Here is a 144,179-nt window from a genome sequence, read left to right on the forward strand (position 1 = left end):
TCTGGAAGGATGGCCTGAGGCTAAAACAAACAGCTTTTCTGAGGTCCTTTCCCCAAACACAAAATTGTGTTCTTTCCAGAACCCTGCAAGAAACCAATGTGTAAATGTTTCAAAGCTGTCTATGTTGCAATGAGTTTTTACTAAATTAGTAGCAACAGGCTTCTGGCCTTGAGGAAGTTACTGGTAACAGACTTGCGCTCCTGCTATAAACAACTAGAAAACTGGACAAGATCTATTAAACACCAGCTTTTGGATATTGGATGACAGAGTAGTGCATTATGGAGATTGCCCAAGAGGAGAAGCCCTGGTAGTGGTTAAGAGCTTGGCTGCTAACCAAAAGGTTGGCAGTTCGACTCCACCAGCCACTCCTTGGAAACCCTATGGGGCAGTTCTATTCTGTTCTACAGGGTCGCTATGAGTCAGAATCAACTCGACAGCAATCGGTTTGGTTTTTGGTAGAGCGCTATCCTGGACCATTTGTCTTGTGCTGCAACGTCCCCATCTCACATCCATTCTCTACAAGGTTTCCAGGAGGCAAATGACTCAAGACTTGGAGGGATGTGACATTTCCCGGGAAGCCTTTAGTCCAAGAGATAGGAACCAAGATTAGGACATCCATGAGTGAGGACTGGGAAGATGAACACCCCAGAATATAGGGCTCGCCCAGAGACCAACTAGCACCTGCTCTCAAACCTAGAAAGCCCAAGGCAGGGCTATCAGGCTGAGCATCCCCTCACTTATCCTTTGGAGTTCTCAGGGACTTGAGAGCCTGGGCCTAAGAAGGGCACCTCAAGTCAGTAGATGCAGGAGTCTCAGTCTCTGATAGATATCAAGCTGATGATCCTGAATAAGGATGATGGAAGGACCCAGGCAAAAAAGTGGTGTCCTATAGAGACTCATCTCTGCTGTCACTCCTTCGAGGTTCTGAAGAGCTGTGGACAGATATGCATCAACATGATTCGAAATAATGGTGCCAGGAAGGTGTGGACCTTGATCAGAGAGGATCTTCAGGTAAGTAGTGGGTAGATTCTTGGAACTGATCGGGTATCAAAGAGAGGACCCTAACTGAGGAATGAGGGAACCATCCACCCCAGGATAGAGAAGGCCCCACAAAGTCCCTTCCCCTGCTGTTGAGTTGTGTTACAAAGCTCAGAGCTGCCAGACTAAGCAGTACCCTCATTTCCATCCCAGAAATGGCTATGCAGAGACTGTCTCAGGTCCTTGGGATACTGCAGTTGGCCCTAGTTCTGCAGAGGGAGGACACCTAGGCCCTAGTAGGAGGCAGGAAAAAGATCCTTCCTGTTATGAAGGCATCCACAAAACAAAGGGCTCCTCACAGAGTCTCACTCCTGTTCACTGCTCCAAGGGCCCGGCAAAGCTGTCGGTCTGAGGCGCCCCTTAATTTTCTCCTGTATGTATTCTGTGTGGCAAGGGCTTTGGTCTTATGTGAGGTGGAAGGGAGAGCACTCCTGGTTCTTGAGCAGGTATAGACCTAGGACCTAACAGGAGTTAAAGTGAAGACCTGTGTGTTTTGAGGGGACCCTCCACAACAGAAAGACCCCTACCGAGCTTAGCCCCTGTTTTAATCCTGGAAAGCACCAGGCAGAGTTACTGGCCTGAAGTGCCCCCTCATTTCAACACTCATGGTGTCAGGAAGAAGGGTCTGGGTCCAAAGGGGCAGTCCCCATTGGCCAGAGGACAGAGTCTTGTGCCTAACTGGTTCAAGGTGTGGACCCTGAGCGCCAAAGGCATGAACTACCCCGAAAACAGGGTCTTCTCAGAGCACTGACCCAGCCAGCACTCCTGTGAGGTCCCAGGCAGCGGTAGCATGAGGCACGCCCTAACTGCCCCCTCTAGGGTCTCTGCGAGGTGAGGGACTTGTTCTGAGCTGGTGACTCAGGTCTGTATAGGCAGAATCCCCAGGCTTTGATAGGTATCAAGGTGAGGACCCTGAGTGAGCACAAAGGGACCACTGAAGTCTGCACAGTGAGGTCTCAGGGATCCTGTTCTTGCCCTGGGCCCTCGGAAGCCCCCACCCACAGCTTAGGCCCTCAGAGGGCCCCCTCTACCCTTGGCCAGATGTGAGGTTTCCTGACGTCCTGTCTTCTGTGACGTCCTGTCTTCTGCACAGGAAGTGCCAGAAAGTTGCCACCCCTGATCTGAGGGGCGCAGCTGATCAGCAGAGGGGGATGGAGTCTGAGGACTGGTCTGGAGTCCAGGTGAGGGCCCTGAATGTGAGCTAAGGGGACCAACTAACCTAGAACAGAGGAGGTACCATCAAGTCTCGCCTCCAGCCATCAGCCTCAAGGCCACCAGGATGACTTCAGCCTGGAGGGTCTTGGGCATGAGCGGGACCTGGTTCAAGGAAGCACCCCAGTTCTCAAGAGGGAGAAGACCTAGATCCTAACTGGAGGTGAGGAGAGGACCCTTAGGGCTAATGAGCATGCCTTCCCTCAAATGAGGGGCTGTCCACAACCCACCTGTGCTCTCAGCTCTCGGAGCCCCAGGCAGGGGGTAGACAGATATGCAGCACCCTGACTTCCGTCTAGGGAGGTGAGGGCCTTAGTCCGAGCCATCAATCCTACCCCTGCTTTCGGGGAGACTCAAGTTAGTGGAGGGAGGAATCCCAAGTCCTACCCGGGCAAAAGATCAGAAGCCTGAGTGAGGAATGATGGGGTCACCAATTGAGAACTCTGGGGTCAGGAACCCTTGCCGACCGGGCCAGACCTAGGATTCCCAAAACAGCCTGCAAAGGATTTGGCTCACTCTGATTTTCAACTCTGAGGTCTCAGGAAGGTGTGGTCTTTGGTGTGAGGGATGTGGCCTCATGACAGCAGAGGGTGGGGTTCCAGGAATGGTTCAGACTGAAGGGAAGACATGATTGAGGTACTAAGACCACTCAACCCAAACTGGGGAGGATTGCAGTGGGCTCTGCTAATGCCAGTAGCCCTGGAAGCCCAGGAAAAATCTGGCAAGTTGCGGGGACTGTGGACTTCTGCCTGGAGTGTCTGAGGGAGATTAGCGCCTTCGTTTAAGCCCCAATTCAGGAGATAGAGGGATCCCAGAAACTGGTGGGAGTTAAGGTAAAGATCCTTTAGAAGGCAATAGGGAATTAACTCTTTTTCTCCCCTCCCCAAAGAAGAGAGGAGGATGCAGAAATAGCTCCCACTGCTATTGGCCTTGGGGAGCCACGCTCAGAGGTGTTAGGCTGAGGTGCCCCTGGATTGTTCTTAAGGACAGATGGTGTCAGGGACATAAAGTCCTTGGACTAATGGAGAGGCTTATTCAGCAGAGGCAGGAGACTTGGTCCCTAATAGGAGTCAAGGTGAGGATACATAGTTATGATGAGGTGACTACTCCCAGAAATAAGGGGGAACCATAGAGCCCCAGCACTGCTTTCAGACCTGGAGGACCTGAGTATGGTGATGTAGTGAGTTGCACTCACTAACTCCCAGGGCATCTCAGGGAGGTGAGGGACCTGGTGAAAAGGCGCCGCCATGGTGAGGACCCTGGTGGAGGACTGAGGCCTCTAAGGAACCCCAGACAGAACGGGCCCCACTGTGCTGTCATCACTGAGACACCCTGCCAGGAGTGCTGGCTGAGCTGCTCCTTAAGTTTCTGCATGTTAGTCCCAGAGGGATTTCAGGTGTCAGTTTAGAGTAGCGTAGGGGAAGTGCCCTGGCCCTGCCAGCAGGTGAAATGATAGCCCTAAGAGTGAACTTAGAAGAACCCCAAATATCCCAGTACAGAGTCCCTAGCGTCAGCCCCTGCTGTCACTCCTATAAGCCCCAAGCAGGGCTTGCAATCTACAACCTAATCATTCCTCTAGTTTCCTCTATAGGGTCCTGACAGGACAATAGGAGCCTTGAGGGATCTTAGAGCAATGTCCTCAAGAATCCGGCAGAGGCAGTGGTTGTGAAAGCCAAGGTGGCATCTGTCTACTGCAGGGGTGCACACCCTCTCAGCCTCCCTCCTCCACCGTGCCCTCATCACCTGCTCTCCTTCCACACTCCTGCCTGCTGTCCTTGAGCAGAATCATCATGCCTTGCGGTCAGAAGAGTAAACTCCGTGCCCGTGAGAAACGTCGCCAGGCTCGAAGTGATACCCACAGTGTCAAGGGTGCTCAGGCCACTACAGCAGAGGAGGAAGGGTCCCCTTCCTCTTCCTCTCCTCCTTCTAGGGATTCTCCAGAGAGCTCCCCTGCTGCTGCTGGCATTCCCCAGGAGCCTCCGAGAGTCCAGCCCATCACCACTGCTACTGTTGGTGATGCTTCGGGCACAGGAGCTTCTGGAGGGGCCGAGGGCCAAGATGAGGGAGGGCCAAGTTCCTCTGCGGCCCCAGCCTCCACTGAGAGGTCTCAAAGAGACCCTGTAACCAGGAGGGTGAGCACGTTGTTGCAGTTCCTGCTGCACAAGTATAAAATGAAAGAGCCCATTACGAAGGCAGAAATGTTGAAGATCGTCAACAAAAGGTACAAGGAGCATTTCTCTGACATCCTGAGGAGAGCCACTGAGCACATGGAGCTGGTCTTTGGTCTTGACCTGAAGGAAGTCGATTCCACAGGTCAATCCTATACCATTGTCAGCAAATTGGAGATCACCAAGGAAGAGAATCTGAGTGGTGGCAGGGGCTTTCCCAAGACCGGGCTCCTGATGCCTCTCCTGGGCATCATCATCTTGAATGGCAACCGGGCCACTGAGGACGAGATCTGGGAATTCCTGAGTTTCCTGGGGATCTACGATGGGAAGAGGCACTTCATGCTTGGGGATCCTAGGAGGCTCATCACCAGAGATATCGTGAAGGAAACGTACCTGGAGTACCAGGAGGTACCCAACAGTTATCCTCCACGTTACGAATTCCTGTGGGGTCCCAGAGCCCATGCTGAAGCAAACGAGGAAAAAGTCCTGGAGTTTTTGGTCAAGATCAATGATACCGACCCTCGTGCTTTCCAAGCCCTGTATGAAGAAACCTGGGTAGATGAGGCAAAGAGAGCAGCAGCCGGAGAATGGGCCGGGGCTGGTCCTAATGCCAGGGCCTGGGCCCGTGTCCGGGCAAAGTCCACCAGGTCCTTCCACCCCTAGTGAAGTCTGAGGTAGGTTCTTCAATTTGTGTTCCAAGAGAGCTGTCAGCTTTCTAAGTTGTGGAGGAAATTTCGGGCGGTGGGAACACATGTATCTCTTCTTTTTGTTCTTCATCTACATGGATAACATTCAGTTTTTTTTGGGGGGGGGGTTGGGTGTTACTTCGAAAATTCTTTTCCTTATAGTAGAAAGTTTGTTTAGATTCGTAATCTAAGCTTATGAATAACATGGATCACTTGTTGATTCCTGTTTTCGTGTATTAGTGTAACAGTTTTGGTGTTTTTAAAAACAAATAGAACACCCTGGAATCTCTTTTGTGGTCTAGAATAAGGTAACATGCATCGGAACAGAGATTTTCTTATAAATGTGAATGATTCCCATAGTAGAACAGTTGGGCTCAAGAAATAAAGAAAAAAGTTTTACTGTTTCCTCTCAAACCTTGTAATACTTCTTTTTTTTATTAACTTTTATTGAGCTTCAAGTGAACGTTTACAAATCAAGTCAGTCTGTCACATATAAGTTTATATACACCTTACTCCATACTCCCACTTGCTCTCCCCCTAATGAGTCAGCCCTTCCAGTCTCTCCTTTTGTGACAATTTTGCCAGCTTCCAACCCTCTCTACGCTCCCATCCCCCCTCCAGACAGGAGATGCCAACACAGTCTCAAGTGTCCACCTGATACAAATAGCTTACTCTTCATCAGCATCACTCTCGTACCCACTGTCCAGTCCCTTCCGTGTCTGATGAGTTGTCTTCGGGAATGGTTCCTGTCCTGGGCCAACAGAAGGTTTGGGGACCATGACCGCCGGGATTCCTCTAGTCTCAGTCAGACCATTAAGCATGGTCTTTTTGTGAGAATTTGGGGTCTGCATCCCACTGATCTCCTGCTCCCTCAGGGGTTCTCTGTTGTGCTCCCTGTCAGGGCAGTCATCGGTTGTGGCCAGGCATCAACTAGTTCTTCTGGTCTCAGGATAATGTAGGTCTCTGGTTCATGTGGCCCTTTCTGTCTCTTGGGCTCATAGTTATCGTGTGACCTTGGTGTTCTTCATTCTCCTTTGATCCAGGTGGGTTGAGACCAATTGATGCATCTTAGACGGCCACTTGTTAGCATTTAAGACCCCAGACGCCACATTTCAAAGTGGGATGCAGAATGTTTTCATAATAGAATTATTTTGCCAATTGACTTAGAAGTCCCCTTAAACCATGGTCCCCAAACCCCCGCCCTTGCTCTGCTGACCTTTGAAGCCTTCAGTTTATCCCGGAAACTTCTTTGCTTTTGGTCCAGCCCCTTCACCTAAAGTAGTTCTTATCTACTAACTAATCAGTAAAAAACCCTCTCCCACCCTCCCTCCCTCCCCCCCTCATAACCACAAAAGTATGTGTTCTTCTCAGTTTATACTATTTCTCAAGATCTTATAATAGTGGTCTTATACAGTATTTGTCCTTTTGCCTCTGACTAATTTCGCTCAGCATAATGCCTTCCAGGTTCCTCCATGTTATGAAATGTTTCACAGATTCGTCACTGTTCTTTATCGATGCGTAGTATTCCATTGTGTGAATATACCACAATTTATTTAACCATTCATCCGTTGATGGACACCTTGGTTGCTTCCAGCTTTTTGCTATTGTAAACAGAGCTGCAATAAACATGGGTGTGCATATATCTGTTTGTGTGAAGGCTCTTATTTCTCTAGGGTATATTCTGAGGAGTGGGATTTCTGGGTTGTATGGTAGTTCTATTTCTAACTGTTGAAGATAACGCCAGATAGATTTCCAAAGTGGTTGTACCATTTTACATTCCCACCAGCAGTGTGTAAGAGTTCGAATTTCTCCGCAGCCTCTCCAACATTTATTATTTTGTGTTTTTTGGATTAATGCCAGCCTTGTTGGTGTGAGATGGAATCTCGTCGTGGTTTTAATTTGCATTTCTCTAATGGCTAATGATCGAGAGCATTTTCCCATGTGTCTGTTAGCTACCTGAATAGCTTCTTTAGTGAAGTGTGTGTTCATATCCTTTGCCCACTTTTTGATTGGGTTGTTTGTCTTTTTGTGGTTGAGTTTTGACAGAATCATATAGATTTTAGAGATCAGGCGCTGGTCGGAGCTGTGGTAGCTGAAAATTCTTTCCCAGTCTGTAGGTGGTCTTTTTACTCTTTTGGTGAAGTCTTTAGATGAGCATAGGTGTTTGATTTTTAGGAGCTCGCAGTTATCTGGTTTCTCTTTGTCATTTTTGGTAATGTTTTGTATTCTGTTTATGCCTTGTATTAGGGCTCCTAAGGTTGTCCCTATTTTTTCTTCCATGATCTTTATCGTTTTAGTCTTTATGTTTAGGTCTTTGATCCACTTGGAGTGAGTTTTTGTGCATGGTGTGAGGTATGGGTCCTGTTTCATTTTTTTGCAAATGGATATCCAGTTATGCCAGCACCATTTGTTAAAAAGACTATCTTTTCCCCAATTAACTGACACTGGGCCTTTGTCAAATATCAGCTGCTCATATGTGGATGGATTTATATCTGGCTTCTCAATTCTGTTCCACTGGTCTATGTGTCTGTTGTTGTACCAGTACCAGGCTGTTTTGACTACTGTGGCTGTATAATAGGTTCTGAAATCAGGTAGAGTGAGGCCTCCCACTTTCTTCTTCTTTTTCAGTAATGCTTTGCTTATCCGAGGCTTCTTTCCCTTCCATATGAAGTTGGTGATTTGTTTCTCTATCACCTTAAAATATGACATTGGAATTTGGATCGGAAGTGCATTGTATGTATAGATGGCTTTTGGTAGAATAGACATTTTTACTATGTTAAGTCTTCCTATCCATGAGCAAGGTATGTTTTTCCACTTAAGTAGGTCCTTTTTAGTTTCTTGTAGTAGTACTTTGTAGTTTTCTTTGTATAGGTCTTTTACATCCTTGGTAAGATTTATTCCTAAGTATTTTATCTTCTTGGGGGCTACTGTGAATGGTATTGATTTGGTGATTTCCTCTTCGATGTTCTTTTTGTTGATGTAGAGGAATCCAAGTGATTTTTGTATGTTTATCTTATAACCTGAGACTCTGCCAAACTCTTCTATTAGTTTCAGTAGTTTTCTGGAGGATTCCTTGGGGTTTTCTGTGTATAAGATCATGTGATCTGCAAACAGAGATAATTTTACTTCCTCCTTGCCAATCTGGATGCCCTTTATTTCTTTGTCTATCCTAATTGCTCTGGCTAGGACCTCTAGCACAATGTTGAATAAGAGCGGTGATAAAGGGCATCCTTGTCTGGTTCCCGTTCTTAAGGGAAATGCTTTCAGGCTCTCTCCATTTAGAGTGATGAATACTTCTTTTTTGTAAAATTAAAAGATATATGCCTAAACTTGCTTACCTTATTCCAGAATGTAGTAACTAAACTGTGTGCATTAGGAGTTTTATTCACTGTCTGATTTACACCCCAAATGTTAACCGAGCATCTGGTGTGTGGTGGGTTTTAAGCTAGGACTGGAAGTGCTTAAAAAAAAAAGGAGAAAAACTCCGTTCTTCTGGCTATAGAATTTTAGAGTTTAGGAGCAGCCATCAGATAAGGAAGACAGTGGGATACTCTCTAAGACCTAGATAACTAGTAAAAAGGAGTGACAATGGGGGAGGCTGGAGATGAGAGTAGTGTCCCCTGAGGCAGGACAGAGGGTTTGGGGAACTCCACGTGCCTGAGTGGGGGGTCATTTTAAGTTAGGCTGCATGGGGGGTTCTATGAGGCTGTGGGAAGGGTGTTCAGGGCCAGATACTGCTACGATGTATTTCAGCCTCAAGAGGCTGAGCCTAAAATGGAAACCTGCTCTTCACAGTTACCCTGGGATTGTGGACAAACCAGAGAGAAATCCCCACCTGGGTCAGGACTGGAAGGTGCCCTGTGCTCTTGTCCAGGTGCACTTGAACACATGGTCTGACTGGGTGTGTTATTCACGTGATTTCCAGGAAGATTCTGAGAGATGGGGAAACACTCCCTTGAGGTGAGGTGTCAGGAAGCCACTGTTAGTAGCCTTTTGCGTTGGGCTGGGGGAGCCAGAGCCACTCCATTGAAGGGACTTTAGAATTAGGTTATCCTTTGGCAAACTCCAAGTGAGTACTAGCCTTTTGGCTGTGGTGATGTGAATGAAAATTGGGGGACTTAGATGAAAGTGCAGCTGGGAGGGTGAATTGTTGGTCCTTGCCATTAATTCTAGGAGTTTTGTGTTTCATTAAACTGGGGCCGTTTACCTCACAATCATATTAAATAGCATAATCCCCATTGTGCCCACTCTCCCAAAACTGTTGTTGTAAAACCTAACCACATTCCTATGGTTATAATCCCATTTGGGAATTACGTCAAAGGTACAGTATTAGTGTACGGTGTGTTATAAATCAACCCTCCAGTGGCTCCACTGGAGAAAGATGTGGCAGTCTTCCTCCACAAAGGCTACAGCCTTGGAATCCTGTGGGGCAGTTCTACTGTGTCCTATAGCATTGCTGTGAGTCAGAATTGAACCAATGGCACCGGTTTAGTGTTTTTTGTTTTTGGTTTTCTTGGACTTTTTTTGGTGGGGTGTCTTAAATTAATCTCGATTGAGATATAAAAGAGTAGATTGAGCAAGCAAGTAAGCACAGATGAGGGAAGATTGGGACCACACCACATAAGATCTCCAAGGAACCAAGAAACAGAAAAAAAATTCAAAGACCTTCCCCAGGACCCAAAAGACAGAAAGCCTTCCCCTAGAGCTGAACCCTGAATTCAGACTTCTTACCTGCTAAACTGTGAGAAAATGAATTTCTGTGTGTTCAAGCTATCCACTTGTATTTCTGTTATAACAGCAGTACATAACTATGACATTCCCTAATGGGTAACAAAAACCTTTGCCCTTGACTATTACCTTTAAGGTTGCTGGTGCGAATCCACCCAGTGGCACTGCTGAAGAAAGGCCTGGCAGTCTCTATCTGTAAAGATTATACCAAGAAGACCCTATGGGGCATTTCTCTTCTGTAACACGTGGGGTCACACTGAGTTGGAATCAACTTGACAGCAACTGGTTAATGCTGTCAGCCTTCGGAGGCCCCCCAAGTAGCCTTGGCACTTAGAGCGCCCCCCACAGCCTTGGCCAGATGTGCCCTGTCCTGATTTCCATCTTGGAAGTGGAGTGTAAGCAAGGTGCAGCTTCTGACATGGAGGGCAGTGATCTGTCATCATCGGAGGAGGGTGGAGCCCCAGGACTGGTCAGGAATCCAGACGAGGACCCTGAATGTGGACTGAGGAGACACTTAACACCAGAACAACTGTTTCCCATGATCCCTGCCCTTAACATTCACCGTCCCAGGCCCTACCAATACTCTTGGCCCTGGGAGGCCCATCTATAACCTTGGGCTGGATATGACATGCCCTGGCTTCAATCTAGGAAGTGCCGGGAAGGCGTGGCTTCTGGTCTGAGGGGCTGCAGTCCTTCTTCATCAGAGGAGTGTGGAGTCTCAGGACTAGTCAGGAGTCTAGATGAGGACCCTGAATGTAGACTAAGGGGACCACCTAACCCAGACCAGAGGAGGTCCCGCAAAGTCCCGCCCCCACTGCCGGCCTCAAAGGCACCAGACCGACTTTGCCCAGAAGGTCTCCTTACCGGAAGACCTTGGTTCAAGGAAGCACCCCAGTTCTGAAGAGGGAGGACGCCTGGACTCTAACTACAAGCCAGGCGAGGGCCTTAGTACTAATGAGGGGGCTCCCCGGAAAAGAGACACCACTCACAGACCAACCTTGCTCTTAGCTCTGGGAGCCTGCAGACAGGGGTAGCCAGATGTGTAGCACCCTGACTCCCCTCTAGGGAGGTGAGGCCCTTGGTCTGAGCCCTCTCCCACTCCTGCTTTCAGATGGACTCAAGTTAGTAGAGGGAGAACTACCAAGTCCTACCTGGAAGCAAGGTCAGGGTAGGGGAAGTGCCCTGGCCCTGCCAGCAGGTGAAATGATGGCCCTAAGAGTGAACTTAGCAAAACCCCAAATAACCCAGTACAGAGTCCTTAGTGCCAGGCCCTGCTGTCACCCCAGTAAGCCCCAAGCAGGGCTGGCAATCTACAACCTAATCCTTCCTCTACTTTATTCTATAGGGTCCAGACCAGGACAACAGGAGCCTTGTGGGGTTCTAGAGCAGGGCCCTCCAAGAATCCTGTAAAGGCGGCATTTGTTAAAGCCAAGGAGGCATCTCTCTGCTGCAGGGGTGCACGCCCTCTCAGCCTCCCTCCTCCACCGTGCCCTCATAACTTGCCCTCCTTCCACACTCCTGCCTTTTGTCCTTGAGCAGAGTCATCATGCCTTGGGGACAGAAGAGTAAGCTCCGCGCCCACGAGAAACGTCGCCAGGCCCAAGGTGAAACCCACAGTGTCAAGGGTACTCAGGCCACTGCAGCAGAGAAGGGTCCCCCTCCTCTTCCTCTCCTCCTTTTGCGGGGCCTCACCAAAGCTCCCCTGCGGCTCACACTCCCCAGGGGTCTTAGAGAGCCCCATCCACCACCACTGCTGCTGTAGGTGCTTCGGGCAGAAGAGCTCCTAGAGGGGCCAAGGGCCAAGATGAGGGACATCCAAGTTCCTCTTCTGCCCGAGCCCCCAGTGAGAGGTCACGTACAGACTCTCTAACCAGGAGGGTCATCACGTTGTCACAGTTCCTGCTGTCCAAGTATGAAATGCAAGAGCGCATTAAAAAAAATTTTTTTTTACCAAGGGAAAAATGTTGAAAATCATCAACAAAAGGTACAAGGAGCACTTCCCTGAGATCCTGAGGGGAGCCTCTGAGCACATAGAGATGGTCTTTGGCCTTGACATGAAGGAAGTCGATTCCAAAGGTTAAGCCTATACCCTTGTCAGCAAATTGGAGATCACCGAGGAAGAGAATCTGAGTGGTGGCAGGGGATTTCCCAAGAAGGGGCTAGTGATGCCTCCCCTGGCCATGACCTCCGTGAATGGAAACTGTACCACCAAGGAGGAGATGTGGGAATTCCTGAATTTGTTTGGGATGTACAATGGGAAGACGCACTTCATCTTTGGGGAGCCCAGGAAGCTCATCACCAAAGCTTTGGCCCAGGAAAAGTTCCTGGAATACTGGCAGGTGCCCAACAGTGATCCTCCACGCTACGAATTCCTGTGGGATCCCAGAGCCCAAGCTGAAGCCAGCAAGACAAAAGTCTTGTAGTTTTTGGCCAAGGTCAAGGATACCAACTCCACCCTGCCTTCCAAGCCGTGTATGAAGAAACTTGTAGAGATGAGGAAGAGAGAGCCGCAGGCAGAGAATGGGCCGGGGCAAGTCCTAAGGCCAGGGCCAGGGCTAGTGTCAGGGCAAGTCCAGCCAGTCTTCCCATCCCTAGTGAGTTCTGATGCAGATTCTTCGCTTTGTTGTTGAAAATGGCTATTAACCTTCTAAGTTGTAGAGGCAACATGGGGCTGGAGGGAGCACGTGTATGTCTTCTTGTGTTTCTGTTCTACTTGAGTGACTTGTAGATTTAGCTCGTTTTTTGTATTTTTGAAATGTTAGTTTTCATTGAAGGTTTATTAAGATTCAGAATCTCAATTCACCCTCATGCGTTTATTGCTGTTTTTCAGATTTAGGAGTAAGAGTTTTGTATTGTGTAAAACAAATTGAAAATCCTTCCATCTTTTTTTTCTGAATCCAGAACTAGTTAACATGGTTTCAGAATACGGATGTTCTTGGAAATATTAAAGACATCCACAACAGTTAGTTGGGATCACCAAATAGAGGCAGGAAAACATAAAAGTTGGTCAACTCTTGGTTTCCCTTATTCCGTTTCATAAAACTAAAACATGCATTTCCTGAATTTGTTTAGCTTTTTTCAGAATGTGGGAGAAAACAAATTGTGATGATTTGACCTCTTGTTCATGGGCTCTTACTTTCCCCAAAGAGTAATTGAGCATCTGCTCTTTGGAAGGCTTCATGCTAGTACTCAGGCCCTTTAGGCAAAGGCGTCACAACCCATGTACAGATTTTAGAGTCTAACAGCAGCTATGAAATAAGGAGGAGGCTGAGATATTGTCTGAGACCTCAGGCCTAGTAGAAAAGGAGTGAGAACTTCAGGGTTCCCTCTAGTGTAAATGCCCCGAGGGAGGGCAGTTTGGGGCCTTGGGAAGCTTTGATCTCTCAGTGGGGGTGGGGAGAATTTTAAGTTAGGAAGCATAGGGTAGGGAAGGGTAGGGGGTGAGAAGAGCAGGTAGGGGTAAGGCTGTGGGGAGGAGTCCAGATGAGGCTGTGGGATGGGTGTGCAGGGCCAGATACTCCCATCATGTGTTACATCATGGAAGGTCTGAGCCTGGAATGGAAACCAGCTCTTCACACTGACTGGGATTGGGGGTAAACCACAGAGATACCCCCACATGGGCAAGACTGAATGGTGTCCTGTGCTCTTGTCCCAGTGCTCCTGAACACAAGTGCTGACTGCGTGTGTTATGCACATCATTTCCAGGGTTTCTGAGAAATAGGGAGATACTCCTTCATGTCAGGAGCCAGAGCCCATGCCATTGAAAGGACGTTAGAATGAAGCCGTCTTGAGTGTCAGTTGGCAAACTCCATGTGAAGACTAGACTTTTGGCCGTGGTGATGTGAATGAAAATCAGGGTGACATACATGGAAGAGCAGCTGGGAGGGGAAATCATTGGTCCTAGACAGCACTTCTAGGAGCTTCCTGCTGCATTAAACTGGGACAGTCTACCCACACCCACAGCAAAGAATATACTTCCTAATATGGATTGAATTTAACCACCATGCCCCCTAAAAACAGGTGTTATAAATCCTAACCCTACACCTATGGTTATAATGCCATTTGGGAATGTGTGTCATTGTGTTAAAGAGACTGGATTGTAAGGTGTGTCTTGAGTCAACCCACCAGGTGCTCCAAAGGAGAAAGATTGTGGTGGTCAGCTTCTGTAAAGATTTACAGCCTTGGAATCCCTATGGGGCAGTTCTACTCTATGCTGTTGCATCCCTGTGAGTCAGAATCTTCTATATGGGAGTGTTCCCCCCGCCCCACGGATGTCTTAAGTCCAATCTCTTTCGAGATATAAAGGAGGTGTTTCAGCAAACAAGTAATACAAGTGGGGAATGATAGTTGCCACGCCACATGAGTCCTCCAAGGGAAGAAGAAACGGAAGCTTAAGAAAGACAAGGACCTTCCCCCAGAACAAAGAGTTAAAGTTTTCCCCTAGAACCAGCACCTGAATTCAGATTTCTAGCCTCCTAAACTCTGAGAAAATAAATTTCTATTTGTTAAAGCCATCCACTTGTGGTATTTCTCTTATAATAGCACTGTATAACTAGGACACTCTCTAATGAGTGACAAAATGCTTTGGCCTTGACTACTAACATATATGTGGCAGTGCAAAGTCATCCAGTGGTACTGCAGAAGAAAGACCTGGCAATCTGTTTCTTTAAAGTTACATCCAGGGAAACCCTATAGGGCAGTTCTACATGGGGCTGCATTTAGTTGGAATTGACTCGACGGCAACAAGTTAATGTAAAATATTACTTCATTTTTCTTCCGAATCAGCATTTTTTCTGATTTTGTCTTCTCTGTCTTAGAGTGCTCCATATTCTCTCATATCGTGGAGTAAACAAAACCAAAAATCCTCAAGAGGAGGGTGGTATTCTGTAGTGTGAAAATAATCATAGTAACAAGTGCCATTCTTTAAAGACCAGATATGTGTAGTCACTTTGCCAGGTGCTTCTCATGCCTTGCACTAAAAGCACCTGCCCTATAAGACAGGGCTTATCGATCCCACTTCACAGAAGAAGAACCGAAAGCTCAGGGAGTTTGGTAATGTGTTTAGAACTCTAGTACATGACCCAGCTAGATTAAACCCCTGATCTGAATCTGTGTGGAGCCTAGCTTGTTCCACTCCTCCCATTCAGAGGCTTACTGTGTGTCTCTTAATTCACTGTTCTTCTCTCCACTACAAAATGTTTCTCAGGTAAGAATGTGAATAACACTGTGCCCAGAGCATTGAGTTGGACTGTATAGTCAGAGCTATGTGAATACTAGAATAAGTGAGAGGTATGAATAAGGAAAAGAAAAGAAAATATTCAGTGACAATATAATCATCGACAAATGCAAGGCCAGATAACCTGAAAAGATCTGGGGCTCATAAAATCATCCCAGAGAGCCCCTGCCTGTAGAAATTAGATCTGTTAGAACCAAGGATACATGCACCTCCAACTGTGGTTGAAGGAGAGAAGGATTAGATCAGCCTCTTTTCCTGACAGCCCACCACCTGTGCTGGGCTTCCTGTCTTTGGCTGCAGCTTCCCCACCTCATGCCACTTCTCACTCCGGGATAGGGACCCAATCTCTACAAGATTTGCAATAACAAAACTGCTCAAGTTTGCAAGGATGTTGCATTTCTCAGGAAGCCTTTCATCAAAAAGCAGGCAAGAAGAAGAGCCCAGTGAATGAAAACAGAGAAGAAAAACACACTATAATTTAGAGATCACACAAAGAACGGCAGGGCTTGCCTGGACACAGACAGCCCTAGATAGTGCCCTCACTTATTCTTCAGGTTTCTCAGGGACCTGAGACGTCGGCCTACGGATACACTCCAAGCCAGTAAAGCATGGACACTCAACCTCTGATAGATATCTAAGAGATAACCCTGAATGAAGACATTTGGAGGGCCCCTCAAGAAGAGTGTGGTCCCCAAGTGTCCTGGCCTTGCAATTGCCCCTGAGAGATCTTGTACAGTCCTGGCTGGATATATAGCTCATCCTGACTTCCAAAAAGAGGTCCCATGTCAGCGAAGACCTTGATCTGAGGGGACCAGCCTTGGATTCAGCAGGGAGTGGATTTCCAGGACTGGTCATTTTCAAGATAAAGACTCTGAATTAGGGAGGAGGGAACCACCCACCCCAGACAGAGGAGGCCACACAAAATGCTCCCTGCTGTGGGCCCTGGGAGGCCCAGGGCAGAGTTGTTAGGATGAGGAGTCCCCTCAGTTCTGCCTGGAGGGTATTAGGTCTTGTGGGCATCCCCCAGGTCCATAGAGGGAGGAGACTCAGACCCTCAAAGGTGGCAAAGTGAAGACCCCGAGTGTTATGAGTGGGAACCCCATCAACAGAAGGAGCAGAAGAGAGTATTGCCTCTGTTCTTAGTCTTGGGAAGCCACTGGGAGAGCTCTCTGACAGAGGTACCCATAGTTTCTTCCTGAGTGGTCTCAGGCAGGAAGGGTCTGGTCTAAAGGGGCAGCCCCCATTTCTACGGAGGGAGGAGTCTTGTCCCTAAATGGAGTTAGGTGTGGACCTTGAGTGTTTATGGGGTGACCTATCGCCTAAAAAGGATCTGCCAGGCGCAGTGAAATAGCTTGCAATCCTGTGAGGCCCCAGGCAAGTGTATGGTGCGGCACGCCCTGACCTGTCCATCTAGGGTATTGGCGTGGTGAGAATCTTGTTCTGAGCCTGTGAGTCAGGTTTTCATACGCGGGACTCCCAGGCTCTGATAGGTATCAATATGAGGACCCTGCGTGGGCACTAAGGGACCACTCACTTCAGAGCACTGGAGTCCCAACAAGGATCCTGTCCTTGTTGTTGGCCCTCAGAGGCCCCCCTGCCCCTGTGTTAGGGCCTTGATCCTTGGAAGCCCTCGGTACAACCCTGTACGGATGTGACGTGTCCTGGCTTCCATCTAGGAAGTGCTGGGAATGTGCAGCTTCTGGTTTGGGTGGCTGGGAGCTCTCCTCAGCAGAGGAGGGGGGAGTCTGAGGACTGATCAGAAGTCAAGGTGAGGACCCTGAATGTGGACTCTGTTGACCAATTATCCCCAGAAAAGCAGGGTCCTAAGAGCGTCGTTCCTACCGTTGGCCCTCGGAGGCCCCCCTATAGCCTTGGCCGGAAGTGACGGCCGGGCATGCGCTGACTTCCATCTAGGAAGTGCCAGCAAGGCAAGGCCTCTGGTCTGACGGGGTTGCGACTTTCATCATCGGAGGAGGGTGCAGTCTCGGGACCGGTCAGGAGCCCAGGTGAGGACCCTGAATGTGGACTAAGGGGACACCTAACCCAGAACAGAGGAGATCACACAAAGTACTGCCCCTACTGTCACCCGCAAGGCCACCAGGCTGACTTCGGCCTGTAAATTCTCAGGATGGGTGGGCCTTGGTCCAAGAATTGCACCCGAGTTCCGAAGAGGGAGGAGACCCAGACCCTAACTGCAGGCGAGGCGAGGACCGTTAGTGCCAATGAGGAGGCCTTCCCTTAAAAGAGGTGCCATCCACAGCCCAAGTTTGTTCTCAGCTCTGGGAGCCCACGGGCAGGGGTATCCAGATGTGTACAACCCCGACTTCCCCCTAGGGAGGTGAGGGCCTTAGTCTGAGCCATCAATACCACCCCTGTTTCGGGCGGATTCAAGTTAGTAGAAGGAGGAATCCCAAGTCCTACCTTAGAACAAGTTTAGAAGCCTAAGTGAGGAATGAAAAAAAAAAAGTGAGGAATGAAGGGGTCACCAATTGAGAACTCTGGGGTCAGGAATCCCCGCAGCCCTGGCCAGCCCTAGCATTCCCAAAACAGCCTCCAAAGGATATGGCTCACTCTGACTTTCACCTCTGAGTCTCAGGAAGGTGTGGTCTTTGTTGTGAGGGATGTGGCCTCATGGCAGCAAAGGGTGGGGTTCCAGGAATGGTTCAGACTGAAGGGAAGACATGATTGAGGTACTGGGACCACTCAACCCAAAATGGGGAGCATTGCAGTGGGCTCTGCCAGTGCCATTAGCCCTGGAAACCCAGGACAGATCCGGCAAGTTCAGGTGACTCTAGACTTCTGCCTGGAGTGTCTGAGGGAGATGAGTGCCTTCGTTTAAGCCCCAGTTCAGGAGATAGAAGAATCCCAGAAACTGGTGGGAGTCAAGGTAAAAATCCTTTAGAAGGCAATAGGGAATTATCTCCTCTTCTTCTCTCCCCCAGGAGGAGAGGAACAGGCAGAAAAGCCTCCTGTTGGTACTGGCCCAAGGGAGCCACGGTCAGAGGTGTCAGGCTCAGGTACCCCTTGTTTTGTTCCTAGGGATAGATGGTCTCAGGGAAATGAAGTCCTTGGAATAATGGAGAGCCTTATTCAGGAGAGGAAACCCTGGTTGTGTAATGGTTAAGTAGTATGGCTGCTAACCGAAAGGTCGGCAGTTCAAATCCACCAGGTGCTTCTTGGAAACTCCACAGGGCAGTTCTACTCTGTCTTAGAATCGACTTGACAGTAACAGGTACCAAAGGGGTATTTGGCAGAGGCAGGAGACACGGTCTCTAATAGGAGTCAAGGTGAGGACACTGAGTTCTGATGAGGTGACTCCTCCCAGAAGAAAGGGGGAAACATAGAGCCCCAACATTCTGTTCGCACCTGGAGGACCTAGGTATGGTGACTTACTGAGTTGTACTCACTCACTCCCAGGGGATTTCGGGGAGGTGAGGGACCTGGCAAAAAGGAGCCGCCATGGTGAGGACCCTGGTGGAGAACTGAGGCCTCCAAGGAACCCCAGACAGAATGGGCCCCACTGTGCTGTCATCACTGAGACACCCTGCCAGGAGTGGCGGCTGAGCTGCTCCTTCATTTTCTGCTTGTGGGTCCCAGAGGGAGTTGAGGCTTCAGGGTCAGAGTAGTAGAGGCAAGGTGCCTTGGCCCTGCCAGCAGTTGATATGATGGCCCTAAGAGTGAAATTAGAAGAATCCCCGATAACCCAGTACAGAGAGTCCCTAGTGTCAGCCCTTGCTGTCACCCGAGTAAGCCCCAAACAGGGCTGGCAATCTACAATGTAATCCTTTCTCTAATTTCCTCTACAGGGTCCTGACCGGGACAATAGGAGCCTTCTAGAGCAGTGTCCTCAAGAATCCTGCAGAGGTGTTGGTTCTGAAGGCAAAGGAGGCATCTCTCCGCTACAGGGGTGCACATTCTCTCAGCCTCCCTCCTCCTGTGGACCAACATCACCTGCCCTCCTTTAGCACTCCTGCCTGCTGTCCTTGAGCAGAGTCATCATGCCTCGTGGTCATAAGAGTAAGCTCCGTGCCCGTGAGAAATGTCGCCAGACCCAAGGTGACATCCACAGTGTCAAGGGTGCTCAGGCCACTGCAGCAGAGGAGGAAGGGTCCCCCTCCTCTTCCCCTCCTCTTTTTGGGGGGCCTCCCCAGAGCTCCCCTGCTACTCGCACTCCCCAGGGGTGTCAGAGAGCCCCATCCACCACTGCTGCAGGTGCTTCGGGCAGAAGAGCTCCTAGAGGGGCCAATGGCCAAAGTGAGGGAGGTCCAAGTTCCTGTTCAGCCCGAGCCCCCAATGAGAAGTCATGTAGAGACCCTATAACGGGGAGGGTGATCATGTTGTCACAGTTCCTGCTGTCCAAGTATGAAACGCAGGAGCACATTACGAAGGGAAAAATGATGAAGATCATCAACAAAAGGTACAAGGAGCACTTCCCCGAGATTCTGAGGAGAGCCTCTGAGTACATAGAGATGGTCTTTGGCCTTGACGTGAAGGAAGTCAATTCCAAAGGTCAATCCTATACCCTTGTCAGCAAATTGGAGATCACCGAGGAAGAGAATATGAGTGGTGGTAGGGAGTTTCCCAAGAAGGGGCTCCTGATGCCTCTCCTGGCCATGATCTACACAAATGGAAACCGTGCCACCGAGGAGGAGATGTGGGAATTCCTGAATATGGTGGGGATGTACGATGGCAAGACGCACTTCATCTTTGGGGAGCCCCGGAAGCTTGTCACCAAAGATTTGGTGCAGGCAAAGTTCCTGGAGTACCGGCAGGTGCCAAACAGTGATCCGCCACGCTACCAATTCCTGTGGGGTCCCAGAGCCCAAGCCAAAGCCAGCAAGATAAAAGTCCTAGAGTTTTTGGCCAAGGGCAACAATACATGTTCCAGTGCCTTCCAAGCCCTGTATGAAGAAACTTGTAGAGATGAGGAAGAGAGAGCCACAGGCAGAGAATGGGCTGGGGCTAGTCCTAATGCCGGGGCTAGTCCTAATGCCAGGGCCAGGGCTAGTGTCAGGGTGAGTCCAGCCGGTCATCCCATTCCTAGTGAAGTCTGAAGCAGATTCTTCACTTTGTTGTTGAAAATGGCTGTTAACCTTTTAAGTAGTGGAGGCAACATGGGGCTGGAGGGAGCACATGTATGTCTTCTTGTATTCCTGTTATACTTGAGTAACTTATAGATTTAGCCCGTTTTTTTTTTCTTTTTTTGTATTTTTCAAATGTTCCTTTTATTTCAAGGTTTATTAGGATTCAGAATCTCAATTCACTCTCATGCATTACTGCTGTTCTTTTGCTTGATTTAGGTGTAAGAGTTTTGTATTGTGTAAAACAAATTGAAAATCCTTGAATCTATTTTTCTGAATCCAGAACTAGTTAACGTGGTATCGGAATAGAGATGTTCTTTGAAATATTAAAGACATCCACAATAGTTGGGATCACAAGATTGAGGTGGATAAATATAAATGTTGGTTAATTCTTGGTTTTCTGTGTTCCATTCGGTTAAAGTAAAACATGCGTGTGCCTGGATATGTTTAGCTTATTCAAAGCTGTTGTAGAAAATAAATCGTGATGATTTGATCTCTTGTTCCCTGGCTCTTATTTTCCCCAAAGAGCAATTGAGCGTCTGCTCTTTGGAAGGCTTCATGCTAGTACAGGGCCCTTTAGGCAAACGTGTCGAAGTCCGTGTGTATAGATTTTAGAGTTCAACAGCAGCTATGAAATAAGGAGGAGGTTGAGATACACTCCAAGACCTCAGGCCTAGTAGAAAAGGAGTGAGCACTTCAGGGTTCCCTCTAGTGTAAATGCCTTGAGGGAGGGCAGTTTGGGGCCTTGGGAAACTTTGATCTCTCAGTGGGGGTGGGGAGAATTTTAAGTTAGGAAGCATAGGGTAGGGAAGGGTAGGGGGTGAGAAGAGCAGGTAGGGGTGAGGTGGTGGGGAGGGAGTCCAGATAAGCCTGTGTGAGGGGTGAGCAGGGTAAGACCCTCCCATGATGTGTCTGAGCCTGGCTAGGCTGTGCCTGGAATGGAAACCAGTTCTTCACAGTGACTCTGGGTTTGTGGACAAACCAGAGAGGAATCATCTCCTGGGGCAGGATTGGAAGGTGCCCTGTCCCCTTGTCCCAGTGTACTTGAACAGGTTTTCTGACTGGTTGTGTTCTGCATAGCGTGTCCAAGGAGTTCCTGAGAAATAGGGAGCTACTCCTTTGTGTCAGGAATCCACTGTTAGAAGCCTCTTGTGTTGAGCTGGGGGAGCCAGAGCCCATGCCGTTGAAAGGACTTAAGAATTACTTTACACTGAGTGTCACTTGGCAAACTCTAAGTGAAGACTAGTCTTTTGGCAGTGGTGATGTGAATCAAAATTGGGGTGACTTGGAAGTGCAACTAGGAGGGTGAGTTGTTTCTTCACAACAATTCTAGGAGTTTTGTGTTGCATTAAACTGAGGCCGTCTGCTCCACATCCACATTAAATACCATACTGTGTATTGACTCGGCGGCACTGGGTTGGGGGCCTAATATGGATTGAATTGCTCTCCCCCCCACCAAATAGTTGTTGTAATTCCTGACCCTATTCTTGTGTCTGTAATCTCATTTGGGAATTGGTTTTCTTTGTTATGTTAAAGGCACACTATTAGTGTAGGGAGTGTCTTAAGTCAACCCACCAGTGGCTTCACTGGAAAAAGATGTGGCCCTCTTCCTCCATAAAGATTACAGCCTTGGAAATCCTATGTGGCAGTTCTGCTTCATCCTATAGGGTCACTATGACTTGGAATCAAATCAGTGGCAGTGGGTTTAGCGTTTTTGTGGGGCTTTTTTCTTTGGGGAGGAGGGGGTTCTTAAGTCAATCTCTATGGAGATATAAAAGAGCAGATTGAGCAAGCAGTGAAGCAAGTAAGCACAGATAGGGGAAGATTGGTACCGTGCCACATGACATCTCCAGGAACCAAGAAACAGAAGCTGAAAAAAGACAGGAACCTTCCCCCAGAGCCAACAGAGAGAGAAAGCCTTCCCCTACAGCAGGTGCCCTGGAATCGGACTTGAAGCCTCCTAAAGAGTGAGAAAGTAAATTTGTTTGTTAAAACCACCCACTAGTGGTATTTCTCTCATAGCAGCACTAGATAAAGTAGACACTACCTAATGGGTGACAAACATGTTTGTCCTGATTCCTAACCTGAAGGTTGGAGGTGCGAACCCACCCAGTGGCACCTCGGAAGAAAGGCCAGGCAATATGTTTCTGCAAAAATTTCCACCAAGAGAACCCTATGTGTGCAGTTCTACTCTGTAACACGTGGAGTCGCATTAAGCCGAAATCAACTCAACAGCAATGACTTAATATAAAATATAACTTAGTTTTTCTTTCTAAGCAAGTATCTTGTCTGATTTGTTTTTGATTTTCTTTTTCTCCTAGAGCACTGCATATATTTCCTGGAGAAAACAAAACAAAAAATTCTCAGAGAGGAGGGTGGTATTGTGTGGTGTCAAAATAATCATTGTAATAGTTGCAAGTATTTTAAGACCCAATATTTTTCAGGTACTTTGCCAGGTGCTTCACATGCATTTCACAGAATGCACCAGCCCTAGAAGACAGGGCTTATCAAACCCACTTCACAGACGAAGAACCTGGGGCTCTGAGAGTTTGGTAACGTGTACGAGTCCACAACTCTAGTATATGACCAAGCTGGAGTAGACCGCTGGTTTGAATTTGTCTGGAGCCTTCAAGACAAAGACTGACTTGGTATGTCTAAATTCATTTTTCTTCTCACTACTCCTGGTGGAGCAATGGTTAAGCACTCAGCTGCTAACCAAAAGTTTGGCAGTTTAAACCCATCCAGTGGCTCCAAAGGAGAAGGAAGTGGTGATCTGCTCTCATAAAGATTAGAGCCCATGGGGCAGTTCTACTCTGTTGCATGGGGACACTATGAGTAGAAATTGACTGGACAGCACCTAACAAAAACAACACTCATAAGAAAAAGATAGTATTTGGTAACAGCTATATATACAATGCCAGATAACCTGAAAAGATGAGGGGCTCACAAAATCATCCTGGAGAGCCCGTGCCTTGAGAAAATATATCTATTAGAACACAAATCACATGAGACTCTAAGTGTGGCTGATGAAAAGAAGGAATAGGTGAGTCCCCCCCTCCTCCCCAGCAGAATATACCACCTGTCCTGGGCCTCCTGCCTTGGGCTGCAGCTTCCTCATCTCACATCGCTCCTGGGACAGGCACACATTCTTTGTTTAAAAACTGCTCAAGTTTTTAATCAAAGATACAGGAGCCAAAATAGAGACCCCCATGTAGGAAAGCTGGGGAAACCAACACTCTATAGGAATCACCCAGAGACTGGCTGGCACCTGCTCTTTCTTAGTCGTCTAGTGCTGCTATAACAGAAATACTACAAGTATATGGCTTTAACAAAGAGAAATTTCTTTCTTCTTTGTAAACTAGGCGAAAAGTCCAAATTCAGGGCGTCAGCTCCAAGGGTACGCTTTCTCTCTCTGTCGGCCTTCTCATCAGTCTTCCCCAGACTAGGAGCTTCTCCGCGCAGGGACCCCGGAGCAAAGGACACACTCTGCTCCTGGCGTTGCTTTCCTGGTTGTAAGAGGTCTCCCCTCCTCTCTGTTCTCTTCCCTTTCCTTTTGATCTCTTGTGAGATAAAAGGTTGTGCAGGCCACACCCCAGGGAAACTCCCTTTACATTGGATCAGGGATGTAACCTCCTTAAGAGTGTTATAATCCCACCCAAATCCTCTTTAACATAAAATTACAATCCCAAAATGGAGGACAACCACACAATACTGGGAATCATGGCCCAGCCAAATCGATACATACATTTGTGGGGTACATAAGTCAATACATGACATGCCCTCAGACCTAGAAAGCCCCAGGCAGGGCTGTCAGGCTGAGCATCCCCTCACTTATCCTTGAGAGTTCTCAGGGACTTGAGAGCCTTGGCCTAAAAAGGGCACCTCAAGTCAGTAGATACAGGAGTCTCAGTCTTTGATAGACATCAGGGTGATGGTCCTGACTGAGCATGATTGAAGGACCCAGCCAGAACAGTGGGGTCCCATAGATTTCTGCCCTGGCTGTCAGTCCTTGCAGCTCCAGAACACTCCTGACTAGATGTAGCTCAGGGGACCCAAGTCAGCGAGCGCCTTGATCTGAGGGGAGCATCCTCAGATCAACAGAGAATGGAGTCCCATGACAAGTCAGGTTATCAAGCTGAGGACCCTGAATAATGAATGAGGGAACCACCCAGGGCAGAAGAGAGGAGGTCCCACAAATCCCCACCCCACCCTTACACCTTCAGCCCTGAGGGGCAATGACATAATTGTCAGGTTAAGGAGCCCCCTTATTTCCACCTGGAGAGAGGGAAGAGAGGACTTTGGTGTAGGGGAGACTGGCCCCAGGTCCACAGAGGCAGAAGAGCAAGAAAAACACTAAGAGGAGTCAAGGTGAGACCCTGAGTGTTAGGAAGGGATCACCAATAGTAAGTAGAACAGGACCTCACAGAACTCAGCCCCTGTTTTGATGACATGGAGGCACCAGGCAGAGCTTTCAGCCTGAAGTGCCCCCTCATTTCGGCACTAAGAGCGTCAGGGAGGGAGGGCCTTGGTCCAGAGGGGCGGCCCCGTTTGTGCAGAGGGAGGAATCTTCTCCCTAACTGGAATAAGGTTTGGAAGGTTAGTGCTAATGGAGCGACCTATCCCCAAAAGAGGGTCTGCCCAGAGGGCTGACCCAGCCAGCACTCCTGTGAGGCCCCAGGCAGGGGTAGTGTGAGGCACGCTCTGAGTTCCCCCTCTAGGGTATCCAAGAGGTGAGAGTCTTGTTCTCAGCCTGTGACTCAGGTTTCTATAGGCAAGAATCCCAGGCTCTCATACGTATCAAGATGAGGACCCTGAGTAAGCACTAAGGGACCATCCACTCCAGAACAGTGCGATCCCATAGAGCCCTGCATTTGTTGTCGACAGTCGAAGGCCCCCCACAATAGCCTTGTCCCTTGGAGGTTCCCCAACAGCCTTGGCCGGATATGACATATTTTGACAGCCTGCCTCTGTGCCGGAAGTCCAGGAAGGTTAGTTCCTTTCTCTAAGGGGCTAGGCTTCTGACCCCAGAGAGAGTACGTCCAGGATCGGTCAGGAGTCAAGGTGAGGAAGGACTCTGAGTAGGGTCTGAGATGATCACCCACCCCAGAACAAAGCGTCCGCCCCACCCCGTCTCAAGGTCCCGCTTCTGCTGTTGGCCCTGGGAGACGCCGCCAGAGCTAGCTGGCTAAGTTCTGCTTGGAAAGTCACAGGGATTTGAGGGTCAGGTCTTGGGAAGTGGGTTCTAGGTCTGCAGAGGGAGGAGTCTTGGGCTTAGCTAGAATCAAGGTGAAGACCGTGAGGACAAATGAGATGCAAACAATGAGCGCCACAAAGTCCCGGCCCTAGTGTTGGCCCTGGGAGGTTCCATGCAGTTTCAGCCAGACTTCTACCTGAAAGGTCTCAGAGAGATGAGGACCTTAGTCTAATGGGGGCTGCCTGATTCTGCAAAGGGAGTTCACTTGGTCCTTAAGAGGAGTCAGTGAAAAATTCCAGTATGAGGTGGGAGGGAACCAGGTGCCCCATAACTGAGTATGCCCTCTTCTCTCGACCTGGGGTAACTCTAGAATAAGTGTCGCCCTGAGGTGCCCCCCTCATTTCCTCCTGGAGGGGGCTAAGGAGGTGTGGACTGTTGTCTAATGGAGCAGCCCCAATTCTGGAGAGGGAGGAGACCTAACAGGAGTTACAGTGAGGACCCAGTATGAGGACTGATGCTATCACTCACCACAGAAAAGTGGAAGCGGCAGACAGTTCCTGCTTGCGGTCTTTGGAGGTGTGTTTGAACCCTCCTTTCTTTTTGCTGCTGTCAGGTTGGTGAGAGCCTTGATTTGAGGGGAAGGGCCTCAGATCAGCAGAGGAACGTGCCCCAGGCCTTAACTATAGACAGTTAGGGCTCTCAGGCCCTACTTAGAGCCAAGATAAAGACTCTGAATGACTACTGAGGTCTCCAAGGAACCCAAAACAGAAAGGGCCCAATTGAGCAATCAGCATTCAGTGCCCCCTGAGAGGGTGCTACTTCACTTTCTCTTAGGTGGTCCCAGGAAGACAGGGACACTGGTTCAATGCGTCAAATTTAGAGCATCGCTGGGGGGCGGGGGCGAAGGTGAAGGCCCTGCCAACAGTTGACATAACGGTCTTGAGCGTTAAGTGAGCGGGCCACCTATCCCAGTACAGAAGAGACCCCAAAGAGTCTAGACCCGCCAATTCCTGTTTTCAGGTCTAGTAAGACCCAGGCAAGGCTGGCAGGATGCAGCCTCAGGCATACTCTAATTACTTCCACAGGGTTCTCAGGGGACAGGATGACCAGGAGCACAGGAACCCTCTAAATTTTCTAGATTAGTGCCTTCAAGCAAACCTGTAGCAGTGCCTTCTTAAAGCCTAAGTGGTATCTCCCTACTTATGGTGCTAACTCTGTCTCTCCTCTCTCTTCCAGGGAGCATACGTCACCTGTTGTCCTTCTCTCTCTCCTCTTGTCTGTGTCCCTGACCAGTCATGCCTCACACTCAGAAGAGTAATCTCTGTGTACGTGAGAAACGCCAGCAGAAACAAGGTGAGACCAAGGTTCTCAGGGGTGCTCAGGCCATGGCAACAGCAAAAGAAAAGTTTCCCTCCTCTTCAGCTCCTCCTTTTGGGCGTACTACCCAGAGAAAGCCTGGTGCTAAGTCACGTAGCACTTTGCAGGGCCCTGAGAGAGCCCTATCCACCCTCACTACTTCTCCAGGGGCTTCACGAACAAGATCTTATGCAGGTGCCAAGAGCAAAGGTAAGAAAAGGCGATGTTCCTCCCAGGACCAACCATCCACTAAGCGGTCCCGCAGAGACCCTCTAACCGAGAAGGTGGGTACACTGGTGCAGTTCCTGGTGCAAAAGTATAAAATGAAAAAGCTCGTCATGAAGGAAGACATGCTGAAGATTGTCAACAAAAAGTACAAGAAACGCTTCCTCGAGATCCTCAGGAGAGCTTCTTTCAGCATGGAGGTGGTCTTTGGCATCGCCTTAAAGGAAATCGACTCCATCAAGCACTCCTATGCCCTTGTGAGCAAAATGGACCTCCCGAACAATGGGAGGCTGAATCGTGGCAGGGGGTTGCCAAAAACTGGTCTCCTGATGATTCTTCTGGGCGTGATCTTCATGAATGGCAACTGCGCCAGTGAGGAGAAGATCTGGGAATTCCTGAATAAGATGAAAATTTTTGCAGGGAAGAGGCACTTCATGTTTGGGGAGCCTAGGAAACTTATCACCCAAGATTTTGTGAAGCTAAAATACCTGGAGTACCGGCAGGTGCCCAACAGTGATCCTCCAAGCTATGAATTTCTCTGGGGTCCCAGAGCCCATGCTGAAACCAGCAAGATGAAAATCCTGGAGTTTTTGGCCAAGATCAATGATACTGTGCCAAGTGCTCTCCCATCCTTGTATGAAGAGGCCTTGAGAGATGAGGAAGAGAGAGCCAGAGCCACAGTTCCAGACCAGGCTGATCCTACTGCTATGGCCAGTGTAGTGCATGCTCCCGTGCCAGGTCCAGCAGCTCCTCCCAGGCCTAGTGAAGCATGAGGCAGATTCTTCACATTGTGAGGGCAGTCATCGTTCCAAGTAGTGGAGGGCTGGGTGGGACAGGAGGGAACACAGTGTATCATACCTTTCTGTTTCTGCTCTATGTAGGTCACTTAGGGATTTAACTGTATGTTCTTTCTTTATTTTTCAAATGTTAACCCTTTCAAGTGAAGGCTGTTTTTAGCATTATAATCTAAGTTCATTAATGACATGGATAACACATTTATCGATGTTTCTCAAGTTTAAGATAAAGAGCTTTGCTATTTTGGGAAAGAAAAAAAAGGGGGGGAACCTTCCATTTTAGTGATCTGAAGGAAAATAACATGACATTCGAACAGGCATTTCTTAGAAATGTAAAGAACACAGCAGTAAAAAAAGATACAAGAAATAGAGAAAAAAGTAAGATAGTCAATATTTAGCTTTTAACTCAAAGGCAATGGGTTTGGTTTTTTTAGTTAATCTCTACAAGGTCCTATAAGATTGCTATGAGTAGGAATCGATTCAAAAGCAATAAATTTTGTTTGGTTTTTGAATCTCTTTCAGTCTGTTATTAAATAAAATAAAAAGATGCATAACTATATTTGCTTAACTTATTTAATGTAGAAGAAATTAATAAATTAGGAGTCCTCGTTGCACAGGACCGGTAACCAAATCAGCTGGTAACCAATAGGCTGGCAGTTTGAATCCACCAACCACTCCTTGCAAACCCTATGGAGCAGCTCTACTCTGTCCTTAGGGTCACTGTGAGTCGGAATCGACTCGTCGGTAATGGGGTTATTTTTCTGTTCATTTGTTAGTTTATTCACCTACTCACTTATACCTCCAAGATTCATTGAGCATGTGCTCTTTGGAAGATGCAGTGCTAATGCTGGGAATGTTTAAAGAAAAAAGAAAAAACAAGACTAACCATTGCCATAGAAGTTTAGGGTCTAGAAGCCGCCATCATGTAAGGAAGATGGTGACCCAAAGGACAAGTAAAAAGAGTAAGAAGGGGGGAGGTTTGGAATGAGAGCTCTCTAGTGTAAATGCCCTGAGGCATGGCAGTTTGGGACACTTTGATCCCTCAGTGGAGGTAATTAGATTGCATGCAGTGGGGAGGGGGGGGATGAGGAGTGGATTAAATGTGGCTTTCCACAGGGGTGCGCAGGGCCAGACAAAAACCCATGATATTTCTCAGCACCGAAAGGCTGAGCCTGGAATGGAAACCAGCTATTCACAGATACCCTGGGATTGTGGGTAAACCAGGGAGAAATCCCCACCAGGGGCAGGACTGAAAAGTGTCCTGTGTTCTCCTCCTGGTGCAGTTGAACACGTGCACTGACTGGGTGTGTTACGCACATTATTTCTAGGAAGATTCTGAGAAGTAGGGTGATACTCCCTTGAGGTGAGATGTCAAGAAGCCACTGTTCTGGCACTGTGTCTTAGGCTGGGGGAGCCAGAGCCCACTCCATGCAACAGACATTTGAATGAGGTTATCCTGAGTGTCTTTGGCAAACTCCAAGTGAAAACTAGATTTCTGTTGGTGGAGATATCAGTGAAAACAGGTGACTTGGAAGGGCAGCTGGGAGGGTGAATGGTTGTCCTTGACAATAATTCTAGGGCGTTGTGTTCTATCCAGCTGGGGAAGTCTACCCCACACCCACATTAAAAAACATACTCCCTGATGAAAAATATTACCCAGTTTTCCTTCCTAAGGTGCATTTTGGCTGATTTGGTTTTCCTGCATATTCACTGACACATCCTGGATTAAAATAAGAAAAAACCCCAGAGAGGTGGGTGGTTTCATCTGGGGTCCAAATAATCCTAGTAATAACTGCCATTCTTTGAAGACCCAGAACATGCCAGGCACTGTACTAGGTGCTTTACATGCATTACATGTATTACGCACAGGGACTGAGCCCTCCAAGGATCCCAGGAAAGAAAGGGCCGCACTGAACTGTCAGGACCGGGGGTCTTCTCTGCCAGGGATGGTGGCCGGGCTGCCCCTTCCCTTCCTTCTACACTGTCCCAGGGGCTCTGATGTGTCAAGTTCAGAGTAAAAAAGACAAGGGGCCCAAGCCCTGCCAACTGTTGATACGATGTCCATGAAAGTGGACTGAGAGGACCCCTTAACCCCAGTACAGAGGAGCCCACTGCCAGCCCTTGCTGTCACCACAGCAAAGCCTAGGCAGGGCTGCCAGGCTGCAGTTTAAGCCTCACCCCAACTTCCCCCACAAGGTTTCGGGACAGGCTGACCAGGAGATCAGGAGCCTTGTGGGTTCCTAGAGCAGTGCCATCCAGGAAAAACTGCAGAGGCAGTCATTGTTAAAGCCAAGGAGGCATCTCTCTGCTCAAGGGGTGCACACCCTCTCAGCCTCCCTCCTCCAGTGGACACACATCACCTACCCTCCTCCCACACTCCTGCCCACTGTCCTTGACCAGAAACATCAGGCCACGTGGTCAGAAGAGTAAGCTCCGCGCCCCTGACAAGGGTGCTCAGGCCACTGCAGCGGAGGAGGAATGGTCCCTGTCCTCATCCTCTCCTCCTTTTGGGCCCCCCCCAGAGCTCCCCTGCTGCTCACATTCCCAAGGGGCCTCAGAGAGCCCCATCCACGAACACTGCTGCTGCAGGTGCTGCGTGTACAAGAGCTAATGGGAAACGGGCTTTGCTAAGAATGGACTCCTGAGGCCTCTCCTGGGTGTGATCTACAGGAATGGCAACTGGGCCACTGTGGTAGAGATCTGGAAATTGCTGAATGTGCTGGGGATCTACGATAGGTGGGGACATTTCATTGATGGGGAGCCCAGGAAGCTCCTCACCAAAGATTTGGTGCAGGAAAAGTACCTGGAGTACCAGCAGGTACCCAACAGTGATCCTCCATCCTATGAATTCCTGTGGGTCCCAGAGCCCACACTGAAGCCAACAAGAAAAAAGTCCTGCAGTTTGGGGCCAAGGTATATGATACATTCCCCAGTGCTTTCCCATTGCACTATGAAGAGGCTTTGAGAGATAAGGAGACCTCGAGCCAGAGCTGCAGCCAGGGCTGATCCTACTCCAAGGGCCAGTGCACATTCCAGAGCCCCATCCAACAGCTCTTCCCACCCCTAGTCAAGTCTGAGGCAGATCATTCACTTTTCTTTTAGTGAGGCTGTGTGATATATACATGGATTTGCTTAGGAAATTCAATCTATTAAATTTATTATTTGTCCTCTTACCTACTTGTTCTTTTATTCTCCAAACATTAATTGAGCATGTGCTCCTGGAAGTATCTTGATATTGCTGGAATTCTAAGACGATGAAATCTCAGCCTCTGTCCATAGGTTTTACAGCAAGAGCAGTTATATAAGGAAGAGGGCAAGATACTCTCTCTATGAACTAAAGGATAAGTAAAAAGAAGGGTAAGATGGGACTTTCAGATGTGAGCAGTGAGGTGTAAATGCCCTGAGGCCTCAGTGTAAGGTTATTTTAAGTTAGGCTTTAAGGTGGGAGTGGTGCACAGGGCCAGACACTCCCATGATGCGTCATAGCATAGAGAGGCTGAGCCTGGAGTGGAAACCAGCTCTTCACAGTGACTCTGGGATGGTGGGTAAACCAGAGAGAAATCCCCACCTGGGGCAGAACTGGAAGGTGTGCTGTGCTCTTGTACCAGTTCATTTGAACACACACACTGAGTAGGTGTCTTATGTACAACGTGTCCAGGGACTTCCTGAGAAATAAGGGCGACACTCCCTTGAGGTGGGATGCTCAGCAGCTTCTGGACTATCACTTGGCCCTGGTCTGCAGGAGCCAAAGTACTCTCAAATAGAAGGGCATTCAAATTAGGTTATTTTGTGGGCAAGTTGGCAAACTCTAAATGAGGTCTAGATTTTGGGGAAGGAGCTCTGGTGGCTCCACAATTAAGTGGGAGAAAGACTGATGATCTGTTTCTATAAAGGTTACTGCCGAGAAAATTCTTGTGGGTCTGTTCTACTCTGTCCTAGTGGGTCGCTGTGACTTGGAAGCGGCTCAATGACAACTGTCTCTTTGATTGTTTGAGGACAGAAATATAGCTTGGAAGGAAGGAAACGGCTAACCTTAGAAACAACTTCTCAGGGCTTTCAGTTGTATCCAGCTGGGAAAGACATCTTCATACCCCAAATATAAAAGATACTCCAATGGGAAAACCTTAGTTTTCCTTGCTAAGTAGCGTTTTGGCTGATCTGATTTCCTTTGTCCGAGAGCACTACGTATTTTCTGACATCTCCCATTTCTTAAAAAAAAAAATCCTACTGGGCTGGGTGGCCCTCTGGGCTTGTTACTCAACCTAGGGAGGTTGGTCCTTGTGCAGCGTACTCAGACTTGCCAATTATCTGGACACCAGTCTTTGAGAAAAAAAGTAACTTTATTGCAATGCCCAGAGCAAGGAGCCAGAAAGATGTTCCTCAGATTCAACTCCCCGAGCTACAGAGAAGCGGGGCCTACATGTGACTTGTCCAGCAAGATGGCAGCCACGGTGTTTGGGAGGGAAAATTCTAGAAGGTGGCCAGGAAACAGGAGGTGATGCAGTTCTTGTCAGACCTCTTGCTTTGCAATAGGGTCCAGGCGATGATTTCTCCTCTGATTCATTCCACCTGTTGCTGTGTCCCCTCTTATGATCAATTAGGTCATGGCTGGCTCTTCTGCACATGCTGGGTGGGCCAAATCTGACTTAGGCAGGTTTAAGGACTAATGGAAATTTACTGGGACTCATAGAGTCAGGTTACAATCTTCCCTTGATATGTAGCAATTCCTTAACCTTAAGGAACAAGAGTCGGCTACTCATCTGGCTACTTCCTGCTGACATGTGGTGGAGTTTTAGGGACCTAGGAACAGGCAAGGAATGATTATCTCCTGGAGGTAGCAGGCAAAGAAGACATAGAAGGTAGAAAAGGAGAGCTTAAGTCTTCCCCTTACCTTCCCCACCAAACTCACAAAAAGAAATATAAATGTCTAAGTGGTTTTCAGTTTATCTTAGCCACTTGGAAGTGAAATCCCTTGACCCCAAACCAAAAGCTAGCAGAGCCAAGATTTTAACCCAGGGAGATGGTGTCCACGACCCTTCTGCTATACTGCCACCAGAAATGTTATTGGTTTTCTCCTGCTGCCAGGCCCTTTCATACACTCGGAGAGATTTTCTGTTCAATCTAATTAAAACAACCTCCCCATAAACACTGTACACCCGCTGATGGGTTCCAACTTCTGGGCACCACTGCTACTCACCCAACTTCTGCTGCCTTGCTCCACCCCTAAGATTTAGGAGGGCAAAGAGAAAGGCCAATAAATGTTGCTTACGTGCTAGGAGAAGTGAAGGAAATTGCCCTGTATAAGCAGAACACACCCCAGTAACCACTGAAATGCAAGTCGTCCTCACCCCTGGCCCAGAAGACTGAAGTAGAAGCTTTACCTAAGATACCCGGAAACACTAAGTTCCTGGACTACTTAAGGGTCATCTGGAGCACTACATCCCCAGGCTGCCTTAAGGAGAGGTCTCCCATACAACATTTCATAAGGGCTCAGTTGGAGCCAGCTTCTAGGGGCCACCCGGACTCTCAACAGGGCAATGTAGCAGCTTGATCCAGGGCAGACTGGTCTCTTAGGATACAAGTATTCACCCACATTGCCCACACTAGCTTAGGTTTCTAACTAGACCTTTTAAACACCCAGTCATGGCAGTAGTAGTAACAGTAGTGGTCTCCAGGGAGCATGTAGCTCCCACCAAATTCATAAATGTCCTGACTTTGGATACAAAGGCTCCTCTATTATCGCTTTGAATTGAATAAGGTAGGCCAAATCCAGGAATCATTTCACTGAGGACAGCCTTGCTTTCCTCGGATGCCTTTTCCGTTCAGTGGGGAAGGCTTCTACCATTAAGGTAAGGGGGTATCTATAAACACTAAAAGATACTTGAAACCTCCTGGAGCCATTGGCATAACTGTTAAGTCCACTTGCCAGTCTTCTCCGGGTCCAGTCCCGCCAGCATGTACCCAAGGCTTAGGACGTGGTGGGCCTGTTTTGGCTTGTTCTTCATGCAGGTGATGCATTGTTGAGTCTTTTGTAGATTAGGCCCTTTAACCAGTTTGGCTAGCCAGTGAAACATAGCATGTGGACTGTAATGTGTGCTCTCATGAGCTGCCTTTATGATCAGGTGCATCACGTGTTCTGGTATAACACCTGTCCTTGGAAAATCTACAACCACCTGTTTTCTGCTCTGTTCGAGGTCAAAGCCCCATTCACAAGCTCTGTGTGTATCACATTCAGTGCACTGGGGGTTTCCTGGTAGCTGAAGATGAGGAATTAAAGCAAAGCAAGTTTCGGGGGTTTTGTTTAACACCTTGGTTGGCTGCCTGATCATTTAATTATGTGAGACTGTCCCTACTGGTGCTGGAGGCAGTGTATACCTGCCACCTCTGTTGACCAAACATTACTCCAAAAAGGCATCTCTAGTTTTTTAGTAGGCTTTCTTTCCTCCAGTCCCACCACCCGAGACACTTTTTACTGTCACAGCCCTCACAGGGTGTGAGGCGAGTTAAGGAAGATGACCGTCTTGTCAGGCCCTGAAGCTGTGTGGCACCTCTGCCTGTGTTTGGCAGCTCTCCGCCCTGCCAGTGACGCTGGCTGATGGCTGGGACTGCACACTTGTCCCTGCCTGGGGTGGCTGGAGAGTCTTCTGTGTGCTTGGGACAGCAACAGAGGCCATGTTTTCCAGTTCTCTGGTCTGTTGTGTCAGTAAGTTGTCCTCCCACTGTTATTGCAACCTGGGGTTCCCTGTGGGTTGCAGGGGAGCCCCAGGGCCCCATCAGTCCAAGTCACTGGCTGACAGCTGCAGAATCTCTTATGGGATTCCTTCTCGGGCTAGGCTGGCTGCCAGAGGCAATCTCTTTTCCAGTGGACTTACTATTTGCAGTAGACACACTGTCTGGGGCTTAGGTGGCCTTGGGTTGTCCACTGGTCCTTTTGGGGCTGAGGACTTATTCAACATGAGATCTGCCTGGGTGGCAGGTAACCTCCGAGAGCTGCTACCAGGAGCACGGCCTTTTTACTTGTACCTGGTCCCGATTATTGAAGACCTTAAAGGCAATCTCAAGAAGCTGTGAAGTAGTCATTCCTAGACCTCCTTCTAACTTCTGAAGTTTCCACCTGATGTTGGGGGCACTCCTGGGTGATGAAACTCATTATTTAGGAACCGGGCATTCTCTGGGTCTTCAGGGTTTATGTCAGTAAAATGCCGGTATGCTTCCTACACCCGTTCTAGGAAACTGGAGGGATTTTCCTTGGGGCCTTGTAGTACATCCTGAACGTTCCTAAGGCTCTTCTGTGTTGGGGTCCCTTGCTGTCAAACAATTTTTATCATGTTCTAGCTGTCCTGCCCCCAGCCGATATCTGGGGCACGTACAACCAGGGCTGCTGGGAGTCTAACGCCATTTTGTGGGTTGAGGTTATGCAACCTGTCAGTCTCTTGGCGTGCCTTTTCTGAGACCATGTTCCGTTCCTCTGGAGTTAGGTGGAGAACGGTGTATGGACCCAGATAAACCCTCTAGGCTGGCCATTGTGATCCAGTGCGGCAGACACTTATCTCAGTGGAAATTGCCGTGAGGAAATTTGGGCAGGTCCTGGCCAAAATGCATCCCACTATGGGTGTGTGCAGGACTGGAACTCTCTGACTCAGGAGGCCTGGGAGCAATTTTCCGGAGGAGTGGCAGAGGGTTCCGCCAAAGGAGTAACGCTGCCGGGCCTACACCTCCAGGTGGAAGGGGTATGGATAAATGCAAATCTCAGGGCGGCTCAGTGGTCGATCTAAGCCCCCACTCTATAAACAAGAAGCCTGTGTTTCCGCTGGGCAAATCCTAGTTCCCCTCTTAGTATATCCAATTTAGCATTGGCTGAAGGCGGAGTTACATGCTCTGTAATTTCTAATTTCTAATTCTATGTTCATTTCTAGCATACATTTAGGTCTGCTTTACATTAGGTAGGAGAAACATTCACTATCCATAATACATTCAGATAAATGTATAAACCTAACCACAATCCTTTTAACATACTCCAGTTTAGTCTTCTCTACACCTTAACTGGAGCCTGGTGCACAATGGTTAAACCCTATGGCTGGTAACCAAAAGGTCTGCAGTTCAAGTCCACCAGTCGCTCCTTGGAAACCCTATGGGACAGAGTAGAACTGCTCTTTAGGGTCACTATGAGTCCAAAACTTCCTGTTCATGTATTTCCCCTTGGGCCTCTGGCTTGAGGGAACCAGAAGACCTTGGCCCCCTAACACTCATCCCTTTTAACTGCCTGGCTTTGGCCCCACACCTCTCCAGGTGGGCTTTTCTCCCCTTCATTTTCCCCTGTACCATTAGCTTACACTGTTCCTGTAGGTTTTTATTTTGCAAGAAAGACATAAAGATTTGTACTTACAGGATTTCATCCCATTTTCCTCCTGTTTTTCAAAACAGATCTAACTGTAAGATGATAGCATAGTTAAGTGACCCCAAACAGTATTGGAATCCACATGAAAAAACAAAGAGCGCCAGGGGTTTTCCATTTTTCACTCACATTCACAGAACCAGAACTGGAACCTAACAACCACAAACTAGGCCGCCCATTCTCTGCCCTCTGCTAGGTGGAGTGGGGGAGTAACGAGGATGACCTTAGTGGGGCTTCAGTTCCCCCTAATGGGGTTGTCTTGGTTCTACTTCAATCCTGCAGATACCTCCTGATACCTCCAATTCCAAGCACTTACACACTTAACAAGAGAAATTCTGAGGGCACTTACCTAGTGGACTTCCATTCCTGAGTTAGTTTCTAATTCTCAAAGCAAAAGTGCCTGGGCTGGTCGTCGCCTCGGTGGCAGTTAGGAGGCCCACAGGATCCTCCCGAACAAGGGGCTGGATGGTTGCTGAGGGTCGGTGGACATTCTGCTCATGGTCGAGTTGCTGCCGGGCTCCAGACAGGGGGTCTGTGGGACACTTTGGCCCCACATCCGGCTCCAAAATTGTTACTGAACCCAGGAAGGTGGATCCCTGTCCAGCACGTTCAGACTTGCCAATAACCTCGGCACTGGTCTTTGACAAAGAGAAAATATTTTATTGCAATGCGCAGAGCAAGGACCTGGGAGGATGTTTCTCAGATCTGACCCTTAGAGCTACGGTGACTGTGCAGGCACACCGGGGATGGAAAAATTCCAGAAGGTGGCCAGGAAATAAGAGGTAACATGGTTCCTGTCGGACTTCTGGCTTTGGAATAGGGTCTGGGTGATGATTTTTTTTCAATTCATTCCACCTGTTGCTGGGTCCTCTGTTGGGGTCAATTAGCGGTCCCAGCTGGCCCTTCTGCGCATGCGGGGTGGGCCAAATCTGGCTTGGGCCACTTTAAGGACTAATGGAAATTTACTGGCATTCTTAGGGTCAGGTTATAGGGTCAAAATAATCATAGTAATACCTGCCATTCTATAAAGTCTCAAAATGTGCCAGGCACTCTGCCAGGTACTTTACATACATTACATGAATTTCAACAATCCCGGAAAACAGGACTTATCAAATCCACTTCACAAATGAAGAACCTGAGGCTCAGAAAGTTTGCTAATGTGTGCGAGTTGACAAGTCTAGTACATAACAGAGCTGGACTAGAACCCTGGTCTGAATCCCTCTGGAGCGCATACTGTTCCACTCCTCCCAGCCAGAGGCTTACCTTGTGTCTCTTAATTCACTGTTCTTCTCACCACTACAAAATGTCTCTCGGGTGATAAAAAAAATATCTTTGTGCTCAAAGCACTGAGTTGGAATACACAGCCAGAACCATAAGAATACCAAAATAAATGAGTGGTATGAATAAATGAGATAAAGAGATACTTCTCACTGAAATCATGATCATCTACTTATGCTATCTCAGATAACCTCAAAACATAGAGGCTCACAAAATCAACTTGGACAGCCCCTTTCCTGTAGAAGGTAAACCTTTTAGGAAAGAAGTCAAAATAGATGCCAGAACTAAAACCATTCCCGAAGCCTACTGTCCAGACAAAGATTAGACTGAACTATAAAACATAAAACAATACTTGTGAAGAGTGTGCTTTTTAGTTCAAGCAGATACAGGAGACCAAATGGGCGGCTCCTGTCCAGAGGCAGGATGAGAAGGCAGGAATGGACAGGAGCTGGATGAAGGGACATGGGAAACCTGGGGTGGAAAGGGGACGTGTGCTGTCACATTATACGGATTGCAAATAAATGTCACATAACAATATGTGTATATATTTTTGTATCAGAAATTAACTTCAGCTGTAAACTTCCACCTAAAGCACCATAAAAAAAATAAATGGATATATTTGGTTATACACACACATACAAAAAAATAAAAAACACAGATGCCAAGTCTGGCTGATGAAGTGATGTACTAGATCCCCGTGTATTTTCTCTGGCAGCCCACCACCTGTCCTGGGCCCTTTGTCTTGTGCTGCAGCGTCCCTGTCTCACATTGCTTTCGGACAGGGACCCATTCTCTGCAATGTTTCCAGGAGGCAAATGACTCAAGACTTGGAGGGATGGGACATTTCCCAGGAAGCCGTTAGTCCAAGAGACAGGAACCAAGATCAGGACATCCATGAGTGAGGACTGGGAAGATGAACACCCCATAAATATAGGAATTACCCAGAGACCGACTGGCACCTGCTCTCAAACCTCGAAAGCCCCAGGCAGGGCTGTCAGGCTGAGCATCCCCTCTCTTATCCTTTAGAGTTCTCAGGGACTTGAGAGCCTGGGCCTAAGAAGGGCACCTCAAGTCAGTAGATGCAGGAGTCTCAGTCTCTGGTAGATATCAAGCTGATGATCCTGAATGAGGATGATGGAAGGACCCAGGCAGAAAAGTGGTGTCCTATAGAGACTCATCTCTGCTGTCACTCCTTCGAGGTGCTGAAGAGCTGTGGACAGATATGCATCACCTGGATTCCAAATCATGGTTCCATGAAGGTATGGACATTGATCAGAGAGGATCTTCAGGTAAGTAGAGGGTAGATTCTTAGAACTGATTGGGTGTTGTCTTGGTCATCTAGTGCTGCCACAACAGAAATACCACAAGTGGATGGCTTCAACAAAGAGAAATTTATTCACTCATAGTCCAGTAGGCTACAAGTCCAAATTCAGGGTGTCAGTTCCAGCGGAAGGCCTTCTCTCTCCATTACCTCTGGAGGAAGGTCCTTGTCCTCAATCTTACACGGTCGAGGAGCTTCTCAGGTGTAGGGACCCTAGGCCCAAAGGATGTACTCTGCTCTTGGTGCTGTTTTCTTGGTGGTATGAGGTCCTCAAGTCTCTGCTTGCTTCCCTTTCCTTTTATCTTTTGAGAGATAAAAGGTTGTGCAGGCCACAGTCCAGGGAAACTCCCTTTACATTGGATCAGACAGGTGACCTGAGTGAGAATGGTGTTACAATCCCACCCAAATCCTCTCAACATAAAATAGATAACACAAACTAGATAACTGAGAGCTCCTAAAAGTCAAACACCTATGCTCATCCAGAGACTTCACCAAATAAGTAAAAAGATTACCTACAGACTGGGAAGAACTTTTTAAGTATGGCATTTCCGATATCTAAAATCTACATGATATTGCAAAAACTCAACAACAAAAAGACAAATAGCCCAAATAAAAAATGGGCAAAGGAATAGGCACTTCACTAAAGATGACATTCAGGTAGCTAACAGGTACATAAGGAAATGTTCACAATCATTAGCCATTAGAGAAATGCAAATCAAAATTACAATAAGATTCCATCTCACTCTAACAAGTCTGGCATTAATCCAAAAAACACAAAATAATCAATGTTGAAGAGGTTGTGGAGAGACTGGAACACTTATACACTGCTGGTGGGAATGTAAAACGGTGCAACCAATTAGGAAATTGATGTGGCGCTTCCTTAGAAATCTAGAAATAGAACTACCATGGGATCCAGCAATCCCACTTCTTGGGATATATCCTAGCGAAATAAGAGCCTTTACATGAACAGATATACCCACACCCATGTTCACTGCAGCACTGTTTACGATAGCAAAAAGATGGAAGCAACCAAGGTGCCCATTAATGGATGAATGGATAAATTAATTATGGTATGCTCACACAATGGAATACTACGCATGGATGAACAACAACGATGAACCTGTGAAACATTTCATAACACGGAGGAATCTGGAAGGCATTAGGCTGAGTGAAATTAGTCAGTTGCAAAAGGACAAATATTGCATGAGACCACTATTATAAGAACTCAAGAAATACTTTAAACAGAAAAGAAAATATTCTTTGATGGTTACGAGAGGAAGGAGGGACGGAGAGGGGGATTCACTAATTAGATAGTGGACAAGAACTAATTTAGGTGAAGGGAAGGACAACACACAATACGGAAGAGGTCAGCACAACTGGACTAAACCAAAAGCAAAGAAGTTTCCTGAATAAACTGAAGTCTTCGAAGGCCAGTGTAGCCTGGCATCCCATTTTGGAGAATGGCTCCTGGGGTCTTAAACGCTAGCAAGCAGGTATCTAAGATGCATCAATTGGTCTCAACCCACATGGAGCAAAAGAGAAAGAAGTACACCAAAGACACAAGGTAAAATTATAAGCGCAAGAAACAGAAAGGGCCACATAAATCAGAGACTCCATCAGTCTGAGACCAGAAGAACTAGATGCTGCCCAGCTACAATGAATGACTGCCATGACAGGGAACACAACAGAGAATCCCTGATGGAGCAGGAGAACAGTGGGATGCAGACCTCAATTCCTCACAGAAAGACCAGACTTAATGGTCTGAGTGAGACTAGAAGGACCCTAGAGACCATGGTCTCCAGACCTTCTGATAGCCCAAGACAGGAACCATTCCCAAAGCCACTCTTCAGACAGGGATTGGACTGGACTATGGGATAGAAAATGATAATGATGAGGAGTGAGCTTCTTTGATCAAGTAGAGACACGAGACTACATGGGCAGCTCCTGTCTGGAGGGGAGATGAGAGGGCAGAGGGGGCCAGAAGCTGGCCGAATGGGCGCAAAAATAGAGAGTGGAGGGAAGGAGTGTGCTGCCTCATTAGGGGGAGAGCAGCTAGGAGTATATAGCAAGGTGTATGTAAGGTTTTGTATGAGAGACTGACTTGCTTTGTAAACTTTCACTGAAAGCACAATAAAATTTTTTAAAAAATGAACACTGGGAAATAATAATTGGATCTATGTCTGTCTCTATGTAATGTAAACCCAACAAGCAGTTTATTCATTGGGAGAAAAGTTTTGGTGGTTCAAGTCAATCCAGAGGTGCCTCAGAAGAGAGGCCTGGCAATCCATTACCATAATATTCCCTCATTGAAAGCCCTATGGAGCACAGTTCTACCCTGACACACATGGGGTTTCTGTGAAGTGTAATCAACTTGACAGGAACAGGTTTGCTTTGGTTTTGGGTAGACCACACAGTCAAACTGAGATGATCTCGAATTTATGGAGAATCAGCAAGAAGGCTTATTAAAAAAAAAATACCATTCTAGTGCCTGTTATGTTTAATGTATTTTAAAAATGCTTTCCAGGCTTGAAGTCTCTTAAAATCATACAATCCTGAAGATGTTTCCATCTCTGGTGGAATGTGGCCTAGGATAGATGTCTTCAGGAGCTCCAAAAATAATAGACAGAAGCTAAAAGGAAACTAGCCAGGTGAAGAAGACATCAGTCTTCAGTTAATAAGGGACATTGTTGTGAACTGAGAGTCCCTGGGTGGTGCAAATGGTTAACCCTTTACATTGGACTACTAATCAAAAGGTTGGAGGTTCTAGTCCCACCAGAGAACCTCACAAGAAAGCCTTGGAATTCCAAATCTGAAAAATCAGCCCTTGGAAACTCTACAGAGTACAGTTGTTCCCTGGCACACATGGGATCACCAGGAGTTGGAATCAACTCAGCAGTAACTGGAAAGGTTGTAAACTGCACTGGTTTCTCTTAGCAGCCACATCTCCCCTTTAAGCCATCAATTCATCTCTCCTTTTAATTTCAGAGGAAGAGACATCCAGGAACCCTTCTGGCTCCTGAAAATTCTTGGTCCGATAAACTCATCTTTCCTTTAAGAAGTTTATGCTGCTTTCTTCATCAGCAAATTTCCCTTTGCCATAAATATGCTCAAATATCATGAGATCTCTTTGGTACATTTTTTTCACCTGTGCATAAATGGCCACACTGATTACCCTCCCTGTTGTCCAAGCATTGGGAAGTCCCTTCCCATACTGACGCTGGCCATGGCCATAATGCTTATTTTGCTCAATGGGATAATAGGAAGCATGACACAAGTAGAGGCTTGAAAAGAGATACCTAGTGACCACTACCCCATGTGAACAAATGCAGTTTAGCCTGTTGGATGGTGAGAGCACAATAGCCTAGATATCTCCTTTGCCCCCGCCAACAGAAAGATAGGTAGCGAAGCAAGAGACATGGGAGTGAGGCCATGGACCATCAGCTGACCAGAAACTGAGGAGTAAACCCAGGCAACACTACATGGTGCAGAGGTGTGCCATCCCAACTGAAACCACAGACTTATGATCAAATAAATGGCTATTATTTTGAGCCACAAAATTTTGGCATGGTTTGTTATATAACATAAATCTTTACTTAACTATATAACCTTCTGGCTACTGCTTTAATTATTTTCTTCCATTCAATGTCAAATAATTTATTTCCTACCAAGTAGTCACTTAAAAACCCAGTGCCGTTGAGTCGATTCCGACTCATAGCGACCCTATAGGACAGAGTAGAACTGCCACACAGAGTTCCCAAGGAGCGCCTGGTGGATTCGAACTGCCAAACCTTTGGTTAGCAGCCGTAGCACATAACAACTACACCACCAGGGTTTCTGACACATAATTATAAAAGGATTCTATGTGATAGGGACTCTGCTAACCAATAATGCATAGAATACTAAGCAATAACAGACATGGGAACTATCTTTATGGAACAAAGAAAATGATGATAGCTAAAATTTATTGAGTGTTTTCTATGTACCATCTTCCATGTTAATCTTTTGGCATATGTTAGTTCATACATCAACTCTATTATTAACCCCATTTTACAGATGCAGAAATGGAGGTTCAGAGAACCTTGTTTGCTTTAAGTCACAGTAAGTGATGGATTTCAGATCTTTCTCCCGACTTATGCTCTGAACCATTATACTTTAGTTTAAGCACAAATACAAAGAAACCTAGGAATTGAGTCTTAGCTGTGACAGTAACTTCTGCATCAATGAAGAGAATGCAAGTCTCCTTTCTTCATTACTGAGGGTCTGTCTAGCTACCCTTTTACTATGATCCAAAATAAAAAGTCTTTAACCTGAGTCCAGTTCATTGCCACTTACACTTTACTTCATATCTTCCCCTTACTATCTATCCTCCCCTAAGAGGAAACTAAATTTTTTTTCCATTGTACTTTAGATGAAGGTTTACAGAGTAAGCTAGTTCCTATTAAACAATTAATATACATATTGTTTTGTGACATTGCTTGCCAACCCCACCACATGGCAACACTCTCCCCTTCTTGACCTTGGGTTCCCTGTTACCAGCTTTCTGGTCCTCTCCTGCCTTCTGCTCCTTACCCCTGGCTGGTGTGCCCATTTAGACTCCTTTTGTTTTATGGGACTGCCTAATCTTTGGCCTAAGGGCGAACCTCAGGAGTGACTTCAGTACTGAGCTACAAGGGTGTTCGGGGCCATACTCTCGGGGTTTCTCCAGTCTCTGTTAGACAATAAGTCTTTTTTTTATTTTTATGAGTTAGAATCTTGTTCTACATTTTTCTCCAGCTCTGTCCAGGACGCTCTATTGTGATCCCTGTCAGAGCAGAAAGTGTTGGTAGCTGGGGTCCATTTAGTTGGCTGGACTCAGCCTGGTGGAGGCTGTGGTAGTTGTGGTCCATTATTCCTTTGGACTAGTCTTTCCCTTGTGTCTTTGGTTTCCTTCATTCTCCCTTGCTCCAGATGGGGTGGGACCAGTAGAGTATCTTAGATGGCTGCTCATAGGCGTTTAAGACCCCAGATGCCACTCACAAAAGTAGGATGTAGAACATTTTCTTTATAAACTATATTATTCTAATTGAGCTAGATGTTCCCTGAGGGCATAGTCCTCGTAGCCCCCAGCCTAACTCAGGAAGTTTGGATGTGTTTATGGAGCTTCCATGATGTTATCTCGGAAAAGTTGTGCTGCCTTCCCTAGTATTGTGCACTGTCTTACCCTTCACCAAAGTTACCACTTAGTTTGGTTTTGGATTGACCACAGAGTCAAAAAATACCTCTTCGAGTGCATGTTATGTTTAATGCACTTTTAAATGCTTTCCAGGCGTGGAGTCTTCTAAAATAATAGAAACATGAAGGAGATGCTTGCATCTCTGGTGGAATGTGGCCCTAAGATAGATGTCTTAGGGAGCACCCAAAAGAACAGACAGAAGCTAAAAGGAAACTAGCAAGATGACCAAGACATCAAACATCCAGTTTTTGTGAACTGAGAGTCCCTGGGTGGTGCAAATGGTTAACAATTTCCATTGGGCTGCTAATCGAAAGGTTGGAAGTTTGAGTCCAACCAAAGGTAACTCAGAAGAAATGCCTGGCAATCCACTGTCCAGGGGCCATACTCTCATGGATTCTCCAGTCTCTGTCAGACACTAAGTCTGGCCTTCGTTTTGGTGAGCTAGAATTTCGTTCTACATTTTTCTCTAGCTCTGTCTGGGACCCTCTATTGTGATCACTGTCAGGGCAGTCAGTGGTGGTAGCCAGGCTCCATCTAGTTGTGCTGGACTCAGCCTGGTGGAGGCTGTGGTAGTTGTGGTCCATTAGTCCTTTCGACTAATTTTTCCCTTGTGTCTTTTGTTTTCTTCATTCTCCCTTGCTCCAGATGTGGTGAGAGCAGTGGAGTATCTTAAATTGGTGCTCACAATCTTTTAAGACCACAGACGCAACTCACTAAAGTAGAAGGTAGAACATTTTCTTTATAAACTATGTTATGCCAATTGAGTTAGATGTTCCCCGAGAGCATGGTCCCCACAGCCCTCAGCCCAGTAATTTGGTACTTCAGGGAGTTTGGATGCATCTACAGAGCTTCCATGACGTTGCCTTGGATAAGTTGTGCTGCCTTCCCCAGAATTGTGTACTGTCTTACCCTTCACCAAAGTTACCACTCAAAAAATGAAAAACCAAACCCATTGCCGTCGAGTAGATTCCGACTCATAGCAACCCTATAGGGCACAGTAGAGCTTCCCCGTAGAGTTTGCAATTAGCGCCTGGCGGATTTGAACTTGGAAACCCTGGTGGTGTAGTGGTTAATTGCTACGGCTGCTAACCAAAGGTCAGCAGTTCAAATCCGCCAGGCGCTCCTTGGAAACTCTATAGGGCAGCTCTACTCTGTCCTACAGGGTCACTATGAGTCAGAATAGACTCGATGGCACTGGGTTTTGTTTGGATCTGAACTGCTAACCTTTGGGTTACCAGCCATAGCACTTAACCACAACAGCACCAGGGTTTCCAGGTTACCACTAGAATACAAAACTCTTAACAATTGTTGTATTTGGGGGAATAGCACATTCTTTCCATTAAAACAATTTTTTAGTATTTGAATTTTTGTACCATGTGCATGTATTACTTTTTCAACAAAATTTGAAACCAAATTTGAAAGTAATATCTTTTGAAATTCAAAATTTTAAAAGATAATATTAAAATAAATGATTTTGTTATAATACCTATATTGTTAAAAATAAACATGGGGAAAAGATAATTGTAGCCAAGGCTCTCTCCAAATGATGTTTAACTCAACCAGCAGTTTATTCATCGGGGGAAAACTTTTGGCTTTTTGAGTCAAAAAAAAAAACTTTTGGTTTTTCGGAAGAAATACCTGGCGATCTGTTTCCAGAAAAATCACTCGCTGAAAAACCTATGGAGCACAGTTCTACCCTGACACACACGGGGTCACCAAGAGTTGTAATCAACTTGACAGAAACAGGTTTGGTTTGCTTTTGGGTAGTCCACAGAGTTAAACTGAGATGTCTAGAATGTGTGGAGAATCAGCAGGAAGGCTTACGCAGAAAAATACCTCTTCTAGTCCCTGTTAAGCTTAATGTATTTTAAAATGCTTTCCAGGCTTGGAGTTTTCTAAAATAATACAAACCTGAAAGAGATGTTTGCATCTCTGGTGGAATGCGGCCTAGGATACATGTCGTAGGGAGCCCCCAAAAGAACAGACAGAAGCTAAAGGAAACTAGCAAGAGGACCAAGACATCAGTCTTCAGTTAATCAGGGAAGTTGTAGTGAACTGGGAGTCCCTGTGTGGTGCAAATGGTTCACCGTTTACATTGCGCTGCTAATCAAATGGTTGGAGGTTCTAGTCCCAACAGAGGCACCTCAGAAGAAAGGCCTGGCAATCCAGTTCTGAAAAAACAGCCATTCGAAATCCTATGGAGCACAGTTGTTCTCTGCCACACATGGGGTCCCACTGATTTGGAATCAACTCAACAGTAACTGGTAAGGTTGTGAAGTGCCACATCTCCCCTTTATACCCAGCACTTCATCTCTCCTTTTAGTCTGAGAGGAAGAGACGTCCAGGAACCCTTCTGGCTCCTGAAAATTCCTGGTCCTATGAACTTTTCTTTCCTTTCAGAAGTTTATCTTCCTTTCTTCGTCAGCAAATTTGCGTTTGTAGTAACTATGCTAAAGTATTATGAGATTTACCTGGTGTATGTTTTTCACCTGTCCATGAAAGGCCACCTTGATTACCCTCCCTGCTGTCCAAGCCTTGGGAAGTCCCTTCCCATACTTAACCTGGACTTCACCATAGTGTTTGCTTTGCTCAGTGGGATAATAGCAAACACGACACAAGTAGCCTTGTGTGACCATCACCATGTGAACAAACCTTGGCTAACCTGGATGGTGAGAGCTGAATGGCATATACACCTCCTTTGCCCTGCCAACAGTAAGACAGACAGCCAAGTAAGAGACATGTGAGTGAGGCCATGGACCACTGGCTGACCACAAACTCAGATGTAAACCCAGACAACACTACATGGTGCGGAGATGTGCCATCCCAACTGGAACCACAGACTCATGGATAAATGGCTGTAGTTTTGAGCCACTAAATTTTGGCATGGTTTGTTACATAACATAAATCTTAACTATATTACCCTTCTACCTACTGCTTTCATTATTTTCTTCCATTTATTGCCAGGTCTTTTATTTCCTACCAAATATTCACTCATATACCACATAATTATACAAGCATACCATGTGACAGGGACTGTGCTAACCAATAATGCATAGACTAGTAAGCAATAACAGCCATGGGAACTATCTTTATAAAAATATGGAACAAAGAAAATGATGATAGCTAAAATTTATTGTGTGTTTTCTATGTGCCATCTACCACGTTAATCTTTTAGCATACATTAGTTCATACACCAACCCTATTATTGACCCCATTTTATAGTTATAGAAATGGAGGTTCAGGCAGTGTTAAGATATTTGCTTTAAGTCACAGTAAGTGGTGGAATTCAGATCTTTCCCCAGCGCCTGTGCTCTGGACCATTATCCTTTAGTTTAGGGACAGTTATACAGAAACCTAGGAATTCAGGCTTAGGTCTGACAGTAACTTCTGCGTCAGTGAAGAGAATGTAACTCTGCTTTCTGTATCTTTAAGGGTCTGTCTAGCTGCCCTTTTACTATCATTCAGAATAAAAAGTCTTTTCCTGACTCCATTTGCTTGCCACTTAGACTTTGCCTCATGTCTTGTCCATTAGTATCTGTCCTCTTTTATGAGGATACTAATTTCTTTTCTTTTTTATTATACTATAGATGAAGGTATACAGAGCAAACTAGTTTCTTATTAAACAATACACATACTGTTTGTGACAAGGGTTGCCAGCCCCACGACACGTCAACACTCTCCACTTCTCAACCTTGGGTTCCCTGTTACCAGCTTTCTTGTCCGCAGCTGCCTTCTCGTCCTCACCCCGGTCTCGTGTGCCCATTTAGACTCATTTTTTTTAATAAAAAAAAATGGGCCTGCCTAATCTTTGGCTGAAGGGTGAACTTCAGCAGTGATGACAGTACCGAGCTATAAGGGTGTCTGGGGGCCATACTCTTGGGTTCTCCAGTCTCTCTGAGACGCTAAGTCTGTTTTGTATGTGTGTGTGTGAGTTAGAATTTTATTCTACATTTTTCCCCTGCTCTGTCCAGGACTCTCTATTGTTGATGCCCCTCAGGGCAGTCAGTGGTGGTAGCCTGGCACCATCTGGTTGTACTGGACTGACTCTGGTGGAGACCGTGGTAGTTGTGGTCCATTAGTCCTTTGGGCTAATCTTGTACTCATATCTTTAGTTTTCCTCATTCTTCCTTTCCCCCAAAGGAGTGAGACCAGCAGAGTATCTTAGATGGCCGCTCACAGGCTATGATCCCAGATGCTACTCATCAAAATAAGAATCTAGAACATTTTCGTTATAAACTATGTTATTGCAATTGAACCAGATCTTCCCTGAGACCATGGACCCCACAGCCCTCAGCCCGTAACTTGGTCCCTCAGGGAGTTTGGATGTGTCTATGGAACGTCCATGGCCTTGCCTTGGATAAGTTGTGCTGGCTTCCCCAGTGTTCTGTACTGTCTTTCCCGTCAACAAATTTACCAGCAGGATACAAAAACTCTTAACAGTAGTTTTCTCTGGGGAAGAGGACATCCTTTCCATTTAAACAATTTTTTACTATTTGAATTTTTGTACCATGTGCATGTAGTAGTTTTTCAACAAAACTTTAAACCTAATTAGAAAGTAATATCTTTTGAAGTTCAACAAAATTTTTTAAAAAGATAATATTAAAATAATTTTTTGTAATAACTTTCCTTTTAAAAATGATAACTGGGAAAAAGTAATTGGATCTAAGGCTATCTCTACATGATGTCAATGCAATGACCAGTTTATTCATTCAGGGGGAAGTTTTGGTAGTTGCAGTTGATCCAGAGGTACCTCAGAAGAAAAGCCTGGCTGTCTATTTCCAAAAAAAAAAAATCACTCCTTGAAAATCCTATGGAGCACAGTTCTACCCTGACACACATGGGGTTGACATGAGTTACAATGGGCTTGACACACACAGGTTTGGTTTGGTTTGGTTTTGGATAGACCACACAGTCAAACCGAGACGATCTAGAATTTGTGGAGAATCACCAAGTAGGCTTACTCAAAAAATACCTCTTCTAGTATCTGTTATGTTTAATGTATTGTAAAATGCTTTCCAGGCTTGGAGTCTTCTAAAATAATATAAACATGAAGGAGATGTTTGCATCTCTAGTGGAATGTGACCTAGGATAGATGTCTTAGGGAGCACCCAAAAGAATAGTCAGAAGATAAAAGGAAACTAGTAAGATGACGAAGACATCTGACTTTACTTAATAAGGGGTGTTGTTGTGAACTGGGAGTCTCTGGGTGGTATAAATGGTTAACACTCTACATTGGGCTGCTAATTCAAAGGGTGGAGGTTCCAGTCCAACCAGAGGTACCTCATAACAAAGGCCTGGCAATCCAGTTCTGAAAAATCAGCCATCGGAAACCGTATGGAGCACAGTTGTTCTCTGGCACACATGGGGTAACCATGAGTTGGAATCAAAGCAACAGTAACTGGTAAGGTTGTGAACTCCCTTAGTTTCTGTTAAGGGCCACATCCCCCTCTTATGCCCATCACTTCATCTCTCCTTTGAGTTTCAGAGGAGGAGACGTCCAGGAACCCTTCTGGCTCCTCATAATTCTTGGTCCTATGAACTTGTCTTTCCTTTCAGAAGTTTATCTTGCTTTGTTCATCAGCAACTTTCTCTTTGCAGTAAATATGGTAAAATATCATAAGAGGTATCTGGTGCATTTTTTTGAACTGTTCATAGATGTCCACACTGATTACCCTCCCTTTTGTCCAAGCCTTGGGAAATCCTTTCCCATACTGACCCTAGGCTTGGCCATAGTTCTTGCTTTGCCCAGAGGGATAAAAGCAAACATGATACAAGCAGGACTTGAAAAGAGTTACTTTGTGTCCACCACTCCATGTAAACAAACCCGGGCTTGCCTGCTGGATGGTGAGAGGTCAATGGCGTAGATACCTCCTTTGCCCCTGCCAAGAGAAAGACAGACAGCCAAGCAAGAGCCATGTGAGTGAGGCCATGGACCATCAGCTGACCACAAACTCAGGACTGAACCCAGACAACACTACATGGTGCAGAGATACGCCATCCCAACTGAAACCAGACTCAGGAACAAATAAATGGCTGCTGTTTTGAGACACGAGATTTTGGCACGGTTTGTTATATAACATAAATCGTTGCTTAACTATATAACTCTTCTAGCTACTGCTTTAATTATTTTTTCCATTCTTTGCCAAATCTTTTATTTCCTACCAAATATTCACTTATCTAACACATAATTATATAAGCATACTATGTGATAGGGACTGTGCTAACCAACAATGCATAGAATAATAACCAGTAACAGACATGGGAACTATCGTTATAGAACAAAGAAAATAATCATAGCTAAAATTTATTAGGTATTTTCTATATAGCAGCTACCATGTTAATCTTTTAGCATACATTAGTTCATACACCAACCCTATTATTGACCCCATTTTACAGATGGAGAAATGGAGGTTGAGAGAACATTATTTGCTTTAAGTCACAGCAAGTGATGGAATTCAGATCTTTCTCCAGCGCTTGTGCTCTGAACCATTGTATGTCAGAACAGAGATAAAGAAACCTAGGAATTTATTCTTATCTCTGACAGATTGCAAGTCTCCTTTCTTTATCTTTAAGGGCCTGTCTAGCTACCCTTTTACTATGATCTTAAATAAAAAGTCTTTAACCTGAGTGCAGTTCCTTGGCACTTACACTTTTCTTCATATATTGTCCATTATTATCTATCCTCCTCTATCAGGAAACTAAATTTTTATTATTTCATTTTTTTATTGTACATTAGATGAAGGTTTACAAAGCATACTAGCTTCTTATTAAAAAATTAGTACACACATTGTGACATTGGTTGCCAACCCCAGGACTTGTCAACACACTCTCCTTCTTGACCTTGGGTTCCTTGTTACCAGCTTTCCTGTTGTCACCTGCCTTCTCGTCCTCACCCCTGGCTGGTGTGCCCATCTAGACTCATTTTGTTTTATGGGCCTGCCTAACCTTTGCCTGAAGGGTCAACCTTAGGAGTGACATCAGTACTGAGGTATAATGGTGTCTGGAAACATTCTCTCGTGCTTTAGCCACTCTCTATCAGACAGTAAGTCTGGTCCTCTCTCTTTTTTTTTTTTTCTTATGAGCTAGAATGTTGTTCTACACCTTTGTCCGTCTGTGTCCACAATCCTCTATTGTGATTCCTGCCAGAGAGGTCAGGGATAGTAGCAGGGCTCCATCTAGTTGTTCTGTACTCAGTCTGGTGGAGCCTGTGGTTGTTGTGGTCCGTTAGTTTTTTGGACAAATCTTTCCCTTGTGTCTTTGGTTTCCTTCATTCTCCTTTGCTCCTGGTGGGGTGGGATCAGTGGAGTATCTTAGATGGTTGCTCACAGGCATTTAAGACCCAAGATGCTATTCACCAAAGGAGAATGTAGAACATTTCCTTATGAACTATTTTATGCCAATTGAGCTAGAGGCTCGCTGAGACCATGGTCCCCACAGCCCTCAGCCCAGTAATCTGGTCCCTCAGAGAGTTTAGATGTGTCTATGGAGCTTCCATGACCTTACCTTGGAAAAGTCGTGCTGGCTTCCCCAGTACTGTCTACTGTCTTACCCTTCACCAAAGTTACCACTAGGATGCCAAAACTCCTAATGGTAGTTGTTCGGCAAGAGGATATTCTTTCCATGGAAACAGTTTTTTACTATTTGAATTTTTGTACAATGTGCATGGATTAAAATTTTCAACAAAATTTTAAACCTATTGTGAATGTAATATCTTTTGAAATTCAGCACAATTCTAAAAGATAATATTAAAATAAATGATCTTTTTAGAATAATTATCCTTTGAAAAAAGAACACTGGGAAAAGGTAATTGGATCTAAGGCTATCTCTACATGATGTCAACCCAACGAGCGGTTTATTCATTGGGTGAAGATTTTGGTGGTTCGAGTCAATGCAGAGATGCCTCAGAAGAAAGGCCTGGTGATCCATTTCCAGAAAATTCGGTCACTGAAAAGCCTCTGGAGCCTAGTTCTACCCTGACACACATGCGGCTGCCATGAGTTGTAATCAACTTGACAGAAAGAGGTTTGGTTTGGCTTTGGATAGGCCACAGAGTCGAGATGAGATGATCTAGAATTTGTGGAGATTCAGCAAGAAGCCTTACTCAAAAATGACCTCTTCTAGTGCCTGTTATGTTCAATGTATTTTAAAATGCTTTCCAGGCTTGGAGTCTTCTAAAATAATACAAACCTGAAGGAGATGTTTGCATCTCTGGTGGAATGTGGTCTGGGATAGATGTCTTAGGGAGCACCCAAAAGGATACACAGAAGCTAAAGGAAACTAGCAAGATGACCAAGATATTAAGCTTCAGTTAATAAGGGAAGTTGTTGTGGACTGGGAGTCCCTGTGTGGTGCAAATGGTTAACACGTTACATTGGACTGCTAATCAAATGGTTGGAGGTTCTAGTCCCAACAGAGACACCTCAGAAAAAAGGCCTGGCAATCCAGTTCTGAAAAGCAGCCATTCGAAATCCTATGGAGCACAGTTGTTCTCTGGCACACATGGGGTCCCACTGAGTTGGAATCAACTCAACACTAACTGGTAAGGTTGTGAACTGCCTTAGTTTCTCTTGGTTGCCACATCTCCCCTTTATACCCAGCACTTCATCTCTCTTTTTAGTTTGAGAGGAAGAGACGTCCAGAAACCCTTCTGGCTCCTGAAAATTCCGGGTCCTATGAACTTTTCTTTCCTTTCAGAAGTTTATCTTCCTTTGTTCATCAGCAAATTTCCGTTTGCAGTAAATATGCTGAAGTATCATGAAATCTACCTGGTGCATTTTTTTCACCTGTCCATAAATGGCCACCTTGATTATCCTCCCTGCTGTCCAACCCTTGGGAAGCCCCTTCCCATACTTAACCTGGACTTCGCCATAGTGTTTGCTTTGCTCAATGGGATAATAGCAAACACGACACAAGTAGAGACTTGCAAAGAGATACCTTGTGACCATCACCATGTGAACAAACCTAGGCTAACCTGGATGGTGAGAGCTGAATGGCGTACACACCTCCTTTGCCCTGCCAACAGAAAGACAGATAGCCAAGTAAGAGACATGTGAGTGAGGCCATGGACCATCGGCTGACCACAAACTCAGGCGTGAACCTAAACAACACTACGTGGTGCAGAGATGTGCCATCCCAACTGAAACCACAGACTTGTGAATAAATGGCTGTTGTTTTGAGCCACTAAATTTTGGCATGGTTAGTTATATGGCATAAATCTTTACTTGACTATATAATCTTTCCAGCTACGGCTTTAATTATTTTCTTCCATTCATTGCCAAATTGTTTATTTCCTATCAAATACTTATCTAACACATAATTATACAAGCATACTATGTGATAGGGACTGTGCTGACCAATAATGTATAGAATAGGAAGCAATAACAGACAGGGAACTATCTTTATGGAACAAAGAAAATGATGAGAGCTAACATTTATTGACTGTTTTCTATGTACCATCTACCATGTTAATCTTTTAGCATACATTAGTTCATACATGAATGTTATTAGTGACCTCATTTTACAGCTGCCAAAATGGAGGTTCAGAGAATGTTAAGATATTTGCTTTAAGACACAGTAAGCGATGGAATTCAGATATCTCTCCGGTGCTTGTGCTCTGAACCACTATACTTTAAGAACAGATATAAAGAAACCTAGGAATTGGGTTTCAGCTCAATTAGACAGTAACTTCTGAGTCAATGAAGAGAATGCAAATCTCCTTCTGTTATCTTTAAGGGTCTGTCTTGCTACCCTTTTACTATGATCCAAATCAAAAAGTCTTTAACCTGAGTCCAGTTCCTCACCACTTACACTTTGCTTACTATCTTGTATCATTAGTATCTGTCCTCTTCTATGGGGAAACTAAGTTCTCTTTTTTTTAATTGTACTTTAGATGAAGGCTTACAGGGCAAACTAGTTTCTTATTAAACCAATACATATATAGTTTTGTGACATTGGTTGCCCCTTCTTGACCTTGGTTTCCCTATTACCAGCTTTCCTGTTCTCTCCTGCCTTCTCGTCCTCGCCGCTGGGCTGCTGTGCCCATTTAGGCGCGTTTTGTTTTATGGGCCTGCCTAATCTTTGGCTGAACCTCATGAGTGACTTCAGCACTGAGCTGTAAGGGTGTCCAGGGGCCATATTCTAGGGGTTTTTCCAGTCTCCATCAGTCACTAAGTCTGGTCCTCTTTTTTTTTTTTGTGAGTTAGAATTTTGTTCTACATTATTCTCCATCTCTGTCCAGGACCCTCTACTGTGATCCCTGTCAGAGCAGTCAGTGGTGGTAGCCAGGCTCCGTCTAGTAGTGCTGGACTCAGTCTGATAGAGGCTGTGGTACTTGTGGTCTATTAGTACTTTGGATTAATCTTTCCCTTGTGCCTTTGGTTTTCTTCATTTTCCCTTGCTCCAGATGGGTTGGGAGCAGTGGAGGATCTTAGATGGCCACTCAAAATTTTTAAACCCCAGATGCTACTCACTATAGTAGAATGTAGAACATTTTCCTTATAAAGTATGTTATGCCAATTGAGCTAGATGTTCCCCAATACCACAGCCCCATAGCCCTCAGCTCAGTAATTTGGTCCCTCATGGACTTTGGATGTGTCTATGGAGCTTCCATGACCTTTTAACCTAATGAGTGTTCTTGTCCACTCCTATTAGCCAATCGAAATAAGACGGACGCCACACCACCAGTTGCAAGGGAAACAGAAAGTGGAAATTTATTGTCTACACAGACAAGGAGCAACGCAGGGTCTAGCAACCATAAGGCCCGGTGCTTGCTGTCTGAGTGGGTTGGGGAGCTTTTTATTTCTAATGGTGTCTGGGGGTTGGATTTGATGCCCTGAACTCTCTGCCCTTAGCCCTCCCATGTCCACATTTGGAGGTCCGGATGTTGAATCAAGTCAGTGATGTACAGGTCCAAGGACAGACTGAGGACACAGCTCTTCAGGTCCTGCGCCTGTGCCAAAATCTTGGCTCATGCATGCACAGGATTCTGACGCCAAATTCAAACTGTCGTTAGGGCCGCAGCGTGGTCCGGCAAACTGCAGTTAGAAGCTGTGGCTTGGCGGGCTGCGAGGGGGGCGGGGAACTGCGGCGGAGTGGGGGAATGTCTCTGCAGAGGTTTCAATCCCCCCTCTAACAGGTTCCTTTAAATCTTATAAGGGGTTTAGGGCTGATGGTCTCATCTTCTGTAGGTTCTTCCTGCTGGCTAGGGGCGCTGGCATAGAACAGGGCTCTAGCTGGAACCTGCTGGGGGGAGATGGTGTGATATCCCAGTCGTAGCATCATTTGCAGGTGGAACTTTTGAAGCCTGGAAGACACAAGCTTTACTAAAAGGTTAAACAAACAAGGCCTGAATACAAGCAGCAGGACCACCATGGCCAAGGATCTTAGAAGGGGAAGACGCCATGTTAAATTTGGGATTCCTGCCTTTACTATATCTCAGATAGTTTGTGAAGTTGGGCCCTGGATGAACTTGTGTAGCCATTTATTTTGGAGGGGCTCGAGTCCTCAACAGGAGGCCAGGAGCCCTATTACTGCACCGGTCCCAGTTAGGATTAAACCCAGTGCCTTCTTTAGTCTACAACCTGAGGCCTCACCTGGAGGCCCAATACATGCAGACACTGGTGCCTGAGAGAAACAAAAGTCCTAGGGAACACTGACCTGTGGTTTTGACAGGGCTGATGTAAGAAGCTGTCCATTTATACCCAGGACAATGACAAGCCGGGCTGCGGTCACCCAGGCACCAGCCAGACCCACACACTCAGACACATTCACCAGGGGCACACAAAGATTCAGTGATGGCATAGCCGCCGAGGGTGGCACCAGCTCATTCCAGCCAACTGCACCTCCACAAGCTCTGAGCCAGGGGACCACAAAGCCCTGGTCGGCACACTCAGCACCCAGGGCTTTGGTGTTTTTTTCTTGTGGCATTGTAAATGTGTTTCGGAGGTAAATGAGTGTGTCCGGGCTGTAGGCCCCATGTGGTTGGGCAAGTGATAGTCAAGGAACAAATAAAAAGTTCTTGGGAAATTCCTGATTCTCTTTTCTCATTAGGTATCTCCATGTAACAGACTTGGTTGGTCAGATTAGTGTGGAGATAAGTTGTCTCATTCCAATTGCCTGGGGTTTTAGCAGTGGAGTCAGTAAGACCCTGGATAGTCTGTTGGACAAAGTCCCTATTGTAATTAATGGAAGATGGGCCCCGGGGGAGACCCATCCCATGAGGAATCTAGTGGTGTTTTTAGTAGGTGGGGGCACCTGGACCGGGACTGCCTCTACATTGTCTTTAGTTCTGGTGGGGGGGTGAAGCAGGCCCAGTGATCTTTTTAAGTGGAGGGCGATTGAGGTGTTTATGAGATAATTATCCTGCCCTTCTGGGGACCCCATTTTTCTTCTAAGGAGACACAGGAAATAAACAAGCAGGATATACTGGTGGCAAAGGTAAACGGAGTCATGAATAACAAACTGCACAACTGCCGGGGGTGACAGTCAACTGGCACAATTCTCTATCACTTTAAATCCTCTGAAGCCTGAGTTTTTCAGTCAATTCTAACTGTTCTGCAGGGCTTGTTGGTCAGTATCGTGAGTAGCAGGCAGCTAGAGGCGAGAGTTTTGGATCTACTCTCCCTTTTTGGCGATCTGATTGTAGTGCCGGGGGTTTGTCCTTCTGCCAAGTCTGTAGTGCTCCAGGTCTTGACACGCAGAGAGAGACTTCAGGTTGTGGAAGAGTCTGTCACGTCATGTACCTGTAAGGAGAGTCAAGCACCCCTGCCACAGAATACAAATATTGTTTAATAGCAAGCTAGCTTTGTATATGTCTCTGGCCTCCAAGGTATCCTCAGGACCCAGAGTAATGAAGCCCTCTCACAAGTTACGGAAGAGGGGACGCCCATGCATAAGCTCAAAAAGGCTTATCTTAAGTTTGGTTTGAGGTGCAACCCTAGTACTGAACAGAGCCAAGGGAAGGGTCTTAGCCCGTGCTAATAATTAGGTCTTCTTGCAAGTTTTGGCCCGGTGGGCTTCAGTAGTCCAGCTTACCTTTTTCTTGCAATCTTTTTCCGGAGCATATTCCTGGTGCTTAGTCTCCTCTTATGCTTCCAAGAAGATCTTGTCTTTTTTTTTTTTTTGTAAGTAGTGGTCTTTAATATTGAGAGCGACCATACAGAGTGACAAGTGGTGCAGAGCCAGCTGCTCACAAAACTCTAAAACCTGATCCAGTAGCAGAATAAATCAATATATTTACATTTAGGTTTTTCCTAGAAACCCAGGACACTCCAGTCTGGAGCCATCCCTCCCTTTCTTCTCTACCTTTCTACTTCCTTCTCACCTTTTTGTTTTCTCTTTGTTCTTCTTGCTCTCTACCTTTTTACTCCTCCAAGCTTCATCAGTTGTTTCTTCCCTGCCTGGCCCCTATTTTTGCAACTATAAAGGTTTTCTGTAGCTCATGGCAAGCTAGAATCAGTCACTACTACTGGGGCACCATTCTTGCTGCTCACTTGGCCTATAAGTCAGCCCTTTAGTGGCCTTGGGCCATTACTGTATCTTCCTGTTGATGTCCTTTGCAGTGTACCACAGCCAGAGCGGTGAGGAGTGACACCACCTCAAGGAGCTGTAAAATCTGTTAGCCATGTTTGATTTCTTTACTGACCCAATTTAAAAGCTTTCTTTGCTTCCACAAAGTCCCATATACCCGTAAAACTGACAACACACACTCTAAATCTGTACAAACGGTCACTGTCATCGACTGCATCTCTGGTCCATCGAGCATCATGTCACCTCCGGGCTTTCTCTCCAGCCTTGTCTAGGATCATCTTCTTCTCTTCTGGGAGGAGGAAGGTGCGTAAGAGGGATTGACAGCCTGCCCAGGTGGAATCAAAAGAGTTAAAGATGGCAGTAAACAGCTCATACAATTTCTCTGGTTTCTCTCGACATCCTGAGGTGTTATTCTTCCAGTTAATCAGGCCCGCTGTACTAAAGGGAACCTGGCCCCTATTCACCACTGGAATGGTTTGGTGGAGAGGATACTGGCCAGGGCTAGCCCTCCCTGTTGACTCTGTACTGGCTTTGCGGCACCCAGGGCCACATTTCTCCCTCGATAGGGTATCCCCCCACCTTGTATGGGGCGATGGCAAGGGAAAATTCCCAGGACACCTGAACTGCCTTCCCTGGTTAATTCTCTACCCCTTTCCTCCTGCCCAGCACAGGTCCAGGAGGTGAGCCGCACACACTGCTGCAGCTGTATGGCCTATTCATCACCAACCCTGGCCGTGGCATGCAGGACTTTCTCTTTTTCCCACGATCACAACCAAATTTATCTCAGTTCTCTGAAGTACACCTTAAGGATGAATGCTTTGGAATGTTTTTAGGAGTATTTTTTTTGTTCTTACACCTACACACTCACACAAAGACACAGACAAAGAACACCAGTTTTAAATGCATTCAGACAGAAGGACACCCCCTCCCCACCTAGAGGAGTGCCAACCAGACAGACAAAGAATAACAATGCAAAAAGGACGTCCTCTAAACCAAAAACCCAAAACCAAAACCAGGACTTAACCAAAATCAATGACCATAAATTAAATTACTAGTTTTTTGCTGTCAGAGAGCGGAGATAGGGAAAGAGGAAAAGAGTTTCTGAAAGAAAGATTGTAGCGATGGCAGGGCAACCTCGGAGGGACTTAAATACCCTCTATCAACTACCGATTAACCTTGGGTGATCACAGATGGACAAAGATAATCGCCAATGGCAGAGCGACCTGATACCCTTGGTTTCAGATGGGGTGCAGGACCCCAGCTAGGCTGAGGATGGGTCCCAGGAGCCCTGACCCCAACTTCCCTCGTTTTACAACCCCTGGGGCCAGTTTTTAGGACTTCGCTGTTGTCACTCTCTTCTTGGCCTAGCTCCGCAGGAGGACTGTAACCTCCCTCAGGTGACACTTTACCCCCGCCCCCCAGATGACCAGTATATAGCTTGGTCCTGCGTGTGCTTACCTTAATTCAGAGTCCCTTCCCATCCAGTTTCCAGTTTCTGTTTCCAAAGCTGAGGTGGAGACCCGGCAGACCTCGTCCTGGGACAAGAATCATGGTGGCCACCCGAAACTCCTTATTGACCAAACTGGGTCAGAGCGCGTCTTAAGGGGTTGCAGGGGTCCCGATACTCACCGCCCAGGTTTTGGAGTCCGCAAGTTCCGGCCAGAGTCGCCAAAATCTGTAACTGAAGGAGGGTTCTCTTCCAGTCCTATTAGCCGATCAAAATAAGACCGACGCCACACCACCAGCTGCAAGGGAAACAGAAAGGGGAAATTTATTGTCTGCACAGATAAGGAGCAAGGCTGGGTCTAGCGACCATAAGGCCATGTGCTCACTGGCTGAGGGGGTTAGAGAGTTTTTATTTCCAGTGGCGTCTGGGGGTTGGGTTTGGAGCCCTGAAATCTCTGCCCTTTGCCTTTCCATGTCCACATTTGGAGGTCCGGATGTTGAATCATGTTGGTGATGTTCACATCCAAGGACAGATTGAGGACACAGCTCTTCAGGTCCTGCTAATGCGCCAAAATCGTGGTTGGTGTGCACAGGGTTCAGGCACCAAATTTCCAACTGTGGTTAGGGCCACAACGTGGTCCAAACCGCGGTTAGAAGCTGTGTCTTGGCGGGGTGCGAGGGGGATGGGGAACTGCGGCGGAGCAGGGGGAAGTCTCGATTGAACCTTCAACCTTACCTTGGGTAAGTTGTGCCGGCTTCCCCAGTATTGTGTACTGTCTTACCCTTCACCAAAGTTGCCACTAAAAAAAACAAAACCAATCCCATTGCCATTGAGTTGATGGTGACTCATAGCGACCGTACAGGGCACAGTAGAACTGCCCCATAGAGTTTCTAATTAATGCTAGGTGGATTTGAAGTGCTAACCTTTGGGTCAGCAGCCATAGCCCTTAACCACTACAGCACCACGGTTTCCAGGTTACCACTACCAAAAAAACCCCAAAGCCAGTGCCGTCCAGTAGATTCCGACTCATAACGACCTATAGGACAGAGTAGAACTGCCCCATAGAGTTTCCAATTCACGCTAGGTGGATTCGAACTGCTAACCTTTGGGTCAGCAGCCATAGCCCTTAACCACTGCAGCACCACGGTTTCCAGGTTACCACTAGGATACAAAAACTCTTAACAGTAGTTGTCTTTGGGGAAGAGGACATTATTTCCATTTAAATAATTTTTTACTATTTGAATTTTTGTACCATGTGCACATATTACTTTTTCAACAAAATTTTAAACCTAATTTGAAAGCAATATCTTTTGAAATTCAACATTTTAAAAGATAATATTAAGATTAATGATTTTGTTATAGTAAGTGTACTTTTAAAAATGAACACTGGGAAAAGGTAATTGGATCTAAGGCTATCTCTACCTCATGTCAACCCAACGAGCAGTTTATTCACTGAGGGAAAATTTCTGGCGGTTCAAGTCAATCCAGAGGTGCCTCAGAAGAAAGGCCTGGCAATCTATTTCCAAAAAATCACACATTGAAAACCGTATGGAGCACAGTTGTACCCTGACACACATGGGGTTGCCGTGAGTTGAAATCGGCTTGACAGAAATAGGTTTGGTTTGCTTTTGCATAGCCCACAGATCAAACTGAGATGACCTAGGATTTGTGGAGAATCAGCAAGAAGGCCTACTCAAAAGATACCTCTTCTAGTGCCTGTTATGTTGAATGTACTTTAAAATGCTTTCCAGGCTGGGAGTCTTCTAAATAACACAAACCTGAGAGAGATGTTTGCATCTCTGGTGGAATGTGGCCTACGACAGATGTCTTAGGGAGCACAAAAAAGGATAGACCGAAGCTAAAAGGAAACAAGCAACATGACCAACACATCAGACTTCACTTAATGAGGGACATTGTTGTGAATTTGGAGTCCCTCGGTAGTGCAAATGGTTAACACTTTACATTGGGCTGCTAATCAAAAGGTTGGAGGTTCCAGTCCAGCCAGAGTCATCTTAAGAGAAAGGCTTGGCAATCTACTACAATAGTAGAACCATGAAGGAGATGTCTGCATCTCTGGTGGAATGTGGCCTACGATAGATGTCTTAGGGAGCACTCAAAAGAATAGACAGAAGCTAAAAGGAAACTAGCAAGATGACCAAGACATCAGTCTTCAGTTAATAAGGGACGTTGTTTTGAACTGGGAGTCCCTGGGGTGCAAATGGTTAACACTTTACATTGGGCTGCCAGTCAAAAGGTTGCAGGTTCCAGTCCAACCAGAGGCACCTTGGAAGAAAGGCCTGCAGGTCCAATTCTTAAGAATCAGCGATTGGAAACCCTACAGAGTATAGTTGTTCCCTGGCACACATGGGGTCGCCATGAGTTGGAATCAACTCAACAGTAACTGGTAAGGTCGTGAAGTGCCTTAGTTTCTGTTAAGGTCCACATCCCCCTCTTATACCCATCACTTCCGCTCTCCTTTTAGTTTCAGAGGAAGAGACGCCCAGGAACCCTCCGGGATCCTGGAAATTCTTGGTCTTATGAACTCGTCTTTCCTTTCAGAACTTTATCTTGCTTTCTTCATCAGCAACTTTCCCTTGCAGTAAACATGGTAAAATATCCTGAGATCTATCTGGTGCATTTTTTCCACCTGTGCATAAATGGCCACACTGATTACCCTCCCGTTTGTCCTAAGCCTCAGGAAATCCTTTCCCATACTGACCCTGGGCTTGGCCATAGTGCTTGCTTTGCTCAGTGGGATAATAGCAAACATGACACAAGTAGGACTTGAAAAGAGATACCTTGTGACCACCACCCCATGTAAACAAATGCAGGCTAGCCTGCTGGATGGTGAGAGCTCGATGGCCTAGATACCTCTTTTGCCCCCGCCAACAGAAAGACAGCCAAGCAAGAGATATGTGAGTGAGGCCATGGACCATCAGCTGACCAGAAACTCAGGAGCGAACCCAGACAATACTACATGGCACATAGATGTGCCATCCCAACTGAAACCAAAGATTCATGAACAATTTAATGGCTGTTCTTTTGAGCCACTAAATTTTCACATGGTTTGTTCTATGAGATAAATCTTTACTTAACTAATAACCACTCTATAATCTGCTTTAATTATTTTCTTCCATTCATTGCCAAATATTTTATTTACTACCAAATATTCACTTATGTACCACTTAATTATATAAGCATACTATGTGATAGGGACTGTGCTAACCAATAATGCATAAGTAGTAAGCAGTAACACACATGGGAAGTATCTTTATGGAACAAAGAAAATGATGATAGCTAAAATTTATTGTGTGTTTTCTGTGTACTGTCTACCATGTCAATCTTTTAGCATACATTAGTTTACGCACCAACTCTATTATTGCCCCATTTTACAGATGCAGACATGGAGGTTCAGAGAACGTTAAGATATTTCCTTTAAGTCACAATAAGTGGTGGAATGAATTCACATCTTTCTCTGTCACTTGTGCTCTGGACCATTATACTTTAGTTTAAGAACAGGTATAAAGAAACCTAGAACTAATTTTTATTATTTGTTTTCTTCTGGTGCCTGAGGGTTTCTTTTGTTGCTCTCTTTCTATTTGTTAAAGTCATAGGGAAAATTCTTTGATTTTGGCCCTTTCTTCTTTTTGGATGTGTGCATTGATTGATATAAATTGACCTCTGAGCACTGCTTTTGCTGTATCCCAAAGGTTCTGATAGGAAGTGTTTTCATACTCATTGGATTCTCTGAATTTCTTTATTCTATCCTTAATGTCTTCTATAATCCAGTCTTTTTTTGAGCAGGGTATTGTTCAGTTTCCAAGTGTTTGATTTCTTTTCCTTGTTTTTTCTGTTATTGATTTCCACTTTTATGGCCTTGTTGTCAGAGAAGATGCTTTGTAATATTTCAATGTTTTGGATTCTACTAAGGCTTGCTTTATGACCTAATATGTGGTCTATTCCAGAGAATGTTGCATGTGCACTAGAAAAGAAAGTATAGTTGGTTACTGTTGGGTGGAGTGTTCTGTATATGTCTATGAGATCAAGTTGGTTGATGTGGCATTTAGATCTTCTCTGTCTTCATTGAGCTTCTTTCTGGATGTCCTGTCCTTCACCGAAAGTGGTGTGTTGAAGTCTCCTACTATTATTGTGGAGCTGTCTATCTCATTTTCAATTCTGATAGAGTTTATTTTATGTATCTTGCAGCCCTGTCATTGAGTGCATGAATGTTTAATATGGTTATTTCTTCTTGGTATATTGTCCCTTTAATCATTATATAGTGTCCTTCCTTATCCTTTATGATGGATTTAACTTTAAAGTCTATTTTGTCAGAAATTAATATTGCCACTCCTACTTTGTTTTGATTGTTGCTTGCTTGATATATTTTTTTCCATCCTTTGGTTTTAGTTTGTTTGTGTCTCTAAGTCTAAGGTGTGTCTCTTGTAGGCAGCATATAGACAGATCGTGTTTTTTAATCCATTCTGCCACTCTTGGTCTCCATATTCGTGCATTTAGTCCATTTACATTCAGGGTAATTATGGATAGGTATGAATTTAGTGCTATCATTTTGATGTCTTTTTTGTGTGTTGTTCACAGTTTCTTTTTCCCACTTATATATTGTCCTTTCCTCATATTCGTTGCTGTTGATTTTGTTTCTCCTGACTATTTTTTTCTTGTATTTTATTTTGATGTATAGGATAGGTTGTTTCCTTTGTGGTTACCTCAATATTTACCCCTATTTTTCTAAATTTAAATCTAACTTTTGTTTCTTTGTATCGCCTTTTCTTCCTCTCCATATGAAAGATGTATGATGACTATCTTTCTTAGTCCCTCTTTATTGTTTTAATGTTGTCTTCTTTTACATAATAACATCGCTGTTTCCTTCTTTTGAGCTTTTTTTTTTAATTTTGATTTATTTTTGTGATTTCCCTGTCTGGGGTGACATCTGATTGCTCTGTCCATTGTTCTAGTCTTGGGTTGATACCTGATACTATTAATTTTCTAAACAAAGAACTCCCTTCAGTGTTTCTTGCAGTTTTGGTTTAGTTTTTATGAATTCCCTAAAATTCTGTTTATCTGGAAATGTCCTAATTTCACCTTCATATTTGAGAGACAGTTTTCCTGGGCACATGATTCTTGGTTGGCAACATTTTTCCATCAATTCTTTATATAAGTCATCCCATTGCCTTCTTTCTGCCAAGTAGTCCAAGATTATTCTTATTGACTCTCCATTGTAGGTGACTTTTCATTTATGCCTATCTGCTCTTCAAATTCTGTCTTTATTTTTGGTTTTGGCCAGTTTCATTATAATATGTCTTGCTGACTTTCTTTTAAAATCTACCTTATGTGGAGTTCGATGAGCATCTTGGATAGATATCTTCTCATCTTTCACGATATCAGGGAAGTTTTCTGCCAACAAATCTGTGTGTATTTTCTGTATTCCCTCACAGTTCTGGTACTCCAATCACTGGTAGGTTATTTCTCTTGATAGTGTCCCACATGATTCTTAGGGTTTCTTCACTTTTTTAAGTTCTTTTATCTCATTTTTCTTCGTATATACTGGTGCCACGTGTTTTATCTTCAGGCTCACCATTTCTGCCTTCCACTTTCTCAGTTCTGCTCCTCTGACTTTCTATTGAGTTGTTTAATTCTTTAATTTTATTGTTAATCTTCTGAATTTCTGATTGCTGTCTCTCTATGGATTATTGCAGCTTATTCCATTTTTCATTATGTTCTTGAATAACATTTTGAATTTCTTCAAGTGCTTCATCTGTGTGTTCCTTGGCGTGTTCTCTGTATTGCCTGATCTCCATCTTGATGTTCTGAAGAGTTCTGTATATTAATCTTTTGTATTCTGCATCTGGTAATTCCAGGAAGGCAATTTCATCCAGAAGATCCTTTGATTCTTTGCATTGAGAGCTTCTTGAAGTGATCATGGTCTGCTTTTTTATGTGATTTGATATTGACTGTTGTCTCCGAGCCATCTATAAGTTATTGTGTTACTTTACTTTATGCTTCCTTACTGTATCCTAGTTTCTTGCTTTGTTTTGTTTTGATATACCCAAATGAGTTGCTTGAGTGAGCTAGCTTGATTATTTTTGCCTTTGAAACTCTTGACGCCCTGTCACCAGATGGCTAGAGCTGTTATCAGGTATATCAGTCTAGGAGTCCATTCACTTTTCTTGTATGAATTCAGCTCAGGTGTCCAGGTAGCTGAGCATCAGGTTTATGATACAGGCTCTGTCCTACAGTCTTAGAGGGGCAGGGTGATTGGTGTAGGTACCGGTATCTTGTTGCAGCAGGGGGTCACACTCTGAACAAGGCAGGGGCTGAGAATCATTCCCCACATGTCTCTGAGGAAAGCATGTCCCTGTTTCCTAGAGCACACAGGCGGGTGGGTTCTGCAGATGGACCTTGGGCACCCAGTGCTTTTGGTTGTAAGGACTGGGAGTTACCAGTTATCATTGGATCCCTATCATGGGTGGCTAGGTGACATGGGCGGAGCCACCAGTCCTTAGGCCCCTGATGTGGGTAGGTGAGGAACCTGTTTAATAGGCAAAAAAAAAAAAACTCGAGTCAAGGGACTGTCAAATATTAAATGCCTACCTCTTCACCTCACATCTGAATTTATTCCTTCTCCAAGGAAGGGAGAATGGCTCAGAGTGCTCAGCAGTACCTGTCTTAGGCCCAGGGAAATTGATAGCCAATGAATCCAGCTTGGCAGCTGGTGGGGGTGGAGGGGGGTAAAATGTACAGAAGTACTTAGCTTTTGACAAGAGCACCATTTTTCTGTGGTTCTGGAGGTGTGCGTAGGATGTGCGGCTGGCTGCCTCTCCCTGAGGAAACTGTGTCCAGATCACTATCTCCAGCCCTGTTGCAGTCGCTCCAGGGAATGGTGCCTAAGGTTCCCGGCGATTCAGTTCCGGCAACTCCTTTTTGCTTCTGATCTGTCTCTCCCTTTCCCTGCCGCTCAGTCCATTCTCTAACTTTGCTTTTAATGTTCAGGGCTCCTAGCTTGTCATTAATATAATTGTTTCACTTGTTTTTTGGGTCTTTTTTGCGAGAGGGACCACCAGAAGCATCTGACTACTCCTCCATCTTGGCCCGCCTCTCTTTACTATGATCCAAAATAAAAAGTCTTTAACCTGACTCCACTTCCTTGCCATTTACACTTTGCTTAATATCTTGTCCATTAGTATCTGTCCTACTATATCAGGAAACTAAATTTTTATTTTGTTTTTTTATTGTATGTTAGATGAAGATTTACAGAGCAAACTAGTTTCTTATTAAACAATGAATACACATATTGTTTTGTGACATTGGCTGCCAACCCCACAACATGTCAACACTCTCCCCTTCTCGAACTTGGTTTCCCTCTTACCAGATTTCTCATCCTCTCCTGCCTTCTCGTCCTTGCCCCTGGGATGGTGTGTCCATTTAAACTCCTTTTGTTTTATGGGCCTGCCTAATCTTTGACTGAAGGGTGAACTTCAACAGTGATGTCAGTGCTGAGCTATAATGGTGTCCAGGGGCCATACTCTTGGGGTTTCTCCAGTCTCTGTCAGATACTGAGTCTGGTCTTTTTTGTGTGTTTATTAGTTACAATTTTGTTCTACTTTTTTCTCCAGCTTTGTCAAGGACTCTCTACTGTTGATCCCCTCAGAGCACTTAGTGGTGGTAGCCTGGCACCATCTGGTTGTACTGCACTGACTCTGGTGGAGGCCATGGTAGTTTTGGTCCATTAGTCCTTTGGACTAATCTTGCCCTCCAGTCTTTAGTTTTCTTCATTCTGCCTTGCTCCCAAAGGAGTGAGACCAGTAGAGTATCTTAGATGGCTGCTCACAGTCTTTTCAGATCCTAGATACTACTCAGCAAAGTAAGAATGTAGGACATTTTCTTTATAAACTATGTTATGGCAATTGAACTAGATGTTCCCCGAGACCATGGTCTCCAGCCCCCAGCCCAGCAATCTGATCCCTTAGGGAATCTGTATGTGTCTATGTAGCTATCCATGACCTTGCCTTGAATAAGTTGTACTGGCTTCCCCAGTATTGTGTACTGTCTTACCCTTCACCAAAGTTACCATTAGGATACAAAAACTCTTAACAGTAGTTGTCATTGGGGAAGAGGACATTCTTTCCATTTAAACGGTTTTTTACTATTTCAGTTTTTGTTCCCCATACATGTATTGGAAACCTTGGTGGCGTAGTGGTTAAGTGCTACAGCTGCTAACCAAAGGGTCAGCAGTTAAAATCTGCCAGGCGCTCCTTGGAAACTCTATGGGGCAGTTCTACTCTGACCTGTAGGGTTGCTATGAGTCAGAATCGACTTGACAGCACTAGGTTTGGTTTTGGTTTTTTTTGGTACATGTATTACTTTTTAAACAAAATTTTAAATCTAATTTGAAAGTAATATATTTTGAAATTCAATAAACTTTTAAAAGATATGAAAATAAATGATTTTTTTCTAATAAATATCCCCTATAAATGAACATTGGGAAAAGGTAATTGGATCTTTTGAGCCACTAAATTTTGGCATGGTTTGTTATAGAGCATAAATCTATAATTAACTATAACCCTTCTAGCTACTGTTGTAATTATTTTCTTCCATTCAATGCCAAATATTTTATTTCCTACCAAATAGTCACTTATCTGACACATAATTAGATAAGTGTACTATGTGATAGGGACTGTGCTAAGCAATAATACATAGAATAGTAAGCAATAACAGACATAGGAACTGTCCTTAAGGAACAAAGAAAATGATAATAGCTAAAAATTATTGAGTGTTTTCTATGTACCATCTTCCATGTTAATCTTTTAGTATACGTTAGTTCATACACCCACTCTGTTATTGACCCCGTTTTACAGATGCAGAGGACATTAAGATATTTGCTTTAAGTCACAATAAGTGATGAAATTCAGATCTTAGTCCAGCGCTTGTGCTCTGGACCATTGTACTTTAGTTTAAGAACAGATATAAACAAACCTAGGAATTGAGTCCTAGCTCTGACAGTAACTTATGCATCAATGAAGAGAATGCAATTCTCCTTTCTTTATCTTTAAGGGTCTGTCTAGCTACACTTTTACTATGATCCAAAATAAAAAGTCTTTAAGCTGACTCCAGTTCCATGCCACTTACACTTTGCTTCATATCTTGTTCTAGAGCAAACTTGTTTTTTTTTTCTTTTTTAAATTTTTATTGTGCTTTAAGTGAAAGTTTATAAATCAACTTAGTCTCTCATACAAAAATTTATATACACCCTGCTATATAATCCTAGTTGCTCTCCCCTAATGAGACAGCACAGTCCTTCTCTGCACCCCATATTTCTGTGTCCTTTAGGCCAGCTTCTGTGCCCCTGTACCATATTATCTCCCCTCCAGACAGGAGCTGCCCACATAGTCTCATGTGTGTACTTGATCCAAGAAGCTCACTCCTCACCAGTATCATTTTCTAACCTATATATATATATATAAAAAAAAAAAACCTATAGTACATTAAAATCCCTGTCTTAAGAGTTGGCTTTGGGATTGGTTCCTGTCTTGGGCTAACAGAAGGTCTGGGGACCATGACTTCCGGGGTCCTTCTAGTCTCAGTCAGACCATTAAGTCTGGTCTTTTTATGAGAATCTGAGGTCTGCATCCCACTGCTCTCCTGCTCTCTCAGGGGTTTTCTTTTGTGTTCCCTGTCAGGGCAGTCATCGGTTGTAGCCAGGCACCCATCTAGTTGTTCTGGTCTCAGGCTGATGTAGTCTCTGGTTTATGTGGCCCTTTCTGTCTCCTGGGCTCATGATTACCTTGTGTCTTTGGTGTTCTTCATTCTCCTTTGCTTCAGGTGGGTTGAGACCAATTGATTCATCTTGGGTGGCCACTTGCTACCTTTTAAGACCCCAGACGCCACTCTCCAAAGTGGAATGCAGAATGTTTCTTAATAGATTTTATCATGCCACTTTACATAGATGTCCCCTGAAAACATGGTCCCCAAACTTCTGCCTCTGCTATGCTGGCATTCAGCATTTGGTTTATTCAGAAAGCTTCTCTGCTTTTGCTTTAGTGCAGTTGTGCTGACCTCACCTGTATTGTGTGTTGTCTTTCCCTTCACCTAAAGTCGTTCTTATCTACTATCTAATTAGTGACCACCCCTCTCCCTCCCTCTCTCCCCACCCTCATAGCCATCAAAGAATATTTTCTTCTCTGCTTAAAGTATTTCTTGATTTCTTATAATAGTGGTCTCATATAATATTTGTCCTTTTGCAATTCATTAATTTCACTCAGCATAATGCTTTCCAGATCCCTCCATGTTATGAAATGTTTCACAAATTCATCGTTGTTCTTTATGGGTGCATAGTATTCCATTGTGTGACTATACCATAATTTATTTATCCATTCATCAGTTGATGAGCACCTTGGTTACTTCCATCTTTTTGCTATAGTATACAGTGCTGCAGTGAACATGCGTGTGCATATATCTGTTCATGTAAAGGCTCTTATTTCTCTAGGATATATTCCAAGGAGTGGGATTGCTGGACTGTATGGTAGTTCTATTTCTAGCTTTTTAAGGAAGCGCCAAATCGATTTCCAAAGTTGTTGTACCATTTTACATTCCCACCAGCAGTGTGTAAGTGTTCAAGTCTCTCCACAACCTTTCCAATATTTGTTATTTTGTGTTTTTTGGATTGATGCCAGTCCTGTTGAAGTGAGATGGAATCTCATTGTAGTTATGATTTGCATTTCTCTAAAACACTGTTGGCGTAGTGGTTAAGTGCTACCGCTGCTAACCAAAGGGTCGGCAGTTCGAGTCCGCCAGGCTCTCCTTGGAAACTCTATAGGGGAGTTGTACTCTGTCCTATAGGGTCGCTATGAGTCGGAATCGACTCGACGGCACTGGGTAATGGCTAATGATCGGGAGAGTTTCCTCTTGTGTCTGTTAGCTACCTGAATGTCTTCTTTAGTGAAGTGTCTGTTCATATATTTTGCCCATTTTTTAATTGGGTTATTTGTCTTCCTGTAGTTGAGTTTTTGCAGTATCATGTAGATTTTAGAGATCAGACGCTGATCAGAAATGTCATAGCTAAAAACTTTTTCCCAATCTGTAGGTAATCTTTTTACTTTTTTGGTGAAGTCTGTGGATGAGCATAGGTGTTTGACTTTTGGGAGCTCTGAGTTATCTAGTTTCTCTTCTGCATTGTTAGTAAAGTTTCGTATACTGTTCATACCATGTATTAGGGCACCTAGCATTGTCCCCATTTTTTCTTCCATGATCTTTATCATTTTAGATTTTATATTTAGGTCTTTCATCAATTTAGAGTTACTTTTTGTGCATGGTGTGAGCTATGGTTCTTGTTTCATTTTTTTTATAGATAGATATCCAGTTATGCCAGCACCAGTTCTTAAAGAGGCTGTTTTTTCTAAATTTGGCTGACTTTGTGCCTTTGTCAAATATCAGCTGCTTATATGTGTATGGATTTATGTCCGGATTCTCAATTCTCTTCCATTGGTCTATGTATCTGTTGTTGTACCAGTACCAGACTGTTCTGACTACTGTTGCAGTATAATAGGTCCTAAAAGCAGGTAGTGTGAGGCCTCCCATTTTGTTCTTCTTTTTCGGTAATGCTTTATTTATCTGGGGCCTCTTTCCCCTCCTTATGAAGTTGGTGATTTGCTTCTCCATCTCATTTAAAAATGCCGTTGGAATTTGGAACTTTTCCAGCCTGTTTTAGGGAATAAACCAATACCAAAGAAGATGCAGGCAAACTGACATTACGAATATAAAACACTAGCTCTAACACTCACACTTTATTTTCTAAGCCTAAAAAATGTCCCTATACTGGAGTTGCATTCTTGGTCATCCAGGTAAATAGAGTCAGTGACTAAAGTTTTATAAGACTGAAAAAAAAGCAAACATACCTTTCAAAATTACAAGAAGGCTTCAACAAGTTTTATTGATCTTAACAGAAAATAGCATTTGTTTCATAATAATTAAACTTTGAGAAACACGATGAAATGGATGAAATAAATGATACGTACTTTTAAAGGTGGCAAAAGTTGTAAAATGGTAGATACTTATTCATAGGCCCAAAGGAGGTGGGGGAGAAGAGAAAAGAAGGAAAGACAAAGAAGCAGGGACTTATTTTTTGCAAACCTCCTCAGCATCTTCTGAGTACCTCAGTGCTAGATGGATAAGACGAGGATTTAAGGGTAATCTGAGCAGATTAGTGAAAACAGAATGTACAGTCTCTGGAAGGATGGCCTGAGGCTAAAACAAACAGCTCTTCTTGAGGTTCTTTTCCAAACACAAAATTGTGTTCTTTCAATAACCCTGCAAGAAACCAATGTGTAAAATGTTCCAATGCTGTCTATGTTGCAATGAGTTTTTACTAAATTAGTAGCAACAGGCTTCTGGCCTTGAGGACATTACTGGTAACAGACTTGCCCTCCTGCTATAAACAACTAGAAAACTGGACAAGATCTATTAAACACCAGCTTTTGGATGTTGGACAAAAGAATAGCACATTATGGGAATTGCCCAAGAGGAGAAGCCCTGGAAGTGGTAAGAGCTTGGCTGCTAACCAAAAGGTTGGCGGTTCGAATCCACCAGCCACTCCTTAGAAACCCTATGGGGCAGTTTTATTCTCTCCTACAGGGTCACTATGAGTCAGAATCAACTTGACAACAATGGGTTTAGTTTTTGCGAGAGCGCTGTCCTGGGCCCCTTGTCTTGTGCTGCAGCGTCCCCATCTCACATCGCTCTCGGACAGGGACCCATTCTCTACAAGGTTTCCAGGAGGCAAATGACTCAAGACTTGGAGAGATGTGACATTTCCCAGGAAGCCTTTAGTTCAAGAGACAGGAACCAAGATCAGGACATCCATGAGTGAGGACTGGGAAGATGAACACCCCAGAATATAGGGCTCACCCAGAGACCAACTAGCACCTGCTCTCAAACCTAGAAAGCCCAAGGCAGTGCTGTCAGGCTGAGCATCCCCTCACTTATCTTTTAGAATTCTCAGAGACATGAGAGCCTGGGCCTAAGAAGGGCACCTCAAGTCAGTAGATGGCAGGAGTCTCAGTCTCTGATAGATATCAAGCTGATGATCCTGAATGAGGATGATGGAAGGACCCAGGCAGAAAAGTGGTGTCCTATAGAGACTCATCTCTGCTGTCACTCCTTCGAGGTTCTGAAGAGCTGTGGACAGATATGCGTCAACATGATTTGAAAGCATGGTGCCAGGAAGGTGTGGACCTTGATCAGAGAGGATCTTCAGGTAAATAGAGGGTAGATTCTTGGAACTGATCGGGTATCAAGGAGAGGATCCTAACTGAGGAATGAGGGAACCATTGACCCCAGGATAGAGAAGGCCCCACAAAGTCCCTTCCCCTACTGTTGAGTTGAGATACAAAGCTCAGAGAAGTCAGACTAAGCAGTACCCTCATTTCCTTCCCAGAAATGGCTATGCAGAGATTGTGTCAGGTCCTTGGGACATTGCAGTTGGCCCTAGTTCTGCAGAGGGAGGACACCTAGGCCCTAGTAGGAGGCAGGAGAAAGTTCCTTCCTGTTAAGAAGGGATCCACAAAACAAAGGGCTCCTCACAGAGTCCCACTCCTGTTCACAGCTCTCTGAGGTCCGGCAAAGCTGTCAGTCTGAAGCGCCCCTTTATTTTCTCCTGTAGGTTTTCTGTGTGGCAAGGGCTTTGGTCTTATGGCGGATGGAAGGGAGAGCACTCCTGGTTCTTGAGCAGGTATAGACCTAGGACCTAACAGGAGTCAAAGTGAAGACCCTGTGTGTTTCGAGGGGACCCTCAACAACAGGAAGACCCCTACGGAGCTTAGCCCCTTTTTTGATCCTGGAGAGCACCAGGCAGAGTTATCACCCTGAAGTGCCCCTTCATTTCAACACTCATGGTATCAGGAGGGAGGGCCTAGGTCCAAAGGGGCAGCCCCCATTGTACAAAGGGCAGAGTCTTGTGCCTATCTGGGGCAAGGTGTGGACCCTGAGTGCTGAAGGGGCGAGCTACCCCCAAAACAGGGTTTTCTCAGAGTGCTGACCCAGCCAGCACGCCTATGAGGCCCCAGGCAGGGGTAGTGTGAGGCACGCCCTTACTGCCCCCTCTAGGGTCTCTGCGAGGTGAGGGTCTTGTTCTGAGCCGGTGACTCAGGTCTGTACAGGCAGAATCTTCAGACTCTGATAGGTATCAAAGTGAGGACCCTGAATGAGCACAAAGGGACCACCCAATTCCACACAGTGGGGTTTCAGGTGTCCCGCCCTTGCTGTCGGCCCTCGGAAGCCCCCCGCCAACAGCCTTGGCCCTTAGATGGCCCCCTCCAGCCTTGGCCGGATGTGAGGTTTCCTGACGTCCTGTCTTCTGTGACGTCCTGTCTTCCGCACAGGAAGTGCCAGAAAGTTGCCGCCCCTGATCTGAGGGGCGCGGCTGATCAGCAGGGGCGGGGGGGGAGTCTCAGGACTGGTCTGGAGTCCAGGTGAGGACCCTGAATGTGAGCTAAGTGGATCAACTAACCTAGAACAGAGGAGGTGCCATCAAGTCTCGCCCCCAACCGCCAGCGTCAAGGCCACCAGGACGACTTCGGCCTGGAGAGTCTTGGGGACGAGCGGGACCTGATTCAAGGAAGCACCCCAGTTCTCAAGAGGGAGAAGACCTAGATCCTAACTGGAGGTGAGGAGAGGACCCTTAGAGCTAATGAGCATGCCTTCCCTCAAATGAGGGGCTGTCCACAACCCACCCGTGCTCTCAGCTCTGGGAGCCCCAGGCAGGGGGTAGACAGATGTGCAGGACCCCGACTTCCATCTAGGGAGGTGAGGGCCGTAGTCCGAGCCATCGATCCTACCCCTGTTTTCGGGTGGACTCAAGTTAGTGGAGGGAGGAATCCCAAGTCCTACCCGGGAAAAAGGTCAGAAGTCTGTGTGAGGAATGATGGGGTCACCAATTGAGAACTCTGGGGTCAGGAACCCCTGCCGACCGGGCCAGACCTAGGATTCCCAAAACAGCCTGCAAAGGATGTGGCTCACTCTGATTTTCAACTCTGAGGTCTCAGGAAGGTGTGGTCTTTGGTGTGAGGGATGTGGCCTCATGACAGCAGAGGGTGGGGTTCCAGGAATGGTGCAGAGTGAAGGGAAGATGTGATTGAGGTACTGGGACCACTCAACCCAAAGTGGGGAGGATTGCAGTGGGCTCTGCTAATGCCAGTAGCCCTGGAAGCCCAGGAAAATCTGGCAAGCTCAGGGGACTGTGGACTTCTGCCTGGAGTATCTGAGAGAGATTAGCGGGTTCCTTTTTTTAAGGCCCAATTCAGGAGATAGAGGAATCCCAGAATCTGGTGGGAGTTAAGGTAAAAATCCTTCAGAAGGCAGTAGGGAATTAACCCCTGTTCTCCCCTCCCCCAAGAAGAAAGGAGGATGCAGAAAAAGCTCCCACTGCTATTGGCCCAGGGGAGCCACAGTCAGAGGTGTGAGACTGATTTGCCCCCTGGATTTTTCTTAAGGTCAGATGGTCTCAGGGACATGAAGTCCTTGGACTAATGGAGAGGCTTATTCAGCAGAGGCAGGAGACTTGGTCCCTACTAGGAATCAAGGTGAGGATACATAGTTATGATGAGGTGACTACTCCCAGAAATAAGGGGGAACCATAGAGCCCCAGCACTGCTTTCAGACCTGGAGGACCTGAGTATGGTGACGTAGTGGGTTGCACTAACCAACTCCCAGGGCATCTCACGGAGGTGAGGGACCTGGTGAAAAGGCGCCGCCATGGTGAGGACCCTGGTGGAGGACTGAGGCCTCTAAGGAACCCCAGATAGAACGGGCCCCACTGTGCTGTCATCACTGAGACACCCTGCCAGGAGTGCTGGCTGAGCTGCTCCTTAAGTTTCTGCGTGTTAGTCCCAGAGGGATTTCAGGTGTCAGTTTAGAGTAGCGTAGGGGAAGTGCCCTGGCCCTGCCAGCAGGTGAAATGATGGCCCTAAGAGTGAACTTAGAAGAACCCCAAATATCCCAGTACAGAGTCCCCAGTGTCAGCCCCTGCTGTCACTCCTATAAGCCCCAAGCAGGGCTTGCAATCTACAACCTAATCCTTCCTCTAATTTCCTCTATAGGGTCCTGACCAGGACAGTAGGAGCCTTGAGGGATCTTAAAGCAATGTCCTCAAGAATCCGGCAGAGGCAGTGGTTGTGAAAGCCAAGGTGGCATCTGTCTACTGCCGGGGTGCACACCCTCTCAGCCTCCCTCCTCCACCGTGCCCTCATCACCTGCCCTCCTTCCACACTCCTGCCTGCTGTCCTTGAGCAGAATCATCATGCCTCGCGGTCAGAAGAGTAAGCACCGTGCCCGTGAGAAACGTCGCCAGGTTCGAAGTGATACCCACAGTGTCAAGGGTGCTCAGGCCACTGCAGCAGAGGAGGAAGGGTCCCCTTCCTCTTCCTCTCCTCCTTCTAGGGATTCTCCAGAGAGCTCCCCTGCTGCTGCTGGCATTCCCCAGGAGCCTCTGAGAGTCCAGCCCATCACCACTGCTGCTGTCCGTGCTGCTTCGGGCACAGGAGCTTCTGGAGGGGCCAAGGGCCAATACGAGGGAAGGTCAAGTCCCTCTGAGGCCCCAGCCCCCAGTGAGAGGTCTCAAAGAGACCCTGTAACCAGGAGGGTGAGCACGTTGTTGCATTTCCTGCTGCACAAGTATGAAATGAGAGAGCCCATTACGAAGGCAGAAATAATGAAGATCGTCAACAAAAGGTACAAGGAGCACTTCCCTGACATCCTGAGGAGAGCCTCTGAGCACATGGAGCTGGTCTTTGGTCTTGACCTGAAGGAAGTCGACACCACAGGTCAATCCTATACCATTGTCAGCAAATTGGAGATCACCAAGGAAGAGAATCTGAGTGGTGACAGGGGCTTTCCCAAGACCGGGCTCCTGATGCCTCTCCTGGGCATCATCATCTTGAATGGCAACCGGGCCACTGAGGACGAGATCTGGAAATTCCTGAGTTTCCTGGGGATCTACGATGGGAAGAGGCTTTTCTTCTTTGGGGAGCTCAGGAAGCTCATCACCAAAGATTTGGTGCAGGAAGAGTACCTGGAGTACCGGCAGGTGCCCAACAGTGATCCTCCATGCTACGAATTCCTGTGGGGCCCCAGAGCCCACGCTGAAGCCAGCAAGACAAAAGTTGTAGAGTTTTTGGTCAAGATCAATGATACCGACCCTCATGCTTTCCAAAACCTGTATGAAGAAACCTGGGTAGATGAGGCAAAGAGAGCAGCAGCCGGAGAATGAGCCGGGGCTGGTCCTAATGCCAGGGCCAGGGCCCGTTGCCGGGCAAAGTCCACCAGGTCCTCCCACCCCTAGTGAAGTCTGAGGCAGCTTCTTCATTTAGTGTTCCAAGAGAGCTGTCAGCCTTCTAAATTGTGGAGGAGATTTTGGGCTGGAGGGAACACATATATCTCTTCTCTTCGTTCTTCATCTACATAGATAACATTCAGTTTTTTTTTTGGTTGGGGGTTACTTTGAAAATTCTGTTCCTTATAGTAGAAGGTTTATTTAGATTCATAATCTAAGCTTATGAATAACATGGATCACTTGTTGATTGCTGTTTTCGTGTATTAGTGTAACAGTTTTGGTGTTTTAAAAAACAAATAGAACACCCTGGAATCGCTTTTGTGGTCCAGAATAAAATAACATGCATTAGAACAGAGATTTTCTTCTAAATGTGAATGATTCCCATAGTAGAACAGTTGGGCTCAATAAATAAAGAAAAAAGTTTTACTATTTCCTGTCAAATGTTGTAATGCTTCTTTTTTGTAAAATTAAAAGATATATGCCTGAACTTGCTCACCTTATTCCAGAATATAGAAACTAAACTGTGTGCATTAGGAGTTTTGTTCACTGTCTGATTTACACCCCAAATGTTAACCGAGCATCTGGTGTGTGGTGGGCGTTAAGCTACTACTGGAAGTGCTTAAAAAAAAAAAAAAAGGAGAAAAACTCCATTCTTCTGGCCTTAGAATTTTAGAGTTTAGGAGGAGCCATCAGATAAGGAAGACAGTGGGATACTCTCTAAGACCTAGATAACTAGTAAAAAGGAGTGACAATGGGGGAGGCTGGAGATGAGAGCAGTGTCCCCTGAGGCAGGAGTGAGTTTGGGGAAGTTCACATGCCTGAGTGGGGGGTCATTTTAAGTTAGGCCGCATGGGGGGCTCGATGAGGCTGTGGGAGGGATGTGCAGGGCCAGACACACTCCCATGATGTATCTCAGCCTCAAGAGGCTGAGCCAAAAATGGAAGCCCGCTCTTTACAGTTACTCTGGGATTCTGGAGAAACCAGACAGAAATCCCCACCTGGGGCAGGACTGGAAGGTGCCGTGTGCTCTTGTCCAGGTGCATTTGAACACATGGTCTGACTGGGTGTGTTATGCTTGTGATTTCCAGGAAGATTCTGAGATAGGGAAACACTCCCTTGAGGTGAGGTGTCAGGAAGCCACTGTTAGTAGCCTTTTGCGTTGGGCTGGGGGAGCCAGAGCCCACTCCATTGAAGGGACTTTAGAATTAGGTTATCTCGATTATCCTTTGGCAAACTCCAAGCGAATACTAACCTTTTGGCTGTGGTGATGTGAATGAAAATTGGGGGACTTAGATGAAAGTGCAGCTGGGAGGGTGAATTGTTGGTCCTTGCCACTAATTCTAGGAGCTTTGCATTGCATTAAGTGGGGCTGTTTACCTCACAATCATATTAAATAGCATAATCCCCATTGTGCCCACTCCCCCAAAATAGTTGTTATAAAACCTAACCCCCTTCCTATGGTTATAATCCCATTTGGGAATTACGTCAAAGGTACAGTATTAGTGTACGGTGTGTTATAAATCAACCCTCCAGTGGCTCCACTGGAGAAAGATGTGGCAGTCTTCCTCCACAAAGGTTACAGCCTTGGAATCCTGTGGGGCGGTTCTACTGTGTCCTATAGGGTTGCTATGAGTCAGAATCGAACCAATGACACCGGAGTTTGTGTTTTTGGTCTTCTTGGATTTCTTTGGTGGGGTGTCTTAAGTTAACCTCAACTGAGATCTAAAAGAGTAGATTGAGCAAGCAAGTAAGCACAGATGAGGGAAGATTGGGACCACGCCGCATGAGATCTCGAAGGAACCAAGAAACAGAAAAAAGTCGAACACCTTCCCCAAGATCCAAAAGACAGAAAGCCTTCCCCTAGAGCTGAACCCTGAATTCAGACTTCTAACTCTGAGAAAATGAATTTCTGTGTGTTCAAGCTATCCACTTGTATTTCTGTTATAACAGCACTACATAACTATGACATTCCCTAATAGGTAGCAAAAAGCTTTGCCCTTGAATATTACCTTTAAGGTTGCCAGTGTGAATCCACCCAGTGGCACTGCTGAAGAAAGGCCTGGCAGTCTCTATCTGTAAGGATTGTAGCCAAGAAGACTCTATGGGGCAGTTCTCTTCTGTAACACGTGGGGTCACACTGAGTTGGAATCAACTTGACAGCAACTGGTTAATGCTGTCGGCCTTCGGAGGCCCCCCAGGTAGCCTTGGCACTTAGAGGGCCCCCCACAGCCTTGGCCAGATGTGCCCTGTCCTGATTTCCATCTTGGAAGTGAAGTGTAAGCAAGGTGCAGCTTCTGACGTGGGGGGCTGTGATCTCTCATCATCAGTGGAGGGTGGAACCCCAGGACTGCTCAGGAATCAGGGTGAGGAACCTGAATGTGGACTAAGGTTACCATTAACCCCAGAACAGTGGATTCCCATGATCCCCGCCCCTAACATTCGCCCTCGCAGGCCCCACCAATATTCTTGGCCCTCGGAGGTCCATCTATATCCTTGGCTGGATATGACACGCCCTGGCTTCCATCTAGTAAGTGCCGGGAAGGTATGGCTTTTGGTCTGAGGGGCTGCGGTCTTTCATCATCAGAGGAGCATGGTCTTTCATCATCAGAGGAGCATGGAGTCTCAAGACTAGTCAGGAGTCCAGGTAAGGACCCTGAATGTAGACTAAGAGGACCACCTAACCCAGACCAGAGGAGGTCCCACAAAATCCCACCCCTACCGCTGGCCTCAAAGGCACCAGACCGACTTTGCCCAGAAGGTCTCCTTACCGGAAGACCTTGGTTCAAGGAAGCACCCCAGTTCTGAAGAGGGAGGATGCCTGGACTCTAATTACAAGCCAGGCGAGGGCCTTAGTGCTAATGAGGGGGCTCCCGCCAAAGGAGACACCGGCAACAGCCCAACCTTGCTCTTAGCTCTGGAAGCCTGCAGGCAGAGGTAGCCAGATGTGTAGCACCCTGACTCCCGTCTAGGGAGGTGAGGGCCTTGGTTTGAGCCATATCCCACTCCTGCTTTCAGATGGACTCAAGTTAGTAGAGGGAGAACTACCAAGTCCTACCTGGAAGCAAGGTCAGGGTAGGGGAAGTGCCCTGGCCCTGCCAGCAGGTGAAATGATGGCCCTAAGAGAGAACTTAGGAAAACCCCAAATAACTCAGTACAGAGTCCTTAGTGCCAGGCCCTGCTGTCACCCCAGTAAGCCCCATGCAGCGCTGGCAATCTACAACCTAATCCTTCCCCTACTTTCCTCTATAGGGTCCAGACCAGGACAACAGGAGACTTGTGGGGTTCTAGAGCAGTGCCCTCCAAGAATCCTGCAAAGGTGGCGTTTGTTAAAGCCAAGGAGGCATCTCTCTGCTGCAGGGGTGCACGCCCTCTCAGCCTCCCTCCTCCACCGTGCCCTCATCACCTACCCTCCTTCCACACTCCTGCCTGCTCTCCTTGAGCAGAGTCATCATGCCTCGGGGAAAGAAGAGGAAGCTCTGTGCCCACAAGAAACGTCGCCAGGCCCAAGGTGAAACCCACGGTGTCAAGGGTGCTCAGGCCACTGCAGCAGAGGAGGAAGAGTCCCCCTCCTCTTCCTCTCCTCCTTTTGGGGGACTCACCAAAGCTCCCCTGCTGCTCTCAGTCCCCAGGGGGCTCCGAGACCCCCACCCACCACCACTGCTGCTGCAGGTGCTTCAGGCAGAAGAGCTCCTAGAGGGGCCAAGGGCCAAGGTGAGGGAGGTCCACGTTCCTCTTCTGCCCTAGCCCCCAATGAGAGGTCACGTAGAGACCCTCTAACCAGGAGGGTGACCATGTTGTCACAATTCCTGCTGTCCAAGTATGAAAAGCAGGAGCGCATTATGAAGGGAAAAATGATGAAGATCATTAACAAAAGGTACAAGGAGCAGTTCCCCGAGATCCTGAGGGGATCCTCTGAGCACATAGAGATGGTCTTTGGCCTTGACGTGAAGGAAGTCGATTCCAAAGGTCAATCCTATTCCCTTGTCAGCAAATTGGAGATCACCGAGGAAGAGAATCTGAATGGTGGCAGGGGGTTTCCCAAGAAGGGGCTCCTGATGCCTCTCCTGGCCATGATCTCCATGAATGGCAACCGTGCCACCAAGGAGGAGATGTGGGAATTCCTGAATATGGTGGGGATGTACGATGGCAAGACGCACTTCATCTTTGGGGAGCCCCGGAAGCTCATCACCAAAGATTCGGTGCAGGCAAAGTACCTGGAGTACCGGCAGGTGCCAAACAGTGATCCACCATGCTACCAATTCCTGTGGGGTCCCAGAGCCCAACCCAAAGCCAGCAAGACAAAAGTCCTAGAGTTTTTGGCCAAGGGCAACAACACATGTTCCAGTGCCTTCCAACCCCTGTATGAAGAAACTTGTAGAGATGAGGAAAAGAGAGCCACAGGCAGAGAATGTGCCAGGGCTGGTCCTAATGCCAGTGCCAGGGCTAGTGTCAGGGTGAGTCCAGCCGGTCATCCCATCCCTAGTGACATCTGAAGCAGATTCTTCACTTTGTTGTTGAGAATGGCTGTTAACCTTTTAAGTAGTGGAGGCAACACGGGGCTGGAGGGAGCACAAGTATGTCTTGTTGTGTTTCTGTTACACTTGAGTAACTTGTAGATTTAGCTTTTTTTTTTTTTGTATTTTTCAAAAGTTTTTCCTTTTAATTGAAGGTTTATTAAGATTCAGAATCTCAGTTCACTGTCATGCATTTATTGCTGTTTTATTACTTGATTTACGTGTAAGAGTTTTGTATTGTGTAAAACAAATTGAAAATCCTTGAATCTGTTTTTCTGAATCTAGAACTAGTTAACGTGGTATCAGAATAGTGATGTTCTTTGAAATATTAAAGACATCCACAATAGTTGGGTCACAAGATTGAGTTGTATAAACATAAACGTTGGGCAATCTTTGGTATCCTTTATTCCATTTAGTAAAAGTAAAACATATGTGTGCCTGGATTTGTTTAGTATATTCAAAGCTGTTGTAGAAAATAAATCGTGATGATTTGACCTCTTGTTCCCTGGCTCTTATTTTTCCCAAAGAGTAATTGAGCGTCTGCTCTTTGGAAGGCTTCATGCTAGTACTGGGGCCCTTTAGGCAAAGGTATCGAAGCCTGCATATATAGATTTTAGAGTTTAACAGCAGCTATGATATAAGGGGGAGTTTGAGATACACTCCAGGACCTCAGGCCTAGTAGAAAAGGAGTGAGCACTTCAGGGTTCCCTCTAGTGTAAATGCCCTGAGGGAGGCCAGTTTGGAGCCTTGGGAAACTTTGATCCCTCAGTGGGGGTGGGGAGAATTTTAAGTTAGGAAGCATAGGGTAGGGAAGGGTAGGGGGTGAGAAGAGCAGGTAGGGGTGAGGTGGTGGGGAGGGAGTCCAGATAAGCCTGTGTGAGGGGTGAGCAGGGTAAGACCCTCCCATGATGTGTCTGAGCCTGGCTAGGCTGAGCCTGGAATGCAAACGAGGTCTTCACAGTGACTCTGGGATTGTGGACAAACCAGAGAGGAATCCCCTCCTGGGGCAGAATTGGAAGGTGCTCTGTCTCCTTGTCCCAGTGCACTTGAACATGTGCTCTGACTGGTTGTGTTCTGCACAGCATGTCCAAAGTGTTCCTGAGAAATAGGGAGCTACTCCTTTGTGTCAGGAAGCCACTGTTAGAAGCCTTTTGCGTTGAGCTGCGGGAGCCAGAGCCCATGCCATTGAAAGGACTTCAGAATTACGTTACCTTGAGTGTCATTTGGCAAACTCCAAGCGAAGACTAGAATTTTGGCAGTGGTTATGTGAATGAAAATTTGGGTGACTTGGATGTATGTACAGCTAGGAGGGTGAGTTGTTGTTTCTTCACAACAATCCTAGTTGTGTGTTGCATTAAACTGAGGCAGTCTGCTCCACACCCACGTTAAATACCATACTGCCTATTCACTCGACGGCACTGGGTTGGTGGCCTAATATGGATAGAATTGCTCCCCCCATCCCCAAATAGTTGTTGTAATTCCTAACCCTATTCCTGTGGCTATAATCCCATTTGGGAGTTGGTTTTCTTTGTTATGTTAAAGGCACAGTATTAGTGTAGGGAGTGTCTTAAGTCAACCCACCAGTGACTCCACTGGAAAAAGATGTGGCCCTCTTCCTCCATAAAGATTACAGCCTTGGAAATCCTATGTGGCAGTTCTGCTTCATCCTATAGGGTCACTATGACTTGGAATCAAATCAGTGGCAGTGGGTTTAGCGTTTTTGTGGGGCTTTTTTCTTTGGGGAGGAGGGGGTTCTTAAGTCAATCTCTATGGAGATATAAAAGAACAGATGGAGCAAGCAGCGAAGCAAGTAAGCACAGACAGGGGAAGATTGGTACCATGCCACATGACATCTCCAGGAACCAAGAAACAGAAGCTGAAAAAAGACAGGAACCTTCCCCCAGAGCCAACAGAGAGAGAAAGACTTCCCCTACAGCAGGTGCCCTGGAATCGGACTTGAAGCCTCCTAAAGAGTGAGAAAGTAAATTTGTTTGTTAAAACCACCCACTAGTGGTATTTCTCTCATAGCAGCACTAGATAAAGTAGACACTACCTAATGGGTGACAAACATGTTTGTCCTGATTCCTAACCTGAAGGTTGGAGGTGCGAACCCACCCAGTGGCACCTCGGAAGAAAGGCCAGGCAATATGTTTCTGCAAAAATTTCCACCAAGAGAACCCTATGTGTGCAGTTCTACTCTGTAACACGTGGAGTCGCATTAAGCCGAAATCAACTCAACAGCAATGACTTAAAATAAAATATAACTTAGTTTTTCTTTCTAAGCAAGTATCTTGTCTGATTTGTTTTTGATTTTCTTTTTCTCCTAGAGCACTGCATATATTTCCTGGAGAAAACAAAACAAAAAATTCTCAGAGAGGAGGGTGGTATTGTGTGGTGTCAAAATAATCATTGTAATAGTTGCAAGCGTTTTAAGACCCAATATTTTTCAGGTACTTTGCCAGGTGCTTTACATGCATTTCACAGAATGCACCAGCCCTAGAAGACAGGGCTTATCAAACCCACTTCACAGACGAAGAACCTGGGGCTCTGAGAGTTTGGTAACGTGTACGAGTCCACAACTCTAGTACATGACCAAGCTGGACTAGACCGCTGGTTTGAATTTGTCTGGAGCCCACACTGTTCCACTCCAGCAATACAAAGATCGACTTGGTATCTCTAAACTCACTTTTCTTCTCACTACTCCAAAATGTATCTCAAGCAAGAAAAACAATAACCTTGTGCCCAAAGCATTTGGGTTGGACTACACAGCCAGAGCTGTAAGAATAAATGAGAGGTAACGATAAAGAGAAAGCCCCGGTGGAGCAGTGGTTAAGCACTCAGCCACTAACCAAAAGGCTGGCAGTTCAAATCCATCCAGCGGCTCCACAGGAGAAGGACCGGGTGATCTGCTGTCATAAAGATTAGAGCCCATGGGGCAGTTCTCCTCTGTCACAGGGGTCACTATGAGTAGAAATTGACTGGACAGCACCTAACAAGAACAACATTCATAAGGAAAAGAAAGATAATATTTGGCGACAGCTATTTTTACATATGCAATGCCAGATAATCTGAAAAGATGAGCGGCTCACAAAATCATCTTGGACAGCCCCTGCCTGGAGAAAATATATCTATTAGAACACAAATCACATGAGACTCTAAGTGTGGCTGATGAAAAGAAAGAATAGGTGAGTTTACCATCCCCTCCCACCCCCCAACAGAAGCATAAACCACCTGTCCTGGGCCTCCTGCCTTGGGCTGCAGCTTCCTCATCTCACATCACTCCTGGGACAGGCACACATGCTTTGTTTCAAAACTGCTCAAGTTTTTAATCAAAGATATAAGAGCAAAAATAGAGACCCCCATGTAGGAAAACTGGGAAAACAACACCCCAGAGTATAGGAATCACCCAGATACTGGCTGGCACCTGCTCTTTCTTAGTCGTCTAGTGCTGCTACAACAGAAATACTACAAGTGTATGGCTTTAACAAAGAGAAATTTCTTTCTTAGTAAACTAGGCAAAAAGTCCAAATTCAGGGCATCAGCTCCAGGGGAAGGCTTTCTCTCTCTGTCGGCCTTCTCATCAGTCTTCCCTGGACCAGGAGTTCTCCACGCAGGGACCCTGGGGCAAAGGGCACGCTCTGTTCCTGGAATTGCTTTCCTGGTTGTAAGAGGTCTCCCCGCTCTGCTCTCTTCTTTTTCCATTTTATCTCTTGCGAGATAAAAGATGGTGCAGGCCACACCCCAGGGAAACTCCCTTTACATTGGATCAGGGATGTGACCTGGGTAAGAGTGTTACAATTCCACCCAACTCCTCTTTAACATAAAATTACAATCCCAGAATAGAGGACAACCACACAATACTGGGAATCATGGCCCAGCCAAATCGATACACACATATTTGCGGGGAACATTATTCAATCCATGACATGCCCTCAGACCTAGAAATCCCCAGGCAGGGCTGTCAGGCTGAGCATCCCCTCACTTATCCTTGAGAGTTCTCAGGGACTTGAGAGCCTTGGCCTAAGAAGGGCACCTCAAGTCAGTAGATGCAGGAGTCTCAGTCTTTGATACAAATTGGGGTGATGGTCCTGACTAAGGATGATGGAAGGACCCAGCCGGAACTTTGGGGTCCCATAGGTTTCTGCCCTGGCTGTCAGTCCTTGCAGCTCCAGAACAGTCCTGACTGGATGTAGCTCAGGGGACCCAAGTCAGCAAGCTCCTTGATCTGAGGGGAGCATCCTCAGATCAACAGAGAATGGAGTCCCATTACAAGTCAGATATCAAGGTGAGGACCCTGAATAACGAATGAGGGAACCACCCAGGGCAGAAGAGAGGAGGTCCCACAAATCCCCACCCCACCCTATACCTTCAGCCCTGAGGGGCAATGATAGAATCGTCAGGTTAAGGAGCCCCCTTATTTCCACCTGGAGAGAGGGAAGAGAGGACTTTGGTGTAGGGGAGACTGGCCCCAGGTCCACAGAGGCAGAAGAGCAAGAAAAACACTAAGAGGAGTCAAGGTAAGACCCTTAGTGTTAGGAAGGATCACCAATAGTAAGTAGAAATGGACCTCACAGAACTCAGCTCCTGTTTTGATGACATGGAGGCACCAGGCAGAGCTTTCAGCGTTAAGTTCCCCCTAATTTCGGCACTAAGGGTGTCAGGGAGGGATGGCCTTGTTCCAAAGGGGGTGGCCCCATTCGTGCAACGGGAAGAGTCTTGTTCCTAACTGGAGCAAGGTGTGGAAGCTGAGTGCTAACGGGGTGACCTACCCCCAAAAGAGGGTCTGCCCAGAGCACTGACCTAGCCAGCACTCCTGTGAGGCCCCAGGCAGGGGTAGTGTAAGGCATGCTCTGAGCTCCCCCTCTAGGGTCTCCACGACGTGAGAGTCTTGTTCTAAGCCTGTGACTCAGGTTTGTATAGCCAAAATCAAAGAATTATCCCTATAACTTGAACAAATAGAAAGAGAGCAATAAAGGAAACCCTTAGGCACCAGAAGAAAGCAAATAATAAAAATTAGAGCAGAATAAAATGAAACAGAGAAGAGAAAAACAATTAACCAGACCAAAAGTTGATTCTTTGAAAAAGTTAACAAAATTGATAAACCATTGGTCAGACTGAAAAAAAGGAAAACAGGGGAGGAAACGAATAACCTGAATAAGTATCTCTATTTGCAGATGACATGATTTCATACACAGATCATGTCATCTGCAAAGAATCCTCAAGAAAACTACAGAAACTAATAGAAGAGTTCAGCAGAGTATCAGGATACAAGATAAACATACAAAAATCAGTTGAATTCCTCTACACCAACAAAAAGAACATAGAAAAGGAAATCACCAAATCAATACCATTTACAGTAGCCCCCAGTAAGATAAAACACGTACCAATAAAAATTACCATAGATGTAAAAAACCTATACCAAGAAAACTACAAGACACTACTGCAAGACATCAAAAGAGATCTACATAAGCGGAAAAACATATCTTGCTCATGGACAGGAAAACTTAACATTGCAAAAATGTCTATTCTACAAGGATGCCCTTTATCACCACTCTTATTCAACATCTTGCTGGAAGTCCTACCCAGAGCAATTAGGCTAGATAAAGAAATAAAGGGCATCTGGACTGGCAAGGAAGAAGTAAAAGTATCTCTATTTGCAGATGACATGATCTTATATACAGAAAACCCTAAGGAATCCTCCAGGAAACTACTGAAACTAATAGAAGAGTTCAGCAGAGTATCGGGATACAAGATAAACATACAAAAATCAGTTGGATTCCTCTACAGCAACAAAAAGAACATCGAAGAGGAAATCACCAAATCAGTGCCATTCACAGTAGCTCCCAAGAAGATAAAATACTTAGGAATAAATCTTAGCAGCGATGTAAAAGACTCATACAAAGAAAACTACAATACACTTCTCCAAGAAACCAAAAGAGACCTACATAAGTGGAAAACATACCTTGCTCATGGATAGGAAGGCTTAACATTATAAAAATGTCTATTCTACCAAATATTGTATAAGACCACTATTATAAGAACTTGAGAAATAGTTTAAACTGAGAAGAAAACATTCTTTCATGGTTACGAGAGGGGGAAGGGAAGTAGGGTGGGAGAGGGGCATTCACTAATTAGATAGTAGATAATAACCACTTTAGGTGAAGGGAAAGACAGCACACAATACAGGGGAGGTCAGCACAACTGGACTAAACCAAAAGCAGTTTCCTGAATAAACCGAACGCTTCGAAGGCCAGAGTAGCAGGGGCAGGGGTCTGGGGACCATGGTTTCAGGGGACATCTAAGTCAATTGGCATAATAAAATCTGTTAAGAAAACATTCTGCATCCCACTTTGGAGAGTGGCATCTGGGGTCTAAAACGCTAGCAAGCAGCCATCTAAGATGCATCAATTGGTCTCAACCCACCTGGATCAAAGGAGAATGAAGAACACCAAGGACACAACATGATTACGAGCCCAGGAGACAAAAAGGGCCACATGAACCAGCGACTACATCATCCTGAGACCAGAAGAACTAGATGGTGCCCGACTATAACCAATGACTGCCCTGACAGGGAACAAAACAGAGAACCCCTGAGGGAGCAGGAGAGCAGTGGGATGCAGATCCCAAATTCTCATAAGACCAGACTTAATGGTCTGACTGAGACTAGAAGGACCCCGGTGATCATGGTCCCCAGACCTTCTGTTGGTCCAGGACAGGAACCATTCCCGAAGCACACTCTTCAGACATGGATTGGACTGGACAGTGGGTTGGAGAGGGATGCTGGTGAGGAGTGAGCTTCTTGGATCTGGTGGACACATGAGACTATGTTGGCATCTCCTGCCTGGAGGGGAGATGAGAGGGTGGAAGGGGTTAGAAGCTGATGAAACGGACATGAAAGGGGAGAATAGAGGGAGAGAGTGGGCTGTCTCATTAGGGGGGAAAGTAATTGGGAGTGTGTAGCAAGGTATATATGGGTTTTTGTGTGAGAGACTGACTTTATTTGGAAACTTTCACTTAAAGCACAATGAAAATTATTTAAAAAATGTACAAGATAGACCTCTTGATATTTTAGGATATTTACTGAAAAGGGAAAGTTGCAAATGAGGCAAGATAAACTTCTGAAAGGAACGTTGTGTTTATAGGACTAAGAATTTTCAGGAGTCAGAAGGGTTCCTAGACATCTCTTCCTCTGAAACTAAAAGGAGAGATGAAGTATTGGGTATAAGAGGGAGATGTGGCCCTTAACAGAAACTAAGGCAGTTCACAACCTTACCAGTTACTGTTGAGTTGATTCCAATTCATGGCGAGCCCATGTGTGCCAGAGAACAACTGTGCTCCATTGGGTTTCCTATGGCTGATTTTTCAGAAGTGGATTGCCAGGGCTTTCTTTTGAGGTGCCTCTGGTTGGATTGGAACCTCCAACCTTTTGATTAGTAGCCCAATGTAACGTGTTAACCATTTGCACCACCCAGGGACTCCCAGTTCACAACAACGTCCCTTATTAACTGAAGACTGATGTCTTGGTTATCTTGCTCATTTCCTTTTAGCTTCTGTCTGTTTTTTGGGTGCTCCCTAAGACATCTATCCTAGGCCACATTTCACCAGAGATGCAAACATCTTCATGTTTGTATGATTTTAGAAGACTCCAAGCCTGGAAAGCATTTTAAAATATATTAAACATAACAGCACTAGAAGAGGTACTTTTTGAGTAAGGCTTCTTGCTGATTCTCTACAATTTCTAAAAATCATCTCAGTTTGACTCTGTGGTCTACCCAAAACTGAACCAAACATCTTTCTGTCAAGTTGATTACAACTCATGGCAACCTCATGTGTGTCAGGGTAGAACTATACTCCATAGGATTTTCAAGGACTGATTTTTTTTTTTTGGAAATACACAGCCAGGCCTTTCTTCTGAGGCACCTCTGGATTGACTTGAACGACTAAAACCTTTCTCCCAATGAATAAACTGCTCGTTGGGTTGACATCATGTAGAAATACCCTTAGATCCAATTACCTTTTCTCAGTGTTCATTTTTAAAATGATAGTTATTACAAAAAAGCATTTATTTTAATAATATCTTTTAAAATTTTGTTGAATTTCAAAAGATATTACTTTCAAATTAGGTTTAACATTTATTTTGAAAAAGTAATACATGCACATGATACAAATATTCAAAGAGTTAAAAACTATTTAAATGGAAAGAATGTCCTCTTCCCCAAAAAGAACTACTGTTATGAGTTTTTGTATCCTAGTAGTGACTTTGGTGAAGGGTAAGGCAGTACACAATACTGAGGAAGCCAGCATAACTTTTCCAAGGCTAGGTCATGGAAGCTCCATAGACACATCCAAATTCCCTGAGGGACTAAATTACTGGGCTGAGGGCTTTGGGGGCCATGGTCTCTGGGAACATCTAGTTCAATTGTCATAACGTAGTTTATAAAGAAAATGTTTGGAGGTGGAGCCAAGATGGCGGAATAGACAGACGCTTCCAGTGAGCCCTCTTTACAACAAAGACCTGTAAAAACAAGTGAAACGAGTATATTTGTGACAAGCTGGGAGCCCCGAGCTTCAAAGGCAAGCTTAGAAAATGAACTGAGGGGCAAGGGGAGGAAGATACCGTTCAGAAGTGGAGAGGAGTTACCGGACCTGAATCTCAGGGGGCCCTCAGGCACCATTCCCAGGGCAACGGCGGCGGTGGCGGGCTGGTACTAGTGTTTGGCAGCAGTTTCCTCAGGGAGAAGCAGCCAGCCACACAGCCCACTACACGTCTGGAACCTGAGGAGAACGGCGCTCTTGGCAAAAGCTAAGTATTTGGGTATATTTTACCGTGCCCCCCCCCCGCCCCTAAGCTAGCTTCAGTGGCTGAATCCCTGGGCCTGAGATAGACCCTGGTGAGCACCTAGAGCCACCCTCCCGGCCTTGGGGAAGGAAAAAATTGCAACTGGGGGGAAAAGATAATTTGCCAGCTCCATTAACCGGAGGAGCTCAGGACAGAAGTGGCTCCTGTTCAGGCATAAACCGTCCGTGGACCTTGAGCACCTTTCCCTTCTGCATGGACCTGTGTGGGCCTATTTTGGGAGAATAGGCACTTGTTGGCAAACTGCAACCATTTCAGCTGTGCGGTGGAGAGGTGGGTGTTTGACATTTTACATTGCTTTGCCTATTAAACAAGGTTCTCACCTACCCACATCAGGGACCTAAGGACTGGTAGCTCTACTCAGGTCTCCCAACCACCCGCGACAGGGGTCCAAAGATAACTGGTACCTCCCAGTCTTTACAACCAAAAACTTTGGGTGCCAGTGGTCCCTCTGCAGAACCCACCCACCAGCACGCTTTACGGAACAGAGACGTGTTTTCCTCAGAGAAACTCAGGGGTTGGTTCTCAGCCCCCTGCCTTGTTCAGAGCGTGACCCCCTGCTGCAATCAGATACTGGTGTATACGCCAATCACCTCTGCCCCTCTAAGACTGTAGGACAGAGCCCACACCACACACTTGATGATCAGCTACCTGGAAACCTGAGCTGAATTCATACAAGAAAACTGAATGGACTCCTAGACTGATAGACCTGATAACAGCTCTAGCCAGCTGGGGACAGGACACCAGAGCTCCAAAGGCAAAAATAATCAAGCTAGCTCACTCAAGCAACCCATAGGGATATACCAAAACAAAACAAAGCAAGCAGCTATGACACAGTAAGCAAGCATAAACTAATACAATAACTTAGAGATGGCTCAGAGACAAGAGTCAATATCAAGTCACATAAAGAAACAGACCATGATCACCTCAACAGGCTCTCAAAACAAAGAATCCAGGGATCTTCTAGATGAAAGTGCATTCCTGGAATTACCAGATGCAGAATACTAAAGTTTAATATACAGAACCCTTCAAGACATCGGGAAGGAAATGAGGCAATACGCAGAACAAGCCAAGGAACACACAGATAAAGCAATTGAAGAAATTAGAAAGATTATTCAGGAACACAATGAAAAGTTTAATAAGCTGGAAAAATCCATAGACAGACAGCAATCAGAATTCAGAAGATTAACAATAAAATTACAGAATTAGATAACTCAATAGTAAGTCAGAGGAGCAGAATTGAGCAAGTAGAAGCTAGAATTTCTGAACTTGAAGATAAATCACCTGGCACTAATATATTTGAAGAAAAATCAGATAAAAGAATTTTAAAAAATGAAGAAGCCTTAAGAATCATGTGGGACTCTATCAAGAGAAATAACCTACGAGTGATTGGAGTACCAGAACAGGGAGGGATAACAGAAAATACAGAGAGAATTGTTGAAGATTTGTTGGCAGAAAAACTTCCCTGATATCGTGAAAGATGAGAAGATATCTATCCAAGATGCTCATCGAACTCCACATAAGGTAGATCTTAAAAGAAAGTCACCAAGACATATTATAATCAAGCTTGCCAAAACCAGAGATAAAGAGAGAAGTATAAGAGCAGCAAGGGATAAACGAAAAGTCACCTACAAAGGAGAGCCAATAAGAATAAGCTCGGAGTACTTGGAAGAAACCATGCAGGCAAGAAGGCAATGGGATGACATATTTAAAAAATTGAAGGAAAAAAATTGCCTGCCAAGAATCATGTATCCATCAAAACTGTCTCCTAAATATGAAGTTGAAATTAAGACATTTCCAGATAAACACAAGTTGAGGGAATTCGTAAAAACCAAACCTACAAGAAATACTAGCAGGAGTTCTTTGGTTAGAAAATCAGTAATAAAGAAAATCAATAATATCAGGTATTAATTTGTTCATGAGTCTGTGGTTTCAGTTGGGATGGCATATCTCTGCACCATGTAGTGTTGCCTGGGTTCACTCCTGAGTTTGTGGTCAGCTGATGCTCCATGGTCTCACTCACATGTCTTTTGCTTGGTTGCCTGTCTTTCTGCTGGCAGGGGCAAAGGACGTATCTAGGCCATTTAGCAACCACCACCCAGCAGGCTAGCCTGCATTTGTTCACATGTTCTTGGTTCCAAGGTATTGCAAGAAAAGTAAGTGAGGGCAAACCCCAATGTCACATCTCTTTTCAAGTCTATACTTGACTCATGTTTGCAATTATCCCATTAAGCAAAGCAAGCACTAGGCCAAGCCCAGGGTCAGTATGGGAAGGGACTTCCCAAGGCTTGGACAATAGGGAGGGTAATCAGTGTGGCCATTTATGCACAGGTGAAAAAATTGTACAAGATAGATCTCATAATATTTTAGCATATTTACCGCAAAGGCAATGTTGTTGATGAAGCAAGATGAACTTCTGAAAGGAAAGACGAGTCCATGGGACCAAGAATTTTCAGGAGCCAGAAGGGATCCAGAACGTCTCCTCCTGTGAAACTAAAAGGAGATGAAGTGATGGGTGTAAAGGGGATATGTGGCTGCTAAGAGAAACTAAGGCAGCTCACAACTGTGCTGCACAGGGTTTTCAATGGCTGATTTTTCAGAACTGGATTGCCAGGCCTTTCTTTTGAGGTGACTCTGGTTGGACTAGAACTTCCAACCTTTTGATTAGCAGCCCAATGTAAGGTGTTAACCATTTGCACCACACAGGGACTCCAAGTTCATAACAATGTCCCTTATTAAGTGAAGTCTGATGTCTTGGTCATGTTGCTTGTTTCCTTTTAGCTTCTATCTATTCTTTTTGGGTGCTAAGACATCTATCCTAGGCCACATTCCACCAGAGATGCAAACATCTCTTTCACGTTTTTATGATTTTAGAAGACTCCAACCCTGGAAAGCATTTTAAAATACATTAAATATAACAGGCACTAGAGGAAGTATTTTTTGAGTAAGCCTTCTTGCTGATTCTCCGCAAATTCTAGATCATCTCAGTTTGACTCTGTGGTCTACCCAAAACGAAACCAAACCTGTTTCTGTCAAGGTGATTACAACTCATGGCAACCCCATGTGTGTCAGGGTAGAACTGTGCTCCATAGGCTTTTCAATGACTGGATTTTCTGGAAATGGATCACCAGACCTTTATTCTGAGACACCTCTGGGTTGACTTGAACCACCAAAACTTTTCTCCCAATGAACAAGCTGCTCATTGGTTTGACATCATGTAGAGATAGCCTTAGATCCACTTACCTTTTCCCAGTGTTCATTTTTAAAAGGGTAATTATTACAAAAAAAATCATTTATTTTAATATCTTTTAAAATTTTGTTGAATTTCAAAAGATATTACTTTCAAATTACATTTAAAATTCTGTTGATAAAGTAATACATGTACATGGTACAAAAGTTCAAGTAATAAAAAATTGTTTAAATGGAAAGAATACCTCTTTCCCAAAGAAAACTACTGTTAAGAGTTTTTGGAAACCCTGGTGTTGTAGTGGTTTAGTGCTATGGCTTCTAACCCAAAGACTAGCAGTCCGAATCCAGCAGGCACTCCTTGGAAACTCTATGTGGCAGTTCTACTCAGTCCTGTAGGGTCAATATGAGTTGGAACAGACTCGATGTCAAAGGGTTTTTTTTTTTTTTTTTTTTTAGTGGTAACTTTGGTGAAGGGTAAGACAGTATACAACAATAGGGAAGGCAGCTCAGCTTATCTAAGGGAAGGTCATGGAAGCTCCATAGACACATCCAAAGTCCATGAGGGATGAAATTATTGGGCCGAGGGCTGTGAGGTCATGGTCTTGGGGAATATCTAGCTGTACTGGAATAACATAGTTTATAAAGAAAATATTCTACATTCTACTTTGGTGAGTAGCCCTGTAAGATACTCCGCTGGTCCCACCCCAAGTGGAGCAAGGGAGAATGAAGAAAACAAAATACACAAAGGAAAGATTAGTCCAGATGACTAATGGACCACAACTACCACAGCCTCCACCAGACTGAATCTAGGACAACTAGATGGAGCCTGGCTACCAGCACTGACTGCTCCAACAGGGATCACAGTAGAGGGTCCTGGACAGAGCTCGAAAAAAATGTAGAACAAAAATCTAATTCACACGCACACACAAAAAGACCAGACTTAGTGTCTGACAGAGACTGGAGAAACCCCTAGAGTATGCCCCCCATACACCCTTATAGCTCAGTACTGAAATCACTCATGAGGTTCACCGTTCAGCCAACGATTAGGCAGGCCCATAAAACAAATGAAACTGAATGGGCAAACCACCCCAGTGGCGAGGACAAAAAGGTAGGAGAAGACAGGGAAGCTGGTAACAGGGAAACCAAGGTGGAGAAGGGGAGAGTGTTGACATGCTGTGGTGCTGGCAACCAATGTCACAAAATAGTATGTGTATTAATTGTTTAATAAGAAACTCGTTTGTGAAAATTGGAAGCAGGGCCATGATGGCAGAGTAGTCAGACATTTCTGATGATACCTCTTACAACAAAGACCCAAAAAAACAAGTGAAATGATTATATTTATGAGAAGCTAGCAAACCTGAACAGAAAAGGCAAAGTTTGAAAATGGACTGAGCAGCAGGGGGAAGGAGAGACAGTTCAGAAGAGAGGAGGTGCCAGATCTGAATTGCCAGAAACCTTCAGGCACCATTCCCTGCAGCGACCACAGCAGGGCTAGCGGTATCATTCCGGATGTGTTTTCCTCAGGGAGGAGGAGCTAGCCCTGCAGCCTACTCACACCTTTGGTACCAGAGAAGAACATCACTCTTGGCAAAAGCTAAGTACATGCATTCTTTTTACCATGGCCCCAGCTTCCATGTCAGCTTTGGTGGCTGTTGATTTCCCTGAGCCTGATGTAGGGCCTGCTGAGCAACCTGAGCCATTCTCCTGGCCTTGGAGAATGAAAAAATTCACTATTGGGAGAAAAGACACTCTGCCAGCTCCACTAAGCTGGGGACCTCAGGACAGAACAAGCTCCTGCCCAGGCACAAATGGTCCATGGACTTTGAATACCTTTCACCTCTGCATGGACCTGTATGGGCCCATTTCAGGAAAACGGGCCCTCATTGGCAGACTGCAACTGTTTCAGCTCTGTGGTGGAGAGGTGGGTGTTTGATGTTTTATACTGCTTTGCCTAATAAACAGCTGTTTCACCTACCCACATCAGGGGCCTACGGACTGGTGGCTACACTCAGGTCACCCAGCCACCCACGACAGAGGTCCAAGGATAACTTGTATCTCCCAGTCCTTAAAACCAAAAACATTGGGTGCCCATGGTCCGTCTGCAGAACCCACACACCTGTACGTTCTAGGGAAGAGGGACACGCTTTCCTCACAAACACTTGGGGGACAGTTATCAGCCCCCTGCCTTGTTCAGAGCATGACCCTCTGATGCAGACAGATACCTGTACCAACATCAATCACCCCTGCCCCTCTAAGACTGTAGGACAGAGCCTGTATCACACACTTGATGAACAATTACTTGGACACCTGAGCTGAATCCATACAAGAAAAGTGAATGGGCTCCTAGACTGATGGGCCTGATAACAGCTCTAGCCATCTGGGGACAGGATGTCAGCACTCCAAAGGTGAAAATAATCAAGCTACCTCACTCAAGCAACCCTTTTAGGCATATCAAAACAAAACAAAGTAAGAAGCTATGACACATTAAGCAAACATAAAATAAACTAATACAATAACTTATAGATGGCTCAGAAACAACAGCCAATATCAAATCACATAAAGAAACAGACCATGATCGCTTCAACAAGCTCTCAAAACAAAGAACCAAGGGATCTTCTAGATGAAAGTGCCTTCCTGGAATTACCGGATGCAGAATACAAAAGATTAATATACAGAACCCTTCAAGACATCAGGAGGGAAATCAGGCAATAAGCAGAACAAGCCAAGGAACACACAGATAAAGCAGTTGAAGAAATTAAAAAGGTTATTCAAGAACAATGAAAAATTCAATAAGCTGCAAGATTCATATAGAGATAGCAAGAAGAAATTCAGAAGATTAACACTAAAATTACAGAAGTAGACAACTCAATAGAAAGTCAGAGGAGCAGAATAGAGAAGTGGAAGGCAGAAGTAGTGAGAATGAAGATAATACGCTTGGCACCAAAACATTCAAAGAAAAATCAGATAAAAGAATTAAAAAAAAATGAAGAAACCATAAGAATCATGTGGGACTCTATCAAGAGAAATAACCTACAAGTGATTGGAGTACCAGAACAGGGAGGGATAAAAGAAAATACAGAGAGAATTGTTGAAGATTTGTTGGCAGAAAACTTTCCTGATATTGTGAAAGATGAGAAGATATCTATCCAAGATGCTCATCAAACTCTACATAAGGGAAATCTCAAAAGAAGTCACCACGACATATTATAATCAAACTTGCAAAACCAAAGATAAAGAGAGAATTTTAAGAGCAGTTAGGGATAACAGAAAAGTCACGTACAAAGGAGAGTCAATAAGAATAAGCTCGGACTACTTGCAGAAACCATGCAGGCAAGAATGCAATGGGATGACTTATATAAACCATTGAAGGAAAAAAATTGCCAACCAAGAATTGTAAACCCAGAAAAACCATCTCTCAAATATGAAGGCGAAATGAGGACATTTCCAGATAAACAGAAGTTTAGGGAATTCATAAAAACCAAACCAAAACTACAAGAAACACAAAAGGGAGTTCTCTGGTTAGAAAATCAATAATATTAGATATCAACCCAAGACGAGAACACAGGACAGAGCTATCAGATGTCAAGCTAAATAGGGAAATCACAAAAATAAATCAAGATAAATGCTCAAAACAGGGAAACAGCAATGCCAGTATGTAAAAGAAATGAACATGAAAACAATAAAGAGGGACTAAGATATGCAGTCATAGATCTATCATATGGACAGGAAGCCAAGGCTATATAAAAAAACAAAAATTAGGTTTAAAATTAGAAAAATGGGAGTAAATATTAGGGTAATCATAAAGGAGACTAACTATCCCACTCATCAGAGTAAAATACAAGAATAAAATAAAGACTCAGAAAAAAAAATTAACAACAATAAATAAGGAAAGCGAATATATAAACTACTCAGCACAAAAAACTAAGTGGGAAAAAGAAACTGTCAACAATGCACAAAAAAAGACATCAAAATGACACCACTAAACTCACACCTATCCATAATTACGCTGAATGTAAATGGACTAAATGCACCAATAAAGAGACAGAAAATGGCAGAATGGGTAAAAAAACACAAACCTTCTATATGCTGCCTACAAGAGACACACCTTACACTTAGAGACACAAAAAAACTAAAACTCAAAGGATGGAAAAAATATATCCAGCAAACAATAATCAAAAGAGAGCAGGAGTAGCAATATTAATTTCTGACAAAATAGACTTTAAAGGTAAATCCACCACAAAGGATAAAGAAGGACACTACGTAATGATTAAAGGGACAATATACCAGGAAGATATAACCATATTAAGTATTTATGCACCCAATGACAGGGCTGCAAGACACATAAAACAAACTAACAACACTGAAAAGTAAGAGAGACAGCTCCACAATAATAGTAGGAGACTTCAACACACCACTTTTGGTGAAGGACAAAACATCCAAAAAGAAGCTCAATAAAGAAACGCAAGATCTAAACACCACAATCAACCAACTTGACCTCATAGACATATACAGAACACTCCACTCAACAGCAGCCAAGTATACTTTCTTTTCTAGTGCACATGGAACATTCTCTAGAACAGACCATAAAGCAAGCCTTAATAGTATCCAAAACATTGAAATATTACAAAGCATCTTCTCTGACCATAAGGCCAAAAGTAGAAATCAATAACAGAAAAAGCAGGGAAAAGAAATTGAACACTTGGAAACCGCAATACCCTGCTCAAAAACGACTGGGTTATAGAAGACATTAAGGATAAAATGAAGAAATTCAGAGAATCAAATGAGAATGAAAACATTTCCTACCAGAACCTTTGGGACACAGCTAACGCAGTGCTCAGAGGTCAATTTATACCAATAAATGCACACATACAAAAAGAAGGGCCAAAATCAAAGAATTATCCCCACAACTTGAACAAATGGAAAGAGCGCAACAAAAGAAACCCTAAGGCACCAGAAAAAAGAAAATAATAAAAATTAGAGCATGATTAAATGAAAAAGAGAGCAGAACAACAATTGAAAGAGTTAACAAGACCAAAAGCTGGTTCTTTGAAAAAATTTAAAAAATTGATAAACCATTGGCCAGACTGAAAAAAAAAAAAAAACAGAAGAGGAGGCAAATAACCCAAATTAGAAATGAGATGGGGGATATCACCACACACCCAAGTGAGATTTAAAGAATCACATCAGACTACTACAAAAAACTGTACTCTAATAAATTTGAAAATGTAGAAGAAATGGATGAATTTCTAGAAACACACTACCTAGCTAAAGTAACACAAACAGAGGTAGAACAACCAAATAAACCCATAACAAAAGAAGAGATTGAAAAGGTAATTAAAAAACTCCTAACAACAACAACAAAAAAAGCCCTGGCCCAGATGGCTTCACTGCAGAGTTCTACCAAACTTTCAGAGAAGAGTCAACTACACTACTACTAAAGGTATTTCAAAGCACAGAAAAGGATGGAATACTCCCAAACTCAATCTATAAAAATGGCATAACCCTGATACCAAGAGCAGGTAAAAACTCCACAAAAAAAGAAAATTACAGACCAGTATCCATCATGAACTTAGATGCAAAAAATCCTCAACAAAATTCTAGCCAATAGAATTCAACAACATATCAAAACAATAATTCACCATGACCAAGTGGGATTCATACCAGGTATGCAGGGATGGTTCAACATTAGAAAAACAATTAATGTAATCCATCATATAAATAAAACAAAAGACAAGAACCACATGATCTTACCAATTGATGCGGAAAAGGCATTTGACAAAGTCCAGCACCCATTCATGATAAAAACTCTCAGCAAAATAGGAATAGAAGGAAAATTCCTCAGCATAATAAAAGGGCATTTATACAAAGTCAACAGCAAACATCATCAAAAATGGAGAGAGTCTGAAAGTATTCCCCTTGAGTATGGGAACCAGACAAGGATGCCCTTTATCACCATCAATACCGTGCTGGAGGTCCTAGCCAGAGCAATCAGGCTAAATAAAGAAATAAAGGGCACCCAGATTGCAAAGAAGAAGTAAAAGTATCTCTATTTGCAGATGACATGATCTTATACACAGAAAACCCTAAGGTCAGCAGAGTATCAGGATACAACATAAACATACAAAAATCACTTGGATTCCTCTACACCAAAAAAGAGAACATCGAGGAGGAAATCACCAAATCAATACAATTTACACTGGACCCCAAGAAGATAAAACAGTTAGGAATAAATCTTACCAGAGACGTAAAAGGCCTATACAAAGAAAACTCCAAGACACTACTGCAAGAAACCAAAAGAGACCAATGTAAGTAGAAAAACATACCCTCCTCATGGATAGGAAGACTCAGCATTGTCAAAATGTCTATTCTACTAAAAGTGATCTATAAATACAATGCAATACTGATCCAAATTCCAATGGCATTTTTAATGAGATGGAGAAACAAATCACCAACTTCATATGGAAGGGAAAGAGATCCTGGATAAGTAAAGCATCACTGAAAAAGAAGAACAAAGTGGGAGGCCTCACACTACCTGATTTTAGAACCTATTATACCGCCACAGTAGTCAAAACAGCCTGGTACTGGTACAACAATAAATAGACCCATGGAACAAAATTGAGAATTCAGACATAAGTCCATCCACGTATGAGCAACTGATATTTGACAAAGGCCCAAATTCAGTTAAATGTAGAAAAAAAGTCTCTTTAAGAAATGGTGCTGTCGTAACTGGATATCCATCTGCAAAAAAATGAAACAGGACTCCATACCTCACACCATGCACAAAACTAACTCTAAATTGATGAAAGACCTAAATATAAAATCTGAAATGATAAAAGATCAAGGAAGAAAAATTAGGGACTCTAGGAGCCCTAATACATGGCATAAACAGCATACAAAACATTACTAACAATGCAGAAGAGAAACTAGATGAATGAGAGCTCCTAAAAGTCAAACACCTATATTCATCCAAAGACTTCACCAAACGAGTAAAAAGATTACCTACAGGCTGTGAAAAACTTTTTAGCTATGACATTTCCGATCAGTTTCTGATCTCTAAAATCTGCATGATATTGTAAAAACTCAACAACAAAAGGACAAATAACCCAATTAGAAAATGGGCAAAGGATATGAACAGGCACTTCACTAAAGATGATGTTCGGGTAGCTTAACAGATACATGAGTAAATGCTCATGATCATTAGCCATTAGAGAAATGCAAATCAAAACTACAATGAGATTTCATCTCACTCCAACAAGGCTGGCATTAATCCAAAAAACACAAAAGAATAAATATTGGAGAGATTGTGGAGAGACTGGAACACTTACACACTGTTGGTGGGAATGTAAAATGGTACAACCACTTTGGAAATCTATTTGGCGTTTCCTTAAAAATCTAGAAATAGAAGTAACATACAATCCAGCAATCCCGCTTCTTGGAATATATCCTAGAAAAATAAGAGCCTTTACACAAACAGATATATGCACACCCATGTTCATTGCAGCTCTGTTGACAATAGCAAAAAGATGGAAGCAACCAAGGTGTCCATGAAAGGATGAATGGATAACTTATGATATATTCACACAATGGAATACTACTTATCCATAAAGAAAAACGATGAATCTGTGAAACATTTCATGACATGGAGGAATCTCGAAGGCATTATGCTGAGTGAAATTAGTCAGTTGCAAAAAGACAAATATTGTATGAGACCCCTATTATAAGAAATCAAGAAATAGTTTAAACAAAGAAGAAAATAGTCTTTCATAGTTATGAGAGTGGGGAAGGAGAGAGGGAGAGGAGTATTCACTAATCAGGTAATAGACAAGAGCTATTTTAGGTGAAGGGAAAGACAACACACAATACAGGAGAGAACAGAACAACTGGACTAAACCAAAAGCCAAGAAGTTTCCTGAATAAACCAAATGCTTCAAAGGCCAGTGTAGCAGGGGCAGGGGTTTGGGGACCATGCTTTCAGGGGACATTGAGGTCAAGTGGCATAATAAAATCTATTAAGAAAACATTCTGCATCCCACTTTGGAAAGTGGCTTCTGGGGTCTTAAACGCTAGCAAGTGGCCATCTAAGATGCATCAATTGGTCTTAACCCACCTGGATCAAAGCAAAATGAAGAACACCAAGGATACAAGGTAACTACGAGCCCAAGAGACAGAAAGGGCCACATAAACTAGAGACTCCATCAGCCTGAGACCAGAAGAGCCAGATTGTGCCCGGCTACAACGGATGACTGCCCTGACAGTGAACACAACAGAGACTCCCTGAGGGAGCAGGAGAGCAATGGGATACAGACCTCAAATTCTCATTAAAAAACCAGACTTAATCGTCTGACTAAGGCTAGAAGGACCCCAGAGGTCATGGTCCCCAGACCTTCTGTTAGCCCAAGACAGGAACCAATTTGAAAGGCAACTCTTCAGACAGGGATTGTACTGGACTATAGGAGAGAAAATGATACTGGTGAGGAGTGAGCTTCTTGGATCAAGTAGACACTTGAGACTATGTGGGCAGCTCCTTGTCTGGAGGAGAGATGAGAAGGCAGAGGCGGACAGAAGCTGGCTGAATGGCCAAGGAAATACAGGGTGGAGAGAAGGAGTGTGCTGTCTCATTATGGGGAGTGCAACTAGGAGTATATAGCAAGGTGTATATAAATTTTTGTATGAGAGACTGAGCTGATTTGTAAACTTTCACTTAAAGCACAATAAAAATAATAAAAAAAAGAAACTAGTTTTCTCTGTAAACCTTTGTCTAAAGTACGATTTAAAAAAATTAAAAAAAAAATTTAGATTCCCCATAGAGGAGGACAGATACTAATGGAGAAGATATGAAGCAAAGTGTAAGTGGCAAGGAACTGGAGTCAGCTGAAAGACTTTTTATTTTGGATCATAGTAAAAAGGTAGCTAGACAGACCCTTAAAGATAAAGAAAGGAGACTTGCATTTTCTTCATTGAAGCATAAGTTACTGTCAGAGCTAAGACTAAATTCCTAGGTTTATATCTGTTCTTAAACTAAAGTATAATGTTCCAGAGCACAAGCGCTGGAATAAGATTTGAATTTCATCACTTATTGTGACTTAAAGCATATCTTAATGTCCTCTGCATCTGTAAAATGGGGTCAGTAATAGGGCTGGTGTATGAACTAAAAGATGTATGCTAAAAGATTAACATGGTAGATGGTACATAGAAAACACTCAATAAATTTTAGCTATCATCATTTCTTTTGTTCATAAAGATACTTTCCAGGTCTGTTATTGCTTAGAATTCTATGCATTATTGGTTAGCACAGTCCCTATCACATAGTATGCTTATATAATTATGTGTTAGATAAGTGAATATTTGGTAGGAAATAAAAGATTTGGCAATGAGCGGAAGAAAATAATTAAAGCAGAAGCTAGAAGGGTTATATAGTTAAGTAAATATTTATGTTATATAACAAACCGTGCCAAAATTTTGTGGCTCAAAACAACAACCATTTATTTGTTTATGAGTCTGTGGTTTCAGTTGGGATGGCACATCTCTGCACCATGTAGTATTGTCTGGGTACACTTCTGAGTTTGTGGTCAGCTGATGGCCCATGGCCTCACTCTCATGTCTCTTGCTTGGCTGTCTGTCTTTCTGTTGGCAGGGGCAAGGGAGGTATCTAGGCCATTTAGCTGTCACCACCCAGCAGGCTAGCCTGCATTTGTTCACATGGTGGTGGTCACAAGTTATCTCTTTTCAAGTCTCTATGTGTGTCATGTTTGCTATTATCCCATTCAGCAAAGCAAGCACTATGGCCAAACCTAGGGTCAGTATGGGAAGGGACTTCCCAAGGCTTGGACAACAGGGAGGGTAATCAGTGTAGCCATTTATGGACGCAAACCAAAACCCAAACCCAGTGCTGTCGAGTCAATTTCGACTCACAGTGACCCTATAGGACAGAGTAGAACTGCCCCACAGAGTTTCCAAGGAGTGCCTGGCAAATTCGAACTGCTAACCCTCTGGTTAGCAGCCGTAGCACTTAACCACTATGCCACCAGTGTTTCCCCATTTATGGACAGACAAAAAAAAAATGCGCCAGATAGATCTTATGATGTTTGACCATATTTACTGAAAAGGGAAAGTTGCAAATGAGGCAAGATAAACTTCTGAAAGGAAAGTTGAGTTCATGGGACCAAGAATTTTCAGGAGCCAGAAGGGTTCCTAGACGTCTCTTCCTCTGAAACTAAAAAGAGAGATGAAGTGATGGGTATAAAGAGGAGATGTGTCTGTTAAGAGAAACTAAGGCAGTTCACAACCCTACCAGTTACTATTGATTCCAATTCATGGCAACCCCATGTGTCCCAGAGAACAACTGTACTCCACAGGGTTTCCAATGGCTGATTTTTCAGAAGTGGATTGCCCGGCCTTTCTTCTGAGGTGCCGCTGATTGGACTGGAACCTCCAATCTTTTGATTAGCAGCCCAATGTAAAGTGTTAAGAATTTGCACCACCCAGGGACTCCCAATTCAGGACAACTTCACTTATTAACGGAAGACTGATGACTTGATCATATTGCTAGTTTCTTTTTAGCTGCTGTGTATTCTTTTTGTTGTTCCCTAGGACATGTATCATAGACCACATTCCACCAGAGATGCAAATATCTCCTCCAGGTTTGTATTATTTTAGAAGACACCCAGCCTGGAAAGCATTTTAAAATACATTAAACATAAAAGTCACCAGAAGAGGTATTTTTTGGGGAAGGCTTCTTGCTGATTCTCCACAAATTCTAGATCATCTGTTTGACTCTGTGGGCTATGCAAAACTGAACCAAACCTGTTTCTGTCAAGCCGATTACAACTCATGGCAACCCCACGTGTGTCAGGGTACAACTGTGCTCCACAGGGTTTTCAAGGAGTGTTTTTCTCAGAAATAGATGGCCAGGCCTTTCTTCTGAGGCACATCTGGATTGACTTGAACCACCAAAATTTTTCTCCCAATGAATAAACTGGTCGTTGGGTTCATGTCCAGCTCCAATTATCTTTTCCCGGTGTTCATTTTCAAAAGGATAGTTACTATAACAAAATAATTTATTTCAATATTCTTTTTTAAAATTTTTATTGTGTTTTAAGTGAAAGTTTACAAACCGTCAGTCTCTCATACAAAAACTTATACACATCGTGCTATATACTCTAGTTGCTCTCCCCCTAATGAGAGAGCACCCTCCTTCCCTCCATTCTCTCTTTTCGTGTCCATTTGGCCAGCTTCTGACCCCCTCCACCCTCTTATCTCCCCTTCAGACAGGAGACGCACATACTCTCATATGTCTACTTGATCCACAAAGCTAATTCTTCCCCGGTATTGTTTTCCATCCCATAGTCCAGTACAATCCCTGTCTGAAGAGTTGGCTTTGGGATTGGTTCCTGTCTTGGGTTAACATGACCTCCGGGGTCCTTCTAGTCTCAGTTAGACCATTAAGTCTGGTCTTGTTACAAGAATTTGAGGTCTGCATCCCACTGCTCTCCTGCTCCCTCAGTTGTTCTCTACTGTGTTCCCTGTCAGGGCAGTCATCGGTTGTAGCCAGGCACCACCTAGCTCTTCTGGTCTCAGGCTGATGGAGTCTCTGATTTATGTGGACCTTTCTGTCCTTGGTCTCATAAGTACCTTGTGTCTTTGGTGCTCTTTATTCTCCTTTGATCCAGGTGGGTTGAGACTCACTGATGCATCTTAGATGGCCACTTGCTAGCGCTTAAGACCCCAGAAGCCACTCTCCAAAGTGGTATGCAGAATGTTTTCTTAATAGATTTTATTATGTCAATTGACTGAGATGTCCCCTGAAACCATGGTCCCCAAACCCCTGCCCCTGCTACGCTGGCCTTTGAAGCATTTGGTTTATTCAGAAAACTTCTTTGCTTTTGGTTTAGTCCAGTTGTGCGGACCTCGCCTATATTGTGTGTTCTCTTTCCCTTCATCTAAAGTAGTTCTTATCTACCATCTAATTAGGGAATACCCCTCTCCATCCTTCCCTCCCCACTCTTGTAGCCATCAAAGAATATTTTTTTCTCTATTTAAACTATTTCTTGATTTCTTGTAATAGTGGTCTCATACAATATTTGTCCTTTTGCAACTAATTCCACTCAGCATAATGCCTTCGAGAATCCTCCATGTTATGAAATGTTTCACAGATTCATTGTTGTTCTTTATCAATGCATAGTATTCCATTGTGTGAATATACCATAATTTATTTATCCATTCATCTGTTGATGGGCACCTTGGTCCGTTCCATATTTTTGCTCTTGTAAACAGTCCTGCAGTGAACATGGGTGTGCATGTATCTGTTCATGTAAAGGCTCTTACTTCTCTAGGATTTATTTCAAGGAGTGGGATTGCTGGATCTTATGGTAGTTCTATTTCTAGATTTTGAAGGAAGCACCAAATCAAATTCCAAAGTTGTTGAACCGTTTTACATTCCCACCAACAGTGTATAAGTGTTCCAGTCTCTCCACAACCTCTTCAACATTTATTATTTTGTGTTTTTTGGATTAATGCCAGCCTTGTTGGAGTGAGATGAAATCTCATTGTAGTTTTGATTTGCCTTTCTCTGATGGCTAATGATTGTGAGCATTTACTCATGTATCTGTTACCCAGAACAAAACTACCTGAATATCACCTTTAGAGAACTGCCTGTTCATATCCTCTGCTTATTTTCTAATTGGGTTATTTGTCTTTTTGTTGTTGAGTTTTTGCAATATCATGTAGATTTTAGAGATCAGAAACTGATCGGAAATGTCATAGCTAAAAAGTTCTTCCCAGTCTGTAGGTAATCTTTTTACTCATTTGGTGAAGTCTTTGGATGAGCATAGGTGTTTGACTTTTAGGAGTGCTCAGTTATCTAGTTTCTTTTCTGCACTGTTAGTAATGTTTTGTATACTGTTGATGCCATGTATTAGGGCTCCTAGCATTGTCCCTATTTTTTATTCCATGATCTTTATTATTTTACATTTTATATTTAGGTCTTTCATCAATTTAGAGTTAGTTTTTGTGCATGGTGTGTGCTATGGGTCTTCTTTCATTTTTTTGTAGATGCATATCCAGTTACGACAGCACCATTTCATAAAGAGACTGTTTTTTCTACATTTAACTGACGTTGGGCCTTTGTCAAATACCAGCTGCTTATACATGGATGGAATGATGTCTGGATTCTCAATTCTGTTCCATTGGTCTATGTATTTGTTGTTGTACCAGTACCAGGGTGTTTTGACTACTGTGGTGGTATAATAGGTTCTAAAATCAGGCAGTGTGAGGCCTCCCATTTTGTTCTTCTTTTGAGTAATGCTTTACTTATCTGGGGCCTCTTTCCCTTCCATATGAAGTTGGTGATTTGTTTCCCCATCTCATTAAAAAATGCCATTGGAATTTGGAACACTTCCAGCCTGTTTTAGGGAATAAACCAAAGCAAAGACGATGGAAGCAAACTGACATTATGAACATAAAACACGAGCTCTAACACTCATGCTTTCTTTTCTAAGCTTAAAAAAATGTCCCTATACTGGAGTTGCATTCTTGGTCATCCAGGTAAATAGAGTCAGTGACTGAAGTTTTATAAGATTTTAAAAAAAGCAAACATACCTTTCAAAATTACAGGAAGGCTTGAACAACTTTTATGCATCTGAACAGAAAACAGCATTCATTTTGTAATAATTATATTTTGAGAGACACAATGAAATGGATGAAATAAATAATATGCACTTTTAAACGTGGCAAAAGTTGTAAAATGGTAGATACTTATTCATAGGCCCAAAGGAGGCAGGGAGAGAGAAGAAGAAGGAAAGACAAAGAAGCACGGACTTATTTTTTGCATACCTTCTCAGCATCTTCTGACTACCTCAGTGCTGGATGAATAAGACAAGGATTTAGGGGTTATCTGAGCAGATTAGTCAAAACAGAATGTACAGTCTCTGGAAGGATGGCCTGAGGCTAAAACAAACAGCTTTTCTGAGGTCCTTTCCCCAAACACGAAATTGTGTTCTTTCCAGAACCCTGCAAGAAACCAATGTGTAAAATGTTTCAATGCTGTCTATGTTGCAATGAGTTTTTCCTAAATTAGTAGCAACAGGCTTCTGGCCTTGAGGAAGTTACTGGTAACAGACTCGCCCTCCTGCTATAAACAACTAGAAAATTGGACAAGGTCTCTGAACAGCAGCTTTTGGATGTTGGACAACAGAACAGTGCATTATGGAGACTGCCCAAGAGGAGAAATCCTGGTAGTGGTTAAGAGCTTGGCTGCTAACCAAAAGGTTGGCAGTTCGACTCCACCAGCCACTTCTTGGAAACCCTATGGGGCAGTTTTATTCTGTCCTACAGGGTCGCTATGAGTCAGAATCAACTCGACAGCAATGGATTTGGTTTTTGCGAGAGCACTACCCTGGGCCCTTTGTCTTGTGCTGCAGCGTCCCCATCTCACATCACTCTCGGACAGGGACCCGTTCTCTACAAGGTTTCCAGAAGGCAAATGACTCAAGACTTGGAGGGATGTGACATTTCCCGGGAAGCCTTTAGTCCAAAAGACAGGAACCAAGATAAGGACATCCATGAGTGAGGACTGGGAAGATGAATACCCCAGAATATAGGGCTCACCCAGAGACCAACTAGCACCTGCTCTCAAACCTAGAAATCCCCAGGGAGTGCTGTTAGGCTGAGCATCCCCTCACTTATCCTTTGGAGTTCTCAGGGACTTGAGAGCCTGGGCCCAAGGGGGCACCTCAAGTCAGTAGATGCAGGAGTCTCAGTCTCTGATAGATATCAAGCTGATGATCCTGAATGAGGATGATGGAAGGACCCAGACAGAATAGTGATGTCCCACAGAGACTCATCTCTGCTGTCACTCCTTCGAAGTCCTGAAGAGCTATGGACAGATATGCATCACCCTGATTCCAAATCATGGGGCCAGGAAGTGTGGACCTTGATCAGAGAGGATTTTCAGTTAAATAGAGGGTAGATTCTCAGAACTGATCAGGTGTCATGGTGAGGACCCTAACTGAGTAAGGAGGGAACCATCCACCCAAGAACAGAGAAGGCCCCACAAAGTCCCCCTGCTGTTGAGTTGGGATGCAAAGCTCAGAGCAGTCAGACTAAGCAGTACCCTCATTTCCTTCCCAGAAATGGCTATGCAGAGATTGTGTCAGGTCCTTGGGACATTGCAGTTGGCCCTAGTTCTGCAGAGGGAGGACACCTAGGCCCTAGTAAGAGGCAGGAGAAAGATCCTTCCTGTTATGAAGGGATCCACAAAACAAAGGGCTCCTTACAGAGTCCCACTGCTGTTCACAGCTCTGTGGGGTCACGGCAAAGCTGTCAGTTTGAGGCGTCCCTTTATTTTCTCCTGTAGGTTTTCTGTGTGGCAAGGGCTTAGGTCTAATGGGGGATGCGAGGGAGAGCACTCCTGCTTCTTAAGAGCAAAGAGACCTAAGGCCTAACAGGAGTCAAAGTGAAGAGACTGTGTGTTTTGAGGGGACCCCCATCAAGAGAAAGACCCCTACAGGGCTCAGCCCCTGTTTTGATCCTGGAAAGTACCAGGCAGAGTTATCAGCCTGAAGTGCCCCCTCATTTCAGCACTAGGGGTATCAGGGAGGGAAGGCCTTGGTCCAAAGAGGTGGCCCCCATTGTGCAGAGGCTGGAGTCTTGTCCCTAACTGGGGTAAGGTGTGGACCCTGAGTGCTTAAGGGGCGAGTTACCCCCAAAAGAGGGTCTTCTCAGAGCGCTGACCCAGCTGGCACTCTTGTGAAGTCCCAGGCAAGGATTGCATGAGGCACGCCCTGACTGCCCCCTCTAGGGTCTCTGTGAGGTGAGCGTCTTGTTCTCACTCTGTGAATCAGGTTTGTAAGGGCAGAATCCCCAGGCTCTAATAGGTATCCAGGTGAGGACCCTGAGTGAGCACAAAGGGACCACCCAAGTCTGCACAGTGTGGTCTTAGGGGTCCTGCCCCTGCTGTCGGCCCTTGGAGCACCCCCGCAACAGCCTTGGCCCTTAGAGGGCCCCATCCAGCCTTGGCCGGATGTGACGTATCCTGGCGTCCTGTCTTCCGCACAGGAAGTGCCGGAAAGTTGCCGCCCCTGATCTGAGGGGCGCGGCTCATCATTGCCGGAGGTTGGAGTCTCAGGACTGGTCAGGAGTCCAGGTGAGGACCCTGAGTGTGAGCTGAGGGGGCCACCTAACCTAGAGCAGAGGAGGTACCACCAAGTCTCGCCCCCAACCGCCAGCCACAAATCCACCAGACCGACTTCGGCCTGGAGAGTCTCGGGGACGGGCGGGCCTTGGTCCAAGAAGTACCCCAGTTCTCAAGAGGGAGGAAGCCCAGGCCCTAACTGGAGGTAAGGCGAGGACACTTAGTGCTAATGAGGAGGCCTCCCCGCAAAAGAGGGGCTGTCCACAACCCACCTGTGCTCTCAGCTCTAGGAGCCCCAGGCAGGGGGTAGACAGATGTGCAGCATCCCGACTTCTGTCTAGGGAGGTGAGGGCCTCGGACTGAGCCAGAAATCCCACCTCTGATTTCAGGTGGACTCACCTTAGTAGAGGGAGGAATCCCAAGTCCTACCCAGGAAAAAGGTCAGAAGCCTGAGTGAGGAATGAAGGGGTCACCAGTTGAGAACTCGGGGGTTTGGTAACCCCTGCCGCCCTGGCCAGGCCTAGGATTCCCAAAACGGCCTGCAAAGGATGTGGCTTACTCTGATTTTCAACTCTGAGGTCTCAGGAAGGTGTGGTCTTTGGTGTGAGGGTTGTGGCCTCATGACAGCAGAGGATGGTGTTCCAGGAATGGTGCAGAGTGAAGGGAAAACATGATTGAGGTACTGGGACCACTCAATGCAAAATGGGGAGGATTGTAGTGGGTTCTGCTAATGCCAGTAGCCCTGGAGGCCCAGGAAAAATCTGGCAAGTTCAGGGGACTGTGGACTTCTGCCTGGAGTGTCTGAGGGAGATGAGCGCCTTCGTTTAAGCCCCAATTCAGGAGACAGAGGGATCCCAGAAACTGGTGGAAGTTAAGGTAAAAATCCTTTAGGAAGCAATAGGGAATTAACCCCTCTTCTCCCCTCCCCCAAGAAGAGAGGAAGATGCAGAAAAAACTCCCACTGCTGTTGGCCCAGGGGAGCCAAGGCTAGAGGTGTCAGGCTGAGGTGCCCCTGGTTTGTTCTTAAGGACAGATGGTCTCAGGGACATGAAGTCCTTAGACTAATGGAGAGGCTTATTCAGCAGAGCCAAGAGACTTGGTCCTTAATAGGAGTCAAGGCGAGGATACATAGTTATGATGAGTGACTCCTCCCAGAAATAAGGGGAACCATAGAGCCCCAGCACTGCTTTCAGACCTGGAGGACCTGAGTATGGTGACGTAGTGAATTGCACTCACTAACTCCCAGGGCATCTCAGGGAAGTGAGGGACCTGGTGAAAGGGGGCAGCCATGGTGAGGACCCTGGTGAAGGACTGAGGCCTCCAAGGAACCCCAGACAGAACGGGCCCCACTGTGCAGTCATCACTGAGACAACCTGCCAGGAGTGGTGGCTGAGCTGCTTCTTTAGTTCCTGCTTGTGAGTCCCAGAGGGATTTGAGGTGTCAAGTAGAGTAGCATAGGGGAAGCGCCCTGGCCCTGCCAGCAGGTGAAATGATGGCCCTAAGAGTGAACTTAGAAGAACCCCAAATAATCCAGTACAGAGTCCTTAGTGCCAGGCCCTGCAGTCACCCCAGTAAGCCACAAGCAGGGCTGCCGATCTACAAAGTAATCCTTCCTCTAATTTCCTCTACAGGGTCCTGACCAGGACAATAGGAGCATTGTGGGGTCCTAGAGCAGTGTCCTCAAGAATCCTGCAGAGGCAGTTGTTGTGGAAAGCAAGGAGGTATCTCTCTGCCAAAGGGGTGCACATCTTCTCTGCCTCCCTCCTCCAGTGGGCCCACATCACCTGCTCTCCTTCCACAGTCCTGCCTGCTGTCCTTGACCAGAGTCATCATGCCTCGTGGTCAGAAGAGTAAGCTCCGCGCCCGTGAGAGACGTCGCCAGGCCCGAGGTGACACCCACAGTGTCGAGGGTGCTCAGGCCGCTGCAGCAGAGGAGGAAGGGTCCCCTTCCTCTTCCTCTCCTCCTTTTGGGGAGTCTCCCTCGAGCTCCCCTGCTGCTGGCATTCCCCAGGGGCCTCAGAGCATCCCGCCCACTACCACTGCTGCTGCAGGTGCTTCGGGCACAAGAGCTGCTGGAGGGGCCGAGGGCCAAGATGAGGGAGGTCCAAGTTCCTCTGCGGCCCCAGCCCCCACTGAGAGGTCTCAAAGAGACCCTCTAACCAGGAAGGTGAGCATGTTGTTGCAGTTCCTGCTGCACAAGTATAAAATGAAGGAGCCCATTACGAAGGCAGAAATGATGAAGATCATCAACAAAAGGTACAAGGAGCACTTCCCTGACATCCTGAGGAGAGCCACTGAGCACATGGAGCTGGTCTTTGGTCTTGACCTGAAGGAAGTCGACTCCAAAGGTCAATATTATACCATTGTCAGCAAATTGGAGATCACCAAGGAAGAGAATTTTATTGGTGCCAGGGGCTTTCCCAAGAATGGGCTCCTGATGCCTCTCCTGGGCATCATCTACAGGAATGGCAACCGGGCCACAGAGGAGGAGATGTGGGAATTCCTGAATGTTTTGGGGATCTACGATGGGAAGAGGCACTTCATGTTTGGGGAGCCCAGGAAGCTCATCACCAAAGATTTGGTGCAGGAAGGGTACCTGGAGTACAGGCAGGTGCCCAACAGTGATCCTCCACGCTACGAATTCCTGTGGGGTCCCAGAGCCCATGCTGAAGCCAACAAGAAAAAAGTCCTGGAGTTTTTGGCCAAGATCGGTGCTACCGACTCCAGTGGCTTCCAAGCCGTGTATGAAGAAATTGGGAGAATGGAGAACAGAGGGCCACAGATAGAAAATGGGCCGGGGCTGGTCCTAATGCCAGGGCAAGGGCCCCTTTCAGGGTGAAGTCCAGCAGGTCCTCCCACCCTTAGTGAAGTCTGACAGAGTTTCTTCACTTTGTTTTTGAAAATGGCTGTTAACCTTCTAATTAGTGGAGGCAAGGTGGGGCTGGAGGGAGCACATGTATGTCTTCTTGTGTTTCTGTTATACTTGAGTGACTTGTAGATTTAGCTTGTTTTTTCAAATGTTGTTTCTTTATATTGAGTATTTATTTAGATTCAAAATCTATATTCACTCTCATACATTTATTGCTGTTTTTCAGATTTAGGAGTGAGAGTCTTTGTGTTTTGTAAAACAAATGGAAAATCCTTGAATCTTTTTTCGTGATCTAGAACCAGTTAACATGGCATCAGAATAGGGATACCCTTGGAAATGTTAGAGTCCGCAAAGAGCAGTTGGGATCACAAGGTAGAGGTGGAAATATATAAAAGTTGGTCAACTCTTGGTTTCCCTTATTCTTTTTGGTAGAAGTAAAATATACATGTGCCTGGATGCGTATAGCTTATTCAAAGATACGGGAGAAAATAAATTGTGATGATTTCCACCTCTTGTTCACTGGTTCTTATTTTCCACAAAGAGTAATTGAGCGTCTCCTCTTTGGAAGGCTTCACGCTAGTACTGGGGACCTTTACGCAAAGACATCGCAGCCCGTGCATAGATTTTAAAGTCTAAGAGCAGCTATAAAATAAGGAAGAGGTTGAGACACTCCCCAAGACCTAAGGACTGGTACAAAAGGAGTGAACACTTCACGGTTCCCTCTGTATAAATGCCCTGAGGGAGGTCAGATTGGGGCCTTGGGAAACTTTGATCTCTCATGGTGGGGTGGGGGGTAGTGGTGGGGAATGGATTTTCACATTTGGCTGCATGGGGTGGACAAGGGTAGAGGGTGGGTAAAGTGGGTGGGGTGAGGTGGGGGGAGTGCAGATGGGGCTGTGGCAGGGGGTGAGCAGGGCCAGACACTCCCGTGATATCTCAACATGGAGAGGCTGAGCCTGGAATGGAAGCCAGCTCTTACCAGTTACTCTGGGATTGTGGACAAACCCAAGAGGAATTCCCTCCCGGGTCAGGACTGAAGGTGCCCTGTGTTCTTGTCCCTGTGCACTGGAACACGTGCACTGACTGGGTGTGGTCTGCACAGCATGTCCAAGGAGTTCCTGAGAAATGGGGAGCTACTTCTTGTCAGGAAGCCACTGTTAGAAGCCTTTTGCGTTGAGCTGGGGGAGCCAGAGCCCATGCCATTGAAAGGACTTTAGATTTAAGTTACCTTGAGTGTCATTTGGCAAACTCCAATTGAAGACTAGACTTTTGGCAGTGGTGATGTGAATGAAAATTTAGATGACTTAGATGGAAGTGCAGTTAGGAGGGTGAGTTGTTGTTTCTTCACAACAATTCTAGGAGTTTTGTGTTGCATTAAACTGAGGCAGTCTGCTCCACACCCACGTTAAACACCATACTGCCTAATATGGATTGAATTGCTCCCCTCAACCCCCAAATAGTAGTTGTAATTCCTAACCCTATTCCTGTGGCTATAATCCCATTTGGGAATTGGTTTTCTTTGTTATGTTAAAGGCACAGTATTAGTGTTGGGAGTGTCTTAAGTCAACCCACCAGTGGCTCCACTGGAAAAAGATGTGGCCCTCTTCCTCCATAAAGATTCACCCCAGTGCTGTCGAGTCGATTAAGATTACAGCCTTGGAAGTCCTATGTGGCAGTTCTGCTTCATCCTATAGGGTCGCTATGAGTTGGAATCAAATCAGTGGCAGTGGGTTTAGCGTTTTTGTGGGGCTTTTTTCTTTGGGGAGGAGGGCGTTCTTAAGTCAATCTCTATGGAGGTATAAAAAGAGCAGATTGAGCAAGCAGTGAAGCAAGTAAGCACAGATAGGGGAAGATTGGTACCATGCCACATGACATCTCCAGGAACCAAGAAACAGAAGCTGAAAAAAGACAGGAACCTTCCCCCAGAGCCAACAGAGAGAGAAAGTCTTCCCCTAGAGCAGGTGCCCTGGAATCGGACTTCTAGCCTCCTGAAGTGTGAGAAAATAAATTTATGTGTTAAAGCCCCCCACTAGTGGTATTTCTCTTATAGCAGCACTAGATAAGTTAGAGACTACCTAATGGATGACAAAAAGTTTCGTCCTTTATTACTAACCTGAAGGTTGGAGGTGCGAACGCACCCAGTGGCACCTCAGAAGAAAAGCCAGGCAATACCTTTCTGTAAAGACTCCCACCAGGAAAACCTTATGGGTGCAGTTCTACTCTGTAACACATGGAGTCGCATGGAGCCAAAATCAACTCAAAGGCAAGGACTTAATATAAAATATAATTTAGTTGTTCTTCCTAAGCAATTCTTTTGTCTGATTTGTTTTTATTTTTGTCCTAGAGCACAGCATATTCTCTGCCATTTCCTGGAGAAAACAAAACAAAAAATTCTCAGAGAGGAGGGTGGTATTGTGTGGTGTCAAAATAATCATTGTAATAGTTGCAAGCGTTTTAAGACCCAATATTTTTCAGGTACTTTGCCAGGTGCTTTACATGCATTTCACAGAATGCACCAGCCCTAGAAGACAGGGCTTATCAAACCCACTTCACAGACGAAGAACCTGGGGCTCTGAGAGTTTGGTAATGTGTGCGAGTCCACACCTCTAGTACATGACCAAGCTGGACTAGACGGCTGGTTTGAATTTGTCTTGAGCCTACACTGTTCCACTCCTTCAAGACAAAGACTGACTTGGTATGTCTAAATTCACTTTTCTTCTCACTACTCCTGGTGGAGCAATGGTTAAGCACTCAGCTGCTAACGAAAAGGTTGGCAGTTCAAACCCATCCAGTAGCTCCACAGGAGAAGGAAGTGGTGATCTGCTCTCATAAAGATTAGAGCCCATGGGGCAGTTCTACTCTGCCACATGGGGTCAGTATGAGTAGAAATCGACCGGACAGCACCTAACAAAAACAACATTCATAAGGAAAAGAAAGATAATATTTGGTGACAGCTATATATACAATGCCAGATAACCTCAAAAGATGAGAGGCTCACAAAATCATCTTGGACAGCCCCTGCCTGGAGAAAATATATCTATTAGAACACAAATCACATGAGACTCTAAGTGTGGCTGATGAAAAGAAGGAATGGGTGAGCCCCCCCCGCCCCCGCCGCTGGCAGCATATACCACCTGTCCTGGGCCTCCTGCCTTGGGCTGCAGCTTCCTCATCTCACATCACTCCTGGGACAGGCACCCATTCTTTGATTAAAAACTGCTCAAGTTTTTAATCAAAGATATAAGAGCAAAAATAGAGACCCCCATGTAGAAAGACTGAGGAAACCAACACCCTAGAGCATAGGAATCACCCAGAGACTGGCTGGCACCTGCTCTTAGTCATCTAGTGCTGCTATTACAGAAATACCACAAGTGGGTGGCTTTAACAAAGAGAAATTTATTTCTTCACAGTAAACTAGGCTAAATGTAGAAATTCATGGCGTCATTTCCAGGGGAAGGCTTTCTCTCTCTGTTGGCCTTCTCATCAATCTTTCCCCGGACTAGGAACTCTTCTGTGCAGGGACCCCGGTTCCAAAGGATGCGTTCTGCTCTGGTCACTGCTTTCTTGGTGGTATGAGGTCCCCAACTCTCTGCTTGCTTCCCTTTCCTTTTAGCTCTTGAGAGATAAAAGGTGGTTCAGGCCACACCACAGGGAAACTCCCTTTACATTGGATCAGGGATGTGACCTGAGTGAGAGTGGTGTTACAATCCCACCCTAATCCTCTCAACATAAAATTGCAATCACAAAATGGAGGACAACCACACAATACTGGGAATCATGGCCCAGCCAAATTGATACACACATATTTGGCGGGGGGGACATAATTCAATCCATGACATGCTCTCTGATCTAGAAAGCCCCAGGCAGGGCTGTCAGGCTGAGCATCCCCTCACTTATCCTTGAAAGTTCTCAGGGACTTGAGAGCCTTGGCCTAAGAAGGGCACCTCAAGTCAGTAGATGCAGGAGTCTCAGTCTTTGATACAAATCGGGGTGATGGTCCTGACTGAGGATGATGGAAGGACCCAGCCAGAACAGTGGGGTCCCATAGATTTCTGCCCTGGCTGTCAGTCCTTGCAGCTCCAGAACAGTCCTGACTGGATGTAGCTCAGGGGACCCAAGTCAGCGAGGGCCTTGATCTGAGGGGAGCATCCTCAGGTCAACAGAGAATGGAGTCCCATGACAAGTCAGGTATCAAGCTGAGGACACTGAATAAGGAATGAGGGAATCACACAGGGCAGAAGAGAGGAGGCCCCACAATTCCCCTCCCCACCCCTATACCTTCAGCCCTGAGGGGCAATGACAGAATTGTCAGGTTAAGGAGCCCCCTTATTCCCAGTATTTCTTATTTAGTATTTCTTTGAAAATACTGAAGAATTTTCCACAAAGAACTTCTCTGTTCCATCCTGGAATACCTTGGTGTAGGGGAGACTGCCCCAGATCTTCGAGGCAGAAGGGCAAAAAAAACACTAACAGGAGTCAAAGTGAGACTCTGAGTGTTATGAAGGGATCACCAATAGTAAGTAGAACAGTACCTCACAGAACTCAGCCCCTATTTTGATGACATGGAGGCACCAGGCAGTTTTCAGCCTGAAGTGCTCCCTCATTTCGGCACTACGGGTGTCAAGAGGGTAGGCCTTGGTCCAAAGGGGGTGGCCCCATTCCTGCAGAGGAGGAGTCTTGTCTCTAACTGGAGAAGAATTGACACCTTTGAATTATGGTGTTGGTGAAGAATATTGAATATACCATGGACTACCAAAAGAAGGAACAGATCTGTCTTGGAAGAAGTACAGCCAGAATGCTCCTTAGAAGTAAGGATGGCGAAACTATGTCTCATGTACTTTGGACATGTTATCAGAAGGAACCACTCCCTGGTGAAGGACATCATGCTTGGTAAAGCAGAAAGTCAATGAAAAAGAGGAAGACCCTCAACAAGATGGACTGACACACTGGCTGCCACAATGGTTTGCCATAAGCATAATAACAATTGTGAGGATGGCACAAGACCAGACAGTGTTTCGTTGTGTTGTACACAGGATCGTTATAAGTCGGGACTGAATAAATGGCACCTAAAAAAAAAAAAAACTAGTTTTTTTTTTTTTAACAACTAACAGCAACATGACTGAGAATCAACTCGATAGCAAGGTTTTTTTTTTTTTAACCCTGTAGTATGTTTCTATTTTTATGTCATTTGCACATTTATTAACTAAAGCCATTCTCATAACATTCCCTATAATATGTATTGTTATTATTCCAATGTTTGTATAAAGGGAATAACTATACATGTCACTGTCATTGTTAGGTGCCGTCGAGTCAGTTCCGACCCATAGCAACCCTATGATGAGGGTCTACCTCTTTTCTGCTGACCCTCTACTTTTCCAAGCATGATGTCCTTCTCTAGGGACTGATTCCTCCTGATAACATGTCCAAAGTATGTAAGACGTGGTCTCACCATCCTTGCTTCTAAGGAACATTCTGGATATACTTCTTCCAAGACAAGTTTGTTTGTTCTTTTGTCAGTCGACGGTACATTCCATATTCTTTGCCTACACAATTCAAAGGTGTCAATTCTTCTTTGGTCTTCCTTATTCTTTGTCCAGCTTTTGCATTCCTATGATACATTGTAAATACCATGGCTTGGGTCAGGTGCACCTTAGTCTTCAAGGTGACACTTTGCTTTTCAACACTTTAAAGAGGTCCTTTGCAGCATATTTGCTCAATGCAATGCATCGTTTGTTTTCTTGACTGCTGCTTCCATGTGTGTTGATTGTGGATACAAGTAAAATGAAATCTTTGACAACTTCATAACAATACATACTATAGGGCATGTTGTGAGAATGACTTTAATCAATACATGTGCAAATATTTTACCAATAAAAACAAGCTACAGTACAGTTAATTTAAAAAATAATTTGTAATGGAAATATGTATTTTTGTGGGAATCCTAAGAATTTTTGCTTCAGACCAATGCTCTCAGTATCAGCGAAATGATTGACTCATGGAGAAAATGGAGACAAGGGAGAGGGATCTGGTAAATTAGAGAGAGGCAAAGGTAATTATGTCCCAATAGAATTTCTGGAAATTCTCTACACGGCTCTACTAAAAGATTGATAATCAGTTGAACCTATATATTAATAATCTATGTTTCTGTGTCTGTTTCTTAGAGATATTTCCTAATTAATACAACAGTATGTAAATCTGCATTTCATTTCCACATTAGTGATTTGAAGAAGAGCGGGAATGGACTACATGATCTCTAAGGTTTCTTTAAGACTGATTCTAATATTCTTCTGTAAAAATTTGATTCTCCATTTCCTCTCCTGCCCAATGCATAAAGTGCCACCTAAGACTTCCTACTAATACTTCTTCTTCTATATGTCTCCTTTTCCTTCTATGGTCCAATTTTTGACACATAGTGTAGTAAGAACTTTACCTTGGTGTCATTTTGATTTTTGGGCCTTATAATTTCTCCAGGCATTCCTGTTGCCTCATAACCTTCCCTTTACCTAAGGGCTCCCTCTTCTTCTAGTTGATTTTGGGCAATCCAGCTCTATGGTGTATTTGGCAAGCCTGTAGGCCAATCCCCGTATAAATTCTGCTCTCTTTTGCCTGTGTATCACTAAATATTCTATGTAATCTGCCTAGAATGTCATCCCTAATTTGTAGGGCCAAACCATCTGCCTCACTCACTAAAGACCTTGTCAAGGCCAATGATTCTAATTCTACAATGAAATCTCTTTCTTCAGCCTTCTCACTGGTCTAAACACTAACACCTTAACGGGAACATCTGTAATTGGCTCTATAAGTGTTTTCTACATGTGCGTAATTTTCTTTGGTTCTTTTTTCTCCCTCATTAAATCAAACAATTGACTTCAGGAAACTTGCCTTTTATTTCCCTTAAAATTGCTCACCACATCCAGCAAAGTGTTGGGTATTTAGTAGATATTCAACAAATATGTTGACTAGGAAAATCAGCATCAGACCTTGAGAAATGATTGCTCTCAGTGCTTCAGTTTTTGCAGTTTACAAAAAGGAACATTGTTAGGTAATTTACCATTTGAAAAGTGTTTTTAAATCCTTGAACAGAGAGCACTGCTCAACAATTGCATGAAATACTGCCCCAATAACAATGATTTCTGGATGCCACTCTGCTACAAATCTGCCACCTAGGAACAAAAGAAAATGCCACTTGAAGAAAACTGGTTAACAATGTGCTGTGCAAGGCCAAAGTGAAACCATTCCATCTTACATTGAACGTGGACTTTGTTTTAATCTCTTGATACAAAAAAAAAGTAATAATTTAAAGAAAATTTCAGCTGAGGAAAACCTCTTTGAAAATACTAAAGATTTTTCCACAGAGAACTGTTCTGTTCCATCCTGGAATGCCTATTTTCTTTTTTTAAATGTATCTACTGGAATTAGAAAGGTTCTACCAGATGGACTCTCTACTGCAAATCAGTTTAAATAAGTGAACACTTTATAAGAGTCTATAAAGCTTTTTGAACTAGTAGCTAGGAAATCATTCTATTAATCTAATGAGAAACATGTAATTAGAATTGTAGATTCTCATATTAATTGTCTGTAACTCAAAATTGAACAAATGATGCAATCAATATGTAACAATAAAAAAAACCTGAGTCTTTAAAGATTTTATGAAAACAGTTTAGAAAAATTAATAATCAAAATAAAGCTCGACAATTCTTGGAAAAGCTACTAACCCATTATTTAAAATAAGTCTTAATGCCCTATAATGCAAAATGTTTGGATAATACTTCTGAATCAATCTTATTATCAAATTGCTCTTTCTTCTCTCTGGAATGTTCCAACCCTTTCACTCTTCACCAGATTAACCTCTTCTCATCTTTCAAATCTCAGCTTAATTGTCATTTTCTTTAATATGCTGTTTCTGAGCCCCCAAATCTATTTTCTCCATGCCATTCTTTCCCATTGCCTCTTTGCATATTCTTTCAAACCACTTATCACTCTCCAATGACTGGTTCCAATTAGACGGGTGTCTTAGTTATCCAGTGCTGCTACAACAGAAATACCACAAGTTGATAGCTTTAACAAAGAGAATTTTATTCTCTCACAGTCTAAGAGGCTAGAAGCCTGAAACCAGGGTGCCAGCTCCAAGGGAAGGCTTTCTCTCTCTGTTGGTTCTGGGGGGAGGTACTTGTCATCAATCTTCCCCTGGTCTAGGAGCATCTCAGCACAGGGACCCCCAGGTCTAAAGGACTTGCTCTGTTCCCGGCTCTGCTTTCATGGTGATAGGAGGTCCCCCTGTCTCTCTGCTAGCTTCTCTCTTTTATGTCTCAAAAGAGATTGACTCAAGATACAACCTAATCTTGTAGATTGAGTCCTACCTCATTAATATAACTGCCTCTAATCCTGCCTCATTAACATCATAGAGGTAGGATTTAAAACACACAGGAAAATCCCATCAGATGACAATACGGTGGATAATCACACAACACTGGGAATTATGGCCTAGCCAAGTTGACACACAGTTTTGAGGGATGCAATTCAGTTCATAACAATGGGCAATCTTTTTTTCTTTCTGTAGTCATTATGTTCAAGCCCATCATAAGTTGGTTTGATAGGAGGCACTTTTTCAACTAATGGATTATTTATATATACCTTTAAAGAGCTGAAGTTTATTTATCATAAAAATCTTTGCTCTGAGACCTTAAGTATTTTTACTAACAATTTCCTAACTTCTTCCTGGGTACTCCTGTAAAAGACAGCAAACAAGACTATAAAAGTTGCATGAAGCTATTGTAGTCCCATCTAGGCACTGTATCTAGTGATTTGCACTTTTGTCAGTGGTCCTCATAGCAGCAAAAAATGGGCCAAGTCCACTGATATGCAATCAAGAATATTCTGGAAAGCTTCAATGTCACCCAACTCAGTCCTGGCAACCAAATATATACCAGTTCTACCTAAACTTCAAAATTTAGCCTGTTTTTTTTTTTTAACTTCTAATATCTGCCTCATATTTCTGGGGAAACAAAACAACACAACAACAAGCAGGGGAAATAAGCACATATATTTACTAGTTTCCTGGTCTATCTCCTTGATTTTCCTCTTTATTTTTATAACATTTTTTATTTAGAAAGCCTATGGAAACAAATCATTCCCATAAAATGTCTAGTGTTGGCCATATGTAAATACAAACATTGACATTTAATATGCAGAAGATAGTTATTTAAAATTATCAGATTATATATATATATATCGTCATTAAGGATTTATCATTATGCTGAGCAATTGGAATCTCATTTTATTCATTTAGTCTATAATCATCAGCAAAGTTTCCTAGATTTCTAACAAAAAATTGTGTATGCCAAGGTATTTCAGAGCATAGAAAAGGACAGAATACTTCCAAACTCATTCTATTAAGCCAGCATATCTCTGATACCAAAACCAGGTAAAGACATCACACACAAAAAAATTACAGACCTATATCCCTCATGAACTTAGATGCAAAAATCCTCAACAAAATTCTAGCCAACAGAATTCAACAACATATCAAAAAAATAATTCACCATGACCAAGTGGGATTCATACCAGGTATGCAGGGATGGTTTAACATTAGAAAAACAATTAACGTAATCCCTCATATAAATAAAACAAAAGACAAGAATTGCATGATTTTATCAATTGTGCAGAAAAGGCATTTGACAAAGTTCAACACCCATTCATGATAAAAACTCTCAGCAAAATAGGAATAGAAGGAAAATTCCTCAACATAATAAAGGGCATTTTTACAAAGCCAACAGCCAACATCATCAAAAATGGAGAAAGTCCCCTGAGGTTGGGAACCAGACAAGGATGCCCCTTATCAGCACTCTTATTCAACATTGTGCTGGAGGTCCTAAATAATGGGCATCTTTTTTTTTTAGATGGGTAAGGAGGAAGTTAAAGTATCTCTGTTTGCAGATTACATAATCTTACACACAGCAAACCCTAAAGAGTCCTCAAGAAAACTACTGAAACTAATAGAAGAGTTCAGCAGAGTATTGGGATACAAGATAAACATACAAAAATCAGTTGGATTCCTCTACACCAACAAAAAGAATACCAAGGATGAAATCACCAAATCAATACCATTTACAGTAGCCCCCAAGAAGATAAAAATACTTAGGAATAAATCTTACCAGAGATATAAAAGACCTATACAAAGAAAACTACAAGACGCTACTGCAAGAAACCAAAAGAGACCTACAAAAATGGAAAAACATACGTTGCTCATGGATAGGAAGACTTAACATTATAAAAATGACTATTCTATCCAATATCTATATAATGCAATTCTGATTCAAATTCCAACGACAGTTTTTAATGAGATGGAAAAACAAATCACCAACTTCATATGGAAGGGAAAGAGGCCCTGGATAAGTGAAGCATTACTGAAAAAAGAAGAACAAAGTGGGAGGCCGCACTCTACCTGATTTAAAAAAAAAAGATTTTAGAACCTATCATACTGCCACAGTAGTCAAAACAGCCTGGTACTGGTACAACAACAGATACATAGACCAATGGAACAGAATTGAGAATCCAGACATAAATCCACCCACACATATGAGCAGTTGATATTTGACAAAGGCCCCAAAACAGTTAAATGGGGAAAAGACAGTCTTTTTAACAAATGGTGCTGGCATAACTGGATATCTATCTGCAAAAAAATGAAACAAGACCCATACCTCACTCCATGCACAAAAACGAGCTCAAAATGGATCAAAGACCTAAACATAAAATCTAAAACGATAAAAACTATGGAAGAAAAAATAGGGACAACGTTAGGAGCCCTAATACATGGCATAAACAGTATACAAAACATTATTAAGAATGCAGAAGAAAAACTGGATAACTGGGAGCTCCCAAAAATCAAACACCTATGCTCATCCAAAGACTTCACCAAAAGAGTAAAAAGACTACCTACAGACTGGGAAAAAGTTTTGAACTATGACATTTCCGATCAGCACCTGATCTCTAAAATCTACATGATACTGCAAAAACTCGACTGCAAAAACACTAATAACCCAATTAAGAAATGGGCAAAAGATATGAACAGGCAGCCAGGGGACCAAGATGGCTTACTAGGCAGAAGCTCCCGCTGACCACTCTTGCAACAAAGACTTGGAAAAACAAGTGAATCGATTACATACATGGTCATCTACAAACCCTGAGCATCAAACTCAGGACTAGGGAATTGACCTGAGTGACAGGGGAGTGAGAATCCGTGCACTGAAGGAGCCAGGAGTCCTGGAGACCAGGGGTGCAATGCCCCAGCCCTGAGCTCGCAGGGGAGCAAGAATCCACATGCTGGAGCATCGACCAGTTCCAGAGCCCAGCGCACCACACCCCAGCCCTGAGCCTTCAGGGGAAGGAGAAACTGCTTGCTGAAAAAGCGACCAGTTCCAGAGCCCAGCAAGCCACGCCCCAGACCTGAATCCTTGCAGAGCCTTGGGGCCAGAGCTGTGGAGATGATGGTGGCTTCCTGAGACAAGGCAAGCAGGAGTGCAGCACTAACCCCCTGGTGCAATCTCCGTGGGGTCCCAGCCAGTGCACATGGGCTACACACCCCTCTGGAATCTCAGATAAAACAGTCCTCACCAAAAAAGATAAGTGAGTTTATCTATTTTACTCCCTCCTATCTATCTGATCCCTCCCCTCCCTGCCCTAGCTGGCTTCATTAACATTGGAATTCTCTGGGCCAGAAACTGAAGTACTTTGCAGGGTTTGTTTTTTTTTTTTCCCTAACCCATTCTCCTGGCCTGGAAAAGCAGCAATTAACAATCAGGTGAAAAATCCTTTCCTGATTTCTCTAAACTGGAATAGCACTACAGAACCAGCACCATCCAGGCATAAGAAATCCACAGTCTTTGGTTTTCATCCCTACATGGAACCAGGTGGGTATTTTAATGCAAAGGCAGTTCTTTTAGAGATCTGACTGTTATTGCTGTAGTTGAGCAGTGGAAAGGCAAGTTTTGGAGGTCTGATACTGCTATACCTATTAAACAGAGACCTCACTGATCCGCAGCAGGGAACTGAGGGCTGAGGCTCCATCCACACCACCTAACCACATGCTAAAGGGGTCTGAGGATAGCGACACCTACCAATTTTTGGAGGTACAAGCATTGGGTGCCTAAGGTACAGCTGCAGAGCCTACCCACCAGAGCACTCTAGAGAACATAGATGCTCCTTCCACACTGGCATTTGGAGGAAGGCTGTCAGCACCCTGGCCTCCTTGAAGTGTGACCCCCATGCCGCTACTAGAAACCAGTGCATACAACCATCACCACTACTCCTCTAAGATAGTAGGGGAGAGCCTATACCACAAACTAGGTGACTCGCTATCAGGACACCTGAGCTGATTCTACTCAAGAACAGTAAATGGACTCACAGGCTCATATACCGGGTAACAGCCCAAACCAGCTGGTAACAGGACATAAGCAATTCAAGGGCTACAACAATCAAGACAGCGCAATCTAGTAGCCCATCTACATACATTGAAAGAAACAAAACAAGATAAGACTCAGTGAGCAAATATAGAATAAATCATTACAATATCTTATAGATGGCTCGGAGACAGCAGTCGATATCAAACCACATAAAGAAGCAGGCCATGATTGCTTCCACAACTCCCCAAATTAAAGAATCAAAATCTTTCCCAAATGAAGATACAATCCTGGAATTGCCAGATGCAGAATATAAAAAACTAATTTACAGAATGCTTCAAAACATCAGGGATGGCCAAGATGGCTGACTAGGTAGACGCCACCTTGGATCCCTCTTGCAACAAAGACTCGGAAAAACAAGTGAATCAATCACATACATGACAATCTACGAACCCTGACCAACAAACACAGATTTAAAGAGTTGACCTGAGTGACAGAGACTGAGAATGAACAACCACGGGGAGCAGCGACTGTTTTCGGAGCCTGGAGCAAGCGTACCAGTCAGGAAACCTTGGCACTGGGCTTTGGACTGGGCGCAGGGGAGCTGAGCACGGCATCCTGTGACGGTGCAAAGACGGGGCGCAGCCCTAGCCCCCTGAACTGACCTCGGGGGAAGCCAAGCCAGTGCACGCAGGCAGCGCAGCAACACGGCTGACAGGAGGAGAAGTCACTGGGAGGCAGTGACTGGTTTTGGAGCCGGGAGTGCGGCGTTCCTGCCGGGGAACCTTGGTGCTGGGCTTTGGACTGGGAGCGGAGGAACTATCTGCGCCTTCTGAGACAGCGCAAGCAGGTGACACAGGCCTGACCCTTGGGGGCAATCTCTACCCAGCCAGTGCACACAGTCGACGACACGCCCCTCAAGAATCTTAGATAAAACAGTCATCTCAACCAAGATAAGTAACTTTGTCTATATTCCAGGGTGCTACTCTTTCCTGTTTATCTGAACCCTCCCCTCCCCTTCCCAGGTGGCTTCATTAACATTGGAGAGCCAGAGAGTAAACTGCTCTGCAGTTTTTCTTTCTTTCGTTCTGTTTTTGTCTTTTCCTAACCCATTCTCCTGGCCTGAGAGAAGAAACTACAAAAAACCCAGGGACCAAAAATCCTTCCCTAATTGGACTAAAAACACAGAACCAGCTCCAGCCAAGCATATGTGATCCACAGTCTTGGGCTTTCATCCCTACAGGGAACAAGGTGGCTATTACAATGCAAAGACATTTCTGATAGGGATCTGACTGCAATTGTTTTAGCAGATTTACTGGAAAGACAAGTTTCCCAGGTCTGATATCTCTGCCTATTCAACAGAGCCCTCACTGACCCACAACAGGGAACTCAGGGCCGAAGCTCCCCCCCAGACCACCTAGCCTCCTGCCTTAGGGGTCTAAGGAGGGTGACACCTACCAATCTGTAGAGGTACTTGAATTGGGGGCCTAAGGTACAGCTGCAGAGCCCACCCACCAAGATGCTTTAGGAATAGAGACACACCTACCTTACTGACACTTGGGGGAAGCCTGTCAGCATCCGGCCAGCCCCTGGAGTGTGAACCCCAGCTGCTACTAGAATCTGGTGCACACAACTATCACCACTACTTCTCGAGGTAGATAGGTGAGAGTCTGCATCACACACTTGATGACCCAAAATCAGATTCTACTCAAGAATAGTGAATGGACTCTTAGGCTTATATATCTGGTAACAGCCCAAACCAGCTGGTAATAGGACATAAGTGAGTCAAGGGCTACAACACTCAAGACAGCACAATCTAGTAGCCCATCTACGTATATTGAAAGAAAACAAAACAAGATAAGACTCAGTGAGCAAATATAGAATAAATCATTACAATATCTTAGTGATGGCTCCGAGACAGCAGTCGATATCAAACCACATAAAGAAGCAGAACATGACTGCTTCTACAACTCCCCAAACTAAACATTCAAAATCTTTCCCAAATGAAGCTACAATCCTGGAATTGCCAGATACAGAATATAAAAAACTAATTTACACAGTGCTTCAAGACATCAGGGTTGACCTCAGAAATGAAATAAGGCAATCTACAGAAAAAGCTAAGGAACACACAGATAAAGCAGTTGAAGAACTCAAAAAGATTATTCAAGAACATAGTGGAAAAATTAATAAGTTGCAAGAATCCATAGAGAGACAGCATGCAGAAATCCAAAAGATTAACAATAAAATTACAGAATTAGACAATGCAATAGAAAGTCAGAGGAGCAGACTCGAGCTATTAGAATGCAGACTGGGACATCTGGAGGACCAGGGAATTAACACCAATATAGCTGAAAAAAAAACAGATAAAAGAATTAAAAAAAATGAAGAAACCCTAAGAATCATGTGGGACTCTATCAAGAAGAATAACTTGCGTGTCATTGGAGTCCCAGAACGGGGAGGGAGGACAGAAAACACAGAGAGAATAGTTGAAGATCTCCTGACAGAAAACTTCCCTGACATCATGAAAGACGAAAGGATATCTATCCAAGATGCTCATCGAACCCCATTTAAGACTGATCCAAAAAGAAAATCACCAAGACATATTATCATCAAACTTGCCAAAACCAAAGATAAAGAGAAAATTTTAAAAGCAGCCAGGGAGAAAAGAAAGGTTTCCTTCAAGGGAGAATCAATAAGAATAAGTTCAGACTACTCAGCAGAAACCATGCAGGCAAGAAGGCAATGGGATGTCATATACAGAGTACTGAAGGAGAAAAACTGCCAGCCAAGGATCATATATCCAGCAAAACTCTCTCTCAAATATGAAGGCGAAATTAAGACATTTACAGATAAACACAAGCTTAGAGAATTTGCAAAAACGAAACCAAAGCTACAAGAAATACTAAAGGAAATTGTTTGGTCAGAAAACCAATATCAGATATCAGCACAACACAAGGTCACAAAACAGAACATCCTGATATCAACTCAAATAGGGAAATCACAAAAACAAATTAAGATTAATTAAAAAAAATGCTCAAAACAGGGAATCATTGAAGTCAATATGTAAAAGATCACAATTATCAAAAAGAAGGACTAAATACAGGTGGCATAGAACTGCCATACGGAGAGGGATACAAGGCGATATAGGACAATACAAGCAAGGTTTTTACTTAGAAAAATAGGGGTAAATATTAAGGTAACCACAAAGAGGTACAACAACTCCATAACTCAAAATAAAAACCAAGAAAAATGTAACGACTCAGCAAACATAAAGTCAAATACTATGAAAATGAGGAACACAAGTGACAAAGAAAAAAGTCTCAGCAAAAAAAGTAAGTGGAAAGACGAAATTGTCAACCACACACATAAAAAGGCATCAAAATGACAACACTAAACACATACTTATCTATAATTACGCTGAATATAAATGGGCTAAACGCACCAATAAAGAGACAGAGAGTCTCAGACTGGATAAAGAAACACGACCCGTCTATATGCTGCCTACAAGAGACACACCTTAGACTTAGAGACACAAACAAATTAAAACTTTATTAAAGGATGGAAAAAAATATATCAAGCAAACAATAAGCAAAAAAGAAGAGGAGTAGCAATATTAATTTCTGAACAAAATACACTTTAAACTTAAATCCATCACAAAGGATAAAGAAGGACACTACATAATGATTACAGGGACAATAGACCAGGAAGATATAACCATATTAAATATTTATGCACCCAATGACAGGGCTGCAAGATACATAAAACAAACTTTAAATGAATTGAAAAGTGAGATAGACACCTCCACAATTATAGTAGGAGACTTCAACACACCACTTTCAGAGAAGGACAGGACATCCACTAAGAAGCTCAATAGAGACACGGAAGACCTAATTACTACAATCAACCAACTTGACCTCATTGACTTATACAGAACTCTCCATCCAACTGCTGCAAAGTATACTTTTTTTTCTAGCGCACATGGAACATTCTCTAGAATAGACCACATATTAGGTCATAAAACAAACCTTTGCAGAATCCAAAACATCGAAATATTACAATGCATCTTCTCAGACCACAAGGCCATAGAGGTGGAAATCAATAACAGAAAAATTAGGGAAAAGAAATCAAATACTTGGAAACTGAACAATACCCTGCTCAAAAAAGACTGGGTTATAGAAGACATTAAGGAGGGAATAAGGAAATTCATAGAATGCAACGAGATTGAAAACACTTCCTATCAAAACCTCTGGGACACAGCAAAAGCAGTGTTCAGAGGCCAATTTATATCGATAAATGCACACATACAAAAAGGAGAAAGAGCCAAAATAAGAGAACTGTCCCTACAACTTGAACAAATAGAAAGAGAGCAACAAAAGAATCCATCAGGCACCAGAAGAGAACAAATAATAAAAATTAGAGCTGAAATAAATGAATTAGAAAACAGAAAAACAATTGAAAGAATTAACAAAGCCAAAAGCTGGTTCTTTGAAAAAATTAACAAAATTGATAAACCATTGGCCAGACTGACTAAAGAAATACAGGAAAGGAAACAAATAACCCGAATAAGAAACGAGATGGGCCACATCACAACAGACCCAACTGAAATTAAAAGAATCATATCAGATTATTAGGAAAAATTGCGCTCTAACAAATTTGCAAACCTAGAAGAAATGGATGAATTCCTGCAAAAACACTACCTACTTTTTTTTTTACCTAAACTAACACAATCAGAAGTAGAACAACTAAATAGATCCATAACAAAAAAAGAGATTGAAACGGTAATCCAAAAACTCCCAACAAAAAAAAGCCCTGGCCCGGATGGCTTTACTGCAGAGTTCTACCAAACGTTCAGAGAAGAGTTAACACCACTACTACTAAAGGTATTTGAAAGCATAGAAAATGACGGAATACTGCCTAACTCATTCTATGAAGCCACCATATCCCTGATACCAAAACCAGGTAAAGACATTACAAAAAAAGAAAATTATAGACCTATATCCCTCATGTACATAGATGCAAAAATCCTCAACAAAATTCTAGCCAATAGAATTCAACAACATAACAAAAAAATAATCCACCACGACCTAGTGGGATTTATACCAGGTATATGCAAGGCTGGTTTAATATTAGAAAAAAACATTAATGTAATCCACCATATAAATAAACCAAAAGGCAAAAACCACATGATCTTATCAATTGATGCAGAAAAGGCATTTGACAAAGTCCAACACCCATTCATGATAAAAACTCTCAGCAAAATAGGAATTGAAGGAAAATTCATCAACATAATAAAGGGCATCTATACAATTTTTTTTTTTTTTTTATACAAAGCCAACAGCCAACATCACTCTAAATGGAGAGAGCCTGAAAGCATTTCCCTTGAGAACGGGAACCAGACAAGGATGCCCTTTATCACTGCTCTTATTCAACATTGTGCTAGAGGTCCTAGCCAGAGCAATTAGGCTAGACAAAGAAATAAAGGGCATCCAGATTGGCAAGGAGGTAGTAAAATTATCTCTATTTGCAGATGACATGATCTTATACACAGAAAACCCTAAGGAATCCTCCAGAAAACTACTGAAACTAATAGAAGAGTTTGGCAGAGTCTCAGGTTATAAAATAAACATACAAAAATCACTTGGATTCCTCTACATCAACAAAAAGAACACCGAAGAGGAAATAACCAAATCAATACCATTCACAGTAGCCCCCAAGAAGATAAAATACTTAGGAATAAATCTTACCAAGGATGTAAAAGACCTATACAAAGAAAACTACAAAGCTCTACTACAAGAAATTCAAAAGGACATACTTAAGTGGAAAAACATACCCTGCTCATGGATAGGAAGACTTAACATAGTAAAAATGTCTATTCTACCAAAAGCCATCTATACATTTAACGCACTTCCGATCCAAATTTCAATGTCATATTTTAAGGGGATAGAGAAACAAATCACCAATTTCATATGGAAGGGAAAGAAGCCCCGGATAAGCAAAGCATTACTGAAAAAGAAGAAGAAAGTGGGAGGCCTCACTCTACCTGATTTCAGAACCTATTATACAGCTACAGTAGTCAAAACAGCCTGGTACTGGTACAACAACAGGCACATAGACCAATGGAACAGAATTGAGAACCCAGATATAAATCCATCCATGTATGAGCAGCTGATATTTGACAAAGGCCCAGTGTCAGTTAATTGGGGAAAAGATAGTCTTTTTAACAAATGGTGCTGGCATAACTGGATATCCATTTGCAAAAGAATGAAACAGGACCCATACCTCACACCATGCACAAAAACTAACTCCAAGTCGATCAAAGACCTAAACATAAAGACTAAAACGATAAAGATCATGGAAGAAAAAATAGGGACAACCCTAGGAGCCCTAATACAGGGCATAAACAGAATACAAAACATTACCAAAAATGATGAAGAGAAACCAGATAACTGGGAGCTCCTAAAAATCAAACACCTATGCTCATCTAAAGACTTCACCAAAAGAGTAAAGAGACCACCTACAGACTGGGAAAGAATTTTCAGCTATGACATCTCAGACCAGCGCCTGATCTCTAAAATCTACATGATTCTGTCAAAACTCAACCACAAAAAGACAAACAACCCAATCAAGAAGTGGGCAAAGGATATGAACACACATTTCACTAAAGAAGATATTCAGGCAGCCAACAGATACATGAGAAAATGCTCCCGATCATTAGCCATTAGAGAAATGCAAATTAAAACTACGATGAGATTCCATCTCACACCAACTAGACTGGCATTAATCCAAAAAACACAAAAGAATAAATGTTGGAGAGGCTGCGGAGAGATTGGAACTCTCATACACTGCTGGTGGGAATGTAAAATGGTACAACCACTTTGGAAATCTATGTGGCGTTTTCTTGAAAAGTTAGAAATAGAACTACCATACAACCCAGAAATCCCACTCTTCGGAATATACCCTAGAGAAACAAGAGCCTTCATACGAACAGATATATGCACACCCATGTTTACTGCAGCTCTGTTTACAATAGCAAAAAGCTGGAAGCAACCAAGGTGTCCATCAACGGATGAATGGTTAAATAAATTGTGGTATATTCACTCAATGGAATACTACACATCAATAAAGAACAGTGACGAATCTCTGAAACATTTCATAACATGGAGGAACCTGGAAGGCATTACGTTGAGCGAAATCAGTCAGAGGCAAAAGGACAAATATTGTATAAGACCACTATTATAAGATCTTGAGAAATAGTATAAACTGAGAAGAACACATACTTTTGTGGTTACGGGGGGGGAGGGAGGGAGGGTGGGAGAGGGTTTTTTACTGATTAGTTAGTAGATAAAAACTACTTTAGGTGAGGGGAAGGACAATACTCAATGCACGGAAGGTCAGCTCAACTGGACTGGACCAAAAGCAAAGAAGTTTCCGGGATAAACTGATTGCTTCGAAGGTCAGCGGAGCAAGGGTGGGGGTTTGAGGACTATGCTTAAGGGGACTTCTAAGTCAATTGGCAAAATCATTCTATTATGAAAACATTCTGCATCCCACTTTGAAATGTGGCATCTGGGGTCTTAAATGCTAACAAGCAGCCATCTAAGATGCATCAATTGGTCTCAACCCACCTGGAGCAAAGGAGAATGAAGAACACCAAGGTCACACGATAACTGTGAGCCCAAGAGACAGAAAGGGCCACATGAACCAGAGACTTACATCATCCTGAGACCAGAAGAACTAGATGATGCCCGGCCACAACCAATGACTGCCCTGACAGGGAGCACAACAGAGAACCCCTGAGCAGGAGAACAGTGGGATGCAGACCCCAAACTCTCATAAGAAGGCCAGACTTGATGGTCTGATTGAGACTAGAAGAATCCCGGAGGTCATGGTCCCCAAACCTTCTGTTGGCCCAGGAAAGGAACCATTCCCGAGGACAACTCATCAGACATGGAAGGGACTGGACAATGTGTTGGAGAGAGATGCTGATGAAGAGTGAGCTACTCGTATCAGGTGGACACTTGAGACTGTGTTGGCATCTCCTGTCTGGAGGGGAGATGGGATGATAGAGAGGGTTAGAAACGGGCAAAACCGTCACAAATGGAGAGACTGGAAGGAGGGAGTGGGCTGACTCATTGGGCGGAGAGTAAGTGGGAGTATGAAATAAGGTGTATATAAGCTTATGTGTGACAGACTGACTTGATTTGTAAACTTTCACTTAAAGCACAATAAAAATTATTTTAAAAAAAAGTACAGGAGACAAAAGAAAAAATAAATTGTACTTCATCAAAAAAGAAAAAAAAATCAAACACCTAAGCTCATCTGAAAAGACTTCACCAAAAGAGTAAAAAGACCACCTACAGACTGGGAAGAAATTTTTCAGCTACGACATCTCTGACCAGCACCTGAATTCTAAAATCTACATGACTCTGCTAAAACTCAATCACAAAAATATGAACAATACAATTAAAAAATGGGCAAAGGATATGAACAGACACTTCACTAAGGAAGTCATTCAGGTGGCTAACAGACACATGAGGAAATGTTCTCGATCATCATCCATTAGAGAAATGCAAATCAAAACTACGGTGAGACTCCATCTCACTTCAACAAGGCTGTCCTTAAACCAAAAAACACAAAATAATAAATGCTGTAGAGGCTGTGGAGAGACTGGAACACTTATACACTGCTGGTGGGAATGTAAGATGGTACAACCACTTTGGAAATCAATTTGGCTCTTCCTTAAAAAGCTAGAAATAGAACTACCATACCAACCCACTGCCGCCGAGTCGATTCCAACTCATAGTGACCCTAGAGGACAGAGTAGAACTGCCCCATAGAGTTTCCAAGGAGCGCCTGGCAGATTTGAACTGCCAACATTTTTGTTGGCAGCCATAGCACTTAACTACTATGCCACCAGGGTTTTCAGAACTACCATACGACCCAGCAATCCCACTCCTCAGAATATTTCCTAGAGAAGTAAGAGCTGCCACACGAACAGATATATGCACACCCATGTTTACTGCAGCACTGCTTACAGTAGCAAAAAGATGGAACCAACCAAGAAATGGATCAATAAATTATGGTATATTCACACAATGGAATACTACGCATCGATAAAGAACAGTGACGAATCTGTGAAACATTTTATAACATGGAGGAACCTGGAAGGCATTATGCTGAGTGAAATGAGTCAGTTGCAAAAGGACAAATATTGTACAAGACCACTATTATAAGATCTTGAGAAATAGTATAAACTGAGAAGAACACATTCTTTTGTGGTTACGAGAGGGGGGGAGGGAGGGAGGGTGGGAGAGGGATATCTACTAATAAGATAGTAGATAAGAACTACTTTAGGTGAAGGGAAGGACAACACTCAATACAGCGGAGGTCAGCACAACTGGACTAAACCAAAAGCAAAGAAGTTTCCTGAATAAACTGAATGCTTCGAAGGTTAGCAAAGCAGGGGGCAGGGGTTTGAGGACCATGGTTTCAGGGACATCTAAGTCAACTGGCATAAAAAAATCTATTAAGGAAACATTCTGCATCCCACTTGGAAGAGTGGCGTCTGGGGTCTTAAATGCTAGCAGGTGGCCATCTAAGATGCATCAGTGAGTCTCAACCCACCTGCATCAAAGGAGAATGAAGAACACCAAGGACACAAGGTAATAAGAGCCCAAGAGACAGAAAGGGCTACATGAACCAGAGACCACATTATCCTGAGACCAGAAGATCTAGATGGTGCCTGGCCACAACCGATGACTACCCTGACAGGGAACACAGCGGAGGAACCCTGAGGGAGCAGGGGAACAGTGGGATGTAGACCCGAAATTCTCATAAAAAGACTAGACTTAATGCTCTGACTGAAACGAGAAGAACCCTGGTGGTCATGGCCCCCAGACAGACCTTCTGCTGGCCCAGGATAGGAACCATTTCAGAAGCCAACTCGTCGGACATGGATTGGACTGGACAATTGGTAGGAGAGGGATGCTGGTGAGGAGTGAGCTACATGGATCAGGCAGACACTTGAGACTATATTGGCACCTCCTGCCTGGAGGGGAGCTGGGAGGGTAGAGGAGGTTAGAAGCTGGCAAAATAGACACGAAAAGAGAGAGTGGAAGGAGGGAGTGGGCTGTCTCTTTGGGGGGAGAGTAATTGGGAGTATGTAGCAAGGTGTATATAAGTTTTTTTGTATGAGACTGACTTGATTTGTAAACTTTCACTTAAAGTACAATAAAAATTATAAAAAAAAATTCCATAGATTGAATAAACAGTATATCTTGGGAAAAAAAAGATATGAACAGGCACTCCACTAAAGACATTCAGGTAGCTAACAGATACATAAGGAAATGTTCACGATCATTAGCCATTAGAGAAATGCAAATCAAAACTACAATGAGATTCCATCTCACTCCAACAAGGCCGGCATTAACCCAAAAAACAGAAAATAATAAATGTTGGAGAGGCTGTGGAGAGACTTGAACACTTATACACTGCTGGTTGGAATGTAAAATGGTACAACCACTTTGGAAATCGATTTGGGGCTTCCTTAAAAAACTAGGAATAGAATTACCGTAGGATCCAGCAATCCCACTCCTTGGAATATATCCTAGGGAAGTAAGAGCCTTTACACGAACAGATATATGCACACCCATGTTCATTGCAGCACTATTTACAACAGCAAAAAGATAGAAGCAACCAAGGTGCCCGTTAACAGATGAATGGATAAATTAATTATGGTATATTAACACAATGGAATACTACACATTGATAAAGAGCAATGATGGATCTGTGAAACATTTCATAACATGGAGGTATTATACTGAGAGAAATTAGTTGCAAAAGGACAAATATTGTATGAGACCACTATTATAATAACTGGAGAAATAGTGTAAACAGAGAAGAAAATATTCTTTGATGGTTACAAGAGGGGGGAGGGAGGGAGGAAGGGAGGGAGAGGGGTTTTCACTAATTAGATAGTGGAAAAAAGTAGATAAGAATTATTTCAGGTGAAATGAAAGACAATACACAATACAGGTGCGGTCAGCACAACTGGACTAAACTAAAAGCACTGAAGTTTTCTGGATGAACTGAATGCTTCGAAGACCAGCGTAGCAGGGGCGGGGGTTTGGGGACCATGGTTTCGGGGGACATCTCAGTCAATTGGCATAATAAAATCTATTAAGAAAACATTCTGCATCCCACTTTAGGGAGCGGCTTCTGGGGTCTTAAACGCTAGCAAGCGGCCATCTAAGATGCATCAATGGGTCTCAACCCACCTAGAGCAAAGGAGAATGAAGAACACCAAAGACAAAAGGTAATTATGAACCCAAGAGACAGAAAGGACCACATAAACCAGAGACTGCATCGGCCTGAAACCAGAAGAGCTAGATGGTGCCCAGCTACAACCAGCGACTGCCCTGACAGGGAGTGTAACAGAGAGCCCCTGAGGGAGTAGGAGAGCAGTGGGATGCAGACCCCAAATTCTTGTAAAAAAGACCAGAATTAACGGTCTGACTGAGACTAGACGGACCTCCGAGGTCATGGTCCCCAGACATTCTGTTAGCCCAAGTCAGGAGCCGTTGCCAAAGCCAACTGTTCAGACAGGGATTGGACTGGACTATGGGATAGAAAATGATAAAAAAAAAAAATGATACTGGTGAAAAATGAGCTTCTTGGATAAAGAAGACACCTGAGACTATGTTGGCATCTCCTGTCTGGAGGGGAGATGAGAGAGCAGAGGGGGTCAGAAGCTGACCAAATGGACACGAAAATAGAGTGGAGGGAAGGAATGTACTGTTTCAATAGGGGGAGAGCAATTAGGAGTATATACCAAAACCAAACCCAGTGCCATCAAGTCGATTCTGACTCATAGTGACCCTATAGGACAGAGTAGAACTGTCCCATAGAATTTCCAAGGAGCGCCTGGCAGATTCGAACTGCCAACCCTTTGGTTAGCAGCCGTAGCACTTAACCACTATACCACCAGGGTTTCCAGGGAGTATATGGCAAGGTGTATGAGAGACTAACTTGATTTTTAAACTTGCACTTAAAGCACAATAAAGATTTAAAAAAAAAATTGTGTATGCCACAAAAAGACTAGGAAATACAATTGGTCTTAAAACATCATTTTAGTGGACGGAAAGCCCCATAATAATTAATGTAAGAAATAATTGAAAAACATTTAATTCATAAAGTAATAAATAATACTTTTTCAAAATAAAGGAGTAAAAAGAAACTAAAATACTATTCAACCCTAAGATAATTTCAATTAAATTAATGAAATATATTTTGACATATGGAAGGATTTCATTCAATTGTTTACAAATATATGCTAGTTCTAATTTATCTTATATGAATTTTTATGTTTAATAAATTTAATCAGTGTATTTATAAGAGAGATTTCAATCACTCTGTGTATACTATAGAGCTGTGCTGTCTATCAAATAGTCACTAGCCACAAATGAGTATTTAAATTTAAATGAATTAAAAATTCATTTCTTCAATTTCACTGGCCACATGTCAAGTGTTCCATAGCCACATATGGCTAGTGGCTACCATATTGGTGATAAAACCAATCGAAACCCACTGCTGTGAAGTCGATTACAACTCATAGCGACCGTATAGGAGAGAGTAGAACTGCCCCATACGGTTTCCAAGGAACAGCTGGTGAATTTTAACTGCTGACCTTTTGGTTAGCAGCCTGCACTCTTACCCACTTTGCCACCAGGACTCCTTACTGGCGATACTCTGTTCTCTGTCAACATTTCTACTATTGCAGAAAGTTCTATTGGATAGCCGTTGTACTATAGAATCAACTCAGTGAAAACATCAGAATATGGACAATACTTTTTATTGCATGGATACAGTATTTAACAGCAGGATAAGATTTTTCTAACTTATTGATGAGTATAGAATACACAAATTGCCATTACTTGGGAAGTATAATTTAATTTTATAATTAAAGCTTTACCCAAACCCTTAATTAGTCATCAAATTTTATTACATGTAGTCAGGGATTCTTAATAAAATCTGCTCATGTTTCTACATACATAGATTCTTTCTTACCTCCAGAGAAGGTTTAGGAAACTAGTTGTGACCTATCATAAAACTTGTTATATCTATTTTTAGGACCTATAGCCACATACCAAAGACAACAGTATATCAGGTAACCAAAACCTTCAAGACACTGGTAAATCTTCAAACCTGTATGTTTACGAAGTATTTACCAAAGCACATCAGTCCAAAACCTTCATCTAAAAGTAAAGTGGTGTCATATACTAATTTGGCTGATTCTATAGATTTATAGGCATAAAACCAGAGTGATAAATATACTGATGGTGTACTTACGAATTCTTATTATGATAAATGTACTGGTGCTGTACTTATTAATTAATTATATGGATCTGAACAAGAAGAGCACAGCTGGTGGATTTGAACCGCTGACCTTTTGGTTAGTAGCTGTAGCTCTTAACCACTGTACCACCAGGGCTCCAATAAAAGCACAGTAATGAAAAGAAAAAAAGAGGTGCCTATTCTAGAAACCTGAAAGTAAAGTAGTTGGAAAGATTTCAGTGTCCATGCAGAAAACTGGCTGGCCAGTTTCCAAAATGTCTCCTGAGATGTCTTTATTTTGGTGAATTAACCACGATATGATCTATGTCCCTTAATTTCACAGCATATATATGTTTAGAATCACCACAGAAATGCTCAGAATCATGAAGCGTAATTCTGCTACCTCAGCTCACAAGAGATTGATGACACAGGCTAGGGAAAGTAAGATTTGCACTGAATCATCACATCAGCACATTCCCTTTCTTTTGGAAAAATACAAGGCAAACCAAATTGTCTTCAGGTGGCTTCATCAGCAAGTCATCAAGTGCAAGGGAAGCTAGCAGCATGATTCAGACATTTGGTGACATCAGGCTCTGATAGACTAATACACACATCTAACCAGCCCAGTGGGGGTTTTGTATCTACTTGCTGGGGTGCCATTTGCCTGCACTTGGATCTACATTCACACTATGACCATCTGATTCTTTCTTGGCATAGCTCTCTGTTTTCTAAATGGTACGGTCTTTCTCTAGACATCTGAGTATTTTCTGTGACTTTGCTTTTCACCAGTAATCCATTTTCTTTCTTCGGTAGAGCTTCTTCTAGCTTTGATTTGCTTCCGTATGTGGTGACTTCATGCTACCTCTCAGAACAAACAAATATGAGGGTGTTTATAAAACTCTTCCACTTGTGTTTTGCATACACATACATCCAGATAGTTTCTACAGTAAAGAGGATAATAAGGAAAGTATAAATGGTGCCCCAAAGAGAGCTGTATGTACAAAATCAATATCAAATTATGAAAGAAACCATTTCTGAAATTTTTATTGAGATCCAAGATTTAAACTTAAGGCATTACTGGCCAGTGTTTCCTTAATAAATCAAATATAAAACCACAACACTGATGTTTACTCTATCACAATAATAATTAACATTTGTAAGTATTTTATTTCTTCACATATTTTAAGAAAAAACACACATCCCTTTTCACCAAGGTGCTTACACTGGAAGAGAAACGACATGTCATGATCAATGATACGCGATGTTTAATGAATAGAGCACTGGATGGGAAGCAAGGAAAAACAATTAACTTAACCTGTCTAGACTTCTTTTTCATTTGATGGAAAATGAGGAAGTTGGGCCTTATTTATTTTTGTCTCAGCTCTTAACATCATGATGTTACAATCCTAATAAGAAAATGAGGCAATTATATAATACAGGGTTATAAAATCAAACAGAAGTCAAATCAACAAAATGCCTCTTATTATACCATTAAAGAGTTCTGTTTCATCCTGGGGATTTTACTCTTCATAATACTTTCTCAGTAAATCCCAATGAGTAAATAATATGACTCCCTTGCAAGCTAGGTGTTCTGCTCAGTGTATTAACCTTTTCCAGAACTCCAGGAAATCCTTTATTAAGAAAAGTAATGAATGTTCCTGGAGGGTAAATGGTTCTCTCATGGCCTAAATATAGTACGATCAAATTTCTTTAATCTAGCCTAAATGTAGAGAGATGTCATTGAGGCTTAGGAAAACAATCAGAGAACAAGAATATTTTAGGAAGAAGGTGGATGGTTTTCTCTCTTAAAAACAAAACAAACAAACAAAAAAACTGTTGATGGAGCAATAGGATAGACGGATAATATATTTTAGAAGTGTTTCGTTCTGTTGTGCATAGGGTCGCTATAAGTCAGAAGCGACTCGACGGCACCTAACAACAACAACATATTTTAGAAAACCTAAATGCTTTGATAAGAACTCTGCAAATAAGAACACCGAAGTGATGTAAAAGTCACAAAAGCATTTTGGAAATGGTAGAAAAAACTCCATTTCACAGTTTGACAATTACCCTGGCTTAGCACTAGAAATAATTGCAAATGTTTTTTTCTCTTCCTGACTGCCTCTCCTGAAGCCCACATGGGTGCAGAATTTTACTAAACTGTGAGGCGGCCTAATATTTGTACACAATTTGGGTGGGCAAATTCCTCGAATCTGCTTTCTTTCCCTTTCTTTGTGATTCATTTCTCAGGTGAATAATGCTCCAAAACCTTCTGGCTTCTATTCATTCCCTTTGTTGTTATGAAAGCCTTTCTTGGTCACAATATTTCTTCATTAAAAAGCTATGACATAGTCTTAAAGAGTCATAAAAGGCACGTGAAGGCATCTGGTGGTATCTGAGATCTTTATAGTTAAATTGGTGGTGTGGAAGTAGGAATGAAGAGTACTTCTGAAAAGAATACTTTAACCCCCCCTTCAGCTTTTCTGGGGTTTTCAGCTTTTCTTACTAATGACTGTTTGTTATGAGATGTGGTTGCTATGGTGACTGAATGAGTTTGGATGTGAAGGTTTTCAAGGAGCTATTATTAGCAGTTAAGGAGTCCCTGGATGGTACAGTTAACATCCTCGGCTGCTAAGTGAAATGCTACAGGTTTGAGTCCACCTAGAGGTGCCTCAGAAGAAAGATCTGGAGATCTACTTCTGAAAAATTAGCCATTGAAGACCCTATGGAGCACAGTTCTATTCTGACACACACGGGGTCCCCACGAACAGGAAACTACTAGATGGCAACTGGTTTTTCTATTAGCAGTGTTAACCTGGTTATACCAGGTCTAAGATGGAGTCACTTATGCTAAAGCCCTCATGTCAACAAACGGAAACCTAACTATGTCTGTTTCCTGTAAATACCTGACCTTCTCAGAAGCTGAAACTTAAGCTAATTATAACTTGCCAGCTCAGCTTAATCTACTTCAAATTTTCCCCTTAATCCAAAATAAGGAAAGAAAAGGCCCACTAGCCTATTGGAAATTGCCCGGTATAACTTCCTTGTTTGTGTGCTTTTGTTCCTGTAAAACCCTTTTGCTTTGTACTGCTCTTTGAAGTTCTTGGCTGATTTCCAGGCCAGACACTTATCAATTCATGAATTGTGGAAATTCTATTTTTAATAGCAGTTAAGAGCACACTCCTGAGCTAAGTTTCCTGGGTTCGAATCCAGGCTTAGCCATTTATCAGCTGTGTGACTCTCGTCAAACTACTTACTCTCCCTGTGCTTCGGTTTTCTCATCTGTAAAATGAGGAAGTACAATAACAGTATGTGCCTCAAAGGGATATTATAAGAATTAAATCAATTACTATTTGCAAAGCATTTAGAACAGTGATTGGCGTGCAGTGGTGTTATACAAAAAACAGCAAACCCGTTGCCGCCAAGTCGATTCTGACATAGAACAGAGTAGAACTGCCCCATAGGGTTTCCAAGGAACGACTGGTGGATTTGAACTGCTGAACTTTTGGTTAGCAGTCAAGCTCTTAACCACTGCACCACTAGGGCTCCTGGTGTTCTATATGTGTTTATTAAATAATTTTTTTAAGTTAAAAATGTATGAACATTTCCTTCTCTGAATATAGTTTGAAATAGGGGCAAAATTTGATTCGATGATGCCAAGTGGCATTAAAAAAAAAAATACAATAAAGCATTCTAACATTCAGTGTGCCTGTTGTTTTCTGTCTTTTATTGGATATCATAGAACCAGGATGCTGACACTAAGAAATCCAGGGTGGGGATTGAGGAAATGGTTTGGTCCTATTAAAAAATCATACTCTTATATGAACTGATCATATTTGTACAAAGAAAACAAATTTTAATCCTAGATTTCTCAGTTTTATCACAAAAGCTTTATTTAGATAATCAGAATGATCCCCCAAAGTCACACAGCTAAGAAGTGGCAAAGTCAGCTTTGATGTGTTAAAGAGAACCTTGGCAACACAAAAAAGAATGAATCATTTCCCAAATGAGCTCTGTGTGCTTTAATTTCATGTATCACCCCCATTTAATGTGTCAGATCTTGCTAGCTTAAAACATTTCCGTTAAACCTCATTAATTTGGGCTCTGTTAATTTGTGCTGAGGAGCCCTGGTGGTGCAGTGGTTAAAGTAGGCTAGTGCTGAGCGCTTTAATTGCTTTAACCACTGCACCACCAGGGCTCCTCAGCACAAATTAACAGAGCCCAAATTAATGAGGTTTAACGGAAATGTTTTAAGCTAGCAAGATCTGACACATTAAATGGGGGTGATACATGAAATTAAAGCACACAGAGCTCATTTGGGAAATGATTCATTCTTTTTTGTGTTGCCAAGGTTCTCTTTAACACATCAAAGCTGACTTTGCCACTTCTTAGCTGTGTGACTTTGGGGGATCATTCTGATTATCTAAAACCTTTCCCTCATCAGTAAAATGGAGTTGACAAACTCCCTGCCCTATACTGCATTCCCTACCTCTGCCTACTTCCCTCACAGGGCAATTGAGAGTATTGTCACATAAAAAACAAATCCTGACTGTGATAGGGAGAAACTTTATTCAGAAAGAAACAGGGAAAGGGACTGGGACTATTGTAGCAGCAGAGGAGAAAGACTACTACGATAGGGAGAGCACTGGGACCATAAGACCTGCAAGTATCTCAAAGAATTATGGACAGATGAATAGATAAATAATAAAATTTGGTATATACACGCGAAAACTAAAAAACCAAACCTGTTGCCATGAAGTCGATTCTGACTCATAGTGACCCTATAGGACAGAGTAGAACTACCCCATAGGATTTCCAAGAAGCAGCTGGTGGATTCAAACTGCTGACCTTTTGGTTAGGAGCCGAACACTTAACCATTGCGCAACAAGGGCTCCTATATAGAGAAATATTATTCAGTCATAAGGAGAAATGATGTTCTGATATATGCTATGACATGGATCAACCTTGAAAACAATATGCTAAGTGAAATAAGTTAGAAAAGGACAAATATTGTATGATTCCATTTATATGAAATATCTAGAATAGGCAAATATTTAGAGAAAGTAGATTGGTGGCTACCTAGGGCTGGAGAACAGGGAATTAATGCTTAATGGATACGGGTTTTCCGTTTGGGGTGAGGAACGTGTTTTAGAAACAAATAGTGGTGATGGCTGCACAACATGGTGGATGTAATTAATGTTACCGAACTGTACACATAAAAATGGTTGAAATGTTTTGTTATATATACTCCACCACAATAAAAAAAAATTTTTTTAATAAAATAAGGTCACTATTAGACCGGCTGCTAGATCTGTTAATGCTTTAAGAAATGAGTATATATGATATTAAAAACAATTATGGAAAAGGCATTTTTTGTTTGTTTTTTAAGAAACACTGAGAGTAAATAAGTTTGGGGGGAAAAAAAGAAAAAAAAAACAAACCCAGGTGTGACGAAGTGTGATGAAAAGGTGCCATCATGGGATAGTAAATCAGAATGGTTTACCCTGAGGTCAGCCTATTATCTGGGAAGGGCCCTTACAGAGGGTGGTATGTTGGCTCAGGCTGAGGATGGGCCAGAGTTCAGAGACTTGGCAGAAGGACAAAAGCTTAACCAAAGTTTGGTTAGGAAGCACTTTTTTCTGATTAATCGGTGGGGACAAGCCATTCAGTTACTCATTTATGAAGCAAGGAATGGGAATTTGAAGGATCTGTGCCTGGCCTAAAGGAGCCCTGATGGTACAGTGCTGAAGCACTTGGCTGCTAACTGAAAGGTCAGCAGTTGGAACCCACGAGCCAGTCTCAGATATGGCAGTCTGCTTCCTTAAAGACTAACCCCTTGCTGTCGAGTCGATTCCAACTCATAGTGACCCTATAGGACAGGGTAGAACTGTCCCATAGGGTTTCTAAGGCTGTAATCTTTACAGAAGCCACATCTTTCTCCCCTGGAGTGGCTCATGGGTTTGAGCCGCCCACCTTTAATTTAGCACCCAAGGGCTTAACCACTGTGCAACTAGGGCTTGTTGGTAAAGATTTAAAAAAAAAGATTACAGCCTTGGAAACCCTATGGGGCAATTCTACTGTGTCCTGTAGGGTCACTATGAGTTGGAATTGACTCAATGACAATGGTTTGGCTTTTGCTATCTGGCCTTGTCATAAACAAGGGGGTATCCCTGAGTCTTATCTAAGTCATATGGGAAAGGTGTTTTGTTTTTTTTTTTTTTTTTTGCAGTAAGCCATTTCCTTGAACACAAAAGGTGGGGGGATTTCTTTAACCATAGCTGTTTTCCAGTATCACTGGATTCAGGTAAAATTCAACACTAAGAGTATAAAATGGTTTTGCATTAATGTAATCCATCACATAAATAAAACAAAAGACAAAAACCACATGATCTTATCAATAGATGCAGAAAAGGCATTTGACAAAGTTCAACACCCATTTATAATAAAAACTCTTACCAAAATAGGAATTGAAGGAAAATTCCTCAACATAATAAAGGGCATCTATGCAAAGCCAACAGCCAATATCACTCTAAATGGAGAGAACCTGAAAGCATTTCCCTTGAGAACGGGAACCAGACAAGGATGCCCTTTATCACCTCTCTTATTCAACATCGTACTTGAAGTCCTAGCCAGGGCAATTAGGCTAGACAAAGAAATA

General features: G+C 44.1%; 5 protein-coding genes and 1 pseudogene across 5 annotated transcripts; all 6 read left to right on the forward strand.

Moving 5' to 3' along the window:
• The first annotated feature begins 4,040 nt into the window (after positions 1-4,040).
• On the forward strand, positions 4,041-5,081 carry LOC126068811 (melanoma-associated antigen B4-like). The gene has a single exon (XM_049871509.1). The coding sequence runs from the start codon at positions 4,041-4,043 to the stop codon at positions 5,079-5,081; it is 1,041 nt and encodes a 346-aa protein (XP_049727466.1).
• A 13,985-nt stretch (positions 5,082-19,066) lies between these two features.
• Positions 19,067-20,122, forward strand: LOC126068812 (melanoma-associated antigen B2-like). Its single transcript, XM_049871510.1, has one exon. It carries the CDS (start codon positions 19,067-19,069, stop codon positions 20,120-20,122), a length of 1,056 nt encoding a protein of 351 aa, XP_049727467.1.
• Positions 20,123-26,638: 6,516 nt separating this feature from the next.
• LOC126068813 (melanoma-associated antigen B3-like) lies at positions 26,639-73,556 on the forward strand. Its single transcript, XM_049871511.1, has 5 exons — positions 26,639-27,640; positions 30,065-30,144; positions 30,389-30,571; positions 73,286-73,375; positions 73,418-73,556. The coding sequence occupies exons 1-5, from the start codon at positions 26,639-26,641 to the stop codon at positions 73,554-73,556; spliced, it is 1,494 nt and encodes a 497-aa protein (XP_049727468.1).
• Positions 73,557-75,201: 1,645 nt separating this feature from the next.
• LOC126068814 (melanoma-associated antigen B4-like) lies at positions 75,202-76,170 on the forward strand. Its single transcript, XM_049871512.1, has one exon. The coding sequence runs from the start codon at positions 75,202-75,204 to the stop codon at positions 76,168-76,170; it is 969 nt and encodes a 322-aa protein (XP_049727469.1).
• A 3,513-nt stretch (positions 76,171-79,683) lies between these two features.
• Positions 79,684-80,726, forward strand: LOC126068815 (melanoma-associated antigen B1-like). Its single transcript, XM_049871513.1, has 2 exons — positions 79,684-79,944; positions 80,052-80,726. Exons 1-2 carry the CDS (start codon positions 79,684-79,686, stop codon positions 80,724-80,726), a joined length of 936 nt encoding a protein of 311 aa, XP_049727470.1.
• A 30,027-nt stretch (positions 80,727-110,753) lies between these two features.
• LOC126068816 (melanoma-associated antigen B4-like) lies at positions 110,754-111,787 on the forward strand (annotated as a pseudogene).
• The last annotated feature ends 32,392 nt before the right edge of the window (positions 111,788-144,179 follow it).

The sequence above is a fragment of the Elephas maximus genome, chromosome X (genome assembly GCF_024166365.1).
Source record: "Elephas maximus indicus isolate mEleMax1 chromosome X, mEleMax1 primary haplotype, whole genome shotgun sequence".
Lineage (NCBI taxonomy): Eukaryota > Metazoa > Chordata > Mammalia > Proboscidea > Elephantidae > Elephas > Elephas maximus.

Coding starts and splice junctions, on each gene's coding strand:
- LOC126068811 (XM_049871509.1), top strand. CDS start 4,041: ATGCCTTGCGGTCAGAAGAGTAAACTCCGTGCCCGTGAGAAACGTCGC.
- LOC126068812 (XM_049871510.1), top strand. CDS start 19,067: ATGCCTCGTGGTCATAAGAGTAAGCTCCGTGCCCGTGAGAAATGTCGC.
- LOC126068813 (XM_049871511.1), top strand. CDS start 26,639: ATGCCTCACACTCAGAAGAGTAATCTCTGTGTACGTGAGAAACGCCAG. Junction 30,145..30,388: donor CAGGCCACGTGGTCAGAAGA/GTAAGCTCCGCG, acceptor TGTGATCTACAG/GAATGGCAACTGGGCCACTG. Junction 73,376..73,417: donor AGGACTGGTCTGGAGTCCAG/GTGAGGACCCTG, acceptor CAACTAACCTAG/AACAGAGGAGGTGCCATCAA.
- LOC126068814 (XM_049871512.1), top strand. CDS start 75,202: ATGCCTCGCGGTCAGAAGAGTAAGCACCGTGCCCGTGAGAAACGTCGC.
- LOC126068815 (XM_049871513.1), top strand. CDS start 79,684: ATGCCTCGGGGAAAGAAGAGGAAGCTCTGTGCCCACAAGAAACGTCGC. Junction 79,945..80,051: donor TAGAGGGGCCAAGGGCCAAG/GTGAGGGAGGTC, acceptor CTGCTGTCCAAG/TATGAAAAGCAGGAGCGCAT.